The sequence below is a fragment of the Dipodomys merriami genome, unplaced genomic scaffold (assembly GCF_024711535.1).
Source record: "Dipodomys merriami isolate MVZ:Mamm:240054 unplaced genomic scaffold, mDipMer1.0.p SCAF_5, whole genome shotgun sequence".
Classification (NCBI taxonomy): Eukaryota; Metazoa; Chordata; class Mammalia; order Rodentia; family Heteromyidae; genus Dipodomys; species Dipodomys merriami.
In genome coordinates this window covers 67647026-67779302 of record NW_027206068.1, presented here as the reverse complement: position 1 = coordinate 67779302, position 132277 = coordinate 67647026, and the positions used below count along the sequence as shown (strand labels likewise).

At 46.1% G+C, this 132277-nt stretch overlaps 1 protein-coding gene across 1 annotated transcript; it reads left to right on the top strand.

The window, feature by feature from the left end:
* Window positions 1–24753: 24753 nt before the first annotated feature.
* Window positions 24754–128479, top strand: Kiaa1549 (KIAA1549 ortholog). Its single transcript, XM_069996876.1, has 20 exons — window positions 24754–24922; window positions 66802–69468; window positions 71315–71403; window positions 72846–73023; window positions 74677–74807; window positions 77438–77621; window positions 79830–79889; window positions 82498–82646; window positions 87232–87409; window positions 90019–90203; window positions 99583–99779; window positions 101706–101821; window positions 105030–105235; window positions 107092–107315; window positions 107775–107928; window positions 112852–113169; window positions 119294–119340; window positions 120359–120516; window positions 121476–121621; window positions 122744–128479. Exons 1-20 carry the CDS (start codon window positions 24781–24783, stop codon window positions 122996–122998), a joined length of 5784 nt encoding a protein of 1927 aa, XP_069852977.1. The 5' UTR covers window positions 24754–24780; the 3' UTR covers window positions 122999–128479.
* The last annotated feature ends 3798 nt before the right edge of the window (window positions 128480–132277 follow it).

Sequence of the window (132277 nt, the reverse complement as noted above, 5' to 3'; positions counted from 1 at the left end):
GTGGGGCAAACTTTGCACAGCACAAGTTCAGACTAACACCTATAAAGTAACCTAGTTGGTAGGGGGCAGTATAGTCTTAGAGACGAACTAGTCTGGGCTGGGAATTTGAGTTTGAGTTCTGATTGTGCCTTCAATTGATAGTATAACTTTTTTTTGGTGGGTTATGGGGCTTGGACTCGGCCTGGGCGCTGGCCCCTCAGCTCAAGCGCTCTACCACTTGAGCCACCGCACCACTTCCAGTTTCCTGGTGGTTTATTGGAGAGGAGAGTCTCAAGTACTTTCCTGCCCCGGTTGTTCTCAAACCAAACTGTGATCCTCAGATCTCAGCCTCCTGAGTAGCTAGGATTACAGGAGTGAGCCACAGATGCCTGGCTGACAGTATAACTTTTTTTTTTTTTTTTTTTTGGTCGGCCGTGGGGCTTGATCTCTGGGCCTGGGCGCTGTCCCTCAGCTCTTCAGCTCAAGGCTAGCGCTCTACCACTTGAGCTACAGCGCCACTTCCGGTTTTCTGGTGGTTTATTGGAGATAGGAGTCTCACGGTCTCTCCTGCCCGGGCTGGCTTTGAACCGCGATCCTCAGATCTCAGCCTCCTGAGTAGCTAGGATTACAGGCGTGAGCCACCAGCACCCGGCGACAGTATAACTTTTGATGCACCATTATATAATTCATATAGAATAGAATGAAATACTAAAAAAAAAGTCAATATTTCAAGGCATTAAAAAAATATTGAAAGTTGAAAAAAGTGAAATACTAATAGCATATATATCATAATGCATATAATGTTTGCTATATACATACACAATAGCTATAAAATGATTATATATTTGTAATATGTTTGCAGTATTTATAATGTAATTATACAATAAGTAATTATAATTAATGTAATTATATATTATATAAATTAAGTATATAATTATAATATACAACATTTAAGTAAAATGGTAAAAACAAAATGAATGTGAGCCAAGGATTTTTCTTTTCTTTCTTTTTTTTCTTTTTGCCAGTCCTGGGCTTGAGCTCAGGGCCTGGACACTGTCCCTGAGCTTCTTTTGCTCAAGGTTAGCACTCTACCTCTTGAGTCACAGTGCCATCTCTGGCTTTTTCTGTGTATGTGGTACTGAGGAATTAAACTCAGGGCTTCATGTATTCTAGACAAGCAGTCTACCACTGAGCCTTCTTGTCAGCCCATGAGTATATTTCTTTATTTTTTTTTTTTATTTAGGTCCGGTCGTGGGGCCTGAACTCTGGGACTGGGCACTGTCCTTCAGCTCTTCAGCTCAAGGCTAGCGCTCTACCACTTGAGCCACAGCACCACTTCCGGCTTTTTTCTTTTTGCTTATGTGGTGCTGAGGAATCGAACCCAGGGTCTCAGGCATGCAAGGCAAGCGCTCTACCACTGAGCCACCTTCCCAGCCCCCCATGAGTATATTTCTTTTTGAGCATTTCTCGTTTTTTCCCGCCTTGGTCTGAGACCAAGACTCGAACTCCTGCAGCCACTTCCACCCATTGGCTAGTGCTCTATCAACTGAGCCACACCTCTAATTCGGAGCCAAGGATTTTTATATAGCTCATATCTAAAGAACCAGTGAGAAGGCATAACTGGCTTTAGGAGAATTCAAAGAACCATATCTAGTTATAGGCAACAACCAGGAATGAATTTCCTAATGTATATGTTATATATATATATATATATATATATATATATATATATATATATATATATATATATATATGTATATATATATGTATGTATATATGTATGTATGTATGTATGTATATTTGCCAGTCCTGGGGCTTGAACTCGGCCTGGGCACTGTTCTTGAGCTTCCTTTATTCAAGCTAGCACTCTACCACCTGAGCCACAGCACCACTTCAGGCAAGACTCAAACCCAGGGAAAGTGAGAGGAAAGTTTACTAGGAAAGGAGTACATTTTTAACCATTTTGTCATCTGAGAAAGTGAATGAATATTATCTGCTCTCAGAAGATTGTAAACTTCAAGATCACCTAAAATCAGGGCATTGGTGACTCATACCTACTACCTGAGATCTGAGGATTATAGTTTGAAGTCAGCCTGGGCAGACAAATCTGAGACTTATTGCCAGTTAACCAGCCCAAAGCCTGAAGTTGTGCTGTGGCTTAGTAGTAAAGCACTAGCATCAAGCAAAAAGAAAAGAAAACCTGGAAAACTAAGGGATGGTGTCCAGGCCCTGAGTTCAAGCCCAGAACTGACACACACACACACACAAAAAAAAAAAAAAGAAAGAAAGAAAAAGAAAAGATCATCTACGGAATAAATGGTCTAAGACAAAGCAGAAATGTAGTGTTATGTTTTTTTTTTTTTTTTGGGGTCCAGTCGTGGGCCTGAACTCTGGGCCTGGGCGCTGTCCCTCAGCTCTTCAGCTCAAGGCTAGCGCTCTACCATTTGAGCCACAGCGCCACTTCCGGCTTTTTTCTTTTTGCTTATGTGGTGCTGAGGAATCGAACCCAGGGCCTCATGCATGCAAGGCAAGCGCTCTACCACTGAGCCACCTTCCCAGCCCCTGTGTTATGTTTATATGTACATAGTACAATATATTTCTCAGAACTATTTTGTGTCAATCTGGCTTTCTTTTTTTTGTGGAGATAAGGGTCCTTCTGACTTTCCTGTCCTGGCTGGCTTTGAATCACAATCCTCAGATCTTAGCCTCCCGAGTAGCTAGGATTACAGGCATGAACCACGGATATCTGCCTTCTAAGAACTTTTTGAGTTCTGAGAAAGTAAGGTAAAGATTTGCCCTCAAGCTGGGCGCCGGTGGCTCACGCCTGTAATCCTAGCTATTCAGGAGGCTGAGATCTGAGGATCTCAGTTCAAAGCCAGCCCAGGCAGGAAAGTCCGTGAAACTCTTATCTCCAATAAAAAACAAAACAAAACAAAAAAACCCAGAAAACCAGAAGTGGCGCTGTAGCTCAAGTGGTAGAATGCTAGCCTTGAGCTGAAGAGCTGAGGGACAGCGCTCAGACCCAGAGTTCAGGCCCCACGACCGACCAAAAAAAAAAAAAAAAAAAAAGATTTGCCCTCAAAATTACTCTTATGGGCTGGGAAGGTGGCTCACTGGTAGAGTGCATTCCTTGCATGCAAGAGGCCCCGGATTCAATTCCTCAGCACCACATAAGCAGAAAAAGCAGGAAATGGCGCTGTAGCTCAAGTGGTAGAACACTAGCCGTGAGCTGAATTACTGAGGGACAGTGCCCAGGCCCAGAGTTCAGGCCCCACTACAGATTTTAAAAAATTACTTTTATATATTGATTTGATAACCCAATTAAAAATGCTTAAGATGTTGATGTTGGAGAAAACCAGAACACATTCTGGTTGTGCTGACAGCCACTGTCTACTCAGCATGATGAATTGGCCATTTCCAAACAGCACGCAGGGGTTTAGCTCAGTCTGACCAATCTGACAGCTGAGTAATTGCTTAGGAATGTTCTCAGCTGGAAAAGAATCTCTTTCAGATAGGTGACACCAGAAACCACTTCTCACTTGCCATGTCCTTTAGGAAACTAAGGGAAAGAACTGAAAACATGTTCTTAAAAATGTCAGTCTCGCTCACACCACTAGAAACCGGAAGTGACACTATAGCTCAAGTGGTAGTATGCTAACTTTGAGCAAAAGAGATCAGGGACAGTGTGCCCAGGCCCCAAGTTCAAGCCCCACGACGACCACCACCACCAAGAAGTCAGCCTGAGAGGGCAGCAGTGCCTGTGAGCCTAGCTACTCATGAGGCTGAGATCTGAGGATCGAAGTTCAAAGCCTGACTTATCTTCAATTAAATGGTAAAAGGCTGGGAATGAAGCTATGGCTCAAGCAGTTGAGCCCTGGCCAAGGGCAAAAAAGTTCAGGAATAGAGCCCCGATCTTGAGTTCAAAACCCACTATTGGCACAAAAAAAAAAGTGAGCCTGAGGCCTTACTCTGGGTTTGATTTCCCAGCACCAGACAGAAGAAAAAATGTCTAGACTCTGCTTCTTGATTCATCTTTCATTTAATTTTTGAAATGCTTATACAAATATTGATATAACTGTGTCATTGAGAAGATTGCGAAGTGAATGATTTTGCTTTTACTACTTTTGAAATATCAACCTGACTAAGATCTGAGTTTTTCTAATGTGGTGAATGCCATAAATAGAAATTATATTTTTTGAAGTGTCTCTAGGAATGCTGGATGACCTGAGAATGCAATTTTTTATTTTTGTTTTTGTCAGTTGTGGGGCTTGAACTCTAGGCTTGGGCGCTGTCCTTGCGCTCTTCAGCTCAAGGTGAGCACTCTGCCGCTTGAGCCACAGCATCACTTCCAGTTTTCTGGTGGTTTATTGGAGATAAGAGTTTCACAGACTTTCTTTCCCTGGCTGGCTTTGAATGGCGATCCTCAGATCTCAGCCTCCTGAGTAGCTAGGATTATAGGCATGAGCCACTGGCACCCGGCTAAATTTTTTTTTTAAGTATATATATATATTACCCACAAAATCATCTGAGATAACACCTGCATCCTATCACTTGAGGCTGAGGCAGGGGATTTCCAGTTCAAGGCCAGCCTGGACCACACAGTAAGATCTTATCTGAAAAACAAAAACTTCGACATCAAAATTCCCAAGATGGCTAGCACTGTGGTTGTGTAGTGGGACAATAGCTTTCATACTGAAAGGAAAAGGAAAGGAGGGAAGAGGAGACAGGAGAGAAGAGCAGGGGAAGGAAGGGAAGAGGGGAGGAGAGAAAAGAAAACAGGAGAAAAACACTTAAAGAATAATGAAGAAAAGAGACAAATTGTATAAGGACAGATTTAAAAGTCCCTAAGGTAGGTGCTGGTGGTTCAGGTCTGTTTAATCCTAGCTACGTTGGAGGCTGAGATTTGAGGATCAAGGTTAGAAGCCAGCCAGACTAAGAAAGGCTGAGACTCTTATCTCCAATTAACTGTCAGAAAACTGGAAGTGCCACTGTGGCTCAAGTGATAGAGCACTAATAGCCTTGAGCAAAAGAGCTGGGAACAGGGGCCCAGGCTCTGGGATGAAGACCCATGACTGACAGTTAAAAAAAAAAAAAGTTACAGTCCCAAATGCAAAAACCAGGGGCTGGGATGGTAGCTCAGTGGTAGAGCACTTGCGTTGCATGCCTGAGGCCCTGGGTTCGATTCCTCAGCACCACATAAGCAAAAAGAAAAAAGCCGGAAGTGGCGCTGTGGCTCAAGTGGTAGAGCACTAGCCTTGAGCTGAAGAGCTGAGGGACAGTGCCCAGGCCCAGAGTTCAGGCCCCACAACCGGACCCAAAAACAAAACAAAAAAACCAAATACCAAATGGGAAAAGCACAAATTTCAAGCAGAATGTTAGGACTGGTTGTAATCTCATAAGAATGCCAGAGGACTGATTTCAACACATTTGTAAGGAATTTATAGGAATTAAGCTAATCATTAATTGTTTTATGCCTCAAATCATATACCCACATCTAGTCCAGGCAATCAGCAATGTCAAAGATTAACTGAAGAATCAAGTTCAAAATACTGAAGGATTAAGTAAGAGGATTATAATATTAGCAGCAAAATTATTGACCTTGACATTAGCTGGAGTACGGAAATACAACTTCTGAGAGGAGAGCAGGTGAGCCTCTTAATCAGGATTGCAATGGAGGAACCTTTCCCCAAACGGAACACCAGAAGTCAGCTGAGCCTGAAATTAAAAAAAGACACTCAAGGGCAGTATTGAATATTGTTCTAAGAAACATGAGGCTGGGACCATGTGGCTTAGTGGTGAAGTGCTTGCCTAGCATGCATGAAGCCCTGGGTTCAATTCTTCAGTACCACATAAACAGAACAAGCTAGGAAGGGCGCTGTGGCTCAAGCAGTAGAGTGCTAGTCTGGAGTACAGAGAGGCTCAAGAACAGAGCCCAGGTCCTAAGTTCAAGCCCCTGGACTGGCAAAAAGAAAAAAAAAAAAAACCCTAACGTACACACATATTATTATCTAGGATTAAGTGCACACTCTACCACTGAGCTACACCTCAGCTCCCAATATTTTTTCTCCCTCTTAAACTAGAGATTGAATTTAGATTTTTTTTCTCCCTCTTAAATTAGAGATTGAATTTAGAGCTTCATGCATGCTAGGCCGGTGCTCTACCACTTGAGCCATGGACAGACATCTTTTTGCTCCAATTATTTTTCAAGTAGAGTCTCACTTTTACTGATTTATTGATTTTGCCCAGGCTACCCTGGACTGGATCCTCCTATTTAATTATCCCACATAATTGAGATGCCAGGCTCATACCACAACACCCAACTTTCTTGTTGAAATGAGATCTTGTTATTTTTTGGCTTCAAATAATGCTCTTCTGCCTCTGCTCGTGAGTAGCTGGGATTAAAGGCGCATAGCACTACAGCCAGCTCCAAATGTTTTCCATTGTGGTTGGGCATGAACAATAAGGAGTACTTTTACATAACTAAGAGGTGGTTGGTGACAATTGTATACCAGATAGATTTATTGTGGATCTTGGATTCCACAATGAGATGCCAGAGAGACTTGAAGTATCTTTTTATTTTTGTTGGTTGTAGGGTTTGAACTTGGGTCCTGGGTGCTGTCCCTGAGCTCTTTTTGCTCAAGGCTGGTCTCTATTACTTTGAGCCACAGCTCCACTTCCAGTTTTCCGGTGGTTAATTGGAGATAAGAGTTTCACAGACTTTCCTGCCTGGGCTGGCTTTGAACTGTGATCCTTAGATCTTAAAGTACAGGCATGATCCACTGGCACCCAGCTTTTAAGTACCTTTAAGATACTTAGAGCTGGGCTGGGATGTAGCTCAGTGGCAAAGCGCTTGTCTAGCAAGTGCAACGTCCTGGGTTCGATCCCCAGTACCAAAAAAGAAAAGACAAAAAAAAAAAAAAAGATACTTAGAGCGGATACTTTTCCTAAGTGAGGAGAAATAGTGATCATTGTGGAAGTTTCCATTTCCAGCTGCTTTGCTGTGACACGAGTACTGTATGAGGTCTTTTATGTGTGCCACTTTGTACAATTACTAATTAGATCAATACTGCCCTTAGATCTGAACAAGAGGGACCCTTACTTGGGGCTCTGCTTTAGAGAGCTGACTCTACCTGTGATTCAAACATGCAAATTCAAAGAAACATGTGCCCACATGTCCTACACTGTCTTCATACCTGAAGGTGAGCAGGTATGGTAGCACACACCTGTCATCCCAGCACTCAGAAGGCTGAGGAGGGAGAATTGGGAGTTCCAAGCCAGCCTGGGCTACACAGCAAGACCTTGTCTCAACAAAGCAAGGACTCAGGGTATAGCTAAGTGGTAGATCTTACACTATGTTAGGTAAAAGCTCAAGGCCTTGGGGCTCGATCCAGGGCACCACAAGACTGAAGGAAACAAAACACAGGGCCCCAAGGTGACTCATCTGGTCCTAGGATTGTGTCAACAGGACACCGTGTAGCAGCAGTGCAAGCAAAGGAGGTAAGCAAAACAAATGACCTCAACAAGTTCTGTCTTTTAGATGTCATCTCAAAACCAAGTCTTTTCCTGGTCCTTGGTTGTTTTTTTTTTTTTTTTGTTGGTCATGGGGCTTGAACTCTGGGCTTGGGCGCTGTCTTTGTGCTCTTCAGCTCAAGACAAGCGCTCTACCACTTGAGCCACAGCACCACTCCCAGTTTTCTAGCGGTTTATTGGAGATAAGAGTCTCACGAACTTTCGTGCCCTGGTTGGCTTTGAACCTCGGTCCTCAGATCTCAGCCTCCTGAGTAGCTAGAATTACAGGCGTGAGCCACCGGCGCCCAGCTTTTTCCTGGTCCTTTCTAATGCACATTTTCCTTCTTTCCCTTTTTATTCCAAGTGCATGCAGCCAGTTTACTGGGAAACAGTGAAATTGACTCTGTAAAACTTATTTAAGTATCCTTTCCCTTAAGGTGTGTATGTGTTTGCACAGGGAGGCAAGGTATCAGCTTCTTCCAGTGGCTGCTGTCTGTAGGATTGTATTTTTATAAAAATATTAAGATTTAATTGTATTTTAAAAAATTACATGGAGCTGGTGGCTCATGCCTGTAATCCTAGCTACTCAGGAGGCTGAGATCTTGAGGATTGTGGTTTAGAGCCAGTCTGGGCAGGAAAGTCCATGACATTCTCATCTCCAATTAACCAGTAGAAAACTGGAAGTGACTCTGTGGCTCAAGTGGTAGAGTGCTCACCTTAAGCTGAAGAGCTGAGAGACAGCGCCCAGGCCCAGAGTTCAAGCCCCACCACTGACAAAAAAAAAAAAAAAAAATAGGGAAATTGTATGCCAGTCAGGAAGTAGACAGTCACAAGAAAATGAAAGATAATCAACAACATCATATTATTGAGTCCATAAAAGAGTTGAGGACAGGGCTGGGAATGTGGCTTAGTGGTAGAGTGCCTGCCTAGCACCCACGAAGCCCTGGGTTCCATTCCTCAGCACCACATCAACAGAAAAGGCCAGAAGTAGTGCTGTGGCTCAAGAGGTAGAGTGCTAGCCTTGAGCAAAAGAAGCTCAGGGACAGTGCCCGGGCCCTGAGAACAAGCCCCAGGATTGGCAAAAAGAAAAAGAAATGAGGACAAAGACAAACGAAGTGACACAGGCCCCCAAAGAAGAGATGTGCCACACATCTTTTGATTTTGGCAGAGTAACGGGAAAAGAGAAGGCCACATACAAATGAGCAGTAAACTTTGCTAAATGAACTTCATGAATTTCTTTCTCTCTTTTCTCTTTTTTTGTCAGTTATGGGGCTTGAACTCAGGGCCTAGGTGCTGTGCCTGAGCTTTTTTGCTCAAGGTTAGTGCTCTACCATTTTGAGCCACAATTTTACTTCTGTTTTTTAGGTAGTTAATTGGAGATAAGAGTCTCAAGGACTTTCCTGCTCTGACTGGCTTTGATCTGACCTCATCATATCTCAGCCTCCCAAGTAGCTAGGATTACAGGCATTAACTACAAGTGACTGGCTGGTAATTTCTTTTTCTTTCTTTCTTTCTTTCCTTCCTTCCTTCCTTCCTACCTTCCTTCCTTCCTTTTTTCCTTTTTTTCCCCTTCCCTTCTCTTCCCTTCCTTTTCCTTCCCTTCCCTTCCCTTCCACTGGGTTTTTTGTTTGTCTGTTTTTTTTGGGTCCAGTCATGGGGCCTGAACTCTGGGCCTGGGCACTGTCCCTCAGCTCTTCAGCTCAAGGCTAGCGCTCTACCACTTGAGCCACAGCACCACTTCCGGCTTTTTTTCTTTTTGCTTATGTGGTGCTGAGGAATCAAACCCAGGGTCTCATGCATGCAAGGCAAGCGCTCTACCACTGAGCCACCTTCCCAGCCCCTCTTTCACTGGGTTTTAACACTTGATCTTGCTAAGCAGGTGCTCTACCACATAAGCTATGCCTAACTCTCTTTTGCTTTCCTCCTAGGATAAGATTTTGTGTTATGCCTAGCTGTTCTGGACTGCAATGCTTCTATTTGCTTGTGTCTGGGAGTATAGACCTGAACAACCATGTTTAGCTTTTTCCTGTTGAGATGGGGATCGTTCAAACTTTCTGCCTCCACTGGACTTGAACTGCAACCCCCCAGATCTCTACCTCCTGAATAGCTGGATTATAGGCATGAGCTCAAAGGCACCAGGCTTAATGACTTCTTCAAGACCAAGTATGGGCTAGCAAGTCAGTTTGTAATATTTAGTAGCAGGGGAGAGTCCTGAGAAATGTATTCAAGAGCCACCAAAACAGAGATTGCAACCGCTGATAGGTAGTCACCACTCCAGCCATGGCACAATATAATCTGCATATTGTACAACCTTTTGAAAGCCCCCAATAGATGAAGAAGGATAATGCTCATTTGCGTAGAGACTGGGGTGGCACTCTCATACCTTGTTGGAGGTACCATACTGGAAGGAAAGTTGGCATGTTATAATGGCCTTTAAAATATGCATGCTAGCTGGGTGCCCATGGCCTATGCCTATAATCTTAGCTATTCAGGAGGCTGAGGTCTGAGGATCATGGTTGGAAACCAGCCTAGGCAGGAAAGTCCATGAGATTTTATCTCCAATTAATCACAGAAGTAGAGAAGTAGAGCTGTGGCTCAAGTCGTAGAGCACTACCCTTGAGCAAAAGGAGCTTATTGTACAGCACCCAGGCTCAGAGTTCAAGTCCCAGGTACAGAAAAAAAAATGCTTGCTGGGTGCTGGTGGCTCATGCCTATAATCCTAGCTACTGTATGTACCCATAATTAGAGAATTAATCAAACATTTATGATAGGTCATATTTTGGATTATAATGTTATCATTAAAAGGTACACTTTTAAAGTAGTATTTATTAAGATGAAAACAATATATTGTTAAGTGACACAAAATTAAGCGGGCAATAGGATCCATTTTTCTTCTTGGTGTAGTACTGGGCTTGGCCTAGCTGCTCACAAGTGCTTGACAAGAGCTCTACCACTGTATCCTACAGCTCATCCCTCCCTTCTGCCTTCCCTCCTTCCTTTTCTCCTTCCTCCCCCTCCTTCCCATCCTCCCTCCCTTCTTTCCTTTCCTGCCAGTAGTAGGATCAGCATTACACATCTTTTTTTTCCTTTTCTTGTTTTGGTCAATCATGGGGCTTGAACTTGGGGCCTGGGCACTGTCCCCGAGCACTTTTGCTCTTTTTGCTCAAGGATAGCACTCTACCACTTTGAGCCACTTCTACTTTTCTGGTGGCTAAGTGACAATAAGAATCTCATGGATTTTCCTGCCTGGACTGGCTTTCAACCTCAATCCTCAGATCTCAGCCTTCTGAGTAGCTAGGATTACAGACATGAGCCACCAGCAACCATCTAGCACTTCACACTTCTGCCACAGCTCTACATCTGGCTTTTTGCTGGTTAATTGGAGATAAGAATCTCACAGATTTCTCTGCTAGGGATGGTTTTGAACTATGATCCTCAGTCTCAGCCTCCTGGGTAGCTAGGATTACAATTGTGAGCCACTGGCACCCAGCTGATTTTTTTCTTCAGGAATAGGGTTCCCCTAAATTGTAGAGGATAGCTTTGAACTTGCAAACATTCTGCCTCAGTTTCCTGAGTAACTGCTAGTACAATTGCATACCACCATACTTAGCTTAATATTCATTTTTTATTTTTATTTTTTTGGGTCCGGTGTGGGGCCTGAACTCTGGGCCTGGGCGCTGTCCCTTAGCTCTTCAGCTCAAGGCTAGTGCTCTACCACTTGAGCCACAGCGCCACTTCAGCTTTTTTTTTTTTTTTTTTGCTTATGTGGTGCTGAGGAATCGAACCCAGGGCCTCATGCATGCAAGGCAAGTGCTCTATCACTGAGCCACCTTCCCAGCCCCTAATATTCATTTTTTAAAAAATCTGTATTTTTGTGTACATGTATGCATTTGTATGTGTATATGTATGTGTATTGAATTCATATATTTATTACATCTAAAGAATCAGGGGAACGTAGATAGCTAATGTTAATGCTTCTTTTCAGGTGGTGAGATTACAGATAATTTTAATATTCATGGTTTTACTTCTTTGTATGATATGCTTTTTCTACAATGTGTGACAAAATAAGTTGAAGTTCTTTTTAGAAAAGTGAGAAAAATGGCATGATCCCAAACTAATTGGGTGAATTAAATAGGTGTCGTTCTTCACACTGAAGAAGATTTCTTAAGAATCCCATTAGAAGCTAATTTCATTTATGAACATAGTTACAGGATTCTTAAATAAAATTTCATCAAAGACTTGAGCAATAATAATAATTATCGTATATTTAACTACTACACTGAGTGCCTAGTACATTTTAAGTTGTCAGTTTCTGTACTTATGATTGTTATTTCATGGTGCAAGATGGGAAATCTTTAAAAAATATTTTATTATCTTTAAGTAGTTGTACAAAGGAGTTGCCATTGAACAGTTTATGAATACAATGCATCTTGGTCCATGTTACCCCTTTCAACATTCTCATTCCAATGTAGGATAAACATTGCATTATTGTTTTCTTTTCTTTTCCTGGTCCAGAGGCTTAAGTGTTAGAGCATGGGCCTGGGCATTGTCCCTGAGCTTCTGCTTGAAACTAGCACTCTATCACTTGAGCCACAGCACCACATCCAGCTTTTTTTTTTTTGTAATTTCTTGGAGATATGAGTCTTATAGACTTTTCTGCCTGGGCTGGCTTCCAAGTGTGATCCTCAGATCTCATCCTCATGAGTAGCTAAGATTATAGGCATGAGCCACCCATGCCCAGCTACACTGAATTCTTTTCAGTTTCCACCCACCCCTATCCCCTACCCCTTTCTTTGACTCTACCACACTCTTTTCAAGTACCTGCTTCCTGGTGTTCATTTTGTTGAATTTTGACTTTCTCTTTCTAAGGAATTACACCACTTGAATTCTCCCTTGAATCTACATATCTCAGTTAGTACATTTGTATATACTTGCATACCACCTAATCTACTTACTTATTAGAATAGAAGCTCAAGGCTAGCACTCTACCATTTAAGCCACCACTGTACTTCCAGCTTTTTGGTGGCTAATTGGAGATAAGAGTTCCACAGACTTTCCTGCCCAGGCTGACTTTGATTCTCAGATCTCAGCCTCCTAAGTAGCTAGGATTACAATTGTGAGCTACCAGTGTGAGCCCTCTAGCTTGTATTGTTATACAGAGAGAGATTTCATCGTTACATTTCCACATAGGTTTACAATACATTCCAATCAATCTTCCCCCTTCTATGGGAATCCTTTCTTCTGCCAAGGGCTGTTGGGTATTTATAACATCATTCACATGCAATACACAATTATCAGTGTAGGCAGATGACCACAGGTAGCTGGTAAAAAGTGTTCATGTCTGTTTTGTCATGTACCAAGTGATTTTGGGGGGGCTTAGGTGGTTTGTGGGTTGGACAACCCTCCCTGCATCTGATCTATGCTGACCAATACATAGCCATGTATTAAAATTAGAATCTAGTCAGGCGCTGGTGGCTTACCTCTATGATTCTAGCTACGCAGGAGGCTGCGATCTGAGGATTGTGGTTCGAAGCCAGTCTGGGCAGATAAGTCCCCGAAAGATTTTTAACTCCAATTAACCACTCAAAACTGGAAGTGGAATTGTAGCTCAAAGTCATAGACTGCTTGCCTTGAGAAAAAAGAGCTTAGAGACAATGCATAGACCCTGAGTTCAAGCCCCACGACTGACAAAATAAATGAATAAATAAAATTAGAATCCATTAACATGAAATTACCTTAAAAATTCAGCTCTTCAATTGCTGCAGTCACTTGTACAGTGCTTAAAGGTGATTGCATTGGACAGCGCAGCTTTATAGAGCAAATCCATTATCTATTCCTTGAGATAGCGCTGATCGGGAAATTTCTTTTTCTTTTTTTAAAAATAACATTTAACATGTGCATTACAGAAAACATATATAAGAAGTAAAGAACACAGGCTGGGAAGGTGGCTCAGTGGTAGAGTGCTTGCTTTGCATGCATAAGGCCCTGGGTTCGATTCCTCAGCACCACATAAACAGAAAAAGCCTGAGTGGTGCTGTGGCTGAAGTTGTACAGTGCTAGCCTTGAGCTGAAGAGCTGAGGACAGCGCCCAGGCCCAGAGTTCAGGCTCCTCGACTGACTGAAAAAAAAAGCAAAGAACAAAGTATTATTGTCACAAGCAGTGCAGTTGGACATGACTGTCTAGATCCTCCATGAACACACACCAATTCCTTTCAGGTACCTGAGATTGTATGATAATATCACATGCTTTCCCAAATGTTTTGAGTTCACCAATTCAAAATGGAAATTTCTTAATTTTCCTTTTCAGCTGGTGGATGAATTCCACATAGAGTTGTTTGGGGGTAGATAATTTTACCATCTGACTTCTTTTACAATTGTCCTCTACAACCCATGAACTTTAATTTTGTATAATATTGCCTAAAATGCAATATTCAGGCATATTTGATTGTTTGGAGAATGTCATTTCCTAAAGGGCAGAGATTGTGTTTTTCTTATTTTGTCAAGAGCTTTCATCCACTAAATTTAATAAACATTTGTTGGTGCCAGCTGGTAGAGCTTTTACTGAATTTTGTGGAGAGCCAAATCTGTCATGTCTACAGCAGCCTTTCACGTTTTCACAGTGTCTGTTGGTGTCACAGTGTAGGACAAAGGAATCCAGCATTTCTTGGCATAGTACTCTGAAAAGTTACTCCATCAGTATAAGAATGCATAGTAGGCCTGGTGCTGGTGGTTTATGCCTGTAATCCTAGATGCTCTGGAGGCTGAGATCTGAGGATTGCAATTCAAAGCCAACTTGAACAGGAAAGTCTACGAGACTCTTACCTGCAATTAACCAACAAATAAAACTGGAAGAGGAGCTGTGGTTCAAATGGTAGAGTTCCAGCCTTGAGCAAAAAAGATAAGGGACAGCATCCAGGTCCTGAGTTCTATCCCCAGTACTAGAACAACAACAACAACAAAGCATAAATAGCTGAGTGCTAGTGGTTCACACCTTTGTAGCTACTCAGAACGCTGAGATCTGAGGATATAAGTTCAAGGCCTGCGGATGGAGATTCAAGACAAATCATTGAGACTCTCATCTTTAATTAATGAGCTCAAGGCTAGCATTCTACCCATTTGAGCCACAGCTCCATTTCCTGCTTTTTTGGTAGTTAAATAAAGATAAAAGTTTTACAGGCTTTCTTGCCCAAACTGGCTTCGAACTACAATCCTCAGATCTCAGGCCTCCTGAGTAGTTAGAATTATAGACAGCAACTCGGCTATATTTATGTCTTCAACAAGTGCACGCTTGTAGTGCATGATAGAGAGCCCTGGGGAAGGAAGATGATGAGGAACAGGTTCCTCTCCTTGAAGATTCCCTGAGCCAGGGAGCACACCAGGGAACAATTCGGTGGCCAGGGGGCATGCGCAGAGGAAGTGCAAAGAGCCCAGGCTTCCTGGGGGAACAGTACCTGCACCTCCCCAAGGCTCAAGAGCCGAGGTCTCTCTCCTAGTCAGGGTGTGCCTCTGAGATTTGTGCTGTGAAGGAATTTTCTAGAGAATCAAGGCCATCAGGACAGACACAGTTCGTGTGAGTTTGGTTTCACTTATTCGTGTGATTGATCTGAACCCAGGACCAGATGGAAGAGGAGGGAGGGGAGCTAGAGTTGTGATCATTATTCTCCTTCTGAGCCGGAGCCAGAGGCAGTGGGTTTGAGAACACAGTCATATGGCAGTTGGCGTTGGTTTCCAGCCAGAGAATGAGGGAGATCCTAAAAATAGCTGTCGCCAACTGTTGCCATGATTCCAGTGGAGTTTGTGAAGCGCTGCGGGCTGGGGCTATGGGAGGTGGTGGAGGTGGTGGTCGTGGGGAGAGCCAGCCCAGGCCGGGGCTGGTTTGCATGTGGCAGCCGGTGGGGTTGGGAGGCCTGGAGAGAAAGTAGAGGAAGAAAACTGCCCCAGGCAGAGAGCCAAGGCCTGGAACTTGCTTCGGGAACATTTCTTGCTACCCAATTGTGCAAGATGGTCAGACAGCTCTCGCTCAACCCATCTGAGAAAGGCTCCTGGTTTTTCATTTATTTGTTTTGAAAGTCACAACACCTTTTTGTCATCACAATGATAGTCATCATGATCTTAATCTACATTGAGGGTCCTGGTTTTAACCACTGTATCCATGGTCATGAGGATAGAATGTTCTTCTCTCCACGGATGGCCTCCCCTTCTTCCTCCTCCCTCTCCTCCTCCTCTTCCTCCTCCTCTTCCTCTTCCTTTCTCTTTTCCTCTTCTCTTTTCTCTTCCTTCTCCTCCTCCCCCTCCTTTTGTTCCCCCTTCTTCCTCCCTTTTCTTCTCCTCCTTTTCCTTCTCTCTTTCTTCTTCCTCCTCTTCCTCCTCCTTTCCCTCCTTCCTCCTCCTCCCCCCTTCTTTTTGGTACTGTACTTTATATTCAAGGCTAGGTAATTGTTGTATTACTTGAGCCTTGCCCAGAGACCATGGGAGAAAGGCCCAAATCTGCTCTATCCTATTTCTTCCTCTTTTGTTGCCAAATATCTCTAACTGACCTTCCCTACAGCCTATGCCTTGCCCTCTTCTATCTTTTTGTCTTTGTCTTTTTTTTTAAAGTGGTAGAGATCAAACCCAGGGCCTTGAGCACCTAAGCAGGTGCTCCACTATACCCCGGCCCACCTTACTCTGTGTCGCCATTTTTTCCCTCTCTCCCTCCCTTCTTTCCTTCCTTTCCTTTTTTTTTTTTTTTTGTCTGTCATGGGTCTTGAACCCTGGGCCTGGGCACTGTCCCTCAGCTCTTCAGCTCAAGACCAGCTCTCTACCACATGAGCCACAGCACCACTTCTGGTTTTCTGGTGGTTTATTGGAGATAAGAGTCTCATGGACTTTCCTGCTGGGGCTGGCTTTGAACCGTGATCCTCAGATCTCAGCCTCCTGAGTAGCTAGGATGACAGGCATGAGCCATAGGCACCCAGCCTTCCTTTCCATCTTCCTCCTCTTCTTTTTATTGCCGGGTGAGCACTCTACCACTGAGTCGCCTCAGTGGTAAAGCCTTTGGCTTTCTCTGCAATGCTATCTTCTCCTCCTCTTTTTCTTTAACAAATGTTACCCATTTTCCCATTGTTCAAAATTCAATAGAATATGCTCTGTGATACATTTCCTACCTACTACAGCCCCTTTTGAAAATTTTGTACTTTTAAAAAAATTTTATTTTATTAATTAATTTATTTTTGTTGATTGTGGGCCTGAACTCTGGGCCTGGGTGCTGTCCCTGAGCTCTTCAACTCAAGGCTAGTGCTCTACCACTTGAACCACAGTGCCACTTCCAGATTTTTCTGCTTATGTGGTGCTGAGGAATCGAACCCAGGGCCTCATACATGCAAGGCAAGTGCTCTACCACTGAGCTACCTTCCCAGCCCCCCCCACCTTTTTTTTGTTGTTGGTCGTGGGGCTTGAACTCTGGGCTTCAGTGCTGTCCCTCAGCTCTTCAGCTCAAGGCGAGCGCTCTACTGCTTGAGCCACAGTACCACTTCTGGTTTTCTAGTGGTTTATTGGAGATAAGAGTCTCACAGACTTTTCTGCCCAGGTAGGCTTTGAACTGTGATCCTCAGATCTCAGCCTCCTGAGTAGCTAGGATGACAGGCGTGAGCCACCGGCACCTGTCAGTTTTGTATTTTTAGTCTAAGTCTAAATCCTGCCTAACCCTGAAAGTAATAATATCCAAGAGGGAGAAATCATTTTAGAGACACTGAAGGCTTCTACCTTGATTCATCTGCCTTGTAGCTTCCTCTTCCTTCTCCTCTTCCTCTCCCATCTTTTTTTCCCTCCAAAATAACATTATCCACAAAAGAATACCCATAATTTCATTATCTTAAAACTCATTAAACATTTTAAAAAAAGGTAAATGATCTCAGTTGAACTTCTTGACTGAATTTATCTGGGAGAATTAAACCTGACTGAAGAAGACAGGAAAACAAAAAGAAAGAAGAAAGAAGATAAAGGAATCAGCATACTAAGCCTAGATGGCTCAGACCTGGCTACTCAAGAGGCTGAGATCTGAGGATCATGGTTCGAAGCTAGCCTGAGCAGGAAAGCTCTTGAGACTCTATCTCTAATTAAATACCAAAAAAAGCCAGAAGTAGAGCTGCGGTCAAATGGTAGAGCACTAGCCTTGACACACACACACGCACGCACACACACACACACACACACACACACACACACACACACACACACACACACACACACACACACACACACACACACACGAACCAGCATATGCATTTTGAAGTGGATTTTCTGGGCCTAATGGTGACTAAATTTCAACATATGTGATATCAAAGCAAGCCCAGAAAAGAGGTAAGGGTGGTATTACCTTCCTGGAGTTTTTGTTTTAATTAATTAATAGTATTGCCGGGCACAAGTGCTCACTCCTGTAATCCTAGCTACTCAGGAGGCTGAGATCTGAGGATCATGGTTCAAAGCCAGCCCTGGCAAGAAAAGTCCGTGAAACTCTTATCTCCAATAAACCACCAGAGAACCAGAAGTAGTGTTGTAGCTCAAGTGGTAGAGCGCTCGCCTTGAGCTGAAGAGTACAGGGACAGCGCCCAGGCCCAGAGTTCAAGCCCCATGACCCCCCCCCCAAAAAAGAAAGTATTTTCATAGTATTGGGGTTTGAACTTAGAGCCTCATGCTTGCTAGATAGGCACTTTACCACTGCGCCATGCCTCTTACTCTTTTCTTTGACAGTCCTGGGGCTTGAACTCAGGACCTAGGCACTATCCCTCAGCTTCTTTTTGCTCAAGGCTAGCACTCTACCACTTGAGCCACAGTGCCACTTCTGGCTTTTTCTATTTATGTGGTATTGAGGACTTGAGCCCAGGGCTGCATGCATGCTAGGCAAGCACTCTACCACTGAGCCACATTCCCAGCCCCTCTTATTCTTTTTTTTTTGGGGGGGGGTCTGGTCGTGGGGCCTGAACTCTGGGCCTGGGCACTGTCCCTCAGCTCTTCAGCTCAAGGCCAGTACTCTACCACTTGAGCCACAGCGCCACTTCTGGCTTTTTTCTTTTTGCTTATGTGGTGCTGAGGAATCGAACCAAGGGCCTCATGCATGCAAGGCAAGCGCTCTACCATTGAGCCACCTTCCCAGCCCCCTCTTACTCTTTTTTTAATGCTGGTTATTTTTGACATAGTGTCTTACTTCCTGTCTTAGGCATGCATCTGGACTGTAATCCACCTATTTTGGGCTCTGGTCAGAGCTGCATGGACAGCGCTTGCCACCATACCCAGCTTCTTTTGTTGAGACAGAGTCTCCCAGACTTTTCCCCCTTGAGCGGCCTCAATCATGTTGCTCTCCACTTTTCATGAAGCTGAGAGCTCTATGCCACTCTACTCAGCTGTGGATTGAGAGAAGGTTTCTTGTGCTTTTCCACCATGGCAGGCCGCAAAAATGTGTTCTTGGGGCTGGGAAGGTGGCTCAGTGGTAGAGTGCTTGCCTTGCATACAGGAGGCCCTGGGTTTGATTCCTCAGCACCACAGAAGCAGAAAAAGCTGGAAGTGGCGCTGTGGCTCCCAGTGATAGAGCGCTAGCCTTGAACTGACAGTGCCCAGGCCCAGAGTTCAGGTCCCACGACTGGCAAAAAAATAAAATAAAATAAATGTGTTCTTCCAGTTCTCCATATTCCAAGTAGCTAGAAGTACTCAGCTAATCAATTATTTTTGTGGGGTTTGAACTCCTGGCCTCGGGTTTGCAAGCCTGCTTTCTAGTCCAAATAGTGAACTAATTAAAAATTTTGATAGATAAGGCTGTATTGTCCTCCAAAGTCTGTATACTGATTAACATTCTCACTGGTAGAATTGCGTCTATTTCCCCATATTCTTGCATTAATGGCTATAATCAAATTTTTAAAAGCTTTGTCTATCTGATGGTGAAAAATAGAGAGCCTTCCATTTCATGCAGGCGAGGTTAAGATCTTATCCTAATTGGCCTCCTCACTTGCAGTCTTCCTCTAAATCATCTTATATATTGTTAATAGAATCTCATATTTCTTGTGCCTCATTCTAATAATAACTCACCGAGATCTTTACTGATAACTTCCTTGCCTGCAAAATTAAGTGCAGACCCTTGCGCCCCAAGGCCTTGCCTACCTCAGCCTCATACTTCTTTTTGTGATCACATCTAAACACCTGTGTGATTCTTTTGAGTGGAAAGGTGCACTAAGACTTCTCGCTCAGCACTTTCTGTCTCTGAATATCCATGCGGCATGTCTCTGCTTGCAGAGAGTTGGATGTAATTGTTTGGGAGTGTAGCCCACAGGTGGCTTGTGTTGTGCACTGGAGCCCTGGTGATTCTTAACATGAGTTCCAGCTGCTCAAACACATTGGTTAGAAGAACCTCCTGTTCTGTCTCTGTCTTTGTTCAGACCATCCATCCTCACAGCCTGCAGTACATGTCTGGTCCTTTCTCCAATCTCCCTCGCTCAGGCCCAGTTCATATATGGCCGCCGTCAAGCTCTCCTCCGGGCCTCTTACCAAAAACAATTCCCTTCTTGGAACATTTTGTGACTTCCTGATATTTATCATGTTCTGGTTGGTATCATAATCATTTTAAAAGTTTATTGCGTCCCCATAAGATTTCAAGCTCTTTGAAGTAACTCTAGCTAATTAATCTTACTCATCACCTAGAATTCTGCTCTGTGGGGCATTTACCCACTAGGAGTTTAGTAATTTTTTTTGATGTTTATTCAAGTGGCTTCTTTATTTTTTGTGCAGTTGTTCCCTCTGCCTGGCATCCTCATTCCCAGAGATTCCCATGGCTCAGTGGTACCTTATTAGAGCAAGCGACAGTCCCTGACGGTTCTAGTTATCTTGGCCTCTGCCATGCTCTGTTCCTGCTGTATTAGTCTCCAAACAGCTATTATTGGCAGATAAAACATGCTCATGGAATCTAATGAATGAACTCTGTAGACATTTTTCTTATTTTGTATCACAGGCCACAATTAGCCAAGGTAGGCATATCAAATTCATCATCAGAGTTAAGGGTTGATTTTATTTTATTTTATGCCAGATTTGGGGCTTGAACAGAAGCCTTCCTGCTCTTGCTTAGCTTTTTGGTTCAAGGCTGATACTCTGCCATTTGAGCCACACTTTCACTTCCTGCTTTTTACTGGTAAATTGGAAATAATAGGAGTCTCATGAACTTTTCTGTTGACTTTGAACCATGATTCTCAGATCTCAGCCTCCTGAGTAGCTGAAGATTACAGGTGTGAGCCTCCAGGGCCCAGCAAGATTTGAACTTTGAGTCTAGGGCTACACCTTTTGCACAAGTTCACAAGCTTTCATGGGCCAGAGTGGAGCACAGAGCTCAGCTGTCCCCTTCCATCGTCTGGGGCCTCTTCTGCTTTCCAGCATTGCCTTTCTGAATAGTCTGTCAGTCCTTCTTCCCCACTGGTATCCAGGCCCAGCCCTGAGGATGGAGAAGCCCAGGTCAAGAGGGCAAATGGAGGCACATACTCCCATACAGTAAAATATCTGCATGCCAAGCAGGCAAACGATGAAATAAAATGTCTGTCTTCTTATAACAGAAAAGACCTTCTCAATGACCAGCTAGACCAAATCCTTGTGATAGCAGCAAATAGGACTGTGCATCCCTGTTGCCCTATGAATATGTTTTGTTTTGTTTTTCGGTCAGTCGTGGGGCCTGAACTCTGGGCCTGGGCACTGTCCCTCAGCTCTTCAGCTCAAGGTGAGCACTCTACCACTTGAGCCATAGCAACACTTCTGGCTTTATTCTGCTTATGTGGTGCTGAGGAATTGAACCCAGGGCCTCATGTATGCAAGGCAAGCACTCTACCACTGAGCCACCTTCCCAGCCCCTGCCCTGTGAATATGGAGCCAGTTTAGCCTTCTCTTCCCAACCTTCTTTGCCTCACATTTACAGGCTTCCTGTGCACATCTGTAGACACCTTCCAGGCCCATCCAAGCGTCTCCTTGTCTACTCCTTGGGTCGAGAGGCACCAGCTGCTGGTCCAGCCTTGGGAAGAGAGATGTGAGGAAGAGCCTCCATTGGCTCTGAAGTGAGTCACGGGACAAAAGAGCAGGTAGTTCTAGGGTTCTGGACACTCAAAACTGGGAATGGCTGGCCATCAGTGGCTCACCTCTGTAATCCCATCTACTCAGGAAGCTGATATCTGAGGATCAAGGTTCAAAGCCAGCCCAAGCAGGAAAGAAAGTCCATGAGACTCATCTCCAATTAACCACCAAAAAGCTGTGGCTTAAGAGGTAGAGCACTGCTAGTCTTGAGCAAAAAAGCTAAGGGACAGAACCCAGCTGCTGAGTTCAAGTCATAGTACACACACACACACACACACACACACACACACACACACACACACACACACACACACACACACACACACACACACACGTGCGCACGGAGAACATGGCAGTCTTCTCTGAGCCTCAGAGATTTGCAGGGTGAGGTTGGTAAAGGTCTAGAGTGAGGCCTATTTTGCTGGGATCTAAGGTTGGAACTGATCTCACCTCTCACCTTCTCAGACCCAGATAGCCTTGGGAAGCCAGGCTGATTCTTCTTTTGCCCCAGAGGTTGTGGGTAACTGGAAAGCTGCACATGACAAATTCTACTTGAGACAAAGTGAAAGGAACTCACCTCTCTGGCTTGTTTATGTAGAAAATGCGCAGTAGATGAGCTGATTTCTAAAATTAATTCTTTTATATTGTCCATAGAGCATTCACAGTGCTTAGAAATGCCTTTTAAACTTATTTGTCCTATAATTTAGTATGAACACTCTAACTTTGTCTTAATCCCTTTACTTAGATACAGGCATTTGTAGATGTGTGTTAATACCAGTTTTTTTTTTTTCTTTTTCTTTTTCTTTCTTTATTTTTTTGTCGGTCATGGGGCTTGAACTCTGGGCTTGGACACTGTCCTTGCGCTCTTCAGCTCAGGGCTAGTGCTCTACCACTTGAGCCACAGCACCACTTCCGGCTTTTTCTGTATATATGGTGCTGAGGAATCGAACCCAAGGCCTCATGCATGCAAGGCAAGCACTCTACCACTGAGCCACTTTCCCAGCCCTGTTTTTTTTTTTTTTTCTTGAAGGGGGATATTGGAGGTTTGAACTTAGGGTCTTGCACTTGTCAGGCAGGTGTTCTACCACTTGAGCCATAAATCGGGCCTGTGAAAAGCATAATGAAAGCATAATTTCAGAGCTGGGGGGCTAAGGGTTCCTAGGGATCTCTTTCCTTAGAGAGAGTAGGTGCCCAGGAATCATTTTGATTAGTTGACATTTGTGAGTTTTATTTTTTTTCCATCTATCCCTTTGTTGGTTGGAAAGCAGGAGGGGGATTTCTTTCTCCCACACTCTCAAGTCCAGTGCAGGTGGAAGCTGCCTCCAGGCTGAAGCCAGCTCTGATTGGCCCACCTCTTTACCAGGCAGCAGATGCTCTCAAATCAACAAATGAATAAGGACCGTTTCCTGATGCCCTGGGAAATACTAAGCAGGATGTCACTATATTTGAACTTCATACGAATTTCATGGAGGAGGCAAAGCATAAACCCCTAGATAAATAAAACAACATAGCAGGATTGTATCTTCATAAGAATCACCCCAGGCAGAGGTCTGTGGTCAAACGAAGAGTGTCCACAAGAGAAAAGGAAGGCCATTAAGATACAGTGCCATTGTATCCAGGGACCAGACATGCTCTGACAAGCAGCGTCTCCACTTAGGTACTTACCTGAGTGTGTACATTAGACAAGGTATGCAAAGCCCTTCAAAGGCGGGATGGGGGAACCATTGTTCAGAATGGACTGGGTGTGCTTTGTGGGGTAATAATTCACAAAAATATTAGCAACATCAATATACTCTTTTACCTTTAATTCCACCTCCCTCCCCTTTTTTGTGAGCCTTACAGTTCAGAACCTGGGGTGGGATTGTGTAGAGGAACTGTATTGATGGTCTCTCCTAGAGAGTTGGGTTGGTTCTGCCAAGCTGGGCAGCTCCTCTGCTGGGTCTTTTTTGGGGAAAACCAGTAAGATCCTTGGACCAGGACTGTTTTGGTAGGTGGCGATTCACACTGTCCACTGTCCACCCTAGTGTTCTAGACAATCAATAGCTATTGCCCCTCCTATAGTCTTAGTACCCCGGCCTGTGCAAGCATCCAGGGCCTGGGTGTCATCCCTTAGCTTCTTTTGCTCGAGGCTGGCAGTCCACCACTGGAGCCACGGCATCACTTCTGGCTTTTTCTGAGTAGTTTATTGGAGATCAGCGTCTCACGGACCTTCCTGCCTGGGCTGGCTTCAAACCATTTTCCTCAGATCTCAGCCTGCTGAGTAGCAAGGATTACAGGCGTGAGCAACCAGTGTCCAGCTAGGGCCTGGGTCGTGTGTGTGTGTGTGTGTGTGTGTGTGTGTGTGTGTGTGTGTGCATGCGCCTGCGCGTGCTCTTTCTCCTCAATCCGGTTCAGCAGGCGTGCCCTGCAGGCCCACTGTGTGCAGAGTGGTAGCTTTGCCAGGAGCCCACCTGGCCGAGGTGGCCGTGTGCAGAGGGGCTGGGCAGAGCCCGGAGCGGGCGGGTGTTGGGGAGGGGAGCCCCGGCTTCTCCCCTCTTTGTCCGCTCTGCAACCCCGAGGCTGCCCGGACGCCGGCGCTCCGCACACACCTGCTGCCCGCACCGAGTCAGGCGGCGGCCGAGGACGATCGGGAGCCCCGCTCCGACCCCCTCCTGCCCGGCCGGCGACGCGATCCCGGCGGCAGCGCGGGGCGGTGGGGTGGGGAGGAATCAGGGGCGGGCACCCGATGCTAGGTGCGGAGCCGGGCTGCGCGATCCACCCGCCCGCCCGCCCAGCCGGGGCCTCCCGCGCCCCCCCCCCCCGCGCCCCCCTCCCGGGAGGCGGGTCCTGAGGGGGCGGGCGGGCGCCGTCCCCGCCGCCGTCGCCCCCGCGCCCGCCGCCTGGGTCGCCCCGCAGGCAGGCTCCGGCCGGCCGGGAGGGGGTGCTCGCCTCCCCGCGTCGAGCCCGCGCGCGTAGCGGGGCAGCGGCTCCGGGGCTCCGAAGGGGGCGGAGCGGCGCGGCGTGCGGCTTGGCGGCCCCCGTCCGCCCGCGGTTCCGGCCCCCGGGCCGCCCCCGCCTCGCCGGCCTCGCTCCCCGCCGGTGCGCGGCGCCGGGTCCCCGCCGCAGCCGCAGCGCCCGCCCGCTTCCCGGGGACCCCCGAGCGCCGCGGAGGCCGGGAACGCCGGGGGGCTCCGACCGGGAACGCCGGGGGCGCGGCGCCGACGCCGAGGCGCGGCCATGGAAGGGAAGCCCCGCGCCGGGGTCGCGCTGGTCCCGGGGCCGAGCGGCCACGGGCCTTCCGCTCGCCGCCTCCGCCCGGGGCTGCTGCTCCCCGGCCTCTGGCTGCTGCTGCTGGCCGGGCCGGCCTCGTGCGCCCCAGGTAAGCTCCGCCGAGCCCCCCCGGGATGCGGCCGCGACCCTGCCCGCCCTCCCCGCCAGCTCTCCCCACCCGGGCTCCCCCCGCCCGGCCTCTTTTATTCTCCTCGGCTCCCTCGCCCTCCTGCGCTGGAGATGCCTTTTTTCTTTTCTGTCCCCCTATTCTTCCTGGGCCCAGCAAATAAAGGCAGAGGGGAAATAAGGGAACCGCACCGAAGCGTGCGGGTTTCCGCCAGGCTTGCCGAAGGTCTGCGGAGCTGTCCTCCGGGGAACCGCGGCGCCCGAGGCGGGTCTGGGCGCCCCACGCTCCCCGCAGAATCGCACACTCCCGGCATGGTGCTCGCGGCGGGGCTGCGTGAAGGTGGCACACCGAACCGTCGGGAAGACTTTAGGATCGAGGGGTTTGGTCGAGGGCAGCATCGCGGTTGCCATGAGCAGCAGCCGGTGTCCCCCAGATGCCGGCAAGCCAAGCCGTGTCCCCCCCCCCCCTCCCCAGGGCGCCAGGACACAAAGAACATTCAAAGAAACATCTCTTGGAAAGCGCCCTGGGCCATGGATCTTTCCAGGGAAAGAAGCTGTTGGGTCTGACTTCTGCAGTGGCCTTATTGGTACCAGGGAGTGTGAGGATATTTTGATGGTGAAGTGTCAGGGCATGAAAGGACTTCAGCTGGTTATTATTTATTTATTTTTGTAATAGATGTAATTTTGTAAGTGTTCATGGGTGTGCGCGTGAGAAGTATGATTTATGAAGAAGCATGGTGGGGGGTTGTTGGGGGTTGCGGGGAGGAAATGACTGAATTCGAGTTGCTTCTCTGAACTGTTGATTATTTGTCCGTGGGGAGTGGCCCAGGCTGACACACGGAAGCCTGTGAGTGCTCACACACTTGACCACTTCATGGGTGGGAAAAGGGAAGGTGGAAGGAACAGTGTGGGGTGGGGAGCTGCTTCACCCTGAACAAAAAACAGAGGGCCATGGAAGCTCCCGCAGAACCCTCCCTTCCCTTCTCGTGGGAGCAGGGCCAAAGGACTGGCAAGTGGCTGTGGAAGGAGTTGGAACACAGTTCAAGGTGTCTCTTAGGCCTGACCGAGGATGATTCCCAGTGCTTTGTAGAGGATGGACAGGAACTCAAGGTAGCGCAGAATGGGACCGCCCCACTTCCCAAGAGAAGATCGAGGGCCGGGAAGTGAGTCATTCAAGGTCACAGGATGGGTGGTCTGCCTGTGCCCCCTTCCCTTTCTGCTCTTGACCCATGGACAGGTACACAGCCGAAGGCTCCATTGAGATGTCCCCTAGCAGGGGACACCCTAACTCGGGAAGCCACACCAACGCTGGGGTTGAAGGAGTAGGTCTCTTCCTAGTAGTATACAACTAGAGCAAACATCTTATCCAACCTAGCACCTGACTGCGTTCTCTGAGTGCCAGCCCTGTGTCTAGAGGACCCGAGATGCTGCTCAAATGTGCTCTTGGCTTTAGTCAACAAAGAAATCCCAGCTCAGAGGACTGGATTCTCCTGTGGTGGGACCCAGCACACTAATAGTTTCCATCCACTGAGTGCATTTTATGTACTCAACCCAGTCACTGGAAGTAGGCCTAATTGCCCCCATATTGCAGACGAGGAGACTGAGGCTTCAGGAGTTGGGGCAGAGTTGGCAGCAGACTTCCAGATATACTTCTCTCTGGCCTTCCACAGCTTCTCCTGAGCTTGTGACCATCAGAATATTCTACAGAGATTGTGGACCTGTTGGGCCATCTCCCTGTAACTTTCACTTTTTTCAAAGTCTAGTCCCGTTTCCCCGTGACTCCCCTCCCTCCCACTCCAAATACAGTTTGGAGACTTGAACTCATATTTCCATTTTGAAGCTGAGGTCACGGAAGCAGAGACATGATCCTTTCACTAATTGGTGCTTTGGGCCCCTCCAGTTTGCACAGCTTGCTTCTGGGCTCCGACTTCAAGGGCCTTGAACTCAAGAATGCAGTGGAAAAACCCAGCAGTTGTGTAAGCAAGTAGACATCCTTGCACAGATTTCCCTAGGTAGGAAGAGGGCAGCAAGTGACCTACTAGGTAGGGGGACCTCAGGGGTGACTCCGACCCATTTCTTGAGATGCCGTGGTGGTGGTGATGGTGGTGGTGGTGATGGTGATGATGGTGATGGTGGTGGTGGTGATGGTGGTGGTGGCAGGGAGTGACTTTGTTAGAAAAACTGCTTGTACACTGCCCAGGCCTGGCAAGTCCTGGGAAGAAGTGGCCTCCTCAGGCCTGTTTGGAGTTTCTGTGTGAGCAGCCAGGCATGTCTCTCTCCCGTTGCATGCTCGTTCAATAGTCCCCTTTCCAGGTGGTCCCCGTATTCCAGCCTTAAGTTACATTTCTCTGTTGTATTGATTTCTTGTCTATTTCTATTTCATTCAGCATTTTCCATGTACTTTTTTTTTTTTTTAGTTTTTGAAGTTTTATAAGTTGAGTCTTGACTGGTCAGTGTTGTGGAAATAAATGACTTGTGATGCTTTGGACTTCTGTTTTGGATGCAGTGATTTTAATCAGCCAACCACCCATAATACAAAAAGGGAGACTCGTGCCGCATTACCTCACCTTATACAGAGAAGTCTTTTTATTTTTTTAAGTATAGTAATTATTAAATTGACAGTGTTGTGGAATCTAGAAATTATGGAGAGGTGCAGAAGACAAACTCAAGGGCCGATGGCGTGGCTCCGTGGTTGGGTGCTCAGCTAGCTTGCCCAAGGCCCCATCACAAGAGGATTAGGGTAAGGGTGAGGTTAAGGGAATTGGGAAGGATTTGGGGACATAGCTCACGTGGTAGCCTGCCTAGCAGCTAAGGCCCTGACTTCAAACCCCAGTACCCCCAAAAAAGAAAGAGAATCTAATTAATTTCAGAGACACTAGATAACGCTATGATTTTTCTATGTTGACACGAAGAACTTGAGAATTCAACAATATGTATAATTGTAACTACTATTTTTTAACCCAACATTTAACCAAGAACATTTCCATATTCATTAGCTACTATTTGAAAATGCAATTTTCTATCATAACAACTTACTTTTATTCCAGCATTTTGGGGGCTTTTGTGAAGAAGAGCTATATAGATAATTCTTTGTCTATGTGGTTTTCTTTCTATGTGCATGGATTTGCCTCATTACAAATATTTGTGGAAGGGACATTAGAATCTGTCTGGCTTATCAGGCTGGGATGCCTGCAGGTTTTCTTCAGCACCCAGGGTGTGGTTGTTGAATGAATAAATGTTTTGAAAATTGTAATGTTGAAAATAAACCCTGGAGGTTCATGTGGTTGACTGTCGTCATCACCTGGATTGAATATTATTTTTAGAACTCTTGTTAAATAAGCGTGTAATACATTGTTTCCATTTGCTCCTTTTCCATTTCTTTAGGTTGATTTTCTAAAAATTATTTATGTTGTATTTGTATTCAGTGAATTTTCTAGGTATTGAAGTTCATTTGGAAAAAAATACATAGTTTAAGATAGTAACTATTGTTCCTTCTGTTTATCTTGCCCCTCTTCCATGCCAGTGCATTTTCTTTTAAGTTTTAGATAATTTTGAAATGCAGAAGTTTGGGATGATTTTGATTAGGAAACTCTATTTTTTTGTTTTTTTCCCTTTTCTCCCCTCTTTGTTTTGGAAGTACTGGGGTTTTGGGATGGAGGGCCCTGATATATGCTAAGCTCACTCTACCACATGGGCCACACCCTAATCCTTTTTTTGCGCTTTTTCTTTTCTTTTTTTTTCTTTTTTTTTCAGGTAGTTTATCTCATTTTTGACTAGGGCCCCAGCCTCTCACATAGCTTTATTGACAGGTGCACACCCAGATACCAAGTTTATTATTGAAATGGGCTCTCTCTAACTTTTTGCCCAAACTGGCCATCTGGGTGCTTGTGATCCTTGCTGAGTTGCTGGGATTCCAGTGTGAGCCACTGCGCCTGACTTGATTTTCTTTTTGTAGTTGTTTTCATTGCATTTCTGCTGATGGCATGTTAAATTCCTATCCTGCTTAATGTGCTGTGTGCTGCTTTTCCTTTTTGTTGGTATGGTCAGGCTCTTGTGTTTGCTCAGCTTTCTTGCCTGTCTGGTGTTCTCCCACTTGAGCCACACCTCTAGTCTGGCCTTTTGCTGGTTAACTGGACTTGGAATCTCAAGGACTTTTCTGCCTGGCTTGATTTTGAATCCCCGATTCTCCAAATCTCAGCCTTTTGAGTAGCTGTGATACAGGCATAAGTCCCTGGCACCTGGCTTATTGGCCATTAGAAGTAAAGTAATCTAGTACCCTACAGATGAAGGCTTAAAAAAAGGTTTCAAAAGTATAGTCCCAAGTTGGGTGCTATGGTTTACCCCTTTAATTCTAGCTTCTCAGGAGGCTGACATCTGGGGATTGTGGTTCGAAGCCAGCTTTGGCAGGAAGTTGGTAAGACTCTTATCTCCAATTAATCACAGAGAAAGCTGGAAGTGATACTGTGGCTCAAGTGGTAGAGCACTAGCCTTGAGCAAAAAGGACCTCTGGGAGGGTGCCCAGACTTAAGAGTTCAAGTCCCAGGACTTGGGGTGAGGGTGGGGGGAAGGGGTGGAGGAGGGTTGGAGGGGGAGAATAAGTGTGGTTCCAGACTTCCTGCATCAGCTGCATTTGGGGATGGAGAGGAGCTTGTGTTTCTGGGGCTCGCCCTTAACTGAAATTTGAATCTTTAATGCTAATGCCTGGGGATCTCCATTGTAACAAGTCCACAGTAAAAGTTTTTAGGCACTTTAAACTGATCTAGATACCTTAAACCCAGGAAATGAAATTCGGAGTGTTTTGGAGATGTATCATTTCATGCTTTGCTGTAATCTTTGTACTGTTAGTTCATTTAAAATTGGTCTCTTGAAACTGTTCTGATGTTCTCTGACTTTGGCTCTGTCTCTGTTTCTCTCATATTGCCAATACTGGGGCTTGAACTCAGCTTCTCACTCTTGTTTAGTTTTTTCACTCGCAGCTGGTGTTCTGCCACTTGAGCCACCTCCTCCACATCTGGCTTTTTTTTTTCTGGTGGATAATTGGAGATGAGTCGCTCATAAAATTTCTTTCCTTTTTTTTGGGGTCCGGTCGTGGGGCCTGAACTCTGGACCTGGGCGCTGTCCCTCAGCTCTTCAGCTCAAGGCTAGCGCTCTACCACTTGAGCCACAGCGCCACTTCCGGCTTTTTTCTTTTTGCTTATGTGGTGCTGAGGAATCAAACCCAGGTCCTCAGGCATGCAAGGCAAGCGCTCTACCACTGAGCCACCTTCCCAAGCCCTTTCATAAAATTTCTGCCTAGGATGGCTTTGAACTTTTGATCCTCAGATCTCAGCCTAGTAGTAGCTAGGAAGTGTGAGCCACTGGTGCCTGGCCTTGGGTTTCTTTTCTTTTTCTTTTCAAAAGCTTTTTTTGGGTGGTCGTGGGGCTTGAACTCAGGGCCTGGGTGCTGTCCATGAGTTCTTTTGCTGAGAGCTAGCTCTCTACCACTTTGAGCCACAAAGCCACTTGTGGTTTTCAGGTGGTTAATTGGAGATAAGAGTCTCCCTGTCTCTCCTGCCCAGGCTGGCTTTGAATCAGAATCCTTGTATCTCAACCTCCTGAGTAGCTAGGATTACAGATATGGGGTACCAGGGCCCAGGCTTGGGATTCTTTTGTTTGCTGTTGTTTTTTTTTGTTCCGGGGTGTGTGTATGGTGTGTGTGTGGGGTGTTTCCTTGGGTTTTCTTTGGGCACAAGGAACTTGTGCTCAGCTCTCACTCCTGATCCTTGGCCACCAGCTCTGCAGTCTGGTCAGGAAGGGCCTCCCATAGGGCTGAAAGTAGAGTCCCCTCCCTGGGTATTGTTATTGGTCTTAGGAGATCTGGGAGCCTGGGGGTTTCTATCAGTACCCTAGGGTAGAGGCCGCTAATCACTGCCACTGTAATTGCACGGGGTGGATTATCCCAATAAGAACATTGAGTTTGTCCTGATCTCATCTGTTTTCAAGTTGTGACTGCCTACCTTTCACAAAGATGCTGTTTTCTTTGGTGTGTACTTAGGCAGCAGGATTATTGGACAGGGATGTAGAAAATCTGGGTTGTACATTTCTTCTTTATTTTAACATATATATTTTATTGTAAAGATACTATACAAAGGGGTTACAGTTACATGAGGAACGTAATGAGTACATTTCCTATGGAGCATTGTTACCCCTTCCTTTGTTTTTCCCCTACCATCCCTTCCCTCCCCACCTCCGCAATTTCTCCCCCCTCCCCAAAGTTGTGAAGTTTGTTTTCAACATAGTGTCTTGTATGGGTTGTACATTTCTAACCATAACTTACTTTGTCCTGAGTTTCCCTGGAAATGAGATGGCTCCAGGGGAAGATCTCAGATCACTCTCCAGCTCTTTCTTTCTTCCTCCATCTAGGATTGCACTGACTGTTGGTAGCAACTGCTTTGTTGCTGTTGGTATTTTGTGAGTGCCCCGGAGATGTCCTGTGTTTACATTCAATTCTTTAAAAAAAAAAAAAAACCCTCCATGGGTGTGGGGGATGGCTGTGCCTGTGATCCCAGTGCCTCACCAGGCTGAGACAGGAAGATGGTGGGTTGAAGCCTGCCTGGGAAGTTGAGACACTATCTCAAACTAAAATTGAAATAGAAAATAGACTTATGTAACTGTAATCCCTCTGTTGTTAGCATCTTCAAATAAAAATGTAAAAAGAAATTGAAAATAAGGGAACAGGGGTCTGGTGCTGTTGGCTCACAGCTGTAATTCTAGCTACCTAGGAGGCTGAGATCTGAGGAAGGTGATTTGAAGACAGCCTGGGCAGAAAAGCCTGTGAGAGTCTTATTTAATTAGCCCACAGAAAGCCAGAGGTGGAGCTATTGCTCAAGTGGTAGAGTGTCATTCTTTTTTTTTTTTGTCGGTTATGGGTCCTGAACTCTGGGCCTGGGCACTATCCCTCAGCTCTTCAGCTCAAGGCTAGTGTAGAGTGTCACTCTTAAGTGAAAAAGCTTAAGAGAGAGTGTTCTGGCCCTGAGATCAATCCTCAGTACTGGTGTGCACAAACACCTGCACGCGTGCATGCACGCACGCGCGCGTGCGCACACACACACACACACTCACACACTCACACACACACAGAGTTACAGGGGAGCCGAGGGAGTAGCTTAGAAGCAGAGTATTTGCCTGGCATGCACAAAGCCCTGGGATGATCTCCAGCATCTTCATAATGAAAAAACCCTTGCTCTGTATGCTCCCCTCTTACATCTCCATACCAAGGTACACCTTGTGCTTTTGCTTCTTACTTTCTTATTGGCTCTTCCTTTTTCTCATCTGTTTGGATGGTGCTTAAGTGTGGTTATTGAATGAGGTGTCACTTTTCACTGGTGAATATCTAATGTTGTTTCCAGTGCTATACACAGGCCTATAGTAGCACTTTCACCTTGTAGTTAAAAAAAAAAAAAAAGCAAAACATGTTTTTCTATTGCATGGAAAGGTTTGAATTAGTTCCTGTAGTAGACTCTTGGTGGTGTGGGACTGATTTAAATTTAGAATGTATTATAGATTTAATCATGCTTATAGGTTTCAAGAAAGAATCAGTAAAAAGGCAGTGTCTGAAAACATAAGGAGGAGTAACAGATGTGTAAGTCACCTAGTGAGAGAGTTCACGCAGCAGTCAGGATCAAGCCTAAGAAGGCATGGGGAGAAGTCACCTTGGGAGAAGGAATGGAGGGGACTGGTGGAAGGCTGGGAGTGAAGTCGAAGGCAAGGAAACATCTGTGGGAGAGCACATGCCCAGAGATTTTGTCCTATAGCGGTTGACATTCTGGTGTGGCCATGTGAAGGTGAGCAATTTGCTTGGCTCGAGTCAGGCTTGGGGAATCATAGACAGGCATGGAGAGCCAATGGGAATTGAGGGAATTGGCAAGTGGAGGGTTGGATGAGGAAGAGGGTAACCAGTGGATGCAGCAGCGGAGCCGGACCTGGAGAAAGCAGGATCTGGGAGCCCAGAGCAGGAGTGAGGAGGGAAGTAGGTGGAGGGAGTTTGAGGTTTCAGAAGCGGGTCTACTCCGGTTGTGGTGGTGGGTGGAGTGGGCGGTGTTGAAGTGGAATAGCGCTGCAGGTGTTCCTCATGAAGGGTGCTCAGCTTGCTGGGAGTGAGGTTGGGAGGAGCCAACTGGGGGAGTGACTGGAGGAGCACTCCGAGCACAGCACTCCGCCTGCAGGGAGGAACCTCACCTGAGCATCTGCTTTGCTCTGCCATCACCCCCCATGCCCGTCTTCTCCCATCATTTCTCCTGGCCACTCACATGGCCTTGCTCTGTTTGGGCCTCCCTCTACCTGGGGGCGTCTCTCTGGAAACACCTCTGCTTACGTCTCTTGCTTGAGGGGGGTAGAGGCCACCATAGGTGTTTTGTTTTGGTGCCAGTCCTGGAGCTTGAACTCAGGCCCTGGGTGCTGTCCCTGAGCCTTTTTGCTCAAGGCTAGCGCTCTCCCACTTGAGCCATACCTCCACTTCTGGCTTTTTTGATAGTTAATTGGAGATAAGAGTCTCATGGGCTTTACTGCCCAGGCTGGCTTTGAACCTTGATCCTCAGTCTCTTTGAGTAGCTAGAATTATGGTTGCCAGCCAGCAGCGCTTGGCTCTGCCATAGTTTTCATCACATTCAAAGTGTGAATCAAGCATGGGCTCTGGTATGGGGATGTAGAAGATGGGGGGAGGAGGAAGTCTCAATGTGAGAAATTGGGCACAGTGGGTATCAGCCGTTAGTGGGTTGGCACTGCAAGGACCCCACACAGTCGTTTCAATGAGAGAGGAGTAGGGGGTATTTGTGAGCACTGAGCTTTGCCCTCAGATTGAGGTCAGGCGGCAGAGAAGCCATGCCTCACCCAGAGGTGACGGACAGGACAGTGGTCAAGTAGACCCCTGCCGCCCCATGGGTCCAGAGCTATTGCTTCTGCGTTCAGGAGTCTAAGTGGTCTAAGTGAGGGATGGGGCTAAGGCACAGGCTTACCTGTGCAGGTGAGGAAACAGAAGGTGAGGAAATGAGCTACTCTTGAGTGGGTCTGGAGGGGAGGGGGAGGGACACAGTGTTGGGGGAGGGGAGGCACAGAGGACAGAAATGAAGTCTCTGATTTGGAAGGCATGGGTTCCAGGGCAGGCCTGGAGACATTCATTCTAGAGGAGGGCAAAGTGGAGAGCCACAGGTGGTGGGTTCTGGGGACGCAGAGCCTTGGGGCACAGGTGACCCATGCTGGATGGCGGTGGGTGTTAAGGCAGAAGTCGGGGGTGGGGGGGGGCTGGAGAAGATCCAGCTGGTTTCCAGGGGTGAGTGAGGAGAGCCGAGTGAGTATTGGCAGGCAGCTGCAGGGTCTAGGTGGAGTTGGGGTGGGGGGGAGGGGTGGCAGCCAGGCTCACCCCTCCAGTTGCCCTGGACGGCTCGTTGCCCTGGACGGCTCAGAGCCACGGCTGAAAAGGAGCAGGCGCCAGTGGTCCTGGGTTACCGAGGGCAGGAACGCTGGGGAGGCGCTGCACTCCTGGTGCCCAGCTGGGAATCCTCTGTCCTGTGCAGTCATTTGGAAACTTCCCTGGCTGCCGCTTTGTTCTCGGGCCTCTTGTTAGGGCGTGTGGAAGGAGCCCTTCATCACTCGTGCTTTGGGTGCTGGGATTAACTGAGGAGCCAGGCAGTCTGAGGACTGTGTTAGGATGCGGGAGGCAGACGGCTGGGGGGAGCCTTCCAAGAGAGGAGTCTGAAACACACAAGCCAGCTGCTGGGTGCTCGGGACAGGTGGGAACTCGTGCTGGGGCTTTGCTACGTCAGGTGTGGTCCCCAAACCAGCAGCATCAGCACCACCTGGGAAATCAGCTTCCTAGAAACGCTAGCTCAGGCCCCTTAAGCAGCCCCTGGTGGTGTCTCTGCACGCTAAGGTTTGGGGATCCCTGACCTAGGCAGTTTCTCCTGGACGACAGGAGCATTTCAAACACTTTGGGTTACCTTCTAATCAGTGGGGACTCCTTAGCTTGTCCAGTCCAGATTTCAAGTTGAATGGAAGGACAGGGGTCGAACCAGAAGCAGGTTCTGAGCTGAGTGGGTGTTGGGCTAGATGTGTTCAGAGAACTGGGAATTGTTCTGAGTACTAGAGGGTCTGCCTTTTTAGAAAGCACAAGGTCCTGAGTTCAAATCCAAGGATTGCAAAAAAGAAGGTAGGAAAAGGAAGGAAGAAAGAAAGAAAAGCTGGGTGTTGGTGGCTCAGGAGGCTAGCTACTCAGGAGGCTGAGATCTGAGGACTGCTAGTTGAAGCCAGCCCATTCACAAAAGTCTCTATGAGACTCTTATCTTCAATTAACCACCAGAAAACTGGAAGTGGGGCTGTGGTTCAAACTAGTAGAGTGCTAGCCTTGAGCAAAAGAGCTCAGGGACAGCACCCAGGACCTGAGTTCAAGCCCCATGACCTACAAAAAAAAAAAGAAAATGGGGATATTCTGCAACATGGACAAATCTTTAGGACACTGAGAAGCCAGTCACAAAAGGGTAGATCTATCTGATTCCAGTTATTTGAGATATTCAAAGAAGAGTGACAACCATACAGATAGACAGGCAGTGGGGTGGTGGCATGGAGAAAGTTCAGGAATTGGTGGCCCAACAGCCTGAACATACTCAGTACTACTGAACTTTGGAAGATAGGGAAGCTGGTAGCTCTCGCCTGTAATCCTAGCTACTCAGGAGGTTGAGATCTGAGCATCTCAGTCCCAAGCTAGTCTAGGTAGATAAAGTCAAGAGATTCTGCTCTCCAGGTAAGTGGGGGCGTGGCTCAAGTGGCAAAAGCACCAGGTTTGAGTGGAAAAAGCTAAGCAAGAGTGAGAGGCCCTGGGAGCGCCAGTATTGGTATAAAAAATTAAGAAGTAAACGAAAACCTGGTGGTGGAGTGGGAGCTAGCTGGTAGCATGGCGTAGAATGAGCCTTGTATGGAAGCAGGCGGCCACAGTGATGTGGTGTCCTGGAGCGCAGATTAGGGTTTGGCTTTGGGAACTGGCAGGGTTGGGAGACACCCATGGGGGCCAGTGCAGGCCAGGTCTGGATGGGGCAGGGTAGAGATCCGGGGCAGGGGACACAATGGTTGCCCTTGGCTCTGTAGCACTAACAAAGATCTCTAGGCCTTTCTGTCTCACAGCTTCACCCTACCTTTATCCTACCTCCCCTTCCCTGCGTCCTCACCCAGCCCAGGGGGTTTTCTCCAGGGTGTTTGCTGAGGCTGGGAAAGATGACTAGGGGAAGGGGTTGGTTGAAGTTTTCAGTCTGAGACTGAACAGATTATTTTGTTTTGGTTTGTTTTTGAGACAAGGTTGTACTATGTTGGCGTGGCTAGTCTGAAACTCTTACGCTTACTTAGCCTTCCTGCCTCAGCCTCCCAAGCTGTGTGGAGTCTTCTAGAGTACAATGTATAATACCTACTCAGTTCAGGACTCTTGGAATACATCAGTGAGCAAATGTGTTAGTAGGTAGTAGAGAAATTGCTTGGGATGGAGAATTAGAAGTGTGTGTATGTGTGTGTGTGTGTGCGCGCGCGCACGTGTGTGTGCGTGCATGAGTGTGTCCATCCTGGGTCTTGAACTCATGGCCTTACATTCTCCCTTAGCTTTGTCACCGAAGGCAGGTGCTCTACCCCTCCAGTCACAGTTCCACTTCCAGTCTTTTGCCGGCTAATAATTGGAGATAAGAGTCTCTGTGATTGGTCTGCCTGGGCTAGCTTGGCATCAAGAACCTCAGATCTCAGCCCCCTGAGTAGCTAGGGTTATAGACGTGAGCCACCAGCCCAGAGGAGAATTTGTGTTTTAACACAGCCCCATGGATTGGTGGCTGTGTTTAGTTTGCATGCATTGCTGTAATAAAGTACCATTCTGGTTGAGTAGAGTAGAATTTGTAAAAGTCCCCTGGCCAAGGCAGTACATGTGTAGCTGGGGGTGGGGGGTGGGGGTGTTGTACCAGGAGACTGCTTCTCTGAGCAGTGAGTGACCCTATCTGAAACAACAAAACACCATGACAAAAATGAAAAAAAAGCAACAATGACTTGGGGTGTGGCTCAAGCGGTAGATTGCGCCTTGAGTTCAGTCTCTAGTGCTGCAAACAAAACAAAAAACAAACCCAAAGCCCTATATTGTTCTTTGCTCTTGGAATTATGCTTTTTAATGTTTTTTTAAATGTATTTTGAGAGTTACAATAGCTTTATTCGCTTTTTTCCTGGTTATGAAAACAATATGCATTCCTTGCAATAATTAGGACTTGCTGTTCCCTCTGTCTAGAACATTCTTATCAGATTTTCTCTCCATGGATTATTCCTCTTCCTCTAGGTCTCTGCTTAAATCTCACATTATCAGAGAGTCATTCTCTAACTCCAGTGTTTTTAAAAAATAAGACAGGCCATCATCATTCTTAAATTCTTGCCTGCTCTGTTTTCCTCCAATTAGATTATAGGTTCCAGCAGGACAGACTTTTTTTTTTTTTTAAATTTTTGGTGCCAGTCCTGAGGCATGTGTGCTGTCCCTGAGCCTTTTTGCTCAAGGCTAGTGCTCTGTCACTTGAGCCACAGTGCCACTTCTGGACTACTTTCCTGCCTGGGCTGGCTTTGAACTATAGTCCCCAGATCTCAGTCTCCTGAGTAGCTGGGATTACAGGTGTGAGCCACTGGCACCTGGTTGTTTGCCCATTTATGCAGCATTTTTGAGGTCCTCCCCTGTCCTGAACCCTTGGAGCAAAGTCAGTTAAGTCATGTGACGAGGATAAAGGTCATAGGTCAAAGGAGAGAGGAGCTTGAGACGGAGGATTTGCAATTGAGTGACCCCTTGGGGGTCAGGGAATCCAATTGAGAGGTAGCTATATTAGTTTGCTTGTGTGGCTATAACAAAAGACCACTAGCTGAGTATCTTACATAGCAAAAAGATGCCATCTTTGAGCTCTGCAGCCAGAAACTAAAGGATCACAGGACCCTGTCCCCTTCTTGGGCAGGGTCTATTCCATGTTCCTCCTTCCTGTGTAAATTCCTGGTGTAGAGCCAATCTTACAGGCCTTCTCTCTGTATGTGCCAGTTTAATTCTGGGTCTCCCCTCCCCCCATTTTGTCTGTTGTGGGGCTTGAACTCAGGGCCTGGGTGCTGTTCCTGAGCTCTTTTGCTCAAGGCTAGCGCTCTACCACTTTCAGCCACAGTGCCACTTCTGGTTTTCTGGTGGTTCATTGAAGATAAGAGTCTACAGCGATCCTCAAATCTCAGCCTACTGAGTAGCTGGGATTCAAGCATGAGCCACCAGCGCCCAGCTAATTCTACCCTTTTTGTGAAGATGGTTGCATTGGCTTAGGAGCCTCTCCTACTTGTGTGTAACTTCATCTTCACTAATTGCATCTTCAGAGGTCCCACTTCTTCCCAAGGCCATGGTCTGAGGGGCTGGGACTTCCTAGGAAGTCTTGGCTCAACCTGTCACAGGGACACGTTCCTAGCAGATGCAGCAGCCATGCTGAGGCGTGAGGGCAGAGCGTCCCAGGGATGGTGGGCTCAGAGGAGGGCAGAGTGCCTGGCGTGGGGTAGAGGGAAGACCTGAGCCTAAGATGTAAGAGAAAGAGGGTTGGAGGACCATAGAAAGGTTTTGATTACATGTTGTGATGAGACTTAAAATGTAAAAGTTGTTGCAGGTTGGATGGATTGAGATGGTATGAAAAGCATGTACAGAAGCCAGGTGTGTGGCTCTAGCTTGAGATACTAGCTGCATGGGGGCTGGACATTGGAGGATTGCAATTTGAGTCCTGGCCCAAAGGGCAGTGTGTGTGTGTGTGTGTGTGTGTGTGTGTTGGGGGGGGAAGGCTTGTAAGACTCCATATTAGCTGATGGCTGGGCCTGGTGATGTATGCCTGTGATCTCAGCTATGAGAGAAGCACAATAGCTGGGCACATAGGTGCATGAGGGGAAACTCAAATAGGAGGATCACAATCCAGACTGGTTCAGACATTGAGACTCTTATTTTGAAAATGTCCAATGTAAACAGAGTCTGATTGGAGTGACTCAAATGGTAGGGTTCCCACGCAGTGCGAAGCCTTGAGTGTAATTCCTAGTACTGCCAACAAGAACAACAAAAAGTATAAATTAGAAAGCAAAAAACCACAGACTGAGAGATGTGGCTCAACTGGTAGCGCACTTGTCTAGCAAGCACTAGGCCTTGTGTTCAATCCTCAGTGTTACTATTACTGTCATTTTGTCAGTCATGGGGCTTGAACTCAGGGCCTGGGCACTGTCTCTGACATTTTTCCTCTCAAGGCTAGTGTTCTACCACTTTGAGCCACAGTACCACTTCCAGTCTCCAGGTAGTAAATTGGGGATAGGAATCTCTCGAACTTTCCTGCCTAGGCTCACTTTGAACCCTGATCCTCAGATCTCCACCTCCTGAGTAGTTAGGATTACAGGTGTGAGCCACAAGTGCCTGTCTGGTCCTTAGTATTATTAAAAAGAACAAGGAGGCAGAGGAGGAGGAGGAAGCAAAGATCACCTTACACAAACTGCTATGACATTTGGTGTCTCTTTTTTCAGGCTTTTTCATGCCTATAAGAGCATGCGCATGTGCATGTGCGCCCACACACGATAGTATCATAGCGTGCATGTTGTTTGGCAACTTGTATTTTTCCACTTGGCATCTTACCATGGGCTCTTTATATTGTGAGGAAATACAGATCCACCTCATGATTTTATCCGAAGCTGTGGAGCTTCTGTGCTACATTTAGCCCATTCTCTGTTGCTGGGTAATAATGATATTGCTTTCACCTTTTGCTCTTCTATGAGCCACACTGTACATAGATCTTTATACACTTTTCTAATTATTTCCGTAGAATATATTCCCCCCCCCCTCCAATAGGATGGCTGGACCAGGCATATGCACACATTACATTGTGCTCTACACTGCCAAATTGCTCTCTAGCAAAGACTGAAGCAATCAATATTCTGTCTAGCGATGAATCAGTGCTGGGTTCCCTTCCAGCCTCCACAGTGCCGCCACTTACCAATCTTTGTCATCTGTGCCAAACTCCTATGTAGGAAGTATCTCCTTAACAGTGGCATTTCTTTGGGTTGGCATCTGAGCTTTTCATTGATCACCTGATGTACTTCTTTCTCTTGATGTCTTCTGCAGAGATCTCAGGGCTGACCCAGAAAGAAGTGTCAGCAATGGTGAGTGCTGGCCACCCCTCTATTGTGGGAATCATGTGTCTCTGGGAGATACCTGTTAACTATCATGGCCATTTCACAAAGAGGACAAAGCTCAGCCAAGCTTTTCAGCCAGTGGGAGTTCTCCTTATTGCCTCTGTGTGTGTGTGTGTGTGTGTGTGTGTGTGTGTGTGTGTGTGTGTGTGTGTGTAAATCACAGTGCCTTCTAATGTATCTTTGCAAATATTCCTGTTGGGATTTTAGATAAAGATTTAGAGTTTGTGTAGTTAAAAGCCATTTCCCAGAGAGAGAATACTTGGTAAGATTCCTATTTGTTCCCACCCTGGGGCCTGGTTAGCATCTGTCTTGTCTCCCTCATACGTGAACATGCGTGTTGGTCCATGAAAGGTCAACCACATGTTCCAGACTCTAGGGATTTTAGCTGCTCGGGATGCAAATGGGCCCGCTTGCTGTTTTCTGGGCTGATAATAAGATCTGGTAGGAAAGGCCCAGAGCTGGAAGCTGGGCTCTCTTCTGGTCTTCATCTCCTGGAGCCAGCCTAGCTGGCTTTCCTTGGCCTCCTTTGGCCACAGCTGTATTTAGTGTCTGTCTTCTGACTGTTCCCAACTTGAATTACAGTGATTACTTGATTTCTAAAATTGTGGTAAAATACATATGGCGTAAGACTTGCCAGGGAGCTGTGTTTAAGTACATGGCTAAGTGGTGTTAAGAATCTTCAGGAACTCCTTTCATCTTTACAAAACCGGAACTCTATATCTATGGAAGAAAACAATAGAACATGTTTGTAGTGGGGATTAGAGGGTGGGGTGCAAAAGAGAACCTTAGAGGGTGAACACACCAAAACGCATTGCATCTGTGAGTGGATGAAGACAGCCGAAGGAAACTCCATGGATGGTGGAATCATAGTGGCTGATGGGATGGGGGAAGTGTGTGTGAGATACCAGGGCGAAGTCTCTGTGGTAAGCTAGCATGTGTTAACTATCATTGACAGCAGTGGGAGACAGACAGGATGTGGGTACTTGTGAGACTGTGAGTGAAATCAAGCTACTTTATGCCCATGTGTGACCATGGAACAACGAAGCTTGTTGTGATTAGTTTGGGAAGAGAGAAGGGAGGTTGAAGGAGAGTGATGGAGGGGGTGGGTCTGATCAAGGTATACCGTATGTGTGCATGGATCTGTCAACATGAAACCCCCTTGTACTGCTGCTACGTGAACTCTGCAAACCAGCCTTCTTCTGCTTTCCATTTTGGAGAGTTTGAGTCCTTTGGTCTTTTAGATAAGTAGAACCATGTAGCAAGTGCTACCCTTCTGTGTCTCAGCATTCCACCTCACATGTCCTCAAGATTCATCCACGTAGCATATGTCATAGTTTCTCTCCTTTTAAAGGCTGTATAGTATTCCATTTTTGTTGATCCATTTGTCCCTCAGCAGATGCACGGGTTGTTTCTCTTTGTTGGCTACTGGGAGTTCCAGTGATGTATTTTAAGTTCTGTTTGCACTGTCAGACGGAAGAACAGTGTGAGGTCAGGGTTAGCACGTGTTTTGTCTCTGTCTCTGCCACATGGCACAAGGTGAGTCAGTGCGGGAATGAGAGCAGTGTGTGTGGTGACTCCACCCGAGCCCCCGCAGCCCTCTGTGGTGCTGTCCACCGCGTGGAGATGCTGCTGTCTCCCTCTGTCCCCTCCTCAGTCCCTGAGGCTCCCACCACGTGCTCCTGTCACCCCCAGTGTTTTCACCTCCATGGTACCTTGGCCCTCCCCACCTGTCCCGAGGCTTCAGCCTGGCCTTGGTGCTGTCACCCTTCATCTGAAATGTTGGGCGCTCTGTGCCAACCACCTCCTATCCAGGGAGGGTGAGGAAAATGGACTGTGGCAGACATGGGGATGGGGAAACTGAGGCAGAGCAATTGGCTGACAGATGGGGTAGAGAACTCACTGGTGTGGGCCAGAGGTCCGCAGCCCCGGCAGTCCTGCTGGCTGGCGCAGAGAGCAGCCGGGGGTGTTAGGAGGCTGCCTGCCATGTGGTCTAGACTGCTGAGCTGCTGGTTCAGGTTCTAGTGTAACCTTTACCCTGCCCTCTAGCCTCCTGCATGGTTCTAGAAAGATCTGACACCACCCTACATTGCCGTTGAGCCTGGAAGGAGGGTGACTCTTGTTTGTTTTTAGAAGTCTTTATTTTCTTTATTTTATTGTATTTTTTGCCAGTCCTGGGGCTTGAACCCGCGGCCTGGGCGCCGTCCCTGAGCTTCTTTTGCTCAAGGCTAGCACTCTACTACTTGAGCCACAGCGCCACTTCTGGCTTTTTCTGTGTATGTGGTGCTGAGAAACTGAACCCAAGGCTTCATGCATGCTAGGCAAGCGCTCTACCACTGAGTCATATTCCCAACCCTCTTTATTTGTTTTTAATGATTGTTTCCCCCCCCCCCCATTATTGCTGTCCTTGAAAGAAAGTAGAGATGAAGCCATTTTCAAAACAAGTGTGAGTCTAAGCAGAACTTGGAAGTAATAAACTCAGTCATTTCCCCACTCAGGCCAGTCCTGAATTCCTGTCACGGTGATTCTCGATGTCTGCCGAAATATTCACGCTAGACTTGCTTGCTCTTTATTTTCTTCAAGGTTTCTCCTTCCTAAGGTTTCTCCTTCCTAAGCTTGGTAAGTTACTTACCAAGGGTTTTTTGGCTTATCAGAATTGGCCCTTGTTTTAAAGCCTTCTAGAATATTCTAGATTCTTCCTTGGGATGTTCTCAAAATGGTCACAAAATAGCAGAATCATTAAGAACAAGAGCTAGTCCAGTTCCAAGTATAAATTTCATCGCAGGGAAACATAGTTTTGGACTACAGTATACACATTCTGCTAAATAAGGCCCCTGGGTGATTATCCTGTTAGCAGCTAGTTGGCGATTCCGGCCCTGGGGGTTCCCAGCAGTAGTTTACAGCACCCCTGATAAATTGCGGTGAGCTGCATGGTCACCCTGACGCGAGTCCTCACCTGATTCTTGAGAAATACAATTCCCCTGAGTTTTACTAGCTGAGAAGAACATGCAAAGGACATACTTTATTTGAGAAAGGCTCAACTATCGTTGCTTTTATGTATTTTTCATTAGAGACCACGATTATGAAAATACTCGCTTTAGCCTGCTACTTTTTTATTGTCTTCGTGCAATTTGAAATAAGGGTCTTAACACTTGCAAGCGAACAGGCACTCTGACATTAGAGTCAGGCCCTCAGCCCCTTTACACTTTACTTTTCAGCTAGGGGCTCTTGTTTTTCCGTGGGAAAGATCATGGTACTCCTACCTCTGCTTGACTGGGATTATAGCACATGATGTTTTATCTGAATTATTAAGATAACTTTTGGGGGTAGGCAAGCCTTGCATAGCAATCCTTCCAGTATTTATTTCCTGAGTAGGTGCCCAGCCTAACCTGCTTTGTGTGTCTAAGGTTGTGTAGACCTGGACTTTGTAAAAAGAATTGTATTAATAGCTGGCATTTTTTTTTTGAAGCTTGCCGCATGTTAGCCCATCCTAAAATTTAAAATTCTAGACTATACCCTACTCAATTGGGTCAGAATCTCTTAAGGAGGGGTCCAGGTTTAGTAAAGTACCAGATGGGTCTGACTTGCTGTCAATATTAGCCCTTTGGCTGGGAATGTGGCTTAGTGGTAGAGTGCTTGCCTAGCATGCATGAAGCCCTGGGTTCGATTCCTCAGTACCACCTACACAGAAAAAGACAGAAGTGGTGCTGTGGCTTGAGTGGTAGAGTGTTGGCCTTGAATATAGAGAGGCTTAAGGACAGTGCCCAGGCCATGAGTTCAAACCCTAAGACTGGCAAAAAAAAAAAAAGAAGAAAAAGATTAGCCCTTTCCTGCACTATCTCATTTAATGTATATAATACCCCTGGTGTGTGTGTGTGTGTGTGTGTGTGTGTGTGTGTGTGTGTGTGTGTGTGTGTGTGTGTGTGTGTGTGTGTGTGTGTGTGTGTGTGTGTGTGTGTGTGTGTGTGTGTGTGTGTGTGTGTGTGTGTGTGTCCGCGCGTGCATTCTAGGGCTCAGGGCCAGAGCTCTGATGCTTTACCACTTGAGCCCTGGCTCCATTAATGGCTTTTTGGTGGTTAATTAGAGGTTAATAGTCTCATGGATTTTCCTGTCCAAGTTGGCATGGAACCTCAATCCTCAGATCTTAGCCTCCTGAGTAACTAGGATTACAGGTGTGAGTCACTGGCGCCTGATGAGATGTTGTATTGTGTTCCTAGGAGGAAACATCAGTTTATTAGGTTGGGGTTACTGGAGATTCCAGCCTAGTTTGTCCAATGACAGAGGCTGTTCGTGCTGTTCGTGCTGTTAGCAGGGGAGCTGAGCCATGGGCGTAAAACTAAGCAGCTGTGTTGTGTAATATTTAGAAAGTTAATGCAAGGAGCTTTCCAGTTTCTGGTTCTGTGCAGACCTCTCTACTAGGCCTCTTTCCTTCCTTCCTTCCTTCCTTCCTTCCTTCCTTCCTTCCTTCCTTCCTTCCTTCCTCTCTCCTCTATCTTCTCTCCCTCTTTCTCCCTCCCTCTCCCCTCCCCCTCCCCCTCCCTCTCCCCTCACCCCCCCCCCCCCCCGCCTCTTCTGGAACAGGTCCTGGGGCTTGAACTTGGGCCCTGGGCGCTGTCCCTGAGCTTCTTTTGCTCGAGGTGAGTGTTCTACCACTTTAGCTCTACTACTTCCAGTTTTTTTGGAGGTTAATTGGAGATAACCGTCTCATGGACTTTCCTGCCCAGGCTGGCTTTGAACCAGGATACTCAGATCTCAGCCTCCTGAGTAGCTAGGATCACAGGCGTGAGCCACTGGCTCCTGGTTTACTGGGTTCTTTTCTCATGTAAACACCCGTACCTGATCAGTTGAAAGTAGAGGAATGAAGGGCTGGGAAGGTGGCTCAGTGGTAGAGCGCTTGCCTTGCATGCATGAGGCCCTCGGTTCGATTCCTCAGCACCACATAAGCAAAAAGAAAAAAGCTGGAAGTGGTGCTGTGGCTCAAGTGGTAGAGCGCTAGCCTTGAGCTGAAGAGCTGAGGGACAGCGCCCAGGCCCAGAGTTCAGGCACCACGACTGGACCAAAAAAAAAAAGTAGAGGAATGACTGGAGTCTGGGCACTCTTTGAATCTGAGCTCATTTGCAACTGGTCTTTCTGTGGGGAGAGCGGTGTTCTCAGCTGCACCTTGTTGGCTAGTGTGCACTAGAGCAGCCGTCCCGCAGCTGGGTCCCTGGGCCCAGCTTGTGTCAGGCATGTAAGAGGCGGCTCAGGGAGAGGATGGCAGCTGGGCATGCTGGAAGCCCAGGAGAAGAAAGCACAGCTGGGGCTGGAGGTTAAGGAAACTGGTTCCAGGGAGAGGGGGCCTCTGGTGTTCAGTGCCAGGAGGAAGAAGGGAGTGGGGGTGGTGGGGTCCTGCAGGAACTGTGCATCTGTTGCTTGTTGGGATTCAGGAGGCTCTCAACGTGGGTGGGGGGGAGGGGGAAGGTGAGTGATGCATTTGACCTTGACGAGGAAGGGAGGACAGCCAGAGAGGTCGCTGAGGTGAGGGGCAAGGTGGCTGTGACCTCATGTGAGAGGGCACCGATGACAGCCAAGCAGGACAGGGATGGAGTGGAGTCTGTGTGGTTTCAGCCTCCTGGGAGAGCGGGAGTCCCGAGCGGTGAGGCTGGGGCTAACCAGTGGCTGGCCTCTAGCACTTCCTGAAGGCAGCCTGGGAAGGCCTGCCCTAGAACAAGGTGAATTATGGGAAGCTGGAGGTGATTACTCTTGTCCGACTAGTCTTTAAGGGACAGGGGCCCCCCAAGGCCCTGAAATGTAAAACTCAGATCCCAGAGGAGCTTTCCACACAGCTCTTTAGGAATTCATCTCGTCGTACAATTCGAGGCTCAGAAGGGAATTCACCTTCTAGAAGACGCTTGAGGAGATCAGGCAGAGGCAGCCTTCCCTTCTGTGGTTGGCTGGGTGGAGTGACTTTCAGACCATGTTGAGATCTGGTAGGAAGTATCTTAGATTTGTTTTTGTGAAATGGATAGAAATTCAGTTTTGGGGGCTGGGAATGTGGCTCCGTGGTAGAAAATAAATTCAGATTTTGAAGCTGCCTGTATAAATTAATTTTTAGTTTCTGAAACTGAGGTATAATATGTACATATACAGCACACATGTGTGTATATACATATATGTGAGTATCTATCTATCTATCTATCTATCTATCTATCTATCTATCTATCTATCTATCTATCTATCTATCTATCTTTAGGATGCAGGCCAATGAGTTTCCACAAACTGATTGTAGTCATAGAATGCCAAGATTAAGAAAAAATGCCACTTGTCCCTCAGAAGTCTGCTTCTTGTCACCTCTACCCAGGGTTATGAGTAGTAACTGTCTTGTTTTTTTTTTTTTTTCATATATGGGTACTAGGACTTGAACTCAGGGCCTCATGCAGTGTTTGGCTTTTTCTTTTAGGGCAGGTGCTTTACCACTTGAGCCACAATTCTACTTCCTGCTTTTTGGTGGTAAATTGGTAGTTAATGGGTTAGTTGGTGGTTAATTTGGTGTTAATTGGACTTTTCTGCTCAGGTTGGCTGCAAACCTTGATCTTCATATCTCTGCCTCTTGGGCAGCCACTGGCACCCTGGCTGGAATACTGAATTTGGGTGGTGTCATCCATCGTACTGTTGACACACTTCAGCACAGTGAAGACGGCTGAAGTGTTGGCATCGAGTGCTGGGGGGATTTGTTCTTGTGTGGATCTTTGAGGAAGACAGCCACAGCCTCTTTGAAAGTATGGCATCCTTGGGAAGGGGTATTTGGCACAGTCTTTTGAAGTGATCATTGCCCTGCCCCTAGTGGCTTTGCACTAGCTCTCCCCTTCCCCCCCTTCAGATTCCTTATTTGTGAAATGGGTTGTTGTGAGGGGGAGGGGAATTGACTTAATTCCAGGAAAGTACTTAGTTCAGAACTTGGCATGCACCAGGCAGTTGGTAAGAGTCAGTTCTCACGAGAGTGAAGGAATTGGCCGTTCTTGTTTTCCCTGGGAGCTTATTTTATTTAAGATTTCACCTGGGGGATATTGGTTAACACAGGGCCACAGATTTCACAGGAAGCTCAGCAGGATAGATCACGATTCTGAACCAACAGAGAGCTGGGTGTGGGAGCAGCCCAAGTTTCCTTTTACCCCCTCCTGCTGGGTGTGTAAGTCACACCCAGGTGAATGCACTACTGGGTGGGCTACCGGGCTGGTTTTCCTTCATCAGTGACAATACCAGTGCATCCCAACCTTTCTCAGCTGGGGGCAGGGACAGTGGATGGGGTGATGGGCCCCAAGAGCTGGGGCCTAGTCTAGATGGCTCCATGCGGGACCGCTATTAGACCTTTGTAAAAAGTTGTGGTTAGAATGTTTGTGCGGTGAGACTTTTCTTTCTGCCAGGCACAGAAAGAGTAATTGTATCATGACAGTAGAGCACTCTCAGATTTCACTGAGGATGCCTGTGTTTCTTATTGAAATAGTCTCAGTCATCAAGCCTCGTTTTCTCTTAAAGACCACTGAGTTCTCTGGAGAAATCAACTGAGGCTCACATACAAGCAGAAAACCATTTTTCAAAAAAAAAAACAAGTTGTAATCAGTGTTTAAAAAGCAGAGAATAAAAGGCCACACTCATGATGTAACAATGAATACAATATATTATTTGGCTTCATATTATTATGCTGTTTAGCCAGTGAAGGAGAGAAGGGAGAAGGTGAGAGGCCGTCTCCCAGAGGGAGAGACAGATGGAGAATGGAGATATGGAGGATTATGTGGCAGAGGCAAGGAGACTCTGTGTGTGTGTGTGTGTGTGTGTGTGTGTGTGTGTGTGTGTGTGTGTGTGTGTGTGTGTGTGTGTGTGTGTGTGTGTGTGTGTGTGTGTGTATGGGAGGGGTGTTATGGGGAGAGGCAGGGGAGAAGGTGGCAAATTCAGAAGGGAGATTCAGTTTAAATATGTTTCCTGCTAAACTTGCTATTGGCTTGGGCTGTGGATGTATTTTAAAATCAACACATCATGTGAAAAAAGAAATCAGCCTTACCTAACCTCTCTAAAAACTGGTCACTTAGGGGCTGGTGGCTCATCCCTGTAATCCTACCTACTTAGGAGGCTGAGATAGGAGGATCACTGTACAAAGCCAGCCTACGTATAAAAGTTTGTGAGACTTTTGTCTCCAACTAGTCAGTAAAAAGCTGGATGTGGAGCTGTAGTCCCAGTGGTAGAGTACCAGACTTGAGTGAAAAAGCTAAGTGGCAGCACTCAGGCCCTAAGTTCAAGCCCCTGTACTGGCACAAAACAACAACAACAACAACGAAAACCCTAAAACAAACCCAACCAGAAGTGGCCACTGAAGTTAATGATGCTATGTTCTTGGAAAAATACTAAAGGATGATTTTAATATGCTTAGACAAAAATATGTTCGTACCTCAGTTTTCAAATGGTAGTGGTCATAAGTCCATAAGGTCTTTGATGGCCCAAGTGATTTCATGCTTCAAATATGTAAAAGTAGTGGATGAACTACACACAAAGTCAAAAAAAAAAATCTGATTTGTCTCCACAGCAAGTAATGACCTCTGCGAATCGGAAGTAGCCCAGAGCCTGTCAGAGCTAATGGGGGCTCAGCATTAGAAGGGTGGAGGAGATCAGCAAGGAAAGTTCTCTGGAAGCTGAACACACAGCTGCTAACAGCTCAGAGCCCATACCTAGACAGCAGCTGTCAGCATTAATAAGGGAATGATTAGTGCCTTCTTTTCCAGAAGCTCTGGGAATGGGACAAGCACGAGTGGTCTTAGAGAGACTGTCTCTAGGAGACCTGTATGTACATTCGTAGCTTACTTCTCAGAGTGTGGAAATCCAGTTTCTTTTAGAAGTATGTACTAGTAGAAAGGAATTGTACGAATAGAGTCACATAAAACATATGTGTGTGTATGTCTGTTATCACTTAGCATAAGGTTTTCAAGGTTCATTTGTGTGAAAGTGTCTATCAGAGTTTCGTTCTTTTTTATGGTTGATGCAACCATCATGTGGCCATACAGCATTTTGTTAATCATTAGCTGATGGATGTTTGGGTGGTTTCTGTTAGCTGTTGTGTATCGTACTGCTATGAGCATTTGTGTACAGGCTTTTCATTGAGACACCTGTTTTAGTGATTTGGGTATACATCCAGGAATGGAATTACTGATGATGTTCTCCGTGTCATAAAGATAAGTGGCTGGTCACTGGTGGCTCATGCTTGTCAACCTAGCTCCTCACGAGGCTGAGATCTGAGGATCATGGTTTGAAACTAGCGAGGGCAGAAAAGTCCATGAAACTCTTATCTCCAGTTAATCAGAAATAAGCTGGAAGTGGAGCTGTGGCAGAGATTCAGCCCTGAGTTCAAGCCCCAGTAGGGTACACACAAAAAAGAAAACAAAGTGAGGTTAACTGATTTGATTTAGCCATTCTACAATGTTTATGCAAGTACATACACTTTTTTTTTTCTGGTGCATTGTGGGGCTTGAACTCAGGGCCTAGGTATTGTCCCTGAGCTCTATTGCTCAAGGCTAGTGCTCTACCACTTTGAGCCATAATGCTACTTCTGGTTTTCTGGTGGTTAATTGGAGAAGAGTCTCATGACTTTCCTGCCCAGGCTGGCTGTGAACCCTGAGCCTCAGATCTCAGCCTCCTGAGTAGCTAGGATTACAGGTGTGAGCCAGCAGCAACCAGCCATACGCTTTCATTATCAATTTAAAAACTACAGAGAATAAGAAAATGAATGAGGAGCTAATTCTGATGAGTGGTATTCTCTTGGGAATATGTGATGGCACTGAGACTGTAGGTGCTGTTGGCACTGCCCAGGGTGCCAGGCTTTGGACAGCCAAGTCTCAGCTACCTGTCCATGAGGCATGCAGTATAGAACCCCCCCCCACTCCCCCCCACCCCCCCACCCCCCCGCCCCAGCTCAGGGCATTGTGAGACAGGAAGCATCCAGGTACAAGTTGAGTACTGTGCAATTGTCATTGTCACCTTTGTCCCAAATAAGGCAGTCTCTTACTATGGCCCTTTCTCATGGGTCCAGCAGAGCTGCCTCTGCTGCCTCAGCCGTGGACAGTAGACACAGGTTGACCGGCCATCTGTGGTGTGGGGCTTCGGGTGGTTAGTAACAGGTTTCTGGGGATAGTTGGCAGATTCATTTGGTCTGTGGACAACCTTCCTTGACATTCTGGCTTCCAAACCCACCTGCAGCTTTGTAGGGAACATAGTGCCTGTGTTCTCAGTCCAATGCCTGGGAACGCTAGGCCTGGGGAACGTGTTGACCCCTCCTTGTGTCTCTTCCTTGGGCCTAACTGTCCATGACCGCATGCATGCAGCGTCCTTTGGGCAACAGTCACATCAAATGCAGCTTGTTTTTTGTTTTTTGTTTTTTGTTTTTTTTTTTTTTGAATACCTGTCCTGAGTAGCTAGAATTGTAGGCATGAGCTACTGGCACCCGGCACACGCAGCTATTTTTATTGTATTGTTCTTTTAAATGTGATTTAAAGGTATACGAAGCTAATGGCACTGTGTTGAGGTACAAAGAACACCATTCACAAAGCTGTGTTTTAGTATATACAGGCTTTTTTAGCTTGTAATTTTCTTTAGCTGGGCGCCAGTGGCTCACACCTGTAATCCTAGCTACTCAGGAGGCTGAGATGTGAGGATCACGGTTTGAAGCCAGCCTGAGCAGAAAAGTCTGTGAGACTCATTTTTCCAATAAACGACTTAGAAAACATCCAGAAGTGGTGCTATGGCTTAAATGGTAAAGCACTAGCCTTGAACACTAAGAGGCTCAGGGACAGTGCCCAGGCCCTGAGTTCAAGCCCCAGGACTGGCAAAAAAGGAATTTTTTTTTCCCTTCTTCATTTTTTTTTAATTGTGAAAATACTGTACAGAGGGGTTACAATTACATGGGCAAGATAATGAGTACATTTCTTATCAAGCATTGTTGCCTCCTCCTTTGTTTCCCCTTCCCATCCTCACCCCCCGTCCCACCCCTAATCCTCCCCGCACCCCCAAAGTTGTAAAGTTCGTTTTCGACATAAGGACTTGTACATCTCATTGTTGCAATGGGTCCACCTGTATCCCTATTTAAACGATTTGTTTTTCCCCTTCCCCCTCCACAAATTATAACAACATCAAATACAGTGAGAGCAGGGATTATACTGTGGGGGAGGGACATAAAAAGCAACAAAGAAATCATCTTATAAATGTGTTAGAAACAACCTCATGAAAGAAAAAAAACATTTGAATACATATCTTAGGGTTCATTTCCCTAACATTACCTTATCTGACCTTTTTGGCTTGACTCATACATATACTAGATATTGCAAATAAGGGAAACCATGGGACGGACCTATGTTTCTTTGGGCCTGGCTTACTTCACTTAATATAATTTTTTCCAAGTCTTTCTATTTCCTAACAAATGGGGCAATGTCATTTTTTCTGATAGAGTCATAGAATTCCATTGTGTATATATACCACATTTTCTTGATCCATTCATCTACTGAGGGGCATCTTGGTTGGTTCCATATCTTAGCTATAGTAAATAGTGCTGCAATAAACATAGTCGTGCTGGTAGCTTTAGTGTGGTCTTGTTTGTAAACATTTGGGTAAATGCCCAAAAATGGGATTGCTGGGTCATAGGGTTGCTCTATGTGGAGTCTTTTGAGGAACCTCCATACTGCTTTCCAAAGTGGTTGAACAAGTTTACACTCCCACCAACAATGCAGTAAGGTTCCCTTCTGTCCACATCCCCTCCAGCATCTGTTGTTATTAGAGTTCTTGATTCTAGCCATTCTAAATGGGGTGAGGTGGTATCTCAATGTTGTTTTGATTTGCATTTCTTTTATGGTTAGGGAGGTTGAGCATTTCTTCATGTGTCTATTGGCCATCCTTCTTTCCTCTTCAGAGAAGTTTCTCTTTAAGTCTTTAGCCCACTTGTTTATTGGGCAGTTGTTTCTTTGAAGATTTGTTGTTGGGGGATTTAATTTTTTGAGTTCAAGGTATATTTTAGATATGAGACCCTTGTTTGTTGTATGGCTAGTGAAGATCTTCTCCCAATCCGTGGGCTTTCTATTGATCTTGCTAGCTATGTCCTTTGCCATGCAGAAGCTGTGCAATTTCATGCAATCCCATTTGTCCAACCAAAAAAAGGAATTAAAAAAAAACTTTCATGCACTGTTTCCCTATAGAACCAAGTGTTCGGGGCAATGGGCAGAACAAAGGACTTTGGCATCAGGTAGATCTGGGTTTAAATCTTGTGTTCACTGCTAGCTGATTGTGAGACTTGAGCAATTCAATCTTTGGGATCCTCAGGTTTCTTTACCAATACAGGGAGAAGAGGAGCAGAGCCTACTGCTGAGCAGGTGGAGGCTATGGCTCTACAAGCTTCTCCACCTTGAAACTGGCCATCATATTTCTTCTAACATGGAGAGATATAAAAATACATACCATCACATTGAGCAGTTGATACAGTTGAGTAGCATTCATTGCATTCATTCTCTCCCTCCCTCCCTCCCTTCACCCATCTTTAGCTGACAAGCAAGTGATTTATTGATGGAATCTTTCCCTATTGTGTACATCGAGCTGTACATCCCCTTGTTCCCAGGTTGCCATTTTGGAGGCGTTCTTCTCTGTTCATTGCTAGTGTCTTCTGGTGGATCTTGTCTGCTGTCTCCAGCTGGAAGTTCCCTAACTGGGTGTGCTGGGGGCTGGGGGGATGTCTGGTGACTGTGTCTATTAATAGAGGTGCTCTGGATTATTAAACGATTATGTGTAAGGTATTAACTGGCCTTGATTAGGGAGAGTTCTTCTTTCTCTCCAGGCAGGTAATTATATACTGTTTACTCACGTTCCTTTGGGTATGGGATAGGGAAGAAAGGAATTCAGATTTCTTTTTTATTTTTTGTCGGTCATGGGGCTTGAATGCTGGGCCTGGGTGCTGTCCCTCAGCTCTTCAGCTCAAGGCTTACGCTCTATCATTTGAGCCACAGTGCCACTTCTGGTTTTCTGAATGGTTTATTGGAGATAAGAGTCTCACAGACTTTCCTGGCCTGGCTGGCTTTGAACCGCCATCCTCAGATCTCAGCCTCCTGAGTAGCTAGGATTATAGGTGTGAGCCACCGGCGCCCAGCAGATTTTTTTTTTTTTTCTTTGCCATCTTCTGGAAAGTATAGTGAAGGGGTTTGGGAAGAGGAGACCATCGGAACTGCTACACTGTTCATGTTTTAAGGTTATTTTTGTACTTCATTAATCTAGTCTTTGGAATAGGGACTAAAATAAATGTACCGCTTTGGAAATATTCTAATTTCCTCCCCTCCTTCTTCATAAGTGTCATGAATTCCAAGACCTACTTTAGTCTTTTTTAGTGGTTGTGAGGCTTATCTCTGGGCCTGGGCCCAGTCCCTAAGCTCTTTTGCTCAAGGCTAGTGCTCTATCACTTTGAGCCATAGCACCACTTCTGTTTTTTGAGGTTAATTGGGTATTGGAGACTCCTGGGGACTTTTCTGCTTGGGCTAACTTTGAACTGGATCCTCCAAACTCAGTCTCCTGAGTAGCTAGGATTACAGACCTGAGCCACCAGCGCCTAGCTTGCTTTAGTCTTTATTTACCTCTCTTTGGAACTTTGAACTTGACAGAGAGAAGGCTTCATCCTAATAGAGTCACATAGCCAATGATCTATCTCTAATCTTTATATTTATTATTTTGTAAAAGGCAAAAGATTTATATGATCTGAAGAGAAACCAAAGTATACATTTATTATTTTGAGATCTGAGAATCATGGTTTGGAGCCAGCCTGGGCAGACAAATCCAAGCCAGCCTGGGGCACACAAATCTGAGAGACTTTTATCTCTAATTAACTACCAAATATCTGGAAGTGGAGTTGTAGCTCAAGTGGTATAGTGCCAGCCTTGAGTGGGAAAAAGCTACGCCAAGCTAAGTACTCAGGGAGGTCCTGAGTTCAAGCCCCAGTATTAGCATGTGCACGCATGCGCGTGCACACACACAATTGTAGCAGGCATCATCTACCTGCTCCATCTCAGTGAGTGGAGCAGGAGGTGATCCCCTAAATCCCTTCATAGGTTTTAGTATCAAAGTGACACAGCTAGGTCCCTCTTCTGGCCATGTAGTCTGGAGTTCAAGGACTGCCTACAAAGTGTTCCTGGTCATAGCACTGACCCTGAATCTGAGGAAACCTCTTGATCTACCTCCCAGTTTACAGAAGAACATGTTAAATGACACGGTGAGAACCTAGCTGGCCAGATATAGAATGCAGGCTGTCTACAGGGATAAATGGCCTGTTTTCCTTCACAAGTAACTAGTAGGAGTTTAAAAAAACAAACAGGAGAGAAAAATTTATTAAGTAGAAGAGATTTTTTTTTTAACATAAAGTTAATAGACACATGAACCAAGCAGTGTGTTTCTTGTTCAGGGCTTGACTTGGGGGGAAAAACAAAACAAAAACAAAGCAACTCTGTGGAAATATTTTGATGCTATCAAAGAAAGCTAAGTAGGAAGTGGGCCTTTAGATGATATTTTTATTCTGTTGGCTTTGATAATTATGATTATGTTTTTCTAGCATTCTTATTAGAGATACAGAAATATCTATTGTGTGGGCTGGGAAGGTAGTTCATTGGTAGAGTGCTTGCCTCACATGCATGAGGCCCTGGGTCAATTCCTCAGCACCACATAAACAGAAAAAGCCAGAAATGGTGCTGTGACTCAAGTGATAGAGCGCTAGCCTTGAGCTGAAGAGCTGAGGGACAGTGCCCAGGCCCAGAGTTCAGGCCCCACAACTGCCAAAAAAAGAAAAGAAATATTGCGGTAAGGTAACTCATCCCAGAAGCTACATCTTAAAATATAGAATATTTTAGTCTATTATACAGTTGACAGGCTGTAGGCTGCCAGTTGTTACAAAGGCCTGCAGCATGCAAGTACACACAACCCAGCTAGGAAACATGCTGAGGAGAAAAGAAATAACATGAACAATACCAACAAGCCAATTCAGCTCCAATGGAGAGCTGAACTGGGACGCCATGATGACTGGACATGAGCCAGGAGACAGGACACAGAACATGATCACAGAGACACACGTGGCATGGAGTCCTGGCGGCTAGGCTGGTCCAGGCCTAAATAGGTCGGCGCAGGGGGCAGATCCTCAGGAAATTTCCAGTCCCAGGCACTGGACTGACAGATTCAGTGACCTATCAGCCAAGTGCCCGCCGCTGCCTCCAGAGGTCCGGGCACACCCATTACCTGGGAGGCAGGTGATTGGGGTGGGGGTGGGGGTCATCCCCCAGCTTGAAGACAAGATGCCAGACCTATAATCCATGTGGCCAATATGGCGCTGGCCAAACCTGACCTCCTTACTTCATATCTGTTGTGATAAAGGATGGTGTCTAGGATATGCTTTGTTTTCATTAAAAAAGAAATTGATGGTGCTGGGCCTGAGTTCTAATCTCTCAGCTTTTATGTATGTCTGAATAATATTTGTGTGCGTGTGCTTGTGCGTCAGTCCTGGGGCTTGAACTTGGGACCTGGGCACTATCCCTGAGTATTTTTGCTCAAGGCTAGCATTCTAGCACTTGAGCCACAGCTCTCCTTCGTTGTTTTTTGTTTGTTTGTTTGTTTGTTCATTTGTTTTTAGTGGCTAATTGGAGATGAGTCTCATGGACTTTGCTGCCTGGGCTGGCTTTGAACTGACATCCTCAGATCTCAGCCTTCTGAGTAGCTAGGTTTACAGGCCTGATCCACCAGCTTGTCTGACATTTTATAATGAAAAATGAAAAATGCCAAAGTTGGTTCTTAAAATCATTTTACTATAGGTAACATGTATAGACTTCTTTATACTGGTAGGACTTTAGAAATACAGCCTTTTAGCCGGGTACTGGTGGCTCACACCTGTAATTCTAGCTACTCAGGAGGCTGAGATCTGAGGATTGGGGTTCAAAGTCAGCCTGGCAGGAAAATCCGTGAAATTTATTTCCAATTAACCTCTAGAAAACTGTAAGTGGTGCTGTGGCTCAAGCGGTAGAGCGCTTGCTTTGAGCTAAAGAGCTCCAGGACAGCGTACAGGCCCAGAGTTTAAGCTGCATGACTGACGGAAAAAGAAAGAAAAGAAATGAAAGAAAGAAAGAAAGATTGCCTTTGGGCTTATTTAACTTTCAATCTGGTTAATTTCTTGGAAAATTAGTATTTACATTAACTTCATGGTATTCCTAATCCCGGGGGTCCCAAGGAGCCCTCAAATAAACAACAATAAGTCATAATTGTAGCTACTTAGGGAGCTAATGTTATGACTAATTGCCCATTAGTAGGTGCTTTATACCAATAAGCATGCAAAAGAGGGGGTTTGTGAAAGATTGCCAGTGACTAGAACTCTTTTAAATAAGGATGTGTGTGTGTGTGTGTGTGTGTGTGTGTGTCTGAATTGAATCATAAAAATATTTGAAGCTGGGTAACGGTGGCTCACGCCTGTAATCCTAGCTGTGCTGGAGGCTGAGATCTAAGGATTGCAGTTCAAAGCCAGCCTGGGCAAGAAAGTCCATGAGACTGTCTTCCTGGTGTCTCATTCTTCCCTGACCTTCCCTCCTGCCTTCTCTATCTCAGCACCTTGCTTGTTTCCTTGATGATCTCTGCACGCTAAGGACCATGAGTAAGGGCAATTCTGATTGGTTAACAGGTCACGCCTGTGGTCAGGAGGGATTTGGACTCAATAAACCAATGGATGTGTTGGGCTTTGGGCTGGACATAGGAGACGGATGAATGATGCAGCCTCTCCTTTCATGGAGCCCACAGTCTTCTAGAGGAGGCAGAGCAGTAAACCAAGAACACAACGTTGGTTTGATGAGGAAATTAAGATGGAAGAGAGGAGTCTAGAGTGTGACAGGATCTCGGCACGCATGGTGTTGTGAATGCTCGTGGAGTGGCCAGAGCATGGTGCCCGTAGGAGAGGCGGACGAGGTTCAGAGGGATGAGGGCTGCTGGACATCAGCCAAGGGCTTTGGGTTTCAGAAGATGCCAGGCATTGTAAGGCTCAGGCCTTATAATCCTAACTACTCAAGGGAGGTGTGAGGATTGGAGTCAACCCTGGGAGACAAATAGGAAAGACTCTTTATCTCCAACTTGTGGCAATATGCCACAAGTGGTAGAATACCAGCTTTGAGTGAAAAAAAGCTAAGGATCAGTGTTCCAGTACCTGCAGAAAAAAAAAATTAAAAAGAAGTAATGAAGGACTTTAAAAATGGAATGATCTTTACATGACATATAGAGATGGATTATTGATCCATTTCCATATTGGAAAACTACAGATGAATCAGAGGAGCTAGAGGAGGAGCAGAGGAGCACAGTGGCTAGAGGAGGGCACAGAATTGATAGCGGGCTATGGTTTATGTGGAGAGACCACAGCTCCAACTCATGGGTGTCAGTGGCTAGGGACACACCTTGCTTGGATGAGGGCTGGGGCAGTTAAAACATTTCTCAGTCCTGCATCCCTTGGCACATAGCCTCACAGGCTGGGATGTATGTAGGGTACCACATAGCCCTAGTGTATCATCCACATGATGTGGACGACTCTTTGGAGGGCTTCTGGCTTTAGTGAAGCAGTACAATAGAAGCCATTTGAATACTTGTTTGTGGGTGTCTGGGCTCTCCAGGTTCTTCAGTTACACTCAGAGGGCAGGGGGAAGTAGGGTTACATCCGTGGCTCACAACACCTGTGCTGCTTGCACTTGGGATCTAGAAATCCCATCTCCTATGCAAGGCTGAGTTCCACGTGCTCATCACCTAGGCCTACATGGAATATTGTGATAGGGGCAGAAGAAGGGAGAGTTCACAGTGGGACCGAGCTGAGTGGAGGGTGAGTAGAGAATGGAAACTTTAAAAATAGGCAGTAGGATTCTCTTTTTATTTATGAGATGTGGTTTCACTGTGTTGCCGAAGCTGGCCTCAACTTCCAGGTCTGAAATGATCCTCCTTTCACAACTCCCAGCCCCCCCTCCCAAGTTCCCTTCATCCTGCCTTGTATTTTGTGGATTTCGTGCCAGGCTGATTTTTCTTTAGGGTCATGATGCTAAAATATATGCTTTGCTCAAAATAACCTGTCAGCCATTCTCCCAAGCAAACGGAAACACTGCTGCTTGCAGCCCAGATACCTCCCACATTGTCCAGACTCAGGGCTTTTATGCCTGCCGGTGCTTCCAGTCAGAGCGACCCTTCTCTCTCTTCAGCCTTCTGCTCCCTTGGGTCAAAGAAAGGCTTAATTGGGAGCTGAAGGAAGGTATTAAGACAGTAACATAGCTGTTTACTGTGTGTTGGAATTAGACCTTACCCCAGCTTTGTCGTAGGCCCCGGCACTGTGGGGAATTAACTGATGCTCCGCCCTGGCGTGGGAGGGAAGGTGCACCGTCATGCCTCGTCATGGGACGTGGTGCCCGTCCAGCCCCCAGTGGAATCCGAGACCAGATTATCTCCAAGCCGCTGGTGTCCTTTTCCCTGCTGTTGCAGGCCTGTGTTTTGAATTAAATTATTTTAGGAACAGATGGTTGGCAGCGAAGTTTTCCCCTTTTGTTCTTAGTGAATCGAGTGTTTAGTTTGTTTTGGTTGTTCCCGGTGCTGGTTCTCTTGCTCTCCAGGTTGGTAGGAGAGGGTTGTGTTTTATTCAGGAAAGAAGAAAACGAGGCAAAATGAAACATGGCATCTTCCAATAAATAGTACCATTGCTTGTGTTAAATCAGCATGTTCATATCTTCCTCCTTAAAGGAAAAAAATCATACCAAGAGTCCATAAATCCCAGCATGAGTCTCCCGTATTGATGGTTTAACTGTAAGTAAGATATATTAAAAAAATGTTTTGCAAGGCCATTATTTTAGCATTGTTTGGTGGCAATGGCAGCTTTGTTTTTATTTGTTTACTTTTTTTGGTGCTGGTGCTGAGGTTTGAACTGAGCACTTGGCATTCTTGCTTAGCTTTTTGCCTCTCTCTCTCTCACACACATACATCTGTTTCATCTGCCTATCTTTGTGCTGATACTGGAGCTTGAACTCAAGGCCTTGTGTTCTTGCTTGACTTCTTTGCTCAAGCTCCATTTGTAGCTTTTTGCTCATTAATTGCACATAAGAGACTCAGAGACTTTTATGCTTGAGATAGGCTTTTTCTAACAATATATCTTTTTTTTTTTTTCATTTTGGTCAGTTGTGGGCCTGGCTGCTGTTCCCTCAGCTCTTCAGCTTAAGGCTAGTGCTCTACCACTTGAACCACTTCAGCCACTTCTGGCTTTTTCTGCTTACATGGTGCTGAGGAATCGAACCCAGGGCCTCATGCATGCAAGCCAAGCACTCTACCACTGAGCTACCTTCCCAGCCCTCTAACAATCTATCTTAAATCGTATTTCTTATAATATAACCAGTACTCACCAGTGGAGCGGGTAACATGGTAGGGGCTACATCTGGGTATACATCGGGGATTTGAGAAAGAAAGGAAGACATTTTATTCTCCACTGCGGGGGTAGGAACAGATGAAACATATGAATAAGAGAAGAGTGGTCTTCATGACACTAAGGACTCACTGACAAGTAGAAAAAGAATAAAAATGGCTAAAGATTTGCTAAGTTGGCCAGCAGTTTAATTATTTGGTTACTTTTGTTTTTAAAGTCAGTTCCCTTTGCATCCAGGCTCTAAGGAGAGGTGTGACAGTGGCGTGCAGGGCTTCCGGGCCAGCCCTCCAGGAACATACTGTCTCTCCACACCAGGCCTGCAGCTAGGAGCTGGCCACACATGGAAGTCAAGAAGACATGCCGGGCTGGGTGCTGATGGCTCACGCCTCTCATCCTAGCTGTTCAGGAGGCTGAGATCTGAGGACCACCGGCCCAGGCAGAAAAGTTCGTGAGACTCTTCTATCTCCAGTTATCAGAAAGCCAGAAGTGGAACTGTGGGTCAGGTGGTAGAATGCTAGCCTAGAGCAAAAGAAGCTCAGGGACGGTGCCCAGGCCCTGAGTTCAATTCGATTATACTATAAATTGGCTTTTTTTCAAGTTACTTTCTCTACTAACATTATTATTGTTATTAGTGCTTATATTGGGGCTTAAATTCAGTTCCTGGGCACTGCCCTTTATCTTTTTTGCTCAAGGTCTGTGCTCTATCACTTGAGCCATACTGCTTTGGCTTTTTGGTGGTTAATTGAAGATAAGAATCTCACAGATTTTCCTCGGATTTCAGCCTCCAGTAGCTAATTAAGATTACAGCTGTGAGCCAGCTTTTACTAATACTTTTAAGAAAATAGGGTGTGGTTGGAAGAACATTTGCATTCTGAGATCATTAGACCTGCCTTTCTTCATCGCACTGTCTGCCATTTTGTGCTAGTCTTTAAACTCTGGGGCCTCATTTGTACCAGAAGGGGTTTGGCTGGTCTCAAGGGGTCCACATAGCTTGAAAGGTGCAGTCAGACAGGTAAGGGTTCCAACAGGAGAGTGTGTTTGCCTACATTGTCTTGCTTTGAGAGCCTGGGGCAAGGAAGCAGCCTGGTGGTGACCAGCGTGCATGTGCTGTTTCATGGTGGACATCCAATACACGTGTATTTTGTGGGCTTTGGGAGAGAAGACACCTTGACAGGGCTTCTTGCAGTGGGGTCGCAGCTGTGGGTCAGCTGGGAGCAGGGCACCGATCGGCTGGGTGACGTCTGCGTTCCATGCGTCATTTGCTGGCGTGCCACGGCTCTGCCTAGGTCTGGTCCCAGCCCCTGTTGCTTGTCTGTGTCGTCAGAGAGAGAGAACCTTTCATTCTTTTGTGATCCAAGGCTTTAGAGCTTGGAAATTGATCTCCAGGACTTGAAATGAGAGTCCCTGGTGCCTTTTAGGCGGAGAGAGTCTCACCTGGGTTTTCTAACCTCTTCCCGAATTAACTACAGAAGTAATTCCCTGTGGCCTGGCAGCTGCTGTCTCCTGGGTGTGCCTGTTTCTCCCCTAGGGTTTGGCAGAAAAAATAAAAGCATCTCAGCTTTATATTTCCCAATTGGAATTTTTGTACCTATGTATTTTTTCCCTCCAGTCAAGAGGACTTTTTTTATGTTGTTTTTTTGACCTCCTTTGCTGTCCCTGTTCTATGTCCTCTTAAGGCGAGGTTGACCAAATGGCAATTTGCATCTGATCCTTCAGTTCATAAATCAGCCACTAAGTCTTGCTTATTATATGCTGTTTCATCTCTTGCTCTCTTCTGGTTTATGTGTTTCGGATTCATTTAAAATGGGATCCTGCTCCCTGTACAGCTCTTATATTTCAAAACAAATTATATCATCGTAGAGTTTTAAAACACACATGAAATGATTTATCCATAGGCAAATTCTCAACTTGTATAACACACAGTTGGACAGAAGCATGGTTTTATTACTACTTAAATGTATGACATTTTGACTATCTCAGGCTCTTGGTCTGCTTTTCTGCTCATGGCTGGCCCTTTACCATTTGAGCCACACCTTCAGCCTGGCATTTTGCTGCTTAATTGCAGATGGAGTCTTGAGGCCTTTCTGTCCAGGCTGGCTTCAAACTACAACCCTCAGATCTCAGTCTCTTTAGGAGCTAGGATTATAAGCACCCTGCCAAGACTACTTCAAAAATTTTAGTGTCTTTACATTTGTGTAAAGATATTCTGTTCACAGAATTTTACATTAACTCAATTTTCATCTTGACAGTGGATCTCAGATACTTCTACTGTTGTTGCTTTGTCTTCTATATGCATACACTATTTTAATTCAATAGTATTTGTCTTTGTAAGCTCATAAATTACATATATGTGTAATTTATTTGTATTACTTATATTATCATTATTATATATATTTATATTACTATGTGTTTATCACTTATTTTCTATTTCTTCTGAGATAATTACTCTTCTTCCTGATGGATATCTTTGTGTCCTTTGAATATCTTTGGTGTTAACACTTTTTAATCTTAAGACTTTATTATTTTGTGTGTTTTCTTGATTAGTCAAATCCAAGATGTCAAACATTTTCTTATTCATTGTCATCTGGCTTCTAGTTCTGCAAAATAGTTATCTGCTGTGTATTACAATCACTTACCCAGCTCTGCTGCTTTTATAGTTTGCCTTTATTTTTGTTTTTCTGTGGTCTCCTGTTTGTGGGTGTAAGTTAAAAAAAAATTCACCCTGCTTGAGAGTTCATGATCTTCTTACAATACAGAATTAATGTTGCTTATTAATTTTGGAAGATTTTGCACTCTTTCTTTGAATCTTGTCTCACTTTTTTCTTAAAATTTTTTTTTTTTTTTTTTGTTAGTCGTGGGACTTGAACTCTGGGCTTGGATGCTGTTCCTCGGCTCTTTTTTTTTTTTTTAAATTGTGAAAATACTGTACAGAGGGGTTACAATTACATAGGCAAGGTAATGAGTACATTTCTTATCAAGCATTGTTGCCTCCTCCTTTGTTTCCCCTTACCATCCCTTCAGCATCAAATACAGTAAAAACAGGGGTTATACCATGGGGAGGGACATACAAAGCAACAAAGAAATCATCTTATAAATATGTTAGAAACAATAGTATGTTCCTCAGCTTTTCAAGCACTCTACCACTTGAATTGCACCATCACTTCTGATTTTCTGAGTGGTTTATTGGAGATAAGAGTCTTATGGACTTTACTGCCCTGGCTGGTTTTGAACTGTGATCCTCAGGTCTCAGCCTCTTGAGTAGCTGGGATTACAGGTATGAGTCACCAGCGCCCGGCTTCTTAAAATTTTTATCTAGTTGATATTGGACTGTCCCATCTTTGCTGTGACTTAAGGCTTCTATTGTTAGGTTTTCATCTATTTGTTTCTCTGTTTCCCATTTTGAGTAAATTCTTCAGTTTTATCTTTCAGTTTTTAAATCTCACTTTAGCGGTATCTAAACTGCTGGTCCTACATGTACAGTGAGCTATAACAGGTTAGTTATGGTATTTTTCATTTCGAAATTTTCTTTGTTTTCAAATATTTCTGGCCAGTTTTTTTTTTTTTTTTTGCTTAAACTCAGGACCTGGTGAGATTTTCTGCTCAAGGTTAGCATTATACTACTTTGAACTACAGCTTCATTTCTGGTATTCTAGTAGTTAATTGGAGGTAAGAGTCTCACTGACTTTCCTGCCTGGGCTGACTTTGAACCATGATCCTCAAATTTTCCTGAGTCACTAGGATTATAGGCGTGAGTCACCGGCGCCTGACTACCAGCCAGTTTTTATAACCTGGTGCTCTTTACTCATGTTTATGGTCCCTCATTACTTAAAATGAGTTAAGTGTATCTTTAAAAAAATATATTCTAGAATTCCAGTATCTACAGTTTTTTTTTTTTTTTTTTTTTTTTAAATTGTATTTTATTTTATTTGAGAACATACTGTACAGAGGGGCTACAATTACATGGGCAGAATAATGCATACATTTCTTACCAAGCCTACAGTTTTTTTTTGGTCAGCCGTGGGGCTTGAACTCTGGGCCTGGACGCTGTCCCTCAGCTCTTCAGTGCAAGGCGAGCGCTCTACCACTTGAGCTACAGCGCCACTTCCGGTTTTTCTGGTGGTTATTGGAGATAGGAGTCTCACGGTCTCTCCTGCCCGGGCTGTCTTTGAACCTCGATCCTCAGATCTCAGCCTCCTGAGTAGCTAGGATATCTACAGTTTTTTAAAGATCTGATGTTATTTGTGGGGATTTCTTTTGACTTGATTTTTTTCATGATACCTTATTTCCCTGTGTGTTTTATAAATTCTATTCTGTACTCATATTTGTTATAGCCTTAGCAATAGCAATACTTCAGTGCTGATTGGAGAGTATGCTTTTCTTGGGACCTTTTTTTTTTTTTTTTTGATATAAGATCTTGTTACCTTGTCCAGGCTGAATCTTAATTATGTGGAAGCAAGTGATTCTTCTGTCTCAGCCTCCCAAGTATTCAGAACTATAAGTGCATGCCACCATGCCTGGCTTTAGGACAATGGATGTTGGCATCTGCCAGACATTGTGGGTCTTAGTGTATGATATTGAGCTATACATATATGTTCTAAGCTTTTTGCATACCTGCTGTCTAAAGTCAAAGTTGAGGTAGACATTCTCTCTCTTTCTCTCTCTCTCTTGCCTAAAGAACAGAGATGAGCCGGGTGTTGGTGGCTCACACCTGTAATCCTAGCTACTCAGGAGGCTGAGATCTGAGGATCGCGGTTCAAAGCCAGCCCGGTCAGGAAAGACCGTGAGACTCCTATCTCTAATAAACCACTAGAAAACCGGAAGTGGTGCTGTGGCTCAAGTGGTAGAGTGCTTGCCTTGAGCTGAAGAGCTGAAGGACAGTGCTCAGGCCCAGAGTTCAGGTCCCACGACCAACAACAACAACAAAAGAACAGAGATGAATTATCTCAGGTATGGAGGCTACAAGCCCAAGATGAAGGCATAGGTAGGGTTGGTTCACTCTGTGGTCTGTGAGGGTGAATCTCTTCCATGGGAGTCTCCTAACTGCTGGGGGTTGGCTAGTATTCTTGGACTTGTAGATATGTTCCCTGATCTCTCATCTTCACGCACGCATGCGTGTGCCCATATTTCCCTCTGCTACTCAGGACACCTTTATAACATGAAGTAAGTTAAAGATTATCCCTGTACTAGTTCACCCATTGGCACAGGTGAAAGTGGAGATGACTGTTGCCCAGTGAAGTGGACGGGACCCTGTGCTGTCCTTAGCAGCTGGACCCTTCTTGTCTACTTGAACTACAAGGGAGTTGCCAGTACCTTATAAGTGCTGGCGGCTGCTGGGCACCGGTGGCTCACACCTGTAATCCTAGCTACTCAGGAGGCTGAGATCTGAGGATCGTGGTTTGAAGCCATTCAGGGCAGGAACGTCCATGAGACTCTTGTCTCAAATAAATTAGCAAAAAACCCCAAAAAAGCCAAATTGACACTGTGGTTCAAGTGGTAGAGCACTAGCTTTCAGCAAAGGAAGGTTAGGGACAGCACTTAGGCCCTGAGTTCAAGCCCCAGGATTGGTTAAAAAAAAACAAGAGAAGATAGTAGCTGTCACTGGGATGAAGGCTAGGAGAGTCTGAGCAGATAACTGTATGCTTCAGCGCTTTTGGAACTTAGTAGCAACATATCTCTCTTATTCATTCACTGGGTGGATATTTATTGAGTTTCTACACTGTGCATTCACTGTGCTAGGCATAGAAAAAGAGAGAAACAATAGGTTTTTTGTTTTTTTTTTTGGTTTGTTTGTTTTGCTTGTCCCTGAACTCAGGGCCTGGGAACTGTCCCTGAGCATCTTTTTGTTTAAGGCTAACACTCTACCACTTGAGCCACAGCACCACTTCTGGCGTTTTCTGTTTATGTGGTACTGAGGAATTGAACCCAGGGCTTCATGCATGCTAGGCAAGCCCTCTACCTCTAAGCCACATTCCCATTCCAGAAACAATGTTTATTAATTACTCTCTCCTGTTTCTGAGACGCTACAGTCTAATGAGCTGGTTAATTTCGGCAGGTACAGTGACAAATGGGACTGGAAGGGACTCTTAACTCCCCTTTAGTCAGAAGAAGGAGGTCAGAGCTATAAGGGCCAGTGGGAGAATCCAGACAGAATGGTGCCAGCAATGTGCAAGTCACAAAGCCAGAGTAGATGTGGGTTTGGCAAAAGATATATATGTATGTATGTATATATATATATTTCATATATATACATATATGATTTGTGTGTGTCTGTGTGTGTGTGTGTCTGTGTGTGTATGTGCATGCATGTGTGTGCTGGTACTAGAGTTTGAACTCAAGGCCTTGAGCTTTACCTGGCTTTTTCACTCCAGGCTGACTACCCCTTGAGCCACAGCTCCACGTCTGACTTTTTGGTATTTAATTGGATGCAAGAGTCTCACAGACTTTCCTGCCCAGGCTGGCTTTGAACTGTGATCTTCAGATCTCAGCCTCTGAGTAGCCAAGATTATAGACATGAGCACCAGCATACAACTAAGGATGTGGATTTGTCTAGAGTATAGTTGTATAGGCCTGACAGGAGGGGGTGGGGCAAGGGATGGTGAAAAGTGGGCTGGGAGGTGTCTAGAGCCTGCATGGGAAGGGCCAGAAATTGGCTAGGAGCACAGCTGGAAAACCGTGGATAGAACATCAGGAGCCGTCTGGTTCATTCCTCTTAGGAGCCAGCTCTTGTCATGGGCTTTGGAGTTGAGGCAGCCTTGGATGGGTGCTCTCTTAGGTAATTTATTGATCTTCCCTAGTCAGTGAATGTGTGGTTAATTTATGGACCTTCCCTAAGCTCCCATTCTTTGTGTGTTCGGTGAGTGGGAGAGAATGGCTAGACAGCCTTGGAAAGCCCCTTGCATTTCCTGTCTTCTGACTGTGTGTTGTTAGAAAGTACAAGACATCAAAAAAGCGTGCAGATGTGTTCACATGTATGCAAGCTGGAGTAAAGGTGCTGCTCAGGTTTATGAATATTTACAGGTACTGTCGTGTCTGTGATTCTGGCAGTGTCTGGCTTCCAGCTCACTGCTGAACTTCTAACTGCGAATCGCGGGGCTTTCTCGTGAACGGGTGTTTGCAGTGAGTGTGTGTTTTCTGCCTGTCACACAATGTTCGCCGTGCGACTTAGTGCCTCCCGGCTAACGCAGCTTTGGTTTTCTTCCTAGATGAGATCTATCTGGAACAGCAGCACAACCTTTCTTCACCCTCCGTGGAGTTCCTGCTGGAGACCAGTGCGGCGCGCAGCCCTGCCCTTATGGCCTTAACAGAGACTGCTCCGGGGTCCCAGGCAAGCTGGTCTCTCCTCCTGCCCTCCTCTTCATCTGCCATTGTTTTGGACACCACCTTTTTAAACTATGGTCCACAGACCCCAAGTGCAGCAGATCCCAGCATCTTTGTGGCGAATTATGGCTCAGTGACAAGTAACGAGGTAGCCATCGATGAGGAAGAAATGGACAACTGTCTACCAGAGGTTCCCTGGACCACTTCACAGATGGTTTTCCCACTGCAGGATCTCACCACCAGCCCGCCAGAGCCGCCCCGGGAAACGCCCGCGCCTCTGCTCACCCCATCCAGACCCACAATTTCTCTGCTGGGTGAAGAAGTGACTTCAGCCTGGCGAAACACACTGCAGCCATCAGGGGCATATGCTGAATCCTCCAGTCACTTCAACACTTTTGGGTCAGCTTTTCCCACCTCCGAGGGCTTCATGCCAACTCCTAGTAGGAATGTGGTGCTTTATCCTACTCCTGAAATTCACAGCCAGTTATCAAGTAGGACTTTGCCAGAATTTTCAGCTTCAGTAATGGAGGAGGCAGCAACTCTCCTTTTTAGCATCTCATCTTTGATGCCTCAGCCGTCAGGCGATGGCATGACTCAACAGCCATCTGTCCCCCCAAGGGAGGTCTCGCCGCCTCTAGAAGATGTCCTGGCCACGAGCACAGATCGGTATCCGTCTAGGACCTCTGCTTGGAGTCAACGTCTAGAAGAAACCACCCCTCCAAAAGTGTACCCCACTGTAACTGTGTCGCGGACAGCCCCTGCTCTGAGCAGCATACCTTTTGCTTTATTTTCAGACTCTTTGGCATTTGTGTCCTCTGCTAGCCAGTCAGCGGGTGTGTCCCACAGCCCCTTCCTTTCCAGCAGTGCTGGTGACGCATCTGAACTGCCTGGCAGTTCTGTGGTCTCCCCTTGTGTGGATGACACGTGTGTCTTGAGCCCAGTGGCCGCTCTCCGACCGCACACTTGGTGCACGTCTTGTGCTGAGATGTCACCTCAGCCAGGTCTGGCCACGAGTCTTACAGGGAAAGACCTGGGGTCAGGAGATGAGCCAGAGACCATGACCACAGCCATGGTGGACCGAAGCCACTCTCCGTGGAGCAGTGTGGGTGCAGAGCTCTCTGCATTTGAAGAAAATCCTCAAGAGTTTAATACACTTTTCCCCTCCAGGCCTGTTCTGTCCCTTTCTTCCAGATCTGTGGACATCTTAGACTCAAGCTCGGGCATGTCAGCTAGGGTGGATATGGACACTGTTACCACCACCCAGGGGTCCCCTCTCCATGACCGCTTCTCCCCATCACCCGATCCTGCTTTGGATTCTTCCTCTGTCACCCAGGCCCAAGAGACACCATTCAGTGTGACAACTGTGTTCCCCTCTGTGGTCCCGAGTATTTCCCTTGACTTGTTTTTCTCAGTCACGTCCAACCAAAATACTCCATCAAATGCTGGCAGAGACCCAACCCCGCTGACCTCTTATAGTTTGGTTGGCTTAGTGGAGTCTATACATATGTCTGACCAAGAATCTACCAGTGTTTTTGAACATGGATCGGGCTTTTATTCAACCCCACCCCTGGAGCTCAGCAGCCCAGGCCCTTCTACTTCAGAGGGTCTTGCTTCTCCCTCTGGGATGTCAAGTGATCTTTCCACCTTCAAGTTGCAGACCTCCCCCACCCTGGTTGAGACTCTTGCATTGTCTGTCAGCTCGCAGTCATCTCCACTTTCTGTTCTGAATTCCTCAAACCTGGAGTCTCTTCAGCCCTGGCCAAGTTCAGAGGTGGCTTTCAACACAGTCACTTTTCTATGGAACCTCTCTGCCGCATCGCCATTACTCTCAAGCTCCCCCTGGGACTCTCTCAAGTTCACCAAAGCATCGACCAATTTGCCAATGGAGTCAGATGCTCATTTTACCTCAGCTTTTACTGAAACTACCTCCACTTTTGAGTTTCCTCTCATGCCCCACGAATCTGAACTCATCACATTCGTGCCCGCCACTGGCTCTAAGCCTGTTCTCGACCTCTCTTCTACCGAGACTTACTTCCTGCCCATGTCTCCTTCTTCCCATTGGACACCCATTTTTATGGAGTCTTTTCTATCCTCAACTTTGACACCTTCCAATAGCCATATCCACACTACAGATGCGCACACATTGGGCTCCCCCTCCTCCAAAGTTATTCCCAGCAGTACAGAGTTGTTGACCCATGTGACCCTGTCATCTGTCTCCTCATTGGTTCCTGAGTTGAGTCCCTCCCCTCTGCCTACAGAGACAGTCCCCATGCGTCCATCCTCCACACCCACAGATTTCTTTCCAAATTCCTCCCCTGCGCCAAGCACGCCCAGTACCACTGTTGCCATAGAGGATGCAGTGGACACTGGCCCCAACAGTGATCGTGTAAGTGAGAACCCCGAGGGGAGCAGTGTAGCCCCTCCTCTGCCATCCTTCGGTCCCTGGACCACCTCCATTCCTGAAGCAACAGTGGGGATCCCAACACTGGTTACCACCAAGCCACCGTATGTTTGTGATATTACAGTTCCGGACGCTTACTTGATCACGACTGGTAAGACTGCGTCTCCTCATCTCTGTGGGGTAGGAGGTCTTGCTAAGATGCTCATGTGAAGGCCTTCTGGGGCAGACCATTATAGCTAGGAGTGCAAACAGTGGTCTCACAGAACCTCCCATAGTGATCCTTCTCCTCTGCCTGCCTTCTGTGAACTCTCCAGTTACCTAGCCTATTCCTCTGTCTTCCAAGGATGAAAGTGACATCTGCTGCATGGCCTTATTGTAAAGATTTGCATTCATGATGTTATTATAAAGATATGCATGTATGCATGTAAAATGTTTAGTCGGGCCAGGAGATGGTGGCTTACACCTGTGATCCTAGCTACTCAGGAGGCTGAGATCTGAGGATCACAGTTTGAAGGCAGCCTGGGAAAGAAAGTTTGTGAGACTCTTATCTCCAATTAACCACCAGAAAACCAGAAGTGGAGCAGTGTCTCAAAGTGGTAGGGTACTAGCTTTGAGTGACAAAGCTCAGGAACAGTGCCCAGGACCTGAGTTCAAGCCTCACGATTGACAAAAAAAAAAGTGTTTAGTTTGAACATGGCATCTAGGTATACACAAAATATTGCATGTTAGTTTGTAGTTGCAATAAGGACAAATAAGAGATTTTAATGAGCCATAGAAAATTTTCCTACGGTTTTGACATGATTGAAGTGAAAAACATTCTTATTTAATTCAACTAGAGAGTTGGCAATTGAATTAGGACAACCCTTAGAATTTCTTTTATTAACTTACTATTCTTTTGCTTTTCTATATAATTTTGTCTCTAGGATACTTGATTTCTCCTTTCTTTATTTTTCTCTCTTCTCTCTCTCTTTGGGCATGGGGCTTGAACTCCAGGTCTGTGCACTGTCCCTGAGCTTTTTCATTCAAGGTTGGCACTCTTTTTGTTGTTGTTGTTGTTGGTTGTGAGGCTTGAACTCTGGGCCTGGGCGCTGTCCCTCAGCTCTTCAGCTCAAGACTAGCGTTCTACCACTTGAGCTCACAGCACCTCTTATAGCTTTTTCTGTTTATATGGTACTGAGGAATCAAACCCAGGGCCTCATGCATGCAAGGCAAGCACTCTACCACTGAGCCACCTTCCCAGTCCCGAGGCTAGCACTCTTCTACTTGAGTCACAGCTTTACTTCTGGAGTTTGATGGTTAACTGGAGATAAGCGTCTCATGGACTTTCTTGCCCAGCCTAGCTTCAAACCATATCCTCAGCTCTCAGCTTCCTGAATAGCTAAGATTATAGGTGTGAGCCACTGTCTCTCAGGTCTGTTTCTCATTTTTTAGTAGTTTTCTGTCAGTGAGTTCAGAGAGGGGTTTGAAGTGATTTGTGTGCATGTGGTACTGGGGAAATTGGACTTAGGTGCTCTACTACTTGAGCCATGCTCCTGTTACTCTTTCTATGGAGCTCAGTTGGAGACCAGAGTTAGTTCATGATGGGCTTTGAGGGAGTCATATGACCATGGTCATTTAGTGAGGGGTAAGTGTGGTCTGGAGGTCTCCCTCTCTACTGTCGGCTCTGGGGGATTGTACACAGCTGGACAACTGTAAGAGGAAAATGGGAACCGGGAGCATTTTGTCTCCTGGCTGGGTTACAGCAGCTGCTTCCTGATCTGAGGCACCAGGGTCAGAGACTTTGTGCTCATGCTGGGCTTGCTTACCTGGCATCTTCAAGTCCCCAGTCCCCACAGCTGTTCCTTCCAGTATTGGCCAGCTTGGACTCTTCTGCTGTGGTTAGTGTGGGTCTTGTGTTACAAAATACGCCATGGCGTCACTCTGTGGTCCAGAAGCAGGATACCATCCTTCTTCATCGTGGCACTAAAACACATGTGGTGGTTGGATTTCATTTGCAGTGCTGGCCCGTCGGGCGGTGCAGGAGTACATCATCACATCAATTAAGGAAGTGCTGAGGATCCACTTCAGCAGGGCAGTGGAGCTAAAGGTGAGTCTCTGAGGCTCGAGGGGTCTCACGTTGGACAGTCTGGATGTGGCAACAGGTGGCCCCAGCTGTCCAGTTACTCTCTTTCCTCTGTATTATACCTCCCTGGTTCACTTGCCATCCTCTCCATCTCCAGCAAGCATCATTCTATCAGGGGAGACTGTCCTGATCTCAGACAGGCTCTGGTTTTGTCTAATGGAGGGGGATTATGTGTTGGCAGAGCTGGAACCAAAGTCTCTCAATCCAGAGAATATGGTTTGGGATGAGGACCTAAATGGTTTTGCTTCCCTTGATTTCCATGATAGGACTCAGGTTTGAGTCCACATATCTTTCTGCACACCAGTGAGAGAAATGGAGTTCTGCATTGTTTATACTGGACCCCATGATGGGAGCCTGCGCCCAGAGGAGTTCCCGAGCTAGGCCCACTCCAGCCATGCGTGGCTGTGGGCTCAGGTGCACTGAGGTTGCTACACAGCACCTTTCGGAAATGCAGAGAAAAGGCATGTCCCACAAAGAAGTGCTTTGTTTTGTTTTTGGTTTTTGCAGTGCTGGGGATGTTTTTGCAGTACTTTGTGCATAGGCGAGCACTCAACTACTGAGTTATATACTCTATACTCTAGTCAGTCACTGATACGTGTGTGTGTGTGTGTGTGTGTGTGTGTGTGTGTGTGTGTGTGTGTGTGTGTGTGTGTGTGTGTGTGTGTGTGTGTGTGTGTGTGTGTGTGTGTGTGTGTGTGTGTGTGTGTGTGTGTGTGTGTGTGTGTGTGTGTGTGTGTGTGTGTGTCTACTGGAGCTTGAATTCCAGGGCCTAGCTTGCTCACTTAGCTTTTTTACTCAAGTTGGAGTTCTACCACTTGAGCTGCATGCATCTCTACTTCTGTCTTTTTATTGGTTATTTGGAGATAACCAATCAGATGTCACATTTATTTACCTGGCTAGCTTAGAACTGGAATCCTTAGATCTCAACCTCCTGAGTAGCTAGGGTTACAGGTGTGAGCCACCAGCACTCAGCTGCTAATAATTTTTTGAATTGACTCCATGTTTAAATGATGTTTCAGATATATTAGATGAACTGAAATATTTCAAGTTTAAGTTCACCTGTCTTTATGTTTTTAATGTATCCGCTGGAATTCTTACTATTGCATAGGGGGCTCCCATTCTGTTTATTTTGGACAGTGATACTCAATAGAATGAGTTCTCTTTTCTGTGTGGTTTAAGTATAGCAAACGTATTGATTTTTCCATAGCTCATTATTCAGTTTTCTCCTTGCTCCTCCACATGGTTTTGAGAAGAATATAAAAGGAATAGATAAAATTAAATCTTGATTATGTATCATTTACTCTTTTACTTCAAGTACTGATACTTTCTTTTACCTAATTTATTATTTTTCTATTCAGCACAACTTCCTTTAAGTTTGAGTTATCTTTAATGTCTTCTTTCCTTAGGTGTATGAACTATTCCCTGACTTCACATTCCTGGTAACATCTGGACCTTTTGTTTACACGGCAATATCAGTTATTAATGTCCTCATCAATAGTAAACTTGTCCGAGACCAAACTCCTTTAATCCTGTCTGTGAGACCTTCCTTCCTTGTGCCCGAGTCCAGGTTCCAAGTTCAAACAGGTGAGAGAGATCACTGAGTACGGTGGTTTTGATTAGTAGGCAGAATTTTGTTTCTTAATTTTTAAGAGATTGGGTATTGTTTTTAAAATGTACTAGTCTGTCTGTCCATCTGTTAATCCATCTATCCATCCTTCCATTTATTTTTAAAAAATTTTTATTGTAAAGATACTGTACAGAAGGTTTACATTTACATGAGTAAGGTAATGAGTCCATTTCCTCTTGAGCATTGTTACCTCCTCCTTTGTTTTCCCCCTACCTCCCTTTGTTTTGAGATGTGTTGCTGTACTTTCTGGGATGGATTAGAACTTGAATGATCCTCCTGCTTTAGCCTGCCGGGTCAGGCATGCGCTGCCATACCTGGCTCTATTACTTAATTTTAAGAAAACTTGGTAGTAATGGAAAAAAAAACCCTAAAACATAAAAGCAGAAGGAGTAGTTTAATGACCCTCCCGGGTACACACCATAGACTTTCATCCATTTTCAGCTCTTTCCCAGGCACATTATGGTTACAGCCCATGTCACATTGTTCTACACTGACTCTCAGAGACCATATCATTACTCTTAAGTTTTCAGCTGGAAAGATGGCTCAGTGGTAGAGTGCTTGCCTAGCATGCATGAAACCCAAAAAGCCGGAAGTGGTGCTGTGGCTCAAGTGGTAGAGTGCTAGCCTTGAGCAAAAGAAGCTCAGGGACAGGGCCCAGGCCCTGAGTTCAAGCTCCAGGCCTGGCAAATAAAAAAAAGAAAAAATTCAGCCTAAACCTTGAAATTTTAAGGACCGTTAGACATACATCTGTTCCCCATCTTTGTATTTTGCCTTTTCTTCAAAAGTGCTATCCTTCTTGCCAGTAAGGATATCATCACTGACCACAGAACAGGATGCTATGTCCTGAAAGGAAAACTTTTTCATGTGTGTGCTGGTCCTGGGGCTTGAACACTGTACCTGGGTGCTGTCCCTGAACTTTTTGACTCAAGATGAGTTCTCTACCACTTGAGCCACAGCTCCACTTAGGGCTTTTTTTGGCTAATTGGAGTTAAGAGTCTCAAAGACTTCCTTCCCAGGCTAGCTTCAAACTGTGATTGTCAGATCTCAGCCTTCTGATTAACAAGGATTATAGATGTAAGCCATCAGTGCCCGGCTGATTGTTACATATTGTATACATGTATTGAAATGTCACACATCCCCGTCAATATATACAATTACTGGGAGTTAATTAAATGCATATTTTAAAAGATTTATCTGAAAGAAAGAAATAATGTTTCATCGTGGTCAGCCCCATACTATGGATGAAATTGTTGATTTAGATATTTTTACCTGTCTTCATCTCTTAATTCTTTAACAAAAAAAAAAATTATTTTTTGGTTGGTCCTGAGGCTTGAACTCAGGGCCTGGGGCTATCTCTGAACTTTTTTTTTTTTTTGCTAAGGATCATTCTGCCCCTTTGAACCACAACTCCACTTCATTTTTCTGGTGGTTAATTGGAGGTAAGAGTCTCATGGGGATTTTTCTGTCCAGGCTGGCTTCGAACTGCAATCCTCAGATCTCAGCCTCCTGAGTAGCTAGGATGACAGGTGTGAGCCACCAGTGCTTGACTTTGATCTCCTAACTCTTAAACTGCATCTCTTTCATGAGACTTTGATCACTGTCCTTTTCAGTGCTTCAGTTTGTGCCTCCAAGTGTGGATACTGGTTTTTGCAACTTCACCCAGCGCATTGAGAAAGGTCTGATGACGGCGCTCTTTGAAGTGAGAAAACATCATCCAGCCCCCTACAACCTCACGGTGCAGGTAAAAGGATCTTGCCCACAACACAACAGGAAGACTTCTTCCATAATGTCTTATTGCTCCTCATCCCCTCCAGTGGAAAAAGCCCAGTTGGTGTGGACCAGGGTTGATCGCATCCTGTGCTGCAGAGTCTAGATAACACAAAGGGACTGTGTAGCGCTGGAAGCAGTGCGTGAGTAGCTGATGACCAGAGAGCTCAGATATGATGAGCTGACCACAGGAGACCTCATACAGGAGAGTTAATAGTATTCAGGCTAAACAGCTGGCAGAAGAGGACTATGGTTTTCATGGAAGTTGATTATGCCTTATCTGAAGTGTTTTTAGGATCAGAATTGGGAGTTTTGGGATTTCAGAATATTTGTAGATACCTGAGTGGTTAAGCTTCTCTAATCAAAGAATCTGAAATGACTCAGAATCCAAAACTGTGTGTGTGTGTGTGTGTGTGTGTGTGTGTGTGTTGTGTACTAGAGCTTGGACTCAGGGCCTGGATGCTGTCCGTGAGCTTTTGTGGTCCACTCTTGGACTTTCCTGCTTAGGCTGGCTTTGAACTTCGATCCTCAGATGTCAGCCTCCTGAGTAGGTAGGATTACAGCCATGAGGTTCTAGCGCCTGGCTTTGAGCATGCTCACTGTTGCTCTGCTGAGGTTCCAGTTTGGAACTGATAAGGTTTTTAGATTAGGCATGTTCCACCTGTATTGTAGAAATGTTGTGGGACACAGCCTAAACATAGAAAAAGATTCTCTTCAAAGAACTGGCTGCAGATATTGTGTGCAAACTGCTGATATTTCTGTATTTCTTTGGTCTTTTTATTTATTTTTTTATTTTGTCAGTCATAGGGCTTGAACTCTGGGCCTGGGTACTGTCCTTGAGCTCTTCAGCTCAAGGCTAGTGCTCTACCACTTGAGCCACAGCACCTCTTCTGGTTTTCTGGTGATTTATTGGAAATTAGAGTCTCATGAACTTTCCTGTCCAGGCTGGCTTTGAACCACGATCCTCAGATCTCAGCCTCCTGCGTACCTAGGATTATAGGCATGAGCCACTGGTGCCTGGCTATTTCTTTGATCTTTTATTTTTCCCTCTTCCAGACTCTTTTCTTTCTGGATTATAAATTAACTAGACTCTTCCTGCATGCACTTTCATGTTTCTTAGTTCTTCATATTTTACTTATCTTTCAATTCTTTGTTTTTACAGATTTCCCTAAACTGCATCTTTGCAGTCACTAATTCAGTCTATCATGGTGTCTGTGAGATTATTCAATCTCTCTACTGAGTTTTTTTTTTTAGTAGTCATTTTTCCCCTCATTCATCTTTGCTCCTTTCCTGAGATAATATAGGATCACCTTCAGAGTCTCTGAGGTCATGAGTTAGGGTTTTTGAATTTGCCTGTTATTGCCTACATTATGTCAGTTTTCTCTGCAACTGTATTGACTTCTGTCCCTTGCTTTTATGCAGCTAGTTTTCCATTAAGTGTCTGGAGACTATTGTTGGTAGTTGTTTGTTTGTTAGGGATGAAGAACCAGATTTATTTTGGAAGTTGGTCCACTTTTCCCCTTCTGTTTGAGGGGTTGGGGGAGAGGGTGAGGGAGAGGGTGTGTGTTATGAAAAAGCCTCTTTTCCTTTCATTTGCAGTCCTGCTTTGTCTTTTGCATGACCTGGTATGCACTTGAGTTATTATTGCCTTTCTCTCTTTCTTGCCATAGGGTTTGAAGCCTTTTATTCCCCTGGGGCAGTGACTCTTCTCTTAGGATCCAGTTCTCCAGGCTATTCTGGGAGTTGGGGTGGCTGCTAGCACCTGGATGTAGCCATTAGGAGCAGAAGAGGAGAAAGGCAATGAACTTGGCTCTTTGGGATTCAGGCTTTTAATTGATTAGTCTAATTCTTGTTCCATAGCTACTTTTGGTCTCTGGTCCTCTGCTCTCCCCCATGGGGCCTCTCCAGGTCCCCTGGGGAAACGGTGACTCCCAGCTCAGCTTTTGGTGTGTGCCTGTGTGTACCTGTGTGTTTGCTGGGTATTGGTTTCTTTCCTTCTTGTTTCAATATGATTCTCTCCCTATTGCACCATCAGAGCTTTAGTCTCCTTATTGTTGATTCAGTGGGATTTGGGATGGGTGACAGAGGCTGAAGGGAAAGAAATCCACAAGGTCAGCTCAGCATTTCATGCAAAAAACACTGGGGGGAAATGCTGCAGGAAGGAACCAAGTTAGAAAGACAGTTATTCTTCCTTTAAAAAACAGTTTTTTTTTTTTAATCTCACCAGGCACTGGTGACTCACATCTATAATCCTAGCTACTTAAGAGGCTGAGATCTGAGGATTATGGCTCAAAGCCATTGCTCACCTCCAGCAGGCTGAGACTCTTATCTCCAATGAGCCACTAAGAAGCCTGAAGTGAAGCTGTGGTTCATGTGGTAAAGTGCTAGTTTTGAGTGAATAAGTTAAGAGACAGTACTCAGGCCCTAAGTTCAAGTCCTGGTACTGGTACCACCCTCCCCCCTCCCCCTGCCAAAAAAAGAAAAGAAAAAAGAAAACCGAGGAGGAGAGAACCTGTATGAGAGAAACCTTAGTCAATTTCAGTTGTTTTCAGCTGAATGTTTAAATTTATTCTAAAAACTTCTGACTTTTTTTTTAAACTCCAGATCTTGAACGTGACTGTTGGTTCTTCGAGGATGGCTCCTCGGCGGGGCCCAGTGAATATTATCTTTGCTGTTAGAGGCACACAAGGATTTTTGAATGGGTCAGAGGTGAGCGAGCTGCTCAGGAACCTGAGTGTGGTGGAGTTCAGCTTCTATCTGGGGTACCCAGTGCTGCAGATTGCAGAGCGTGAGTACTGAGCTCCTTGGAGGAGCTGGGGAAGTGGCGGTGGGTATTTTTGATGGAGGATCTCTTTTAAAATTTTTTTAAAATTTGTGTGTGTGTGTGTGTGTGTGTACGTGTATGTGTATGATGGTACGGGGGCTTGAACTCAGGGCCTCATGTCCTCCTTTAGCCTTTTTTTGCTCAAGGCTGGAGCTCTACCGCTTAAACCACAGCTCCATTTCCAGCTTTTTGATGGCTATTTGGAGAGAAGAGTCTCACGGACTTTTCTGCCTGGGGTGGCTAGGATGTAGACAGTAACTAGGATGGTAGACAGGAGCCACTAATTCCCAGCCCATTTTTAATTTTATAGAGGGATTTGATTTGAAGCAATTTCAGGTTTACAGCATCTGGAATCTAGAGGTACTGAAATGTCCCCCTTTTCCTTCTCCCGACCCCCACAGCATCCCCCATCTCAGCGTCCAGCACTAGAGCGGGCCATTAATTGTGGCTGGTGAACCCATATGGGCTCACTCATCACCACCCAGAGTCCATAGTTTATCTTGGAGCTCTGCCTTGAGTGAGCATCTATAGATGTAGACAAGCGTGTGATGCCTTTATTCTGTCATGGGAAGTAGTTTCACTGAGCCCCTTTTTCCAGAGGAACTACTTGATGGAACATCAGCATAAATCAGATCAAATTGGAACTTCTCACATTTCAGCCAGAGCGGCATGCTCTGTGCCTTGCTTGTGTTGCAGTTCTGCAGATCCTACCAGAGTCTGGTGGATGCTAGGCAAGAGCTCCCTTACTGAGTTGCATTACTAGCTTCTGTTTTTTCCCTCAAGGCAAATGGGATATTGTTTAAAAGTACGCCAATTCTAGCTGGATGCTGGTAGCTCATGCCTATAATCTTATAATCGTAGCTACTCAGGAAGCTGAGATCTGAGGATTGTGGTTCAAAGCCAGCCCAGGCGGAAAGTCCATGACACTATTATTTACAATTAGTTACCAGGGGTTAATTGTAAATAATTTTCAATTTTTTTGCTCAAAGTGCGTGCAACACACACACACAATGCTAATTCTAGAAAAGGCAAAATATGGAGATTGGGAATAGATATGTGGCTGTCAGTGTAAACAGGGAGGGAGGTTTGACTATAGAAGAGCATTCAAAGGTGTTTGGGTGCTATGAATTATCCTGTATCTTCATTGTGGTGGATTTTGTGACTATACATTTAGCACACTCCCTAATGCTGGATGTCAAAAAGAGTGGATTTTACTCTGTACTGACTAAAACAAAAACAAAATGAAATGAAAACAAACCCTTTCTTCCTGGCTTAGGCCATTAGATTCCCAGTGCAAATGGAGATAGTTGAGAAGAATGGGGGAAAGTTTACTTTAAAAGATAGCAGATTCTGGGCTGGGAAGGTGGCTCAGTGGTAGAGTACTTGGCCTTGAATGCATGAGGCCCTGGGTTTGATTCCTAAGTACCATATAAGCAGAAGAAGCTGGAAATGGTGCTGTGGCTCAAGTGGTAGAGCGCTAGCCTTGAGCTGAAGAGCTGATGGACAGTTCCTAGCCCCAGAGTTCAGGCCCCGTGACCTACCAAAAAAAAAAAAAAAAAAAAAGATTCTGGAGTTGAAGTCAAGTCAAAAAAAAAAAAAAGGCAAATTTTTGTCAAAATGGAGCCACTGTGTGGCCTTTATTGTTGATTATGAAGAATAATCTGTAAAGCCTAGCAGTAGCTAGGAATAAGGCTGTTATTTACAGGTACCAACTTTTATTTCTGCACAGTGTGTAAGACCAGGACTATACAGATGCAAACAGGATTGTGCTGGGACAAATCAGGAGCTGAGGTCACTTGCCCTGAGTTATGAATGACTGGGAAACCCAGAGTTCTGAAAGTGCAGTATGTGAGCACTTTGCTCTGGAGCACTGCTATTTGTGGGAGAATTAGGGAGTGGATGATCTCTTTGGGAAGCCAAATCCGTGATGGGGCTGGGATGGGCCCTTTCTTTCCTCTACCTGCTGTTGTCCTGGAGACAAGCACCCTTAGCAACTGCTGTCTGTGTCTTTATATTCATCTGGTATTTTGCTGGCCAAATTCAAGAGTGCAATAGCAAGGGAAGGTCAAAGCATGCATTGTAATTTACCCAGTGCTTCCTGGGACACTTGCCTTTCTGACCGATACAGATGTGTGTCTTACAGATGTTTCTCCCCTCCTGACTCTCTTGCAGCTTTCCAGTACCCACAGCTCAACTTGTCTCAATTATTGAAGTCTTCTTGGGTCAGAACAGGTATGTTTAACTTTGGTAATATTTTGGGAACTGGAAGAGTAAGAAGTCTGTGCAGGCGTATTGAGGACACACCCTTCCTGTTTTCTAAATTCAGGGCAAAATGTACTTTAAATCTTGGCAAAGAATGAATGAGAAAGAGATTCAAATTGGGCTGTGGGAATGCATCCCACTGAGTTATGGCACCAAAAAAAAAAAAGATTGACCTTCTTTAGAATTCTTCCTTCAAGTCTAGGACATGATCTAATGAATCAGCTGTCTCCTGGCCCAGCACTGGAGGTGGATAACATTTTTCTTGAATGTTATTTGTTTGGTTTTATAAAGACAAGTAAGGTAGCGTGGGGGCCTCGATCACACACATGGAGCAAGAACTTGTGCGGGAGCGTGGGGGGTGGGTTCTCCTACTCCAGCAGTATAGAAGGAAAGGCCGGGAACAGAGAGGGCAGTTACAGTATATAGTAAGGTAACAAAGAGTTTATTTAACAGAGGGAAAAGTGGAGGCCATTCAGAAGAATGAGTGTTCCTGGGCTGTAGCTCCTACCCCTTCTTTTTTCTCCTCCCTTATTGGTGTGTTTGAAACAGGCAAAGCCCTCTCTTGGGCGGTGTCTGCAGGATACTGAGCTTGGCCTTCTCCCTTTTCCTCCTCCCTTTAAGCAATTGTGGTTGACTTGTCTAAAACAGGAAAGATCCTCCCTTGGGCAGTAAGCTGCAGGATGGTGGGCTGGCGTGGCTAGCAGAGGCTTTTTTTTTTAGCCCTCTGAGAACACTGCAAAATAAACAGGCTTTTTTGATTTGGTGCCATTACTGGTGGTTGAACTCGGGGCCTTGCATTCTCGCTTGGCTTTTTCCACTCATAGGGTTGCTCTGCCACTTGAGCCATGCCTCTAGTTCCCTTTTTGCTGGTTAATTGGAGATAAAGTCTCAAGGCCTTTTTTTTTTTGGCCAGGCTGACTTGGAACTGTGATCCCCAGTTCTCATACTCCTGAGTAGCTAGGATTACAGGCATGAGCCACAGATGCCTGATTAAAAATGGCTTTCTAACCTGATCCAAATAGCCCCCTCCTCCCAACTACACCTTGCTCAGCCACCGCTCACCAGAATAGAGCTACAGTCACCATTTCTGGGCTTCTCAGGCCCTGGAGGTTCTTCACTACATTCCATGGACGGGTTCACACCTCTTCTCTTGGGGCCGCAGGTTCTAGCCTTCAAGGTGATTAAGTGACTTGGCCAAGGTTGCAAGGATTGAAACCTGTTCTGGACCCAGCTGATAAACTGATTGTCTAGATAATCTTGTTCAATGCAGATAAGAGAAGACAGGCAGATTCTCTTTCTTCCAGTTAATGGGTGAATCCAATTCTTAAGACCAAAGAGGAACTCCTGCTATTTTCAGAAGTTTTGAGATAAGCGCAGGTAGATCACGTGTTTGATGTTGTGTGGGCATCCTTCATCTCATTCAGCTCATTCATGGCTGAGTTCCTGGGACTTTTGACCTAGACTCAGAGTGTCAATTCTCTAGCCCTTCTTTTCCCCAGCCAATTGTTTGGTCCACTTTTAATATTGCCTCTTAATATTGCCTCCTAGCATATTTTAACATAATCCCCTGAACCCCATTTTTGGTTCTGGTATAGGTCTTGAACTCAGGATCTGGGTGCTGTCCCTGAACTTTTGTCCTCAAGGTTGGTCCTCTACCATTTGAGCTCCACTTCTAGCTTTTGCTGGTTAATTGGAGATGAGTCCCCCAACTTTTCTGCCTGGCTAGCTTTTTTTTTTTTGCCAGTCCTGGGGTTTGAACTCAGGCCCCTGAGCTTCTTTTGCTCAAGGCTAGCACTCTACCACTTGAGCCATAGCACCACTTCTGGATTTTTCTTTGTGTATGTGGTACTGAGGAGTCGAACCCAGGGTTTCATGCATGCTAGGCAAGCACTCTACCACTAAGCCACATTCCCAGCCCCACTTGGCTAGCTTTGAATCCTGATCCTCAGATCTCAGTCTCCTGAGTAGCTAGGATTACAAGTGGAAGCCACCAGAGCCTGGCTGGGCCTTGAGTTCTTGCTTGACTTTTATACTCAAAGCTGGCCACATCTTCACTTCTGGCTTTTTTTTTTTTTTTTGGGTCCGGTCGTGGGGCCTGAACTCTGGGCCTGGGCGCTGTCCCTCAGCTCTTCAGCTCAAGGCTAGCGCTCTACCACTATGAGCCACAGCGCCACTTCCAGCTTTTTTCTTTTTGCTTATGTGGTGCTGAGGAATCGAACCCAGGGCCTCGAGCATGCAAGGCAAGCGCTCTACCACTGAGCCACCTTCCCAGCCCCACTTCTGGCTTTTTGCTGGCTGATTGGAGATGAGTGCCTAGAATTTATCTGCTCAGTCTGATTGTGAACCTCAGTCCTCAGATCTCAGCCTCCTGAATAGCTAGGATTTATAGGCATGAATCAAGCATACCCTTTCACATCTCTGTAGGAATTGGCATTGCATAGTGATTTCATATGAATTTCACATACACATACACGTACACACACACACACACACACACACACACACACATACACATGCAACACACTTCCCTCCCCCGTCTGACTTGCTTGGGGTGCTATGTGTTTCCTATTCAATGCAGTCCTCCTGGGTGTGGTGGAGAAGCAGCTCCAGAACGAAGTGTTTCCGGCTGAGATGGAGCGGAAGCTGGCCCAGCTGCTGAGCGAGGTGCCCACCGGAAGGCGCCTGTGGAGGAGGGCCACGGTGGCTTCTGGGAACAGCGTGGTACAGGTACACCGGGGAGGGGAGGAGAGCTGGTGAGAAAGAGCCCTAAAACCTGCCATTGTCACGCACCTGGGGGATGCCGGGAGAAAGTTCTAATGTGGACCCATCCCTATGTAGTTTGCAGTTGACTGTGTCAACTGGAGTCCAGACAACTATTGACCGAGTCCTATAGCAAGGGGTTGGCCTGACACTAGTCCTTGGTCATCAGCATTGGGGCTGGGTTCCTGAATGATCACGTGTCCTCTTTCTGTTTGTTTGTTTGTTCCTTTTCTTTCTTTTTGCTGTGCTAGGAATTGAACTTGGCCTTATGCTTGCTGGGCAAGTGCTCCATTATTTGAGCCACGGCCCTAGCCTTCCTTTTTTTTTTTTTTTTTGGTCAGTCATGGGGCTTGAACTCTGGGCCTGGGCGCTGCCCCTCAGCTCTTCAGATCAAGGCTACTGCTCTACCACTTCAGTTTTCTGGTCGTTAATTGGAGATAAGAGTCTCTTGGACTTTCCTGCCCAGGCTGGCTTTGAACTGCGATCCTCAGATCTCAGCGTCCTGAGTAGCAAGGATTATAGGTGTGAGCCACCACCTCCCAGCCCTCTTTATTGAAGCTTGTTTTTGAGACAGAGTCTCAAGCTTTGGCCTGGCCTCCCCCCCCCCCCCCCCCCGGCCCCCCTCTCAGGATCCTGTTATCTCTACCTCCCGTGTAGTTGGGGGATTATAAACATGAGCTGCCATGCCTGGCTTTTACTTTTAAAACATTAGGTTTTTTTTTTTTTTAATTACCAAAAGTTTAGCCTATTTTGTGGAATGGCAAGTATCACGGATGCATTATAGAATCTAGAATACTCTTTTAAGAGTAAGAAGAAAGAAGCTACCCTCGCTACTCTTTTTTTTTTTTTTTTTTAATTTCTTTTTTTTTTTTTTTTTTTTGGTCTGGTCGTGGGGCCTGAACTCTGGATCTGGGCGCTGTCTCTCAGCTCTTTAGCTCAAGGCTAGCGCTCTACCACTTGAGCCACAGCGCCACTTCCAGCTTTTTTTGCTTATGTGATGCTGAGGAATCGAAGCCAGGGCCTGAGGCATGCAAGGCAAGCGCTCTACCACTGAGCTACCTTCCCAGCCCTACCCTCGCTACTCTTGATTTAAATATTTCATCTTCTTTTTTTTTTCTTTTTCAAGGCCAGCGCTCTACCACTTGAGCCACAGCGCCACCTCCGGCTTTTTTCTTTTTGCTTATGTGGTGCTGAGGAATCGAACCCAGGGCCTCATGCATGCAAGGCAAGCGCTCTACCACTGAGCCACCTTCCCAGCCCCAAGTATTTCATCCAATCCTGTTGTCTCCTGTTCTCCCCAAATCTTCTTCACTTTGGTTGGTAGGCTGGCAGACAATTCAAAAGCCAGTTTTGTTTGAACTGAAGTGACCCATTTTTCAATGCATGTACTTAGTACTGTTCACTAATTTGGATGCTGGTGCTGGTATTTATTGCTCGTATTTATTATGTGAGTGATATGAATTTTTATCTTTACTAATTGCTGACTGAGAGGGCTAAGAAAATGTGGCATTTTGGGGCTGGGAAGGTGGCTCAGTGGTAGAGTGCTTGCCTTGCATGCCTGAGGCCCTGGGTTTGATTCCCAGTACCACATAAGCAAAAAGAAAAAAAAGCCGGAAGTGGCGCTGTGGCTCAAGTGGTAGAGTGCTAGCCTTGAGCTGAAGAGCTGAGGGACAGTGCCCAGGCCCAGAGTTCAGGCCCCACGACCGGACCCAAAAAAAAAAAAAAAAAAAAAGAAAATGTGGCATTTTGAGGTATGATATTTTGGAAACAGCCAGGGTGAGACTCAAGCGCTGGGGTAGGGCTGTAGATGGGGTGGGAGGAGGTTGGTGTAGAGGCCAAGAGAAAAAGATGCCAAAGCTGTGTAAGGTGGGGCAGGGTAGGCATGTTGTTTCAAGGGACACCTTGTCCTCCAGCACTCACCAGATGTTTCCAGCCCTGATCTTTGCCCTCCTCTCCTGAAATGTGGTTCTTTAGGTTTCTAAGATGGCTCCCTTTCCACATGTTGAAATGATGGAGAAATTTAAAAACTAATAGTAACTTAAAAGCAAATGAATTCAGAGTACTTGAAAATTAACATTAAACCAAGACCAACTATGAAAATGAATTACATAAGCTTTGTCCTATTCCACAACTGGTGGCTTCTAAGATCTCAGGGGCTGAGTGTGGGTTGATTTATGCATATAAAGCAATTACAGAGCACCATAAAAACTGCATAATGAGGTGTTAAATTGGGTGTGCTAGCTCCCTGTGGTAGGAATGCCACACTTGTGAAACTTCACCAAGCCAGCCCAGGTAGTGATGTCCTGTGACAGATTACATCATTAGCCCCTTTGAGTGCCAAGCAGGGACTTCTAGAAATGAACAACAGTGCAAGCCTCCTCATTCAAACTTAATTTGTAAATAGGAAAACACTGAACCAACTCAAATGCTCAGCAATTAGGGGATGGGTAAACAGTATATGTTCATATATTGGAATATTTTACAATATTGGTGTGTGTCTGTGTGTGCGTGTGTGTGTGCTGGGACTTGAACTGAGGGCCTGGGCACTGTCCCTGAGTTTCCTTTTGCTCAAGGCACTTGAGCCATAGTGCCACTTCTGGTTTTTTCTGTTTATGTGGTACTGGGCAATGGAGCCCAGGGTTTCACGCATGCTAGGCAAGTACCCTAGCACTAAGCCACATTCCCAACCCTTGACACTTTAAAAAAGTATACAATTTTATTGTCTTTTTATGGCATTATACAGAGGACTTACCACTTCATAAGTCAGGTAGTGAGTACATTTCTTTCTTTGGACAATGTCACCCCTTCCTTTGTTTCCTCCCAGTTTTCCCCTTCCATCCCTGCCCACAAGGCCTAACCCTCTTGCTTGGCTTTTTTGCTCATTGGTGCTCTACCACTTGAGCCACAGCTTCACTTCTGGCTTTCACTCTACTCTCCATTCCACTCTACTCCATTCCATTCTACTTCACTCCACTCCGCTCCTTCACTCCATTCTATTCCACTTCACTCTATTCCATTCCATTCCACTTGATTCCTTCACTCTATCCCTTCCATTCCATTTTACTCTACTTATTCCACTCCTCTTCATTCCATTCCAGTGCATTCCATTCTGCTTCACTCCACTCCTGCTCTTTTCACTTCATTATATTCCATTCAGTTATACTCCCTTCTATTCCAATCCACTAATTCCACTCCCTTCCATTTCACTCCATTCCATTGTAGGCCCTTCACAGAAGGGCCATGGGGTGGGAGTTGATCATGGGAGAGCAGATGTGGTCAAGAAACTGGCTTTAACTGCCAGCATCGGGCAGTTAGACAGCCTTCTCTGGAACAAGCGTATGGAGTGCCCTTGAGGGTGAGGTGTGGGCCTGTGTTGTTAAGGATCCTTAGACATGACCCGGATGGAGTCCCCAGTGAAATCATGGAATTGTTGATTTATCAGAAGTTTCCTGTGGTGAAGGTGGAGTCCGGCTGTGGTGCATGGAGCATTGGAAGGCCTCAGATCCTCTCACACGAATAGAGGAATAGTACTTTTGTTTTGCCAATGGCAAACTCAATTGCCAAAGCATTCACATTGCATGGGCAAAATAAAGCCATACGGATCCTCTCCTTGGGATGTCACCCCATGTTTTGTGGGCGTATAAATGAACAACCAAAAATTGAATGTTATTAAGAGAAAAAAAACCAACAAACAAAATGCCATATTCATGCAGAACTGACACATGAAGCATGAAAGCACTAATGGCAGGGCCTGCCCTTTAACACGCGGAGATAGGTGCTGGGAGAAATCCACTTTCTGTCTCTGGGATTTTTTAACCCCAGTCCAGTGGTTTTCAGTGGTGACCACCAACCCCAGCACATCTGGCATGGTCTAGAGACTTTGACTGTCACATTAGGTAGCCCAGAGGGTGCAGTTGCTACCGGCATCTGTTGACTAGAGGGCAGGGATGCTACTAACCATTCTATGATGTTCTCCATGTCAAAGAATTGTCACATGTTTTAGTGGGTGGCCGGAAGAAGATTAGCAAATGCAGTCATTATATTCAATGTACATTATGTAAAAAACGGACTTGAAGGTAGGGCTGGGAGGGATAAAATGGAGAATGAAGGGACAGGTGACATCAACCAAGAAGCATTGTACTCAGAACCTGGCTTTTGGAATTGCATTGTCAACAGGGCTGAGGTTGAGAAGAGGACATGCTAACGCATTCAGGAGGAGATGAGGTAGAACTTCTCATAGTTGGTTCATAGTGGCACCCTCCCAAGACACGAAGGGTTGCCACTCTCCTAGACTGCCCACCCCTGCCAACCCTATGTTCTGTGTATCCTACTGGCCCCATGGTCCCAGAGATGAGGTTGGCCCAGACAAAGCACCATTGTTATCCTGCACAGAGGAACTCTGATTTTGATTGTCCTCCCTGTCCACAGAGCGCCACCATGGCGACTGTGGGGCCATGGATGGTATAAGGCGCTTATTATGAGGACTGGAACAAATCATCCAGAGGAACACATTGGAAGCGTCTAGGTGCTAATGATTTCTGCTGCCTCTCAGGTGGTGAACGTGTCCAGGCTGGAGGGAGATGACAACCCAGTACAGCTCATCTACTTCGTGGAGGATCAAGATGGAGAGAGACTCAGTGCAGCTAAGTCTTCAGATCTGATCAACAAGATAGACCTTCAAAGAGCAGCCATTATCCTGGGGTACCGAATTCAAGGCGCAATTGCCCAGCGTAAGTGTATATCAGCTGGGCTGTGTGCTGGGCTCCAGAGGCAGTGAGTTACAACAGTGAGCTCTGAATTTCCAGCTTTCTGATGGGTGTATGGTAAACTATGTCTTAAACCCTTATTATAGCCAGGTGATGGTGGCTCACACCTGTAATCCTAGCTACTCAGGAGGCTGAGATCTGAGGATCAAAGTTCTAAGACAGCCCAGGCAGAAAAGTCTACAAAACTCTTCTCCCCAGTTAACCACCAAAAAGCCAGAAGTGGAGCTATGGCTCTGATGTTTTTAAAAGCAACCAGCCTTGAGCCAAAAAGTCAAACAAGAGTGTGAGATCCTGAGTTCAAGCCCCAGTACTGGCATTAAAAAAGAAAAATAGAAGAAAATAAAGCTTTATTATGAAGTGACACTTAGCTAAAAGGCCAGTCTGGTTTGTTTGCTGAGATTTCAAATGGATTTCAATTGCTTGTAGTTGAGGCTGTGTTGATGTTTTTCCTTCCCTAGCAATCATATTCGTGGGGTATAATGTTACAGTACCTTATGTCAACGTTAATATTCATTTCCTTGTTTCTGTTTTCTTTGTCTCTTTAAAAAACAAAGTTGTCTTAGGTAAAATAATGTGCTTATTCTGTTTTTATTTCGGAATCTTCGATGTCACATTGTGCACATTGAGGGGGCAGCGAGTCACTCAGGAAGTTGGGAGGTGCGCTGTGGGTTTATTGGCTTCCTTCACGGTCTTTCAACACAAAGAAGTCCTTGATCCTGACCTTTTTCAATCCAGTTACTCCCTACCCTAACCTCACCCCACACAAGTTAGAAAGGCGTTTTGCTACTTCTTTATTGCTGTTGGAAGGTACTTGGTCCCTGCCTGCCTAGCAATGGTTAGTCTTAGTGCCTCTTTTTCAACCCTCAGATTTGTTGGGTACATATTTAATATGAAGAACAGGAAGAGGCATGATAGAACATACTCCTCTACATTTGCCTTTAGTGACTCTGCCTGCTGTTTCCATTTGGATGGCTTTCCTCTGTAACCCAGAGTGTTCTTTGTAAGAGCATGGTGAAACTTGCTCCCCACAGTAAAGGGATGAGAAAAGAACGCCAGCATCAGAGTATTGAAATACTTTTTGTGAAGAAAATGGAGGAGAGACCCATCAGTGTTTTTAAAAACAACAGCTTTAGCCAGGCACCAGTGACTCTGCCTGCAATCATAATTACTGAGGAGGCTGAGATCTGAGGCTTGTAGATCAAAGCCAGCCTGGGCAGGAAAGTCCTTGAGACTCTTATCTCCAACTCACCACCGAAAAGCCAGAAGTAGAGCTGTGGCTCGGGTGGAGTTCTAGTCTTGTGCAAATAGACTAAGGGATGCTACCGAGGCCCTGAGTTCAAGCCCCAAGACCTACAGACACTCAGAAAAAGATAATAAAAAGCATATTAAAAATAATGACACCTGACTCCTTAAAATTTTTTTTTTAATACTTTTTTTTGTTGTTGTTGTTGGTCATGGGGCTTGAACTCTGGGCCGGGGTGCTGTTCCTGAGCTCTTTATCTCAAGGCGAACGCTCTACCACTTGAGCCACAGCACCACTTCTGGTTTTCTGGTACAGTCTCATGGACTGGCTTTGAACCGTGTTCCTCAGATCTCAGCCTCCTGAGTAGCTAGGATTACAGGGTTGAGCCACAGACTCCCAGCTTAAGAAAAAACACAACTTTTAATAATAATTAAAAAATACCTCATATTTTTAGGATCTAGAGAGAGTCACAAGTAAGGAAATAAGTCAGTGTTCATAAGCCTTGTGTTAGGAAAATACAGTGAAGTGCTTGTATTTATTTATAAAACTTAGGGATTATCTTTATCATTAAAAAAATAGTTACGGCTGGACATGGTGTGCAGAGACCCCCCAATCTTGGTACTGGTAAGGTAGAGGCAGGAGGCTCTTAAGTTCAAGACCAGCCTGGGCTACAAAGGGAAGCACTCTCAAAAGACTCAAAATCAAACAAAAAAAATTTGATAAAATATATGTAAGATAAAATTTCCTTCTTCTTCTTTTTTTTTTGGTGCCAGTATTAGAGCTTGAATACAGTGCCTCCTGTTTTTTACTTAGATTCTTTTTTGCTCAAGGCTGGTACTCTACCACTTGAGCCACACCTCCACTCCCGGCTTTTTGCTGGTTAATGGAAGACAAGAGTCTCTTGGATTTGTGTGGGCTGGCTTTGAACCTCGATTCTCAGATTTCAGCCTCCTGAGTGCTAGGATTATTGGGGTGAGCCACTGGTGCCAGCCAGTTTGTACCATTTTTTGATAGGCAAATGTCCTGTAGTGAGAATTTAGGAGTAGATAGTGGAATGAATTAGAAGCCAAGAATTTAGATTCAACCTAGCTTTGATATGAAAGTGGTCATGTGCCTTTAGAGACATCACCTGTGCATAGTTGTCATCCCAGATGTATTATTCCACATGTGCTATTCTGTGTTGCCTGACCACATTTCCTGTCAAGGGAGATGGTGACTCGTGACCTTGTCTTGAATTGAACGACAGAGGCCTTCTGGCTGACTCAGAGGAGGAGGCACCTTTAGTCCAGCACACATATGCAGTCAGATGCATTTGCTTCCTCGTCTGCAGCTGTGGACAGGGTGAAGAGACCGTCCCCAGAGTCTCAGAGCAACAACCTGTGGGTCATCGTGGGCGTGGTCATCCCGGTGCTGGTGGTCATGGTGATCGTCATCATCCTCTACTGGAAACTCTGCCGCACGGACAAGCTGGACTTTCAGCCTGACACGGTGGCCAACATCCAGCAGAGGCAGAAGGTGAGTGCTAGCCTTGGTGTCCATGCAGCAGCTGTGAGTCTAAGCCCTTGATTTGCAAAGATGGAGGGGAGGGCCAGTAAAGAAATACTCTGGCTCTAATGGTCATGCCTTTGGCCTTTCTGTCTGCTTTACCAAAGCCCCTGTTTGTCTGAACTAGTAAATCTATCCCTAGGGTCTATTATGATACTACTTTTTTTTGGGGGGGTTCTGGTCATGGGGCCTGAACTCTGGGCCTGGGCGCTGTCCCTCAGCTCTTCAGCTCAAGGCTAGTGCTCTACTACTTGAGCCACAGTGCCACTTCTGGCTTTTTTTCTTTTTGCTTATGTGGTGCTGAGGAATCGAACCCAGGGCCTCAGGCATGCAAGGCAAGTGCTCTACCACTGAGCCACCTTCCCAGCCCCATGACACTACTTTTGAAGATCCTGACTGCCAGTGTTCTGTCTAGTTCTGATCTGTTTTACACTCCAGTTGGTGTCCATGTCTTCAACTCTACTAGACAGGCTGTGTGTACGAATGCTGATCTGTGGCTTGAACTCAGGGCCTGAGTGCTGTCCCTGAGCTTTTTTTTTTTTTTTTTTTTTGCTCAAGGCTAGTGTTCAACCACTTGAGTCACACATCTGCTTCTGGCTTTTTTGTGGTTAATTGAAAATAAGAGTCTCATGGACTTTCCTGCCTGGGCTGGCTTCAAACTGTAATCCTCAGCATCCTGAGTAGCTAGGATTGTAGGCGTGAGCCACTAGTGTTTGGCTCTCTTACATGGTTCCCTATTTTCTGGACACCATGTTTTCTGGGTACCCCTTTTATAATTGATCAAGGTCTTTTACTCATTAAAAATTGGCAATGCACGTGTGAAACATTTTAACATCAAACATATGAAGGGTATTTTTTAGCCAGTCTTTCACTGTTTTAAGTGTCAGAGCTCCTAATAGGAGGTGTGTATGATTTTTCTTGAAATAAACATCATATATCAGCCACAGTTTCCAATGTGGCTCTCTTTTGAGAAGAGCAAAGTAATTTCAAGCAGGATTCTCTAGCTCTTTCTCTAAGCCTTCTTCCTCCCTCCCCACCCCATTCTGCAGTTTTTTAAAAAGTCGATTTGTGTACACCTAATTTGGGAGCAGTTGCTTTATCAGCCTGTTTTTCGTGTGTATTTCCAAAACATTCAGCTTAATCTATTAGAGGACTAGCAATTATCTTTCCACATGCATATTTCAACACTTTTCATAATGTTTAACTGTCACATTAGGTTGCACAGCAAAGAAATTGACTTCAGGTCAGCAGCTAGCTCCTCTGGTGTGAGCAAACCAAGCAGAGCCCCAGAGAAGAGCTCAGGAGTGACAGATGTTTGTCCCAGCATGCATTTGAGTCAGTGTGGTTTCCAGAGGAACAGAATGTGGTAGTCATTCTGCAGTATTAATTAACACACACCTCTGTGGAGCTTTCAGATTTGAAGAACTCGCTCTATTCAGAAAGTTTGGTAAGCAAAAGACTTAAAAAAAGCAAAGAATAAAGGATTATTCTAGTAGCTTTCTAATTTTATCCTGATCATCTGATTATTACAAAATTCTGAGAGCACTAGCTTTGAGGAGAAAAGCCTGAGTTCAAGTCAAGGGATAGGGGGGCAGGGAGGCCAAGAGAGAAATTTATACAAAAAGAAAAGAAAAAACATGTGAGAACATGAGATATTGAGTTAAAGTCCCAGTACCATTGTATACACACACATACACACTGTATACACACACATACATATTCAGCATAGGAACACAAAATATGTTCTATCTTTTAATTGATGTAAAAAAATGAATGTAGCATATTCTTCTGAATTAACTAAAAAAGGAAACAAATCTTGCCAAATTGCTTGCTCTTAGCTTACCAAATATATTAGAAGCACATTATATACTACTATTATATTTACAAGCCACCTTCATTTATTATTTACGTACTCTGCTAAGGTTTTGTTGTTGTTGTTAATAGCATGGAAAAAGCACCTGACATATTGAGTGTTCATGGTGCGAAATTCATTGCAATAAGCTCACTTTTAGGTAGGGAAATGTTTTTGTACTGGTTAAAGAATGTCTTTACAGGGAGACTTAACCAGTATAGATGGATGGTTACATGTTTAGGTCTTTTGTACCCTTCCCTGACATATAGAGTCTGATGAAAAACTGTCTACTGTCTATTGAAAATAGGGATTGCCTAAGCTTTCTCTTTGCCTCATGTTTACTTCTGAAGTATTTCTGTAGTCCAGATGTGGCAATCAACAATGAGTTCTTTTTTTTTTTTTTTTTTTTTTTGCCAGTCCTAGGACTTGAACTCAGGGCCTGGGTACTGTCCCAAAGCCTCTTTTGCTCAAGGCTAGCACTCGACTACTTGAGCCACAGTGCCACTTCTGGCTTTTTCTGTGTATGTGGTACTGAGGAATCAAACCCAGGGCTTCATGCATGCTAGGCAAGCACTCTACCACTAAGCCACATTCCCAATCGTGTGTGTGTGTGTGTGTGTGTGTGTGTGTGTGTGTGTGTGTGTGTGTGTGTGTGTGTGTGTGTGTGTGTGTGTGTGTGTGTGTGTGTGTGTGTGTGTGTGTGTGTGTGTGTGTGTGTGTGTGTGTGTGTGTGTGCCACGCCTCCACTTCTAGCTTCTTGGTGATTAGTTGGAGATAAACATCTCAGGAACTTTCCTGCTGTGGGGGGGAGAGTCTTAGAGTGCTGCCCCCAACTTCTAAGACCGCAGGGTCCCACGCCACAGGGCTGAAGAGCAGCTGGTGGCTGTCATCTGGCCTTGTCACTTTCTAAATGGGAATAGCATGGTGGGTCTGGGTTGTTTTTTAATTTTACAAATGACTTCCATCAAGTAACAAATGCTCACAATGGCACTCTCCATATGATTGCAATTTTTTATATGGCCACGTCTGGGATTTGCTGGGAAGTTTCCATTGTCTGTCCCTCCCCAGGGGTCAGGCTGGGCCGGGCCTGGGGACTTCCCTGTGACCTGTGCCATGTGGCCCTTGTTACGCTTCGGAACCATGTGTTTTAAACTTTGCCAGGCATCTTTCTTGTTCCTTGGGTGAGCTGCTTGGTTAGGCCTCTCTCCCTTGTCAGTGACGCAATTTATGAGATGCAGACAGACATTGTGTCTTGTCCCCTCTGGGATATATTAAAGAAAGCAAGAAGGAAAGACATTCTCCTTCAGAAATAACTAGGCCCTAATATGAATATTGAAGACTTTAATTAATCCTGACTCCTCTTCCTTAAAATACTGATGGAACCAAGTGTCAGTGGCTCATGCCTGTAATCCTACCTACTCAGAAAGCTGAGATCTAAGGATCACAGTTGGAGCCAGCTTGGGCAGGAAAGTCCATGAGACTCTACCTCCAGCTGACTAGCAAAAAGCTGGAAGTGGAGCTGTGGCTCAAGTGGTAGAGCACCAAACATGAGTGAAAAATCCCAGTCTCTGAATAGAATAGAAGACAACCTCCCCTTCCACCCCCGCCTCCCCCCCCACACACACCAAAGCTAGGAGCAGGTGGCTCACGCCTGTAATCCCAGCTACTCAGGAGGCTGAGATTTCTGGATTGCATTTTGAAGCCAGAGGAGTTTGTGAGATTCATTTCTCAAAGTGTTCTTTGTGAATGAAAAAGCTGTCACAAAACAATAAAATATACTAGTGTGCATGATAATGCCTGGACCCAATTCTGGATTTTGTTATAAAAAAAAAAGAATGGAGGGGCTGGAAAGGTGGCTCAGTGGTAGAGCGCTTGCCTTGCATGCTTGAGGCCCTGGGTTTGATTCCTCAGCACCACATAAGCAAAAAGAAAAAGAAAAGCCAGAAGTGGCGCTGTGGCTCCAAGTGGTAGAGCGCTAGCCTTGAGCTGAAGAGCTGAGGGACAGCGCCCAGGCCCAGAGTTCAGGCCCCATGACCGGACCAAAAAAAAAAAAAAAAAAAAAAAAAAAAGAATGGAAAAACTAGTTGAGATGATTGAAAAAGTAAACACATTAAATGAATGGATTCTATAAGTGGGGGGAAAGTCTCTAATTTTTTTCCTTCTGTGCGTATGTGACTTTTGTTGCTATTTGTAGAAGGTGCTGTTGTAGTCTGTGAGTTTGCAGAGCCCTGATCTATTTGAAAGTGTTATTTGGAATCAACAATAATCTAGCAGGCTTGTGTATTTCATTTATGAATAGAAAGCCTTTTCTTGGTTCCTCATAAAATCCAGTTGCTTTAGCTGATCTTTCTAAGTTCACGCAAGTCATCTGATATTTGTTGTGGGCTTTCGATGTGCCATATCCTGGAGCTAACAAAATGTCCTCTCTGACTTTATATAACTATACCTGAAGCCAGCTCTTTATGTTCACTGCTTCAAGTTGTACCAGCCAACAGCAATAAGAGTGGGCCCATCCTGGGGCTTGAACTCAAGAACTCACACTCTTGCTTGGCGTTTTCACTCAAGGCTGTTATCACTTGAGCCATGGACTCCACTTCTGGCTTTCTGGTGGTTAATTGGAGATAAGATTTGTCTGCCTGGACTGGATCTGACCTTCAATTCTTAGATCTCAGCTTGCTCAGTAGCTAGGATGACAGGTGTGAACCACTGGAGCCTGGCTACCATGTTTGTTTCTTACATAGGTGTTGACAGATTCTCAGGAGCAGGGAGTGTTTGGCCAGCACTGCGAAGCTGAGTGCTTGCTGTGTGTGCTTTTTGTCTGACTCCCTTTCAAGGCTTTTGGTCTCAAGGGCTGATGTATAATTCCTGTCTCTGTTTAGGTAAAGCAAACCCACTAACGTGTAAAAGACTTTGGTTGCTCTGTCTGAGAGGCATGCACTTTCTTACTGGCAAATATACCAGAAAGGATGTTAGAAAGATTTATTAAATGATGGTGGTGGAGGTTGGAAGGCTGTAGGCTTTATCTTTTACTCGTTCACTTAGAGGCATTTGTTTAGGGAGCTTAAAGGAAAGGAATTGCAGCTGAGGTATAGCAACCATGTAAAACTGGGCATTGATGTCCAATTTTCAACTTCTTCCTTAAAAAGTATTTACTTGGCTGGGTGTTGGTGGCTCCCACCTGTAATCCTAACTACTCAAACAAGAGGCTGAGATCTCAGGATTGTGGTTTGAGACCAGCCTTGGCAGGAATGTCTGTGAGACTCTTATTTTCAGTTTGCCACCCAAAAGCCAGAAGTGGAGCTGTGGCTCAAGTGGTAGAATGATAACCTTGAGCAGAAAATGCTATGAGACAGCACTCAGGCACTGAGTTTAAGCTCCACTTGACAAGTGCCTGTCAAGTAAATACTTGAGAATTACATAGACGGATTTGTAATTTCAAGATGGGAATAATATTTAGAATTAAATATTTCACAAATTAGGACAGCATGTCAAAGCCTGTGGCATCTCTCCTAATTACACTGAATTGATTTACTTACAGTTCAGGAGTTGTCTTTTGACTTGCCTAGTTCTATCTGTATTCCTTCATACGTAGATCTCTTTCTTACGCCTGCAATCCCAGCTACTCAGGAGGGAGGAAAGTCTGTGACACTCTCATCTCCAATTAATTGTCAAAAAAGCCAGAAGAGGAGCTGTGGCTTTAGTGGTAAAGCACTGGCCTTGAGCAAAAGAAGTTCAGGGATGGCACACAGGCCTCGAGTTCAAGTCCCAGGACTGGCACCAAAAAAGAAGAAAAAGAGTACAGTTGAGTCAGTGGAAATCTTCAACAAAAAAAGAAGAGAATAATGAACTACTAAGTGTAGGATTTCCTGAAAGACAAATTGATGATTGCTCTTAAGTACACTAATTATGGTAGAAGCCAAATGTGTTGCTCTGGAGTTAAATCTAGGAGATGTATGGTAATGGCCAATTATGGGCACTAAAGGTTTCTGGGGGACAGTGAGGAAATAACTTGTGTTAGGCGACCTGAACACAGACCGAATGATTGAAAGTTAATGAAATTACCTTGTAAATAAGGAACAGTTTTCTTAAGAAAATATACAATACTACCTTTGTTCTGTGCCTTGTATTTTTGCTTTGAATTTTGGTCTTTCAGAAGTAGGCATCAAAAATTCCACTCCTTTGTCCTTTGGTGCAAAATATAGTGGCATTAAGTCCCTGAGCAAGACCCAGAGAACGGTGTGTGGAATGGTGACCTTGAAGCCAGCCTGGGCAGGAAAGTCTGTGAGACTCTTATTTCCAATGAACCAGCAAAACAAAAATTCAGAAGTGGAGCTGTGGCTCAAGTGGTAGAACATTAGCTTTGAGTGAAAAATGAAGGGACACAACCCAGGCTCTGAGTTCAAGAGCCAGGACCAGTACCAAAGAGAAAAAAAGAAATACATAGCAGAGAAAAAGAAAACCACATTCCCTTGGGCACACTAGGAAGCCACTACAGAGGGGGAGTCTCAGGAAAGGCACTTGGAAATGAGAACATATAGTTGACTATGCATTTGTAATTCCATTGCTACCAGGGAAAATGCGTCAGAGGTGCAGGTAATACGGTAAGGAGAGGCAGGTGGGGTTCAGCCTTTGACTAGCATTGTTCTTGAACCTAGGGAGCCGGACAGTGCTTTTTGTAACAGGAGCTCATTAAGAAGAGAATTTGCCTTTTGTTTCCAAGCAACTCTTTGTAAGCTATCTTTACAGTGAGTTTTGTCTCCCTCTGCTGGCGTAAATCATTATCGAAGACTGCTTTCTTTGTAGCTGGGGTCCTGGAGGTATTTAAGGCTTAGAGATCTAAGTCACCTGTGTTGCTTTTTGTGCATAAAGGAAGACAAATAAGACCATGCCATTTGCTTCTATATACAGTAGTTATTTAAAATCACCCGTGAGATCTGAATGACTGTCCTTGTTTGGTTGTTAGGATCATCTGTAGGTATGGATGGGCACACAGCCTGATTGCAGGCTTTGGATTGTACATGGCATTCCTGATAAGGGGCCTCCTCAGGACAAATCTTTACATGCAGTTTATTTCCCAAACCCCGAACGCTGGACTGAGAGAACTACCAGTCACCAAAATGTGAGCACTGTAACAAGTACGGTGTCATCAAAAATAGAGCTCCATGCCAGGCCCTGGTGGCTCATGTCTGTAATCCTAGGTTCTCAGGAGGCTGAGATTTGAGGGCCATGGTCCAAAGTCAGCCTGGGCAGAAAAGTCCCTGTGAGACTCTTATTTTCAGTTAACCACTGAAAAAACCAGAAGTGTGGAGCTGTGGCTCAAAGTGGTAGAGTGATAGCCTTGCATAAAAGAGCTCAGGAACAGTACCCTGGATTCAAGTCCCAGAACTGACCAAAAGGAGGGGAAGAAAATGGGGTGGGGGGAGCTCTAGCCAGCCACCAGTGGCTCATAGCCTGTGATGCTAGCTACTTGGGAGGCTGAGAATGGGCGGATCACACTCTAGGCCAGACTGCGCAGAAAAGCTGAAGCAAACTTTATTTCTATGGCGGGAAGTTGGATGTGGTAGCATGTACCTATAATCCCAGCAATTATGGAAAGGCTGGGAATGTGGCTTAGTGGTAGAGTGCTTGCCTAGCATGCATGAAGCTCTGGATTTGATTCCTCAGAACTACACGTAACAGAAAAAGCTGGAAGCGGCGCTGTGGATAGGTTGTAGAGCACCAGCTTTGAGCACGGAGAGGCTCAGGGACAGAACTCAGGCCTGAGTTCAAGCCCCCAGGACTGGAAAAAAAATAACTGGTGCAAAAAGGGCTGGAGGCATGGCTCAGCAGTAGAGCACTTGCTTAACAAGCACGAGGCCCTGAGTTCAAACCCTAATAGAAAAGAAAAAGAAAAAGGAAAAAAAATGGTGCTTACATCTCTGGGTACCTTGATTATTCTTCCTTTCTCACCATAGGCCTAGTGCTGAAGCTTTAGGCAGGTGTAGCTCCCACGGTCTAGGTGTAGGTGAGGTGTTGGTTGAACTGTGTGTCCCCTGTCAGGACCCCTGGATCACCCCTGATGTGAGGATGCACTTGTCTGAGGACCCCTTTTCTCTTTGAGCTTTGTGTTGCCATTACTTTGTGTCGACCGATCCTTTTGGAAATTCTTTATTTGGCATGGCTTGTGTCATGCTGAACTTCTCACATTCTGCTGTTTCTTTGAAGTCACCTATTTCTTCCTTGCTTGCTCTTCCTTTTGCGCTTTGATGTGTCCCCAACATTTTATCCGTAGGATCTGTATTCACCTCAAAAAAAAAAAATCCCAGCTGCCCCTCAGGTCCCCGTGCTTCCAGATGGGTGTTAGTGTCGTGTGGCCTTTCCGCGAAGCTCCTAGGTTGTGTCCTTGGTCTCCAGCTGCTCCAAGCTGTTTTCCTTTGAGAGCTGCTCTGTCCTCTCCCCCTAAGATGTTGAAAGTGAAGCCTGTGTTTGATGGGCTGCAGGCCTCCTTTCTCTGTGACTCACTTCCTTTCCTAGCATCCCTCCCTCCATTGCGTATCTCTGCCTAAAACTTACAGCTCATCACCCAGCCGCTGGCAACTCACGCCTGTGATCCTGGCTAGTCAGGAGGCTGAAGAGCTGAAGATCATGGCTTGAAGCTGGCCTGGGTAGGAAAGTCCCTGAGACTTCTATCTCCGTGAACTAGTGAAGCGCTTGGTGTGGAGCCGAGGCTCAAGTGGTAGAGTACCAGCCTTCAGTGAAAAAAGCTAAGGGACAGGACGGCCCGGGGCCTGAGTTCAAGCCTCAGTAGTGGCACCAAAACAAACAAGTGAACATCCCCGCCATCCTTGGCCTTGGCTCCTCCGTTGTCTCTGCTACCTGTTTGGCTTCGAGTTTTTTTCTGTCTGATTTGCAGAGCTGTCTGTGTCTTTCCATTTTCTTGGTTAGGAGCCTGGACTTAGGTCTTTCTGGGTTCAGGATGTGGAATGAGCACTTGGTAAGCCCCTCACATCTTGTCTCCTTGGATTTGAAAAATCTACCTGTTGGGAAATACCTGTAGGTTTCTGATTTCCTAGAGGCCGAGCTGTGGAAGTTGACATTTGGAGTTTTGTCTGGGTCTAGGCTGGCTTCTCTCTCTTCTGCCCCCTTTCATACAGCTTACATAATCTCTTCTGATCCTCCACAAGATACCATCTAGAACATTCTCTCAAGTCCCCTTATCTCTCTACAGAAGGTGTGGAGCCCGCTGTTCCCTGGTGTTCACTGTGCGGCGGCAGCGCTGTGCGGTATCAGAACGGCTGTGCTCTTGCTCTTTGACCTCTGTACTTGGTTTAAGCTTTTGCGAGCCTCTGTCACATCTTCTGGGTCCAAACTGCACACTCAGCTGACACGACAGATGCTTCTGGAATTGTGTTGGTGCATTGCCAGCCGGGTCCAGGGTCAGAGTTCACGCTCTGGGTCGGCCCTCCCACGTCACATTCCCTCCTCGTTCACACGTGTGTGTGTATATGTGTGTTTCAGCTGCAGATCCCGAGTGTGAAGGGCTTCGATTTTGCTAAGCAGCATCTGGGCCAGCATAATAAAGATGACATCTTGATTATTCATGAGCCCGCACCGCTGCCAGGACCGGTGAAGGAGCACACCACACCCTCTGAGAACGGAGACGTGCCCAGCCCCAAGTCCAAGATCCCCGCCAAGAACGCCCGCCACAGAGGAAGGTTATTATCATGCTTTCTGGATTGTTCCGTCACAGTGGATGGTTGTTTTCAGGTGGTCAGTTTCGGTAGCAGAAGGACTGGTACCGCCCTGGGTGAACAGCCGGGGAGACTCGCACGTGCCCGATCACACAGGGGCCAGCAGTGTCTCTAGGACCAGCTTCTCCCCAAGTCCTGGAGATGAGTCATCAGGTCTGTGAGGGCACCTGGACGAGGGACTGACCAGCTCCAGTGTGCGTGTTCCGGGGTTAAAAGAATTCTACATCCTCCGAAGTGCACGGGCCAGAGTATGCATCGTGTGTATGGTGAGCACAGGATGCATAGTTTGCATAGTGTGCCTAGCTCATTTAGAACATGGTGTGCACACTTTGCATAGCACACGGAATCACATAGAATGCATACTTCACATAGTACGCACAGTGCGCATAGTACACACATTGGCTGCGCTGCCTCTGCTTGTTAAGCCAGCCGCTGGCGGTGACATCCTTGCTTTGTCGGCAGGCACCTTCGTGGAATCCCTCCTTGCTCCTCTTTCCCAGCTGTCCCGGCCGTCTCCTTTGTGGGACTTAGCGCCGCCGCCTCCTGGCCCACTCCTCATTCCCAATTGATTTCCAATCCCTTGGATTAAACGGGAGCACCAGTAGACTTGCATATTAATTTTCTGAGCTGCCAGGAAGTCCCTTGATGCCCTTCTCCCATGAGAAGAGCTAGCTCGGAGTTAAAGAGGACAAACTTGGACTCGTGGCGCCCTGAAGCTTCAGCTCATCAGACTTACTTTGAGCACTGCAACTCTGAACTCCAGAATTTTTCACTAGGAGTGGAAAAAAGTGTGTGGCCACGCCATTATCCAAAACGGTGTCATCATTTCTGTCTTATCAGAAAACTCACCCCAGGGGTCTGGCCTAGTTTTAAGGATTTAATATTAAAGCATGATGTTTATGAAAGAAAATCAATTATATGGAGAGATGCTCTTTGCGTAATTATTTTACTGGCTAAGAGTAAATTAAATCAATGTGGATGATTTGATATGCTAGTATAATTTTGTAAAGTGGTTTTTTTTTTTTTGGTAGCATCATCTGAAACATAAGTTGCATCATGTCGATGATCTTTGTAGTGTATACCGTTTCAAATACTGTGGATCAGAAATGCTCAGGAAAAAATTACATCTCAAAAATATGTACAGACTTTTTTGTCATTCTCAAAACAAGACTATTATATATATATATATATATATATATATATATGACTATATATATATATATATATTTACATTATATCAAGTATTATAAATAACCTAGACCTGGGCACTGGTGGCTCATACCAACTACTGAGGTCTGGGGATTGAAGTTTGAAGCCAACTCTGGGCAAGAAAATCTGTGAGACTCTTTTATCTCCTAAGTAACCACCAAAAATCTGGAAATGGAGCTGTGGTTCAAGTGGTAGAGCACCAGCCGTGAGCAGAAAACCTCAGGGACAGCACCCAAGCCCTGAATTCAAGCCTCAGGATTGGCACCAAAAACAAAACAAAAACACATTTAAAGTATCCAGAAAGATGGTAATAGGATGTCTGGCATTCCACATTTCTGTAGAAGCCAGGGAACCCAAAGAGGTGAGGTGTAGTTTTCTTAGCCTGATAAACCCAAGTGCCGGGCTCACCCTTGTGACACAAGATGAAGCTGGGTGCAGTGGCTCAAGTCTGTAATCCTAGGCACTTGGGAGGCAGAGATTGGAGGAGGATGATATACGAGATCAGCCTAGACAAAAAGTAGTTCTCTAGACCCCATCTCAACCAGTGGCTCAGTGAGGTAGTACATCCCTGTAATCCCAAGCTGGCTACCACTTCTACCTAAGAAGCCTGACTTGCAAATGATTGTAACCTTCCCACTCTTTCTTGCTCCTCTAATGGTTGCGATTTGTCTGTGTCTGCAGAGTCTCCCCCTCAGATGTGGACTCGACGGTCAGCGAGGAGTCCAGTGAAAGGGACGTGGGGGACAAGACGCCAGCCGTGGCCCCCGAGGGCAAGGCCCACCGAGCCCCACAGAGCGGTCTGTGACCTCCCTGTTCAGTCATGAGATTGCCATCAGTCAGGCTGCTGTTCTACTTCAAATGCTAAACTGAATCTACTAGGGGGCTGGGAAGGTGGCTCAGTGGTAGAGCGCTTGCCTTGCATGCCTGAGGCCCTGGGTTCGATTCCTCAGCACCACATAAGCAAAAAGAAAAAAGCCGGAAGTGGTGCTGTGGCTCAAGTGGTAGAGCACCAGCCTTGAGCAAAAGAAGCTCAGGGACAGTGCCCAGGACCTGAGTTCAAGCCCCAGGACAGGCAAAAAAAAATCTACTAAAAGGCTGGGCTGTAGCTTAATGGCAAAGCACCTGCCTAGATGGAACATGTCCTGTGTTCTATCCCCAGTACCCAAACAGAAAAGACAAGAAAAAAATACAGTAAAAAAAACCCCAAACAACCCAGCCGGTTGCCAGTGGCTCACGCCTAGCTACTCAGTAGGCTAAGATCTGAGGATCACAGTTCAAAGCCAGCCTGGGCAGGAAAGTCCATGCAATGTTTATCTCCAATAAACCACCAGAAAACAGGAAGTGGCGCTGTAGCTCAAGTGGTAGAGCACTAGTCTGGAGCTGAAGAGCTGAGGGACAGCGCTCATGCCCAGAGTTCAAGCCCCACAACCGACAAAAAACAAAAAACAAAAAAAAACAAAAAACAATCTACTAAATGGCCAGGTGCCAGTGGCTCATGCCTGCAATACTAGCTATTCAGGAGGCAGAGATCTGAGGATCATGGTTCAAAGCCAGCCCAGGCAGGAAAGCCCATGAGATGCTTATCTCTAATTCACCACCAGAATACTGGAAGTGGAGCTATGGCTTAAAGTGGTAGAGAGCTAGTCTTGAGCAAAAAGAGCTCAGGCCCCTGAGTTCAAGTCCCACAGCTGACCAAAAAATATATATGTGTGTGTGTGTGTGTGTGTGTGTATATATATATATACACACACACACGTATATATATACATATATATAATTTTTCTAAATAGAGTAGCTGTCTCATGCTGAACTTCTCAGCATTGATCGCCACCATCAGACTTTATACTGGTGTCTTCTTCAAGACTTCTGTGGTAGAGACGAGGGGTTCACAGAGGTGCATCTTCATTCTGATTTAGGGTCCAAATAATATTCCTTCCAGAAGGACAAAAGAAGTGAAACAAAAACTCCAGGCCTAAAAACAGCCTGTCGGATCAATTCCAGATGTCCCTGCTGGTGCTGTGGCAGGTAGTGGGGTCATCCCGCATCCATCATCCTTTTCTAAACGGTAGCTGTAGGTTCATGGCCATCTCCTCATTTGCTTTAGCATCCTTGCCTTGGGAGATAAGTAGGTCTCAGATGAACTTTGTTCCCCATCCTAAGCGAATCACTGACAGACTTAGGCCCTAGAAGCAAGCCACGCCCACAGGCCCGCCTCTCCTAGGGAGCCATTTCTGGATGGATGCCAGGGTAGTGTGGTTTTAGTTTAATAGGTTCTATTAAGTAAATGTGCCTATTCAGCTATTGTATTGAGTAGAGCTTTATTTATATCTTAGGATTGTGTTTCAGGAATGCAAAGATAAGGGAAACCTCAGCATGTTGTTTTTAATAGTAATTTTTATACTCAACATTGTTGATCGTAAATTTGTCTGTATGAAATTTCACTGAGTGAACTGTATTGTATAAGAGAAGAGATTCTGGACTGAAGCTTAGACCTACATGTGGCCTTTGGGGTTCTTGGGGCATGAGGCCTGCATACCCTTTTATAATCTGAAGGAAAAGCCTTTCAGACAAAGGCAAGAGCTTTTGCTCAGGATCCGCTTTCATAAAACGTAGTAGCAGGTGTGGTGCTTCAGAGAGACAGGATTAAAGTCCAGGTTTCATCCAGGGAAGAAATACTCGGGGGGCCAGGCGCTGGTGGCTCACGCCTGTAATCCTAGCTACTCAGGAGGCTGAGATCTGAGGATCGCGGTTCAAAGCCAGCCCGGGCAGGAGAGACCCTGAGACTCCTATCTCCAATAAACCACCAGAAAACCGGAAGTGGCGCTGTAGCTCAAGTGGTAGAGCACTCGCCTTGAGCTGAAGAGCTGAGGGACAGTGCTCAGGCCCAGAGTTCAAGTCCCATGACCGACAAAAAAAAAAAAAAAATACTCGGGGGAAAGAAAAAGAGCTGTGGATTTTCGTTTCTGTCCATTGTTCAGTTGAGAAACATCTTGGAGTGCCTACCTTTCCCTTCTTCTGACTTCCATGCCAGACAAATCTGTAAGCCTCTTATCTTCAGTTAACTGAGCTGGAAGTGGGAAGGTGCCTTTAGTGGTAGAGTGCCAGCTAAGGACGGGGGTGAGTTCAGAACTCTGCAAGCTCTCTTCATGATAGCACAAGTTCACAGAGGCTAGAAATGCTTCTACAAGTTCTGTCAGTTGTCTCTTGACCAGCTGAGCAGCTTGAGCTTCTGCTGTCCCCTTATATCCTAAAGATTTGAATTGTATTTAGACAAAACTGGGCAGCTGTTGACACAGTGAATAGCCTAATGACTTTCTCGCATCTTTCCTTAAAAAAAATTTTTTTTTTCTTTTGGTTGTGGGGCTTGAACTGGGCCTGGGCGCTGTCCCTCAGCTCTTCAGCTCAAGGCTAGCACTCTACCACTTGAGCCATTGTGACACTCAGTTTTCTGAGTGGTTTATTGGAGATGAGTCTCCTGGACTTTCCTGACCGGGCTGGCTTTGAACTGCAATCCTCAGATCTTGGCCTCCTGAGTAGCTAGGATTACAGGTGTGAGCCACTGGTGCCCAGCTAAGTGTTTGTCTTTTTTGTTGTTGGTGGTGGTGGTGGTGATGGTGATGGTGATGGTCAATGGGGCTTGAACAGAGCTTAAGCACTGCCCCTGAGCTATTCTTCTCAAGGCTAGTGCTCTACTACTTTGAACCACAGCGCCACTTCTGGTTTTCTGGTGGTTAATTGGAGATAAGAGTCCCACAGACTCTTCTGCCCGGTCTGGTTTTGAACCACGATCCTCAGATCTCAGCCTCCTGAGTAGCTAGGATTACAGGAGTGAGCCACCGGAACCTGGTTGTGTTTATCATTTTTAAAGACACTAAAAGAGACAGCATTAGATAGAGACGTTTCCAGTGCTCTGCCCCCAGTGTGGGGCCATAGCCTTTTGGGCCTTAGCATTGCCCCTGCTGTTTCTTTAAGTGACTTTATCCCTTGCTTTTCTCTCCTTTCCAGCACCCCCGCTTCCCAGTTCAGGGACTGAGCAGCACTCCTCCGCTTCCATCTTTGAGCATGTGGACAGGCTCTCGCGCTCGTCTGAGGCCAGCCGGCGGGTCCCCAGTAAGGTGCAGCTGATCGCCATGCAGCCCATCCCGGTGCCCCCTGCCCAGAACCCCGTGCTGGCCAGCCGAGTGGCTGAGACCAACAAGATCAACAAGGAGGTATGCATTCTAATTCAAATACACCTCAGCAAGCCCGAACACGCCGGTGGCTCACGCCTGTAATCTAGCTAAAGAGGCTGAGGTCTGAGGATCACGGTTCAAATCCAGCCCTTGTAGACAAATAGGAGAGACTCTTATCTCCAGCAAAAAGCTGGAATTGGAGGTATAGCGAAAGTGGTAGAGTGCCAGCTTTGAGTGAAAAAGCAAAGGGACAGCACCCAGGTCCTGACTTAAAGTCCCAGAGCAGATTAAAAAAACCCCACAAAACACCAAAACCCACATTAGCAATAATAATAATTGTTATATTAATAAAAACCTCACATTCTGGTTTAGTCAGCGCTTGAAAGTGAACCAAAGGTACACTGTCAAATAGTTACTAGAGGCATAGTAAGTATGCTTAGTTTAAAACACTCAGCACCAGTGGATGACTCCTATAATCCTAGCTATTCAGGAGGCTCAGCTCTAAGGATTGCAGCTCAAAGGAGTTGGGACAAGAAAGTCCGTGAGACTCAGTATCTTTAGTTAACCAGCAAAAACTGGAAGTGGAAGCATGGCTCCAGTGGTAGAGCACCAACCCTGAGCAAAAATAAGCCAAGCAAGAATGCAAGGCCCTGAGTTCAAGCATCCCAAAACAAAAATGACTATCTCTTTATTTTTTAAGATCAGACACTGCCAGGAAATGGAAACAAGAGGTTCTTTTTTGCTATTTTTGTTTTCCTTTTGTCTTGTTTATCTGTCATTGAGTGTAAGGAGAGGCGCTGAAATGGACAAAGGGTGAACAAATGCAGCAGTGGTACTCACTAGACACTATGTTGAAAATGAACTATACCAGCTGGGAACGTCGCTTAGTGGTAGGGTGCTTGCCTTGTATGCATGAAGCCCTGGGTTCAATTCCTTAGTACTGCATCAAAAGAAAAATCCAGAAGTGGTGCTGTGGTTCAAGGTGTAGCGTGCTAGCCTTGAGCAAAAGAATCTCAGGAACAATACCCAGGCCCTGAGCAACAGCCCCAGGACTGGCAAAACAAAAACAAAAAACAAAACAAAAAAAAAACTATACCACTTGTGAGTGAGAAAAACTGGGAAAGAGTGAAGGGGTGATATCCAAAGAGAAATGTACTCTTTCCCTGATTTATGTAACTGTAACCCATACATCCCGTACATCATTATGACAATTGAAAAAACTGAAAAGCAAGCAAGATGAGACACTGGGCAAGTGCGGTTAGACACTGTGTAGCGGGGCTCATGCAATCACCTGAGGCCTGGGAAAGCCCTACCCGGGCGCTGCTCAGCTCCCTTGGGCCTCAGGTCCACCCTGCGTGGCCGTGGTCTCCACCTTTTGGGGGTGGGGAGGAAAGGGGTGCAGCCAGACTCTGGGAAGCTGCCTCCCTAAGCCAGGTAATCACAAGTGAGTTAATCACGAGTTAATGACAAGTATCTGCTTTAGCGCAGATGCCTTCCTTGCATGTGAGGATGTATTGCACCTGGCTATCGGAGACTTGCGTCTTCCACTTTGTCAAGGGTCACTGTCCAAGGCTTGAGTGTCTCTTGGGGGGGACAGAGAAAGCCAGCCCCTCCTGGGGACCAATTAGGATGGCTGGCACCCTGTGGCCCTTGGTAAAATAGCCTGTCATAGGTTCCTGGTTAGGTAGGGTCAAGGCCCATGAGTCAGCTTGAGGAAGTTACAGAAGAAATTTAGGGCGGGGGCTGTCCCCGCCCTGTCACTCCGGTTGGGCATCCTGGGGCCCCCAGATAGCACGTCCAGGTTGTGGAGGAGAGGAAGTGGTGCATAAAAGGCTTGGCCAAGGAGGGTTCCAGAAACATCTAAGAACACCCTGTTTTCCCCCACCTCCCCTCAGATTCAGACGGCGCTGCGGCACAAGTCCGAGATTGAGCATCACCGCAACAAGATCCGGCTGCGTGCCAAGAGGCGCGGCCACTACGAGTTCCCGGTGGTGGACGACCTGTCCTCGGGGGACACGAAGGAGCGGCACCGCGTGTACCGCCGCGCGCAGATGCAGATCGACAAGATCCTGGACCCTACGGCCAGCGTGCCCTCGGTGTTCATCGAGCCCCGGAAGAGGTGGGCCGGGCGGGGCCAGAGGCGGGGCCTGCCAGGCAGCTCTGTGCCCAGCCCGGGGTCTCCCTGGGAGGCGGGGTCTCCCTGGGAGGCGGGGTCTCCCTGGGAGGCGGGGTCTCACTGGGAGGCGGGGCCTCCTTGGGAGGCGGGGTCTCCGTTCCCCTCCCCCTGCCTCCCTGGGGGCGGGGTCTCCCTGGGGGCGGGGTCTCCGTCCCCCCTCCCCCTGTCTCCCTGGGAGGCGGGGTCTCCGTCCCCCCTCCCCCTGTCTCCCTGGGGGCGGGGTCTCCCTGGGAGGCGGCGCCTCCGTCCTCCCCCTCCCATCTCCCGGAGGCGGGGGACCCTGCCCGCCGCCCCGTTTGCCCCTGGGGATGGCCGCAAACACCCGACACGCGCAGGGCTTGGGTGGGGAGGTGGCGCGGAGGCTTCTTTCCTGGGGAGACCGTTTCCAATGTCGCCCGGCAGCTCGCGGATAAAGCGTTCACCCAAGCCGCGCCGGAAACACCAGGTGAACGGGTGCCCGGCCGACGCGGAGAAGGACCGGCTCATCACCACCGACAGCGACGGCACCTACCGCCGGCCGCCCGGGGTGCACAACTCGGCCTACCTGGGCTGCCCGGTGCGCACGCGCGACCTGTGGGATGGGGCGTGGCGATGGGGGGCGTGCCTGGGGCGGGGACACCGGCAGCCCCGCTGAGGGTTGATGGATCTGGAAATGCTCCCCGTTTTTCCTTCCTGCATGCAAGCCCTGTCCTCAGGCTTTATTATTGATTGATTAAGCGAGCAAGCTGGTACTGGGGCGTGAAGTCAAGGCCTCCGCGCACTCACTTGGCTTGTTTTTGTTTTTGTTTTTGCTCAAGGCTTGTGCTTTCCCATTTGAGCCACACCTTCCCTTCTGGCTTTTTTGCTGCTTCAGTGGAGTCCCGAGAACTTTTCTACCCAGGCTGTCATCAGACTTTCACCTTCGATCTCAGTGTCCTGAGTAGCTAGGAATTACAGCTACCAGTAGTACCTGGCTCTTCAGACTTGAAGTTTATTGAATCTATCTATCCATCCCCCTCATATATATGAGAGAGGGGGGGTATAGGTTTATTTTCTCCCCACTGGTCAGATGAATGAGGAGTTAGGGTTTTCTTTCCCCCTCTTGCCCCCAGATAATCTGCTCAGCTCAGTATGCCTTAACTGATGTGTTTTGGATGTGAAAAGCATCAGATTTGGGATGTTTTGAATCTAAGGAAGTTCATCTAGCTCACTCACGCCTATAATCCTAGCCAAGTCGGAGGCTGAGATGTGAGGATCAAGGTTCAAAGCCAGCCTGGGCAGATAAATCCAAGCAACTCTTCAAATAAACAGCAAAAAAGATGGAAATGGGTCTGTGGCTTAAGTGGTAGAGTACCAGCCTTGAGCAAAAAAGCAAAAAGCTAATCAAGTGCTCAAGTCCCTGAGTTCAAGCCCCAGTATGAACACACACACACACACACACACACACACACACACACACACACACACACACACACACACACACAGAGGAAAGAAAAACAGACTTGGACTGTGACCTTTGTAACCCACTCACAAGAACTGGTAGGACCCTGGCCTGAATTAGAGCCAATAAAAAGGGGTGGCTTCAATCACTTTCTGAATGCTGAGCTCCTCGGATGGAGGAGCCCTGGCTGCACTTCCTGCAGTAGATGGCGCTCTTGAGCTGTGATGGCTTTCCATACAGTTCTCAAGATAGTCACCTGGTGCTTTTGCCTGTGTGCGGCAGGGGCCTCCTGAGGTGTAGAACTAATTAATAGAAGCATCTGGAACATTCCTTCCTGATCCAGTTCCATAACCAGCCTGGGCTCCTTCTCCCACGGAGAGCCTTCATTCTTGGAGTTTCCATCCATAGTGTTTGCTGTTGAGTGTCCTGTGGAGAATGACCTACCTTCTCTGGCTGTCTACCTTTGGCCTCATGGACCACCCCATGTCCTTTTGGGGATCCGGATGCTCCTTTTTCATTTTTTTTATGGGGGGGGAAATGTAGTTTTGTTGCATTGCCCAGGCTGATCTCAAACTTGGACTCAAACAATCTTCCTGTTAGGTTCCTGAGTAGATGGGACTAAAGGCATGTACCACTGCACCTGACTTGGGTTATCCTTCTTTTCCCCCCAGAAAATACAGAATTGGAAAGGACCTTTTCCCTGGAGACCATCAGGGGGCTGACAGTCTCTATGACTTCTTTTCCAAAGATTCCTTTGCTATGAGGAAAATCTTCCTTGTGTAGACTTTACCTCTCCTTCTTCCTCCCCCTCCCTTATCTTTCCTACTTCTCTCCCTGCCCTTACCTCCTTCCTTCCTTCTCTCCATATTTCCTATTTCATATTCAGCAAATGTGAGAAGGAATTGAGTACCAAGTAAAGAAAAGGAAAAAAGCCAAGTCCAGATGAGAATGGCACAAGGAGTTTTGGCCTCCAATCTTCTCACCTGCTCTAACCTTACAAGAGGCTTCTGCTTTTTGTCCCCTAAAAACAAGAATGCGTTTCTCTGAACTGACTGCTTTTTAGGGAGCCTGTGTGTGCTCCAGGGTTTGCATCGTGGTGAAGTTTCTACTTTTCCTTCAGTGACCTTGTCCTTGAGAGCCCTTGTGCTCCTATGCCAGCCACATGTCCTCCGCCTCCTGACTGGAGTTCGTGTTCTAGCCCTGGCCTGGCAGTCTGGGCCCTCTGGCTGCAGCCAGCCAGTTATCTGTTTGGGTAAACACAGGAAAGTTTTTGCAAGACAGCCACTCCTGTGGGTTACATATTTGTCTTCACTGCCTTTGCAGACAGAGTTGAGGGTTTGGAGGACTCGTGAGACGGAAACTAGTTACTGTCAAGCTCTTTGGTTTGCAGAAGCAGTGTGGCGCTTCCATAGTTCAAGCTACTTGGGAGGCTGAGATAGGAGAATCCCCTGATCCCATGAGTTTGGGGCCAGACCAGGAAACACTGAGTCTATTCAGTTGGGGCAGCAGGCATAAATGAGGACAAACCAGGACACTTGCTTAGAATAGTCCACCAAACATTGCAAAATAGGTCCCAAATCGGCATAATCCTTGATATTTAATAGTTCCTTATTCTCTTACTCAGCTTTTTTGCTCAAGGTTGGGTCTCTACCATGTAAACGTACCTCTCCTTAAGGCTTTTTGCTGGTTAATTCAATATAAGAATCTCTCGGCCGGCCAGCCGCTAGTGGCTTATGCCTGTAATCCTAGCTACTCAGGAGGCTGAGATCTCAGGATTGTGTTTCAAAGCCAGCTAGGACTGGAAAGTCCTTGAGACTCTTATCTCCATTTAACCACCAGAAAACTGGAAGTGATGCTGTGGCTCAAGTGGAAGAGTGCTTGCTTTTTCGCTCAAGGACAGCGCCCAGGCCCAGAGTTCAAGCCCCATGACTGACTGACGAAATAAATAAGAATCTGACAGTGATTAATCCCCCACCTTCCGTGGACACACACACACCCCTTCGTCTGTGGGAAGCAGTTTCCAGACAGCTGGCCACGACAGAGAAGGCCGTTTTCTTTGTAATGAACGCACTGATCTGGACCGGTGTGGGGATGTGGGAATGTCTTCCTTGCTGCCTCAGGGGGTTCTGAGCCAGCAGAGTTGGTGTGGGCCACTGGCGAGCAAAGCATTCGGGGGAGAAGGAGGTCCCCAGAGCTCCTTGTCACATTTACATCTCTCATAACCATGACAGACCCCCCAAAATGACACCGTGTTCATAGTTTTGGGTGATTATAACAAAATGCCTGACATTATCCACTTAGGAAAAGGGAGAGTTTTATGTTGGCTCTCAGCGTTAGAGATTCCGTTCCAGGGCTGTGCAGCCCTTTGCGTTGGGCCTACGGTGAGGCCGCAAAATTGGGCGCAGGTGGCTCACACACGTAATCCTAGCAACTCAGGAGGCTGAGATCTTAGGATCACGGTTCAAAGCCAGCCCGGGCAGGAAGCCCTAAATACCAGAAAGCCAAAAGCGGAGCTGTGGCTTCAGTGATAAAGTGTTAGCCTTGAGCACAAAACCTCAGGGACAGTGCCCAGGCCCTAGGATGGACACTAGATAGATAGATAGATAGATAGATAGATAGATAGATAGATAGATAGATAGATAGATAGATAGATAGATGATAAATAAATAAAGAGGAAGGCGTGAGTCCCACAGTCCTCTTCAGAGGTACCACCCCAATGACCTTCAGACCTCCCACTAAGTCCTGCCTCTTAAAGTTTCCTGCCTCCCAACTCGGGACCAAGCCTTTAACGCATGGCGCTTTCCAAGATCCAAACTGTAGGAGACTATTTTTCTACTGTTGCCCATTTTGTCTCTTACAATTTACCCAGTGTATATTATGGCAGCATTTTCTTTGGAACTCAGTGTCAGGAAGTAAGCTTTTAAAGAAAAACTTCCCACTGCTGTTTATATTCCTGTCTTAATGCAATATAATGTATACCTTTATTAATGAATCATGTTATCCAGAGATTATTTTAAAGACAAATGGTGGGCTAAGGGTGTGGATTAAGTAGTAGAGCACTTGCTTGACCACGCATCAGGTTTTGAGTTCAAATCCCAGTACCTCACAAAAAAAAATAAAACAACCCAACTGTTTTTAATAAATAATTGTCACTCTGTTTAAATAGTTGTTGTAGTAGGATTATAAATATTATACATACATACATTTAGGCTGGTGGTGATGTTGAAGGTTTTTTGAATATGTAGGGATTTTTTTTTTCATTTGAGTACTAAAACTCTGGAGTTCTCACCTAGCCTTTTTATCCCTCAAGGCTGGTGCTCTACCACTTGAACCATATCTCCACTTCTGGCTTTTTGATGGTTAACTGGACATAAGAATCTCTTGGGTTTGTTCAAGAGACTGGCTATCTTCAAATTGTGATCCTCAGACCTTAGCCTCCTGAGTTGATATGATTACAAGTGTGATCCATATGCACCTGGTCTTTTTTTTCCCTCTTGATACTCAAGACTGCTATATGTCTTAGTTTTTATACATATGGCAATGTGACCGGGCATTTTGAGTATATTCCCTTTGATACATAATCTTAGCTACTTAGGCTTTCAGTGAAAACAATATATTTGAAGTACATTTCAGAATGTTGAGGTTTGCAGGGAAAAAAGGATGAATACTCCCACCTTTTTGTTTTCTGTTTCAAGCCTTTATCACCTATAAAATGGAATATATATTCTGTAAGTGTGGTTTTAAAATTCTTATCATAAATCCTTTCCTAAGTGCCAAACGATTGCGTTTCAAAGCCAACCCAGGCAGAAAAGGCTCTTTATGGCCAATTGGCCAGCAAAAAGCCGGAAGTGGAGCTGAGGCTCAAGTGGCAGAGTGCTAGCCTTGGGTAAAAATGGGAAAGGACAGTGCCCAGGTCCTGAGTTCGATATCCAGTATCTGCACGCGTGTGCATGTGTGCGTACACACAACTTATTAAATTCCATTTGGGCCATAGAATTTTGTTTCGGAGTCTCCCCAAAGCTCTGCCTGATTCCTTCCTCTGCCCTCCTGCCCTTGCAGTCTGATCCTGACCTCCCGGCCGAGGTGCAGACGCCATCGTCCACCGAGCTGGGCAGGTATCCGGGCCTGCCCTTCCCGGCCTCGCAGTACATCCCGCCGCAGCCGTCCATCGAGGAGGCCCGCCAGACCATGCACTCCCTCCTGGACGACGCCTTTGCCCTCGTGGCCCCCAGCAGCCAGCCCGCCAACGCGGCAGGCCCCGGCCCAGGGGCCCCAGCCGGCCTGCCCGTCAGCAACACCCCTTCCCGGGAAGAAAGGCGAGCCGCCCAATGGGGATCCTTCTACAGCCCAGCCCAGACAGCCAACAATCCCTGCAGCGTAAGTACTGGCTTTCTAGAATTCTCTCCTGGTCGCGATGTTGGAGTTTTGTTGTCTGTGTTTCTGCAGACTCGTTACATTTACATTTGATAAAAAGTAAAGGTTGAGATGAAAACTGGTGGCTCACAACCTATAATCCTAGCTACTTGGGAGGCTGAGATTTAGAGGATCGTGGTTCAAAGCCAGGCTAGCCAGAAAAATCTGGGAGACTCCACCTCCAAAATAACCAACAAGAACCGGAGCTGGGGGGCTGGGAAGGTGGCTCAGTGGTAGAGTGCTTGCCTTACAAGCCTGAGGCCCTGGGTTCGATTCCTCAGCACCATATAAGCAAAAAGAAAAAAGCCGGAAGTGGTGCTGTGGCTCAAGTGCGCTAGCCTTGAGCTGAAGAGCTGAGGGACAGCGCCCAGGCCCAGAGTTCAGGCCCCACAACCAGACCCCCCCCAAAAAAAAAAAAACCAAAAAACAAAGAACCGGAGCTGGGAGTCATGGCTCCAGAATGAAAGCACCCTGCTACTAGCAATAAATAAATGTCAGTCAGTCTTGGGTAGTAGATGGTGTTTTTTTTTTTTAATTTTTGATTTTATTACATTCCTCTTAAGTTCATTCTTTATTCTGGAAGTTTCCATCAGTCTTGTGTTCTATGGGAAATGCAGGGAGCGCCTTTCTAGCTTCACCATGATGTCATGAAATGGAGATGGTTTAATGGTCACCACATAGACTCACTGATGTCCCCTAAAAGGAACAGTTTAGAAAAGGCCCAAATTACTTAACCTCTTGTGTGGCCACCTGGGCGCAGAGAGGTAATAGAGATGCAGAGAGGTAATGGAGGCGCAGAGAGGTAATGGAGGCTCGGGCACGCCTGGCAGCCAGGCTCCTAGCTGGCAAGGACATCTGTTTGCGAGTGCCGGCTTCCCATCTCCAGCTGACACTGCAGGATTTCATCTAGCTTCACATTCCTGTATTTAGTTCATTCTTTCAAATTCTCCTTAACACACAGGACAAGTCGAAGGGAAGGAAGTTGCACTCATTCTGTTTTCTGTCTGTTTCAAATGAAATGATTGGGGTAAAAGGGGGTATGACCTGTTGACTGGAGGGAGAAGTTAATAGGTCACAATTTAAATTTATTAGCTGGTGAGTTCATGCTAAGTTGCTCTGATATTTATTGTTACCCTTCTTAAGGTGGACTTGGGTGGCAATACGCATATATTAAAAGAATTTTGAGCCATGTGCTGGTCGCTCATGCCCGTAATCCTAGCTACTGGGAAGGCTACGATCTGAGGATCACAGTTCAAAGCCAGTGGTGGCAAAATCCAAGAGACTCTAATCTCCAGTTAACCAGCAAAAAAACCATATGTGGATATGTGGCTTGAGTAGTAAACTTCCACCCTGGAGCAAAAAAAGAAAAGAAAAGTATTTGTGAAGGATCTACCATGCTGCCGCCCTCTCCCTAGGATGGATTGAGACCTCTGAAACTGGTGAAGGCGTTATGACTGATCACTAAATGTGCCTTTAGCGCGTTCAGCCCTTTGGTTTTTATTAGAAGGAAGATGACTGTCTACTTGAAAGCCCCTGGAGCACAGCCCGTCAGAGGAATGCCTGGGTGGTTGTGCATTTGCCAAGATGGTTGATGGTTGTCCCTGGGCCTGTGCTGGCCAGCAGCCCTGCAGCTTTGGCTCAACAGCTACACCCTCACCCCTGGGAGTTGAGGAAAAGCTGCTTCCATGCGCATGGCTGGGAATCATGCCCATTCCTGGCCCATTGGATTCGCCCGCTGGGCCTATAGCCTTATAAGCACGGCCGGTTGTTGCTCTTTGACCCTTTTTGGAAATCCGGTTTCCTATGTTTAGAAAGTCACTCTTGTGTGTTGAACAATCTGGTGATAATTTTCTGTATTAGTTTGAAGGTAGATTAAAATTAAGAGGAAGGACTGTACCATTCCTGGGGCTTGAACTCAGGACTTCACATTCTCCCAGATCTTTTTTTTTGCTCAAAGCTAGCACTCTAACACTTGAGCCACAGCTCCACTTCTGGCTTTTTGGTGGTTAATTGGAGATAAGAGTCTCAGGGCCTTTCCTGCCTAGGCTGCCTTTGAATCTTAGATTTCAGCCTACTGAGTAGCTAGAATTACAGGTGTGAGTCACTGGTGGTTGGCTAAAAGAGGAAAAATTTTAATCTCTGCAATGGGTTTGGATTTTCTCTTTTCTTTTCTTTTCTTTTCTTTTCCAGTCCTGGGGTTTGAACTCAGGACCTGGCCACTGTCCCTGAGCTTCTTTTGTTCAAGGATAGCACTCTACCACTTGAGCCATAGTAGCACTTTCAGCTTTTTCTGCTTATGAGGTACTGAGGAATCAAACCCGGGGCTAGGAAAGCACTCAACCACTGAGCCACATTCCCAGCCCTTCCTCAGCCCTTTGTATTTTTTGTCAACGCTTACAGACTTTTTTGGTCTGGGCTGGCTTCAAGATTCCATCCTCTAGATCTCTGCCTCCTAAGTAGCTAGGATTACAGGCATGATCTTGAAATACCTATTGTGCAGAATGAGAGAAGCCAGATTAGGGTCACATGGGATAATTTCTTACCATAAAAGTCCTTGTTGAGGTAGACAGTCATGAAATGATAGTGGCACAAGTTAGAAGTCTGGTGTTGGTGATCAGCCTTCAGACACCCAGATGTAGACAGACCAAGAGGAGACTGGCAGTGGAGTTGATCCAGGACTTGGGCTCCTGGCAGCTGTGAAATAACGTGTGGCAGGTGGTGTGAAGATGCAGGATGCAGCTGAAATGATGGACCACACACTGACAAGGAAAGAGAGGAAACTGGGGTGGGGGGAAGTGCTCATGCCCTCCAGAGTCCTGAGTTCCTTTCCTCTCTCCACCAAATAAGGAATTAGGAGGCCAGAAAAGTGGAAGCAGAGGCAAAATTTGTTTGAAAGCTGAAAGTGAGAGTAAGCTGCCAAAGATGTGAAGAGCAGATTGTTAGATGCACCCAAGCAAGGAGGAATGGAGAATATGCCGGCAAGAAGGGGTCCAGAACTTGGTAGCCTGTTGTAGTGTGGGGGTCTCCCTTTTATATCTGTCTTGAGCAAGTGTCAGCTGTTCTGTAGCTGGATTGCTGTTCTTCTCACCCCAAAGGGAGGGGCACTTGTCCCCTGTGTGATTGTCTTTGCTAGGGCCACTATCGCTGCCTTCCAGGGCCTTCAAGAAGGGGCTTTGTCTCCATGAGGAGACAGTAGCTTTCCCTATCTTCCTAGTTTTCTTCTCTAACTTGCCCTCAGGGTCACTTAACCATGCTGGACTAGTGGATGCTTTTCTTCCCTGATGTGTTAGACTAGTTACAGCCATCACTGTCTCTCATCAAGATCCATGCCACAGCTCCAGTTGCCTCTTGATTCTGGGCTGGAATGTGAGGTAGCAGGGATTGACCATTCTGGAGCCTGGCATAGTTGGGTGGCTGACAGATAAAATGCAGCTTCTAGGCGCAGAATAGGCCAGTTGCTGAGGAACTAATGCCTTCTGTCATCCTCAAGATAACAAACAAACATGGACTGAGCAGCAAGATCTACAGGAACCTCTCAGCTGGGTTTCTTACTGGGAAAGTTCTTGATCCACTCTCTGATCTGATTGGTCACTATTCTCCAGGCTTTTCCTCCTCCTCCTCCCTTCCCTGCCCCCAGGCTGCCAATCCCCTCTGTCAGCTTCTGTGAATGGGAATGCAAACCTGCACCCTCTGGGGATGGAGTGGGGGCCACATCAAAGGCCACAACCTCACCTTTCCCTTTGCCAAGCTGCTTTTCACTTTTTTCTGTGTAGAGCATGATTCAGCTCCTGTATAGTTTGGTTTCTGTTGATATTTAGCATTAATTGACAGACTTCTTTCTTCTTCTCCTCTTCTTCCTCCTCCCCTCCCCTCCCCTTCTCCTCCTCCTCCTCCTCTTCTTTTCTTGTTGTTGTGTGTGTGCCTGTACTTGGGCTCAAACTTAGGGCCTTGCATTCTTGCTTGGCTTTTTTGCTTAAGGCTGAAGCTATACCACTTGCACCACACTTCCACTTCTAGCTTATTGCTGGTTACTTGGAGGTAAGAGGCTCTCGGATTTGTTTGCCTGGGCTGGCTTTGAACAACTTTCACCAGATCTCAGCCTCTTGAGTAGCTAGGATTATGGGCCTGAGCCTTGGGTCCTGGCTTACCTACTTGCTCTTTAGTGTTTGGAATTAGAGATTCCACAATAATGCCTTGATCTGCGACCCTCTTGACTATGCCTTCAAACTCAACAAGATTTTTATAAACACAGTTTTCTCATGTTTTCTTTGTCATGGACTTTTGATGTATTTAGAGGACAATCGTAGCAGTTTAATCCAGTGGAAAACCAGAATCATTGGCTGTGCCACTCCAGGCTATCAGTGGGCATGGATTTTAGCACATTGACACCTTGGTGGTAAAGTTACTGCTTGTTTCCAGGAGGAACCCGGTCACCCTTTATTTGCTGCCTCTGACTACAGTACAAACCACAAGAATGTGGATTTCAAGGTGCCTTCAGTTACCACATGAGTTTTTTATGCTGTATCTTATGACCTTCCGTTCCATTTTACCAGCACAGAGGTGCTGAGTGTGCATTGTCAAGGGCTAGTGGTGTTTCTGCTTCCTGTGTAAATTAAACTCTCCTCAGCAGGCGTGGGCAGCTGAGCTGGTTTCTCTACCTCACCCTGCCCCCAGACTCCACAGCCATTTTGACTTGACTTTTGTGCTCTATCGACTTACGTTTTGTGTGGAATAAAGGAACGATGCATTTGGCTGGGATTTTTTTCTTTTAATCAATTTTGTGCCCCAAACTTTTCTATCCGTGTGATTCATTTAAAATGAGAGGGTCACAGAAATTGCCAGTGATTTTTTTTTTCTAAACATGTCATCTCTTAAAACAAGACAGCCTCTTTTTTACTAAGGTAAGTTGAACTGCCTCACCCTAAATAATCAAACAGATCAAATGTCAACTACCATTTTCTACTGTCTTTGTTGGTTTTTCACTTAAACCTCCTGATGTCCTGACTGGTAAAGTAAGCTTGATTTAAGTGAAACAACAACATCAAATAGCAAACCTAGACACTTTACATATGAATGTTTTAAAGCTCTGAGCTTTGTCAGAGAACCCAGGGACACAGTGAATAATCTTTATCCAGTCTCAGGTTTACCTTTAGTCATTTGGAAAAGGAATTGAAGCTGCATTTCCTTCTGTCCCTCCTTTCTTCTATAATCCTTTTTGATTTATTGCACTTAATTTGGTGACTCTGTAAAGTTCTAATCATCCTCTATCTGCCAAGATGCTGGCAAGCAGGGTGGGAAGAAGCAGTAATCTGATCACAGTTTATTTTGTTTTGTTTTGATTTTGGTTGTGGAGCTTGAACTCGAGACTAGGTGCTGTTCCTGAGCCTCTTTGTGCTCAAGGCTTGTGCTCTACTATTTGAGCCACAGCGCCACTTCCTGTTTTTGAGGGGTGAACTGGAGATCAGAGCCTCACAGGGACTTTTCTGCCCAGACTTCTATGAACCGCATTCCTCAGATCTCAGCCTCCTGAATAGCTAGGATTACAAGTATGAGCCACCAGCACCTGGCTAGTCACAGTTTTCTATCTAATAATCCTTCAGGATTCTGGGAATCAGAGACCCTTACATCCGGATTGGCATCAGGCCCAAGGATATTGACCATGGCCAGTCTGCCAGACTCTGAAGCCTCTGCTCTCTTCCCCCTATACACAGTGAAGTAGGGTTTGCCCAATGGGAAAAGTTGGATTGGAGAACCAAGGGCAGTAGGGTGGAATGGGGGAAGCACCTGCGCTTTGAAGAAACTTAAATGACTGCTATAAGAAGATGATCCAGGCCAGGTGTGGTTGCTCACATGTGTAATCCCAGGAACTAGGATAGTGGATCATGGTTAGAGAGCCTCCATTTTGACCAGTAAAAACTGGGTGTGGTGGAGCACACCTGCCGTCACAGCTATGTAGGAAGCATAAACAGGAGGATCAAGGTTCCCAATTCTGTATATGTATGTGTGTATATTTTTAATTATAAGAAAGGAGAGTTTATATCTAGAAGTATTGAATTCTAATCCTCTTGCTTTTTTGAATTTCTTCCAGCGATATGAAGACTATGGTATGACTCCCCCATCTGGCCCATTGCCAAGGTAAGGTTTTCAGAACAAAATGCACCATGGCTTTCTCACAGAGATTGTTCTTGCTAATTGGGTGAAATCATATCTTTTTTTGTTGTTGTTATTGTTGGTCATGGGGCCTGAATTCTGGGCCTGGGCGCTGTCCCTCAGCACTTCAGCTCAAGGCTAGTGCTATACCATTTGAGCCATAGTGCCACAACCAGTTTTTTGGTTGTTTATTGGAGATAAGAGTCTCATGGACTTTCTTGCTTGGGCTGGCTTTGAACTGCGATCCTCAGATCTCAGCTTCCTGAGTAGCTAGGATTACAGGTATGAGCCATGGGCGCCTAGCTCTCATCTTTTTTGTTGTTGTTGTTGTTGGTCATGGGGCTTGAACTCTAAGCCTGGACGCTGTCCCTCAGCTCTTCAGTTCAAGGCTAGGGCTCTACCACTTGAGCCACAAGGCTACTTCCGGTTTTCTGAGTGGTTTATTGGAGATAAAGTCTCACGGACTTTCGTGCCCCGGCTGGCTTTGAATTGCAATCCTCAGATCTCAGCCTCCTGAGTATCTAGGATCACAGGCATGAGTCACTGGCACCTGGCTTCTCATACACTTTAACTAATATGAATAGATGCAAAATTCTGAGTTATATATTCTCTTGATCTAACCAGAAGAGGAGGGAAAAATTCTCTGCTAGTAGTGACAGATTGGAACATTGGTGCCAGCCCTCCTGCTGACTTCACCCTTGGAAACTCGGCAGGATACTAAAAGTTTACTTTATTGTGATGTGAAGCTTTGAACCTAGAACTAAAGTTCACCTTCAAATGGTGATCAGGGATTGTATGCTAGTGCCTCACATCTGTAATCCTATCTACTCGGGAGGCTGAGATTTGCGGATTGCTATTTGAGGGCAGCCTGAGCAGGAAAGTCCATGAGTCCAAATGTAGAGCTGTGGCTCAAGTGGTAAAGAGCTAGCTTTGAGCAAAAGAAGCTCAAGGACGGCACCCAGCCCCTGAGTGATCTTGATGAGTATATGTGCTTTGCCTTCAGACCAAATTTTGGCCCTGGGTTGCTGCCGTCTTCAGAGGTGGTGGCCTCCGAGCCCGCGCAGCCTCAGGCATCCGCCGAAGCTCCGTTTGCTGCCCGAGGGATCTACTCTGAAGACATGCCGTCGGTGGCCCGGCCTCGGCCTGTCGGGGGTACGACAGGTATGTGTGGCCATTGAGCTCGGATTCTGTATTATGGGATACTTGCTTTGGGGCTATCTTAGGAAAGACTGGTTTAGGCTTTGCTGAGAGCCCGTGTCCTGATGTTCAGTGGCCTCTACCACTGGATGGGAGCTTCTTTTCTCAGGCCCTGGGGTGGGTCAGGGCCACCGGGGAGGAGGAGGAGCAGCGGCAGACCCCTCAGGATGATGTCCACTGTTCTGGTCCCAAAGCAGCCAAATTGATTGAAATTGCATGCTCACCCCTTCCCAGAACATCCCTGAATTCTTCCAATAAACACACAGGAATGACATGAAAACAAGTTTGTCACTTGGTTTTTTTCTAAATTTGTTTTTGCCAGCTGCTGGTGGCTCACTCCTATAATCCTAGATACTCAGGAAGCTGAGATCTGAGGATCAAGGTGTGAAGTCAGCCTAGGCAGGAAAGTCTGTGGATTCTCACCTCCAAAAAAGGCTACTAGTGATAGGAAATGTACTCATTACCTTACTCGTGTAACTGTAACCCCTCTGTACAGTATTTTTACAATAAAAGCAATTTTTTTTTAAAAGCTAGGAGTAGAGCTGTGGTTCCAGTGGTAGAGCTCCAGCCTTAAGCAAAAAATGCTAAGCAAGAATGTGAGGCCCTAAGTTCAAGCCTCAGTAGGGGCACAAAGAAACCCTTCCCCTCAAGAAAAAAAAAACAAAACAAAACAAAAAAACCCACAAACCTATAAAGAATGATGTTCCCTGAGGGTTTTTTTAAAAAGTGTATTATATATTCAGATCCGTATGAATGTTAGTCATGAGCAAGAAGCAGCCAGGTTTCAGCTCATTATGAGTATGTGTCTTAGCAGTGCTACTAATCTCCTGGCCTTGAAGGAGCTGTGCTGAGAGCTGGTGGTGTCTAAGCAGCCCCTCTCTCCTGCAAGCACTGACCTGTCCACCACATCGCGTTCCCTCCAGGCTCCCAGATCCAGCACCTGACGCAGGTGGGGATTGCTAGCCGAATCGGGGCCCAGCCCGTGGAAATCACACCTGGAAGAGGCAGCCAGTACAGTGGACCAGGCTGGCCTGCGTATGCGGAGGAGGAAGCGGGACGAAGAGAAGCCGTGAGTACCCGGGCCTCCGTCACAGCTCGAGTGCAGCAGAGTCTGCTTTGAAAACCTGCGTTAAAACAAAACCAAAACCAAACAGCTTAGTGGTGGAGTGCTTGCCTAGCATGCGTGAAGCCCTGGGTTCCATTCCTCAGGACCACATACACAGAAAAAGTCAGAAGTGCTACTGTGGCTCAAGTGGTAGAGTGGTAACCTGTAGTAAAAGAACTCCAGGGACAGTGCCCAGGCCCTGAGTTCAAGCCCCAGGGCTGGCTAAACAACAACAAAAACAAAATGAAACAAAAACCAGTTTCCATCTCCCCTGCCCTTTGGGCTTTGCTTGTGTTTGTTTATGGTTTTAGATGGTGAACTCCCCTCTGCTTTGGGGAAAGTATGTGATTTTCCTTGAGATGGCCTTTAGACCTTCAGCAGTGCATTTGAACCTGAAGATGAGTTAATCCTGTAGATAGTCAGCTGGTGCGTGGTTGTCAGTGTCACTGATGTGTATGTACCATCTTACGGTTTAGTCCTGTGGTGGACTCACATCACTCCTGCCCCAATTGCTGTGAGCAGCCATTGCCCTGGCAATACCCATCTCAGAGTGCTGAACGTCAGCCCGGCATCCGTGGCTCACACTTGTCATCCTAGCTGCTCAGGAGGCTGAGATCTGAGGATTGCAATTTGAAGCCAGCCTGGGCAGGAAAGTCTGAGACTGTTTATCTCAAATAACCACCAAAAACAAAAATAGAGCTGTGGCCCAAGTGGTAGAGCGCCAGTCTTATGCAGAAAAAGCGTGAGTGAAAAGCCCTGAGTTCAAGCCCCAGTACTGGCACAAAGCAAGCACACAAAATCCATTGTTAAAAAAATACAGAAAATGATTTTGTGATGTGGCCTGGGCTCTGGTCACAGTGTATGTGTACACTCCGGGGCCCCTCGGCTGCCAGCATCCCACACTCAGGCAGGTGCTCCCCCTCCCTTCCAGCCCCAGGTCCCCACCTGTTCTCCCTATGGCCTGGGAACCCAGAGGGGACTTAGGGGGTGGGACTCCCCCCCTCCCCCCTCCCCCCTGTCCATGTCTCCAGCGTTGTCCCCCATCGTTCCCCGGTGGGAAGTGCAGTAATGTTTGCTGTCTTTCAGACCCACATGCTCGGACATCAAGAGTATTCTTCTTCACCGCTGTTGCAGGTGCCAAGGACTTCGGGCAGGGAGCCCTCGGCTCCGCCCGGGAGCCTCGCACCCCGGGGACTGCAGGGCCCTGGGCTGGGGTACCCCACCAGCTCCACCGAGGACCTCCAGCCCGGCCACTCCTCAGCCTCCCTCATTAAAGCGATCCGCGAGGAGCTCCTGCGGCTCTCCCAGAAACAGAGCGCCGTGCCCAACTTCCACAGCTGAGGCCTCCCCTCTGCAGCTTTGCCAAGTATTCGCTTCCCGTGGAAGCAAGATCAACAGGAACTGGACTGAGTGCGTGCATGCTTGGAACAGGAAACGAGTGTCATCTATCTCCCAGGGCCCACTGCCCACCCGAGGAAGGGCACAAGGTTCAGTGCTAGAAGATGCCACCGGTCGCACACCAACCCCTGAGACTTTTATACTAGGTTGACAAGGCGGTTCAGTTCAGCAGATGTGTACTTTTGGCCCAAAGCTAGCAGAACTTCACAAAAACAAAACATAAACCCAAGCTAACAAAAAACACATGCTGGTAGTCTGCTTTGTGAAGGTGAAAGGTTAAAGTGTGTCACTGGTTCAAGGCTGAGAGGAGCCGAACATGTCCATGGGCTCACAGAGTCGCGTGCGATCATACACTGCTGCTCTGTTTGCTGAGAAGAGAGATCTGAAGACATTTTATTAACCGCTTCATTCCCTTCTTTTCCTCCATAGGAACTTATTTTAATAATAATATTAACAAGAATACTAAGACTGTTTGGAAATAAAACAAAACACAAAAAGGTACTCGTGAGAAACCACATGATAGATTGTAGAACCTGAGGATTCCCAATGAAGCCATCGCCTCCATTTCCATCCTTCTCTTCCTCTTCCTCCTCCTCCTCCTGGTGCTAAAGTTCAAGGGCCCTTCACTTTTCTGGCTGGGAAATGCAGTGTTGGCTTTTGCAAGTGGGAGACTATTTTGAAGGTTTCATTTTGTTCTACAAAGAACAAAAAAACAAAACAAAACAAATCCTCCCAAATTGGGGGAGAGGGGATGACAAGGAGAGGACTTAATATTTATTTGGTTATTCAAAAATACATATTGAAGTTTAGATTTGCATTCTTAATTGTATTTACTGTTTATCAGTTGGTTATGAGTAACTCTTAACCCACGTTAGCACAGCCATTAGGGTCCAGACCCCAGAGTGAGGCTGTCAGGAAATCCTAACATAGATCCTTATACTTTGCTGGACATCTGCTCCCAAGTGATCTTTAAATGAGAAGTCAAATATGAAAATACATTGTTCATAATTCATTCCAGGAACTACTGAACAGAGAGGAGAGTCCATCCTTCCTGGTCACATTCCTTGTGTTCAAGTCCTGGGAGTGAAGCAAGTTCAGGTTAGCCTGTTTGTCATGAACAAGAAGGGAAGAGTTTTGAGACCATGAGGGAAAGGAGAAAGATGCCCCTGTTTTTTTGTTTTTTTTTTTTACTGTCTTATTATTTTGTTGAATGACTGTTAAAACTCTCTTAGGTACTTTGGCCAGAGAAAAGTGGGTCCTCTTACTTTAAAAGGTCCCTCTTTCATTTCTCTACCTCCCACATGAAGTGAGAGAGTGCCATTCTGTTTTCTGGTTCCTGAGTGCAACTCAGAATTGCAGACTAACAAGAGAGTCTGCCATGAGCCACTTTAGCAGATGAACTAATACTTTCAACCACAGGTGGCTTGGTAGAACTAGGAACTCAGCCAGAACCTAGCCACAGCTGGAACAGGCTCCCCAAGTGTGGCCATGAGATCCAGAATCACTTCTGCACCTGCTCATTTAGGCCTGTGACTCAGGCTTAGTGTCTCAGTCAATTCTGGGAAGCTCAAGTGTCAGTCTTGCCCCACACTGGATGAGAGGGGAATCCAAGTGGGTATCAGTTGAGACGCAGTGCCTGGCCCCAGAGCCTCTGCGGAGGAACATCAAGTCCATCTGGGCTTTGTTTCTTACTGATTGATCTTGTTTCAATACCAACTCTGCCCAAAAGGGAGAATGTTCTTTCCATGTCAATCATAAAGGCCCACAATCTTGAATATGATAGTGAGACTTTCAGATATCTAAGCAGAAGTTTATTCTAGAACCTTTATGATGAGTTCCAATCATGTAACAACAGATAGAATAAATGGCCCTTCCTCCCCAATTCTGCTCAGTATCCTGAATGTTCTGCATCCAGAGTGTCCTGTAAACAGTCACTTCATGTGTGCACTACAGAAACGGTGTGTCTACAGTGACCATCGAGAGATTCTACTTGTATTTTTTATTATTAGAACTGATAGACCTTGAAACAGATGTCAAGACCAAAGATGACATGTGATACACTGGTGGCACGTGGTATGGTGTGAGCAGGCCCCGTGGGGTTGCCAACACCCCATGGTGGAGAAATAAAGCACAGTGTGTTCTCATTTACTCTCATCATTAGGCAAGGCAGGTTTCCCAGTCACCAAACTCAGAAGAAAGAAACTGTCCGAGGACTGACCCATGCTGCTCAGGGTGTCTTCACTGTGTGACGTAAGCAGAAGCTCTTCTTGTTGGTTATGAGGAGCTTCGATGATGTAGAAACCTTGAAGTCCACATAATGAAGCAGATTTTATGTCTGGCCCCCACCCCCACCCCCTGTTTTCGGAAATTCTGTGTACACAAACTTTAAAAATTTGCATTGGAGAAGATGGTTTGGAGAAGGGCGCTTTTTTTTTTTTGGCCAGTCTGTTGTGACTAACTCAGTGTGTCAGCTTTCTTCTCTGACTCTCCTTCATTTCCCCATCAACAGAAGAGAGCAGCTCTCCCCCGCCAGCACCAGGGCTGCTAGTGGTGAGAACCGGATGTGATGCAGTGGGTCAGCAGGCCCCTCCACCCCCCCAGGAGGGAGCAGAAGGTGGTGTGAAAACAGAAAATGCTGTGGGTGTGAACGTCCCTGGATGGATGATGGGACGCATTGGAATCTCCCAGTGAGTGCATTGACACAAAGGTAACCAGAGCAAAACTGAACGCCCACTGTGTCTCATCCTCTTCACTCTGGTTTGGTTTAAACTCACCTCCACTTGCAGAAAGCATCTATGGAGCATCAAGATCATCTGTTCTTGACTTTCTGCTGTATCTTACACCAAGGGGGTGAGCCCATAGGAGCCCTGTCTTTGGAGATCTTAGAATCTAAGCTGGATAGTACAGATAGGTATAAAAGATGGGAACTAGAGCTAGACGCTGATGCCTATAATCCCTGCTACTCAGGAGACTTGAGATCTGAGGATCACTGAGGCCAGGCAAATTGGAGAGACCCTTCTCCCTTCAGTTCAAGCACCACACAAACACACACAAAGATGGAAAATACATATTAAAAAAAAACCCCATAGATTAAGCATCCCTCAGTGGCTAAATGCATTGGGCACACAAAATTGGTAGAAGTTGCCTGGTTGGAACTAATGGAATCTTGGGGAAAGTCAACTGCAGAAGCCGCTGTGATGAAGATGAGAGTTACCTAAGCTAATGCTGAAGTGGCAGAAGGTGAGCCCAGAGTTGAGCTGGGGAAGGATCTAGAAATTGGGGTACGCCGTCATTGAAAACAAATGATCTGCCATAGTATGGGGACTCTGGGGAGTTCAGAAGAGAAGAGAGGCGCCAGGAGGATGCACTTGTGGTAATTCAGTAGATGACCAGGCTGTCAACGATCTACAGAGGAAGAGCTCCAGCGTGGGGGATGGAAGGGGAGAGGACTAAGGACTCGAAGGTTCCATATAAAGTATGCAGATGGTTGTTAAAAATGACTCTGTGAGGGTTACTGCTTAGAGCAGATCTTGATGTCAGCCATTTGATGACAGTCTAAGTCCTTTGTAGAGCACAGTAGGTTATAAATAAATATATTTGACTTCTTTATAGCTATCTAAATGTTTTCCTTTAATTATAGTGTGTGTGGATTTGAGTGGCACATGGCTTTCGGTCAGGTTTTTTGAGGCTGGATGCCTGTGTGGCACAGCACAGGTGCAGAAGCGGGAGCAGAAGGCTTGGGCCAAATGAGTAGCGATTCTGCGCACACTGAGTCTTGATCTGGTACCCGGGTTCTGTGGCTGCTGCATTTGCATTAATGTCTGTGATGTCTTAAGAACCACCAGTTCCTTGGATGCTGGTCAGCATCGGCACTGCCTCACAAGTTAATCATTGCAGAGGGTTCTTCTATAGGCCCTTTCATCCTGGATTCTTACACGTGGATGACTTTGATGCTTGGAAGGTTCTAGGCTTGGGACAGGGTGTGTCCATCTTGGCTCTCACCCTCACATTAGCAATCCTGGAGTTTCTGCCATTTCTACCTCCAGAGCAAGGCCCCAGAGTTGATCCGTGGGGCTTGCTCACCCATGTTTGGCCTGGGCGGCAGCACGAGGAAGTTGATTGAGTACCTGCAGGTAGACTGCATGAGCACAAACACATTTCAATGGCACGGTTCATTGAACGTGGTTTTTCCTCTTAATCCAGCACACTGCGGGCATTGTAACAGGTGAGAGGGTTTCCATGGGCCTCTGTGGCCACATTCTCACGAAACGTGTAGATTACATCTGTCACCTCATCAGCGAGAACGGGGCACGTTTCAGGTTCAGTTTTTATTGTGAGAGGTGATTGATCATCAGGTGTTAAAACCAGGACTCCTTTGTCCCCTATTTAAAACCTTGAAAACTGAAAGGTCAGGTTGCAATTTTAATTTCATGCTAGTGGATATAATGTACACTTTACAATTTCCTTTCAAATACACAGCAGCCGTGGAGTGTCAAAGATGAATATGAAATACTTTTAGCAACATGAAATGGTGGTTAGGACACTGGATAGTGTGACAGGGAGGAGGTGACATGGGCTCCTGGCTGCCGTCTTCCCCTGGGTTTTTCTGCTCTGGGGCTACTGAACATTTAAAGAAAGTGGCTGGGTGCTAGTGGCTCACTCCTGTAATCCTGGCTACTCGGAGCCTGAGATCTGAAGATTGCAGTTCACAACCAACCTGAGCAGAAAAGTCCGTGAGATTCTTCTCTAACCACCAAAAGGCTGGAAGAGGAGCTGTGGTTCAAGTGATAAAACACTAGCCTCGAGTGAAAAGGCCAAATGAGAGTGCAAATTTGAGTTCAAGCTCCAATACTGGTGCATGCGCGTGCGCACACACATACACATACACACACACACACACACACACACACACACACACACACACACACACACACACACACACACACACACGGGTAGGTAGAATAAAAAGTAGAACAACTTGAGTCTTGGAGCCCCTTGATTGCTTAGAACCAGAGAGGTCGCGCTCAGAGGTACCCAGGGTGCTGGCTTGTGTCTTCCTGGGTCAAAGATTGTTTTTTTCCCCCTTGCATCTCCATTCCTATGAGTAGCAATGTATGAAGCTGCAGAGCAAATTGGGGCCACCTGTGGCATCAGTACTGCAACTTGAACTTGACAATCAAGGTTTGCTGGTCTCACCTGGGCAGTTGAATCTCAGTATGGGTATTTGCTGTAGTTACTGAGCCTCCCTTCTAACTGTCAGTTATGTTTCTACCCTTCCTTCAAGTAGCTGCACTGTTTTCTAATGTGCTGTAGAGTTTTGGAATAATTTATGCAAGTGTTTGGTTTCCATGTTTACAATTTTTACAGCTTTCTTATTAGCATTTTAAATGGAAATGTCAATAAAAGCTACCACTTGGTGTCAAAGTGATATTTTCTGTTTATTTCCTCTGCAACAAAAGAGTTCATGAAACATGGCAAGTCCCAGGAGATGGCCTTTTTAGTCCCTTAATTTTGTGTCCCTGGTGACAATCCCCCCCCCACCCCCCATACAAACACTTTTGTTTGCCAGGGAATTCAGTTCAAAGGAGAGTATTCAGAGAAGAATTGTTTTCATTCGGTTGTTTTCATTCACATTGTGTCACTGCCTCTGCTCTGTTCTGCTCTGTTTTAACTCACTGGGCAATTCAATGCAGCCACTAATAACAGCTTTACTTTGAAAAGAAAACATCAGGACTCTCAAACCCAGTGCAGTGGCTCATGACTGTAATCCTGACTATGTAAGGGCTTGAGAATGGGAGGATCGAGGTTCCAGGCTAGCTTGGGAAGAAAAGTTGGTGAGATCCTTTTTTTTTTTTGTCAGTCATGGGGCTTGAACTCTGGGCCTGAGTGCTGTCCCTCAGCTCTTCAGCTCAAGGCTAGTGCTTTACCACTTGAGCTACAGCGTCACTTCTGGTTTTCTGGTGGTTTACTGGAGATAAGAATTTCATGGACTTGGGGCTGGGAAGGTGGCTCAGTGGTAGAACGCTTGCCTTGCATGCTCAAGGCCCTGGGTTTGATTCCTCAGCACCACATAAGGAAAAAGCCGGAAGTGGCGCTGTGGCTCAAGTGGTAGAGTGCTAGCCTTGAGCTGAAGAGCTGAGGGACAGTGCCCAGGCCCAGAGTTCAGGCTCCACGACTGGACCCCCCCCCCAAAAAAAAAAAAAAAAAAAGAATTTCATGGACTTTCCTGCCCGGGCTGGCTTTGAACTGCAATCCTCAGATCTCAGCCTCCTGAGTAGCTAGGATTACAAGCGTGAGCCACCGGCACCCAGCTGGTGAGACCCTTTCTTAACCCATAGCAGAATGTGGTGTTATGTGTGGCCTGCCTGTCATCCCAAACACAAGAGAGGCTGAGATCAGGAGCATCTGAGCTCTAGGTCAGCTTGGGCAGGAAAGGCTTTTTAAAAAAGCTTGGTGTGCTGGTATGTGCCTGTCATTCCAGCCATGGTGGAAAGTAAAATACAGGATTTCAGTTCAAGCAGGAAGTGAGACCCTATCTTGGAAAAATTAAGTAGCACACAAAAGGACTCTGGTAGAGAGCCTGACTTGTAAGCGTAAGGCCCTGAGTTCAAATCCCAGTAGCACACAACACACACACACACACACACACACTTAGCGCACACACACACACACACACACACACACACACTTAGGACTCTCCAGTTTAGAAAGCGAAAAACGAAGAGTCAAGTCCATACTAAAAGGTAATAGAATAAACCTGGGGGGGGGGTGTGAAACCCAGGAAAACAAAAACCCCTGGTAACTTCGAAAAACAAAAGGAACTCTAAACACAGGAGACATAACAATGAAATGAAATCTATAGTCCTGGACTGGAGCCTGAACAACAGGGAGGGAGGGATTTCACCCAGGTGAAATCCAATAGACTAGTTTAGTTAGCAGCTTGGTGGGACGGGGGGTTTATCACGATTGCGGGGACTGCACTATCAGGCGAAGCTATGGGAAAGGTGTACAGACGCCTTCCACGTTCATCGTTGTTTGCTGCTTTTTCCTTTGTAAATTATTTAAGGAGATGAAAACAAGCTAATCTGGCACTGATGAAGCTCCCCGAGCTGTGGGGTGGATGTGTGTGTCCCTTCCCCATCGTGTTCTAATAAACAAAATTTAAAACAGCCAAACCACAGCAGGAAGGCATTGTATAGGTTTTAGAGGCTCCAAATGTAAGCAGTTCTTAAGTGATAGAAGAATGGAGTTAATAGAAGCCACTAAAGTGAAGCGAAAGGCTAGATTGGGGACTGAGTTGGCGAAAGGCTAAACTGGGGACTGAGTTAGAGTTCAGTGGTAGAGCGCTTGCTTCCAATACAAAGTTGGGTTCTATCCCCAGCACCTCCAAAGGTGTGTGTGTGTGTGTGTGTGTGTGTGTGTGTGTGTGTGTGTGTGTGTGTGTTCAGGTGAGTGAGTCCCATGCCCAGAGCCCTGACCACTGAGTAGATACGAACTTGACTTTGCCCTCTTCTCTCCTCTTCCATTTTGTACCTACTTGCCAAGCCCAGCTTAAGGTAAAAAGAAAACAAGAAGGGGCCTGGGAAGGTGGCTCAGTGGTAGAGCGCTTGCCTTGCATGCATGAGGCCCTGGGTTTGATTCCTCAGCACCACATAAGCAAAAAAAAGCCAGAAGTGGCCTGTGGCTCAAGTGGTAGAGCACGAGCCTTAAGCTGAAGAGCTGAGGGACAGCGCCCAGGCCCAGAGTTCAGGCCCCATGACAGACAAAAACCAAACAATCAAACAAAAACAAAACAAGAAGGAAAACAGGAGAAGTCCTTTGGTCTGATGCCTGAGTTTAAATAATTACACGAATGAATCCTTACTGAATGGTGCCCTGTGTCTCCTATAACTTCTTCCTCTACAGCTCATCAATCTTTTATTCCACCTTGCCTTTCTGCCCCCTTCTCAAATAAACAGAGCTGAAATGGATTTGATTTCTGTAGTGTGAAAGCCAGCAAAGATGACAGCCACGTGTTGGTCAACCACATCTGGTTAGTTAACTATTACTTACTGTATTCACGCCAAAGGATCGCATTACAGGTTAAACCCAAACTGATTTGGAAAACCCATGCTGTCATGTTCCTTGGAGGGCTGAGTCATGGATGCTCAAAAGCTCCTTTGGTGTTTGAACAACACATGAGCATAAACTTTTGGGTTTGGGTCTGTGATGTGGGAATGGACCTCACATCAGTGGTTTCTTTGATTTGGCGTTTGAAAATTTGGAGACAGTTTTCAAAGAAAATGTTAGTACAGCGAGTTAGGGTGGGGCACTCACAAGCTGACAGGGATTGCTGAACTTGGGTCCAAATGACCTGGGTGTTGATCTTGTTTTCCAGCATGGCTCTGCAGCTGCATTTGAAGAACAGCAGGACATTTTATTTTTAGCAGAATCCAGCTGTGGTTAAACAAGATTTAGATCTTCCTAAAACAGAAAGAGAGACCAGTGTGGTCGCCGCCTGGGCTCATGGCCGAGAACCAGGGTGTGTGTTTAGAGCTGCTGCTTTTGGGTCTGTGGTAAGACTGATTCATGAACTAGCAGTAAGGTTAAAAATATCGAAAAGAAGCTGGGCATTGGTGGCTCATGCCTGTAATCTTAGCTTCACAGGAGGCCAAGAGCTAAGAATCATGGTTCCAAGCCAGTCCGGGCAGGAAAGTCCATGAGACTCTTGTCTCAAATTAACCACCAAAAAGCCAGAAGTGGAGTTGTGGCTCAAGTGATAGAGTGCTAGCATTGAGCAAAAAAGCTCAAGGACAGTTCCCAGACCCTGAGTCCAAGCTCCTGGACTGGTACCAGAAATATATATTATGTATATATAATATTTAAATTGATCAAATTTAAATCAGAACATCCTACACTGAAGAACTGATATGTTTCTTTACCACGTTTCATCTCCCTTTTGTGGTCTAAACTAGATTAGCAAAAACAAAGGAAATTAATATACCAGTATAACGCTGCCACCAGACACTGGTATCAAAGTTTTTGTCTTAAAAAAAGGTTACTCAGGAGGCTGAGATCTGAGAATTGGGATTCAAAGCCAGCTCGGACAGAAAAGTTTGTGAGACTCTTCAATTAACCACCAGAAAACTGGAAGTGGCGCTGTGGCTCAAGTGGTAGAGAGCTAGCCTTGAGCTGAAGAGCTCAGGGATAGCACCCAGGCTCAGAGTTCAAGCCCCACGATTG

Coding starts and splice junctions, on each gene's coding strand:
- Kiaa1549 (XM_069996876.1), top strand. CDS start 24,781: ATGGAAGGGAAGCCCCGCGCCGGGGTCGCGCTGGTCCCGGGGCCGAGC. Junction 105,236..107,091: donor CCAACAAGATCAACAAGGAG/GTATGCATTCTA, acceptor ACCTCCCCTCAG/ATTCAGACGGCGCTGCGGCA. Junction 121,622..122,743: donor AAGCGGGACGAAGAGAAGCC/GTGAGTACCCGG, acceptor GCTGTCTTTCAG/ACCCACATGCTCGGACATCA.